This window comes from Cryptomeria japonica, chromosome 6 (genome assembly GCF_030272615.1).
Source record: "Cryptomeria japonica chromosome 6, Sugi_1.0, whole genome shotgun sequence".
In the NCBI taxonomy this organism is placed as follows: Eukaryota; Viridiplantae; Streptophyta; class Pinopsida; order Cupressales; family Cupressaceae; genus Cryptomeria; species Cryptomeria japonica.
In genome coordinates this window covers 321747915-321892093 of record NC_081410.1, presented here as the reverse complement: position 1 = coordinate 321892093, position 144179 = coordinate 321747915, and positions in this window count along the sequence as shown.

Genomic DNA, 144179 nt, shown 5'->3' with positions numbered 1-144179 from the left:
TTTTTCAAGTTTTTCGCATGTTTGGGGTCAGGTTTCATGTTTTATTGTGCAAGACAGGATTCTGTCTCGTACGAGTAACTGGTAAATTATCTTTTTGTCATTTGAGGTTATTACAATTGTCGTTTGGGCTACACACTTGTATCGTATGAAAGGTCTGTGAAAAGACCATTTTGTCGTGCGAAGTCCAATAAATTGTCATTTGGGGTTGTTTTGTCATACGAAAGCTATTCCTAACTCATACGAGATTTTGTCCCTCCGTGTCTTGTCATTCAGGAGACAGTGAGCATTTTTGAAGGTCTAAATGTCAAAATTTGATTTTGCATTTGACTCAGTTGGATTTGCTTGATGTTTTACTTCTCATGTAGTCTCATTTGGAATGTTTTCTGATGATTCGTTGTTTGGTTTTTGCAAGTTCAATTACCTCATGTGCTCTTTAGATGCATTTATCCTCCCACTATGGCATTAGTTCGACATTTATTTGAGGTTGAGTAGGCTCATATTGATGTATGTGGTTTGACTCATCTTCTTAGTTTGCCTGATATCCGTGTGAATCACAGAATGCTCATGACATTGGTAGAGAGATTCCATTCAAAGCATAAAACCTTTCATCTACTAGTGGGGGAGTTGACTATCACTCCCGAGGATGTATATAGGATCCTCCATATCCCTTTTGTTGGGGATAAGGTGGATTACGATTTAGGACACCTTCCAGGATTATAGGCAGTGAGGCATGTCTTCAGAGATCCTAACATTTTGACTCATTCCATTAGTTGGGACATATTGATGAGCAGATACAATGAGGAGTTTCCTTTGGTGTGTTCTCTAGCAGGCTTCATTGGTTGTTTTCTGATGCCAGATAGAGGGTAGTAGGGTTTCCAGTGTGGTTGAGGCAGGATGTTGATGAGATTGATGGAGACCCCTCAGAGGCTTGGCTGGGGTTATTGCTTGCTGGCTCACATGTATCATGAGATGCATGAGATCATGTATAGAGATGGTCGGAGCATGGCCGCAGGTGTATATATTTTACAGGTTTGGGCTTGGGAACATCTTCCTGTTTGTCGAGCGGTGGTAGATGATAGTAGAGAGCTCAGGTAACTGATTATATACAGGTATGCCGGTTATATTACGCAGCCCCATCTGGGCAAGACAAATTTTTGGCAGCGATAGTTGGATGATTTGATAGCCATAGTGTGGAGACCTTGTAGAGGATTGGAGCCTTGGGATGACTGGCGGCTAGTCCGCAGGGACCTTTTTGTCACGTGTCTACTTATTGGGAGATTGTAGACTATTGTTGAGTGGTTCGTTGTATCATGGGTGATGAGGCAATATGGTCGGCCTCAGGGGATCTCGTAGGAGCATACAACATATGCGCGATGAGGAGAGACAGGAATGGTCTCCATGATTATCTTATGCCTTGGCCATGCAGGAGCTGACTAGTCTACAACGCCTCAGATGGGATTATATGGACGTTGTTGCAGATGCAGGGGTACTACCCCAATATAAAGAGTGGTTCTAGTAGAATCCTTTTCCTAGGTTTACTGATCTGGGTGAGAAAGCATCACACATTGAGGATATTAAGGATGATGCTCCCACACAGGTATAGGGATAGGGTCCGAGATAGGGTCAAAGATAGGGATAGACATAGGACGGTCGATGAGAGCACATCTTGCAGAGTTGCAGTCACAGTTGACAGTGGCTCAGACTCAGCTGGCGGAGCGAGACCAACAACTTGCAGAGGTGAGGGCTGAGCGTGATCAACAGCTGACTGAGCTGAGAGCAGAGTGTGATCATCAGCTTGCGATGATGAGAGCGGAGCGAGACACCCTCCAGCAAGAGGTTTTGCATCAGAACAACATGGCAGCCTAGTATGTCGCAGCATATAGCATGGCAGTTCGAGTAGCGCAACAGGTGATTCCTTATTCTCAGTATATGGCACATTCTAAGGGAGCTCAAACACCTCGATAGGATCTCGATCATCAGGCTCCTCCTCCTCCACTAGGTGATGAGGGAGAGGCTCAGAGCTAGATATTCTTCTTGTAGCTCGGATATATTTTTTTGTAGACACACCCATTTTTTTGTAGCCTATACGATTCTTGCTCCGATGGGAGTTTGTATATGTCATTCAACATCATTTTGTACCTTTAGACTTGATATATATATATATATATATATATATATATATATATATATATATATATATATATATATATATATATATATATATATATATATATATATATATACGAGATCTGATTTGACTTCATCATACTTGTGTTGATTCATTTATGAGATGTCTTTTATATGCTTTGTTCTATATGTATGCATTTCTTTTCAATATGAATGTATGTAATGCAAATGATTATGGATGTCTATTTTTGTTTCTTTTCATATGCAAATGAATGAATGAGCAATGAGTAATATGAGTAATGCAATGTTTTCATTTTTCTATGCAATAAGATGAATGCAGATGAGTGAATAATGAAATGTATGAATCTATATTAAATGTTATGTATGCAATTAAAACATCTCAAAAATACAAGTACTCAATCGAAGAAATGATGATAAATAGACCACTTAGCGTAAGAAATGATGATGCTTTCAACTCTCATTTAGAAGATAAAGAGATTATTATCATTACCGAAATCACTCTAAATTCACAAAAATGTAGAATGATATGTAAAATGATATGTGAAATGATATGCAAAATGCATCCTAAACCTAGTCACTGGATTTAAAATACTTAAGATTCATCACTGAGCATAACAAACACAACAGGCAGGTTAGAGTTCCTTTCCTTTTCAATGTGCAATATTAATTATCTTGTCTGCAATGACCCTTTTTTCATTCATATCCTTGGACAGATTTTGTAGGGACCCAAATTGCATCATAAAGAAATGATATGGACCTCCCTATAGCATACAAATAAGCAAAGTCAATGTATGTGAGGTGATTTCACCTTGTTGTGAAGGCTCTTATCATAGACACCCAACTAATTTATATGTTTCCAGATCATTGGGATCATTCTTACAAGTAGAAAACAAAGAAAATATTATGCCCCCAATCCTTGCTCCTCTTAGTCACAATAGACTTCCTCGAGTTACTCAAAGGGATAATAATTGAAAACCAATATAAAAGACAACACACAAAGAAAATTTTCATTCATAGCTCAAACTATTTAGTGATTGTTTTCCGTTATGTTTTTTTGCTTGTTTACTCAGTGATAAAAAAAACTCTTTGGTAGTTAGGAGACAGGTGACTGACTCGAAGTGGACGACAAGGTTTCACTAACAGAAAGATGACTTGGTTGACACTGCTTAGGATATGTAATGTGCCTTGTCAATTAAATTAAGACTAGGACATTGATCAGTTTCAAGTCATGAGGGTTTCAATGAACCAAGATGTCATGGAAGTGACTAAAAAATATGTACAAGCAAAAGAAAAGATGCATGAAAGTGGGAAATGCCAACGTTGCATTGATAGATGGAGCACTTGAGTACAAGAGGTGCCTGTTTGCTAGGTTTTCACATGCTTGGCAAAGATTCAATTTTTTTTTTTACCAAGGTGCCTGTTTACTAGGTTTTCACTAGGGCATTTTCTTTATTTTTTCTTTTTTTTTCTTTTATGATTTTTCTCTTTTTTGTATTTTATGATTTTTTTGATTTTTTTTTTAGGACTTTTTCAGTTGTACAAGTTGGTGGCACAAGGAATGCTAAGCGAAGAATTTCTTCAAGTGGATGGTGTTAATTGGTTCACAGAGCTGTTCTCCTTCCGAGTTTGAGAGTTGATAGGCACTAGAGCCAAATATTGCAGTAACAATGTAGGGACCCAGGCAGTTGGGTTTGAACTTCCCTTTATTGTCGCGAAACTGTTGATTTTTTGGATTTTCTCTTAGAACCAGGTCACCAACCTAAAATTTTCTTTGTAGAACTTTCTTATTATATCCTCTAGACATTCTCTTTTGATACACTCTGAGATGATCAAACGCCACTTGCCGACGCTCATCCAACAATTCGAGCTCTTGCAATCTAGATATTCTATGATCTTCATCAGTAACAAGACCTTGCAAAGAAACTCTTAGAGATGGTATTTCTACTTCAATAGGTAGTACTGCTTCAGACCCATACACCAAAGAGAAAGGTGTAGCCCCAGTAGGTGTTCTAATACTTGTTTTGTAAGCCCATAGTGCAGGATTGAGCTGCAGATGCCAATCCTTCCTGGATTTGTTCACTGTTCTATGCAAGATAGTCAGTAGGTTTTTGTTAGACATCTCATCTTGTCCATTACCTTGAGGGTAATATACTGATGACCAGTGTTGCTTTATTTTGAATTTCTCACAAAGCTTGTCTAGATATTTATTCTTAAACTATCCTCCATTATCAGTCATGATGGACGAAGGTATCCCATACTTGCAAATGATATAGTTTAGGATGAACAAGGCGACTTGTTTACCAGTTGCTTTAATGAGCGGAGCTACTTCTACCCACTTGGTGAAATACTTAGTGGTAGTTATGATGATTTTATGTCCATTGGATAAAGTAGAATATATCTGACCAATGAGATCAAAGGCCCATTCCTGAAAAGGCCAGTGTGTAATAAATGGTATGAGGTTCCTTACCAGGGCATGTATGAGATTTCCATGAAGCTGACATTTCTCACAAGTCTTAGCAAATTGGATGGCATCATTTTCCATGTTTGGCTAGTAGTAGCCAGCCCGTAGTAGTTTTTGAGCTAAAGTAAGGGCATTCGAATGAGATCCACAAATACCTTCATGGACTTCCGATAATGCATGTTTAGATTATTTAGTTTCTAGACATCTAAGCAATGTACCGTCCAAACCTCGTCTAAATAAATTGTTAGCTATGATAACATACTGCGAAGCGTTTAGAGTTAAGTTTCTTTTCTCATTTCGGGTAAGATTTCCAGGGATAATTTGGTCACATAGATAAGAATAGATGTGGCTGTATTGGGATGAGTCATGTCCAATAATAGCACAGACTATTTGGGTCTCAAGAGAATCATAACCAGGGTAATATAACTCTTCCACTAGGAAATCAAAGCGAAAATTGGACTCCTGTAACTCAGGTGTAGATGCCAAGGTAGCCATAGCATCTACTGCTCTGTTTGCAGACCTAGGAATCTGTTGGAATGATATAAAAGTAAAATACTTTTTAAGATCATCAACCATCCTCTTGTAAGGCATCAGTTTCTCATCTCGAGTCTAATATGTATTGTTGATTTGATTAACTACCAACTGAGAATATCCATAGATATACAATTCTGCAACCTTCCATTTAATAGCTAGTTTTATCCCATTCACCAAAGCTTCATATTCTGCAATGTTGTTTGTGCAAGGGAATAAAATCTTATAAGACTTTGGGATTGAATACTTCTGAGGAGTAATGAATAATATGCCAGCACCTAAAATTTTTTGAGTAAAGGACCCATCAAAGAACATTTTCCAAGGTTGTTGAGTAAGGTGCATTATAGATTCATCTGGAAACTCTATGTAGTGGTTGAGTGTCCTCAAGTGGAGGTTTAGCAAGTTGATCAGTAATTACCTATCCTTTTATGGCTTTGCATTCCACATATTCAATATCAAACTCTGTAAGGATCATGACCCATTTCGCTAATCTTCCTGTAAGTGTTGCCTTATTGAGAAGATACTTGAGTGGATCAATTTTGACCACTAGCTTGACTAAATGTGCTAGCATGTAGTGTCTTAGTTTTTGTGATGCAAATACTAACGCCAAGCATGCTTTTTCTATTATAGTGTAGTTCATTTCATAAGACACCAATGTCCTGCTAATGTAATAAATAGCTCGTTCCTTTTTATTGTCATCCTATTGTGCCAGAAGTGCCCCTAGTGATGAATCAGTTGCTGATATATATAAGATTAGTGGTTTACCTTGAATCGGTGGCATCAATATCGGTGGATTTGATAGGTACTCTTTTATTTGTTGAAGAAGTTGTTCACACTTCTGGTCCTAGTTGTATATTTCTCCTTTTCTCAATACCTTTGTTAAAGGTTGAGCTTTGTCTGCTAGCTGAGAAATGAATCGTGTGATGGATTGGAGACGTCCTTGTAGACTTCTCATTTGATTGATGTTCTTCGGAGGTGGCATTTCCATTATATCTTGGACCTTCTCAAGATCAACCTCAATTCCCGTCTTTGAAATGATATAGCCAAGTAGTTTACCAGATGTCACTCCGAATGCACACTTCTTTGGATTTAACCGGAGTTGAACTTTTCCATTCTGTCAAGTATAGGACCTAACTCTTGAATATGTGTTGATCTTTTCACAGTCTTCCCTAAGGTGTCATCAACATAATCTTCCATATTCTTATGCATCATGTCATAAAAAATAGTTGTAACTGCTCTTTGATAGGTTGCTCCTATGTTCTTTAGCCCGAATGGAATGACGTTTCAGCAAAAAGTTCCCCATGCACAGGTGAAAGCTATCTTTTCTTGATCTCTAGGAGCTATTTTGATTTGATTATATTCGGAGAATCCATCCATTAGTGAGTACATCTTATATCCAGCAGTCATGTTGACTATCATATCAATATTTGGTAATGGAAAGTCATCCTTCAGACATGCTTTGTTAAGATCTCTAAAGTCAATGCAAACTCTGATAGGCTTGTCTGCCTTTGACACAGGTACTATGTTTGAAATCCATTCGGCATAATCTATAGCTCTAATGAATCCAGTTTTGAGCAATTTTTCTAGTTCAGCCTTGACCAATAGTGCTACATGCGGGTGCATCTTATAGAGTTTTTGCTTAACTGGTTTTACTCTTGGTGTAATTGAAAGATAGTGCATAATGAGATCAATATCCAAGCCTGGCATATCAAAGTACGTCCATGCAAAGTTTATTTCCTTTTCTAAGAATAGCTGAGTGAACTCCTTCAATACTTCTACTGATAGTGATTGAGCTACATGAATGATGTGTAGTGTCTCTTGACTCCCAATGTTCATTGGCTGAGTTGGCTCGATCAATATGGAGGACCTTTCCTAGAAATGACTTGGCAGTATATCAAGTATCTCACCTTCAGACGCCTTAGAGAGGTTTTCACCTTTAGGTACGTTCTTTATTTTCTCTTTTTTAGATTTTGACACCGCCACAATGTGGTTTTCGCCATCAGATCTTTTATTTTTTATTTTTCTTGTTTTTGCGACTAAGATACTTGATATCCGCTTCAATCATGTTTTCACTCTGTTCACTAGTGGAAGAGTCTATAGGTTTGACTACATTGAGATAATAGGCTAATGTATAGTTATTGGCAAAAGTAGGTATATTCATGGGCTGGTTTTGTAAAGTACAGTCAATCAATTTGGGATGTACTAAGGAGAAATATTGGATAGGTTCAAGAGTGTTCACAGTATTGTTATCACATTGGCGGATCAAAAAGTTGAGTTCTAGAAGAATACCTTGCGTAAGTGTCTCAAGAACAAGAAGAGTCAGATCATGATTATTAAAGTTCACATTAATATTTAGTTGATCTAATCCAATAGACATAGTTGTAACATTGTTCACTATGCCAGACTAGATGTCATATCATGGTTTAACAGTGATAAGATCAGTAGACAAATCTTCATTGTGTATCAGCTGATTCAAAATTTGAGGCTGAGTAGATATTGTCCTGAATAGGATTATCATCAGAGTCATTAGGTGAAGTTTTCGAGTCTTCTTCAAGTGATTTAATAAGTGTATGTATGGTATCAACACCAACATCTTTAATACTGCAAGTTCCTTCATGTTGTGGGTCATTTGTCACTTGTATCTGACACACTTGTTGACATGATCTTGATGTTTCTGTGATTTGCTATCATCTACTCCATTCACCTTCTTTTGGACTGATAACTAGTACTTGTACTGTAGCTTCCAAATCTTCTTATGTAGTGCTATACCTGATTTGTTCTATTTTAGGATAGGGGTACATAGATAAGAAGCTTTCTGGTATTCTTCCTTCTTTCAGTCCTTGCTCATAATTTGCTTGTCTCTTTTATCTAATTTCCTATATTTCTTTCTCTAGTTTTATGTGCATCAGCTCTTGAGTATCATCTATGACATCACTAGACTCTTCTAGAGTTTCTATAGTGGATGTGTCTGAGAAGTGGTCAAGACCCCATTCATACTTGTTTGAATCAGTCTCTGAATCGTCTACGTGCTGCCTGCCAGTATATGTGACTGGAACTTTTAGTGGTGCAAACAATTCTCTGATTCTTACTACTTCATCTCTTATATCCTCAGGGACCTCAACTTCCTATATTATTGTAGTTGATACCATCGAATCTTAAGCACTAACTATTTCTTCTTTCTTGACTGCTGATTCCTCTTTCTCTTTTCTACACTCTACTTTTTTTTGTTGAGTGTCTACTTCCTGTAATGTTAAAGGTGATATTCTTTTCTACCACTTAGACTTAGAAACATGTTTTTGATCTCATGTCTTTTTTGGATCATAACCCAGTCCAGCCTTATCATTTGTGGATTTGGTTTGTTGCTGAATTGGTTCAGTAATACCTTCCTTTTGTTTACCCAAAGGACCTGTACTTGAGTACCCCATGCGTTGAATCATTTTGTAGCTATGACCATATTGGTTTGAGGAAATCTCACAATGTTGTACCTCCTCATTTTGACTATCTTCCTTAAAGAGCCAGTTAAGAACAACATCCTCTTCTATTTCATCTGCCAAGGAGGTAGAAGATTGTACAAAGAGACCATCATATATGGTATTTGGAGTTGAATTTTGTGTTCTCATAGCCTCTGATGGCTTGCCCAACTATTTTGGTGATGGAGGGAGAGAAACTAATGAAAGTACTGGTTCTATCTTGTAGCCATCCATGCTAGTATTTGTAATCTTCAATCTCTTTTCTAAGTCTTTCATTAGAGCTTTTGGATCTGCATTTAGAGAGGCTGCCCTATTATGAGGCACAAAAGTATCTACACCTTTTGTCAATGCATTAGAGACGACATTTATATCAGCAGGAATACTGACTTCAGTTATAAGGAAACTTTAAGCATTGATGGTATGTTGACGGTACTGCTTCATGAATCCATGACCTGCCCAGTAATATATTGTATAACAAAGGAACATCAAGTACTTGGAAGAGGACATGTCTTTCTATAGGTCCCACTCTGATAGGTAATGACACCATACCTTTAGAATTCCTTTCTTCCTCATCATAGGCTTTTATTGTTATTTTCTTGCCAGGATCAATGACATTTTCAGAGAATCCTAGTTGTGTAAGAAGACTGTAAGTACAGATATTCAACCTTGCGCCTCCATCTATCAAAACACATTTGACTCTGTGTTTGTGGTTCATGGCTTCAATATGCAATGGTTGGTTATGTGGATGATTTAGTGAGTTGTCATCTTCTTCAGAGAAGGTTAGATAGTGAGGTGAAGTCAGATGACCCACCATAGACTGAAACCGATCAATGTCTAGATCTTTTGGAATGTTGGTGGTGAGCAATGCTTTGTTTAGGATCTCTTTGTGAGCATATGAGAGATTTAGAAATTCAAAGATTGAGATTTGAGCATTTGTCCTTTTCAACTGTTCAATGACACTATATATAGAAGATGATGATGAAGTTAACCTTTTAAATTTGTCTAAGGTTGATTCTTTTTGTTTGTTTAGCAAGGTTGGTGGGTTTGATGTTGCTTGAGCCAGGTTGAAAGAACTAGCTCCTTGGAGGGTGAATTTCTTTTGAGAACGGGTGAGAGCTCTTGCATAGCATGATTCATTTGGTTTATCTTGGACTATAATCACATTGCAATATTCCATGTGGGAAGGCTCAATCATGTTGATAACATTGTCTTGACTGGTATAAGTATAATTTACCTTGGCACCTCCTTTGGTCTTTGAAGAATCACCTTGTTCATAAACAAGCAAAGGGTCTTTAAATGCTTTATGATCTGCATTAGTTGGATGATTCCCAACAACAACTTTACCAGCGTCTATGAGATCTTGAATCTCATGTTTTAGCTTCATGCAATTGTTTATGTTATGACCTTTATTCCGATGGAAGTCACAGTATTCATTTCTCTGCACCATCTTGGTTTGACTTTTGGATCATATGATCTGGAGTTATCTGGTAGTGTTATCAAGTTGTTTTCCAACAAAGTTTTGAAAGTGGATTCATACAATTCTTTGAGGAGTAAAATCACACTTAGGTTTGGAAAGCCAAGGCTTTTCTTTGAACCATTCCTTTGTTTTCTTTGGCGGATTTTCTGCTACAGCCTCAACGGTTTTAAGTGCTTGTGTACCACTAGCCAAGTTGAATATTGTGGATTTTGAGTTGGTTTTGACAGTGTCTACTACTCCATCATTAACAACATTCTTGTTGTTGTCTTTGCCAAACTTCCAATACTTGTTCTTCTCTTTAGAGCTAGATCCTGGTTGTGTTTCTTTCCAAGGTGTGATATCCCCCTTATTTATGAGCACATCTTCCATTCGAATGGCATTATCTATGATTTTGTTAAATGATGGGTGTACTTGTATTTGTACACTATACTTCAGTTCAGGGACCAAGTTATTGACAAATATATCCATTTTCTCAAAGTCTGGGATAGGTCGAGAATACCTACAAAACATCTTTCTCCAGCATTGGAGGAAAGTAAGAAGAGGCTCCCCTATGTTTTGTTTAGTATTGCAAAGCTCGATCATAGTCGCAGGATGTCAAATGTTGTATGAGTACTATTGTAAAAATAGTTGGATTAGTTCTTCAAACATTTTTATTCCCTTGGGTAGACTTAAGAACCATTCCATTGCTTGACCCCCTAAACTCCTCAGGAAAAGGCGCATGAGGAACATTTGATTATGCATGAACTCCATACAGGTAGCATAAAACTCTTTGGCATGATCTTGGGGATTTTAGGTACCATCATACTTATCAAATTTTGGGATCTCCACTCGTGAGGGAAATGGAGGCATGTATAGATTCTTGTCAAATGGAAAGGGACATATTGTTTCTAGAGAATATTGTTTTGGGGACTTGTCTTTATTTTTCAGTTCTGTGACCTCCATTCATAAGGCTTGTAATTGTTAATGTACCATGAGTATAGGTGAATCTTTCTTTTTAGTAACAAGTGCCTAAACATCATATCTAGTAGGAAGTTTAGCACCTTGTTTTGCTAGTTCTAAGAAATAGTCTTCCTTCTCTCGGGTCATGATAGCTTTCATCATTTTTCTAAAGTCTTTGTCCTTTTGATAGTCAAGGATTTCTTTTTCTGGAGGTTCAGTGTCTTCATCAACCTCACTTGATTATGAGGAATCATTATCATTTTCAGGAATGTTATTATCATCCTTGTTTTCGTCATTGTGTTCTATCTCATATATAGTGGGAGATTTAGGCTCATCAAAAATTGGTCTGCCTAATGATGATGGTATGTCAGTAAGTGGACCCCTTTCATAAAATGGATTGTCAGTGTATAAAAAGGGTATTCCTTTGCCTTTGGCTTCTTCCTTATGAGAACGTCTAGTTTGTGTAGGCATTTTTATGGATTAGTGTGACCTAAAGTTATTTGTGATGCAGAGGTCAAGATCAATTTCAGAGCTAGTTGTTCGGTTAATGTATTGTTTGGGAGAAATAACTGAGATTTAGTCTGATTTCAAGAATGATCTATCTTGTATAAGACATTTATCTAAGTTGATTCTAAGAGTAGTGTAAGATTCAGTCTGCTTTTAAGAACGATCTATCCTATATAAGACGTTATCTAAGTGACTAAAATTTGATAGGTAGTTGATTGAACTAGCTAAAAGATGATCGACCAAATCATGCAACGCAAATGGCAGAGGTACATTGTCTTGATCTATTTATGCTCAGGAAAATGATAACCAGTATTATGTTCGCTGTAAGCTATTTTTAGGCAAATTTGACTATTCTGTTCTGACAAAACCAGAGACTCGTACGACAAAATTTTCTAAACCGGATGACAATTTAGCAGATATAGGATGACAACAGTTATCTTTCGTATGAGTTGCTGCCTCATACCATACGGTAGATGGGTATGTTCAGGATGACAAAAGACTTAGAGAAATTTTGTTTCATATGACACAAGATACAGAACCAGACGACAGATTAAAATAACTCGTATGACACAGGATAAGGTCTAGGACAACAAATGAGAAGACTTGTACAACACAGGATCAGGTGCTGCACAATAAATTATCAGACTCGTACAATTGTTCACAGGATAGAGCCTAGAAATTCTGAGTTTTTTTTTTCAATTGTTGAGTATGATAACTAAGTATGACCAATTCTGAGATGGACTGGTTTTTTACCAAGATACAGAATTTTGACTTAAGATGGACAAGTTCTGACATGGATAGAGTTTTGACTTAGGACGAACTAGTTTCTGACATGGACAGAGTTTTAACTTAGGACAGACTAGTTTTTGACATAGACATCGTTTCGACTTAGGACAGACTAGTTTCTGACATAGACAGAGTTTCAAATCACTGAGTTGCTTCTTGTCTTCTCCAATTTTGGTATTTTAATTTTTGTTTCAGGGATGAAAACATAGAAAATAAGTAGTATGTATAGTGACTCCAATCACAACATGCAAACCCTAAGGAATTTGGTGAGGAAAGAAAACCTTTGCTTATAGACTCAGGTACACACCCAATAGCTAATCAGAATACGGTCGTTGAGTCTCACGCAATGGATTCTCAACACCGTATTATCTGACTCCAAACGCTAATGGGGGCACGAAATGACAAGTATCTTGGGAGAGTTACTATCTCTCTTGCACAAAGATTATCCCCCTTTCGGAGATGACCAAGTAGCTTCTAATTTTAATTGGAACTAGTCAGGGATCCATTCGGTGTGTCGAGATATAAACTCAATTAAGAGGTCTCCTAGCCTTGAAAACCAAGGTTTAATATACCCGAAGGTACAGAGGAGAGCTATTCCTGAGCACTACCGTTGACTTGATTTTCCTCAAATCACGTTTATTTTATAGTGGGTTGGAGTACTTGGCGTTTAGCCATTCACACTTAGGTCATTCCCCTCACATCGGTTGTAACGGCTTTAAGAGTTTTTCAACCCCTCGGGAGGGCAGGCCTGCTAAAGATGTACAAATCTCAAACAAAGAAAAAGCCTCAAGGGTCTAGATTTCTAATTGTCTAGAAAAAGACAAGAACATACTCTCCTACCTTTCAGAATCTTCTAAAAACACAGAAGATAGATTTGTTCTTTAACCAGATAGCAAGTTAGGTTCCTAAACAATGAATTTAAAGAATACATGATGTTTAGTCGATTCTTCTTAGGCAACCTGCAAAGACAACAAATTAGTAGTCATATTGTCTTTGTGCAACAAGCATATTCTTTGACAAGCATTCTGCAAAAACTGATTAGGCTGTGAAAAATTCTGAGATAGACAGATAAACAGTCAGGGTCAGTCGTCAGAATAATCAATAAAAAATCATTAAAATTTGCCTCTTTTTTTAATTTTTTACTAGAAAATATAGAGTCGTACGACAGTATGAAAACTCGTACGATACAGGATCCCAAATCATATGAGACAGGATTCCAGTTCGTACGACACTTGCAGTTTGTCGTTTTAGCCTGTGGAAATTGTCGTATGAGATGTACGGATGAAAAATCAAAAAAATCTAAAATCTGGAAAATAACAAAAAAATAAAGCAGTCAGTCTTGGAGGCCGAAAAAGTATCCTTGGGCCCCATGATGGGTACCAAATATGGTGTGTGTGAAAAAGTGGTCTATAGCTACAAGCACAACACTTCAATTAAGTCATTATATGCATGGTTAGTAATCAATAATCAATAAGTAATAAACCATAACAAAACAACTAATTGCCCTCTAAAAGATGCAAGTATAAGATTGCTCTTAGATTTTTATAAGAAATACTAGTGAATAGACTACACCAAGACAAAGGATTTAATCTATATGATATTAACTATATGGATGCAAAATGGATGAATAATTCAAGCAAATAATCAATTCAAGCAATAATGGATGTAAGTAATGATGGATGTAAAATGGATGCAAATAATCTAAAAAAGCACAATAATCTTCAATGACTCCAGAGCGAAATTAGCATGATAATAATCTCCAAGCATGTTCTAAAAAATCTCTGGGGTAAATTGAAATGAGAGCTAAAGATTGAATTTATAGAGAATTACCAAGAGAAAAGCTCAATTTAGGATTAATTGAAAATAATTGAGAAATCAGGTTTAGTTAACTTTGAGATAGATTCCAATTATAGTTTAATTGAAATGCATTCAAATTAGAAGTCCAAGTTGCATTGGAAATAATAATAAATTAATTCCATGCATTTGTGATAAAAATAGATAATTCTTTTATTTATTCAAGAAAAGAGTCTTTTCAATGCAACTGAACTTCTTTTTCTGAAAAGCTTTGAGCTCCAATTTTAGAGAATAATTCAATAATTCAATTAATTGCTTTTCTAATTTCAAGTTCTAAATTTAGAAAAAGAAATAATATCTCAAGTTTGATTTCTCTCTCAATTCAATTCTTTTATTTTAATTTCAATTCAACTCTTGTTTTGTAATTAATTCCTCTATTGTAATAAATTAATTCCTTTTGCATGATTAAATGACAATTTTATCAATTAATTAAATATACAAGGATATTTAATAAATTAAAATAGGATAATTGATCAAAATGATATTCTTGGAAATGATTCAATTAATTAAATGAATATTTAATTAATATTGAGTAATTGATTTGTTAGAGTAATTGGGTTTCAGATGGATGTGAAGAGTGCCTTCTTGCACGGGGGATCTATAGGAGGAAATCTACATGGAACAACCTTAGGGATTTGTGCAAGATAGTTCTTTGGTTTGTAGACTTTGGTGTTCATTGTATAGTCTCAAACAGGCCCCTCGGGCTTGGTATGAGAAGATGGACTCTTTCTTGCTCTCCATTGGGTTCTCCCACAGTCATTCTGATCACACCATCTACATTCAGCTTCTTGAGGGTGACATCTTGATTCTTGTTCTATATGTTGATGATCTTCTCATCACGGGTAGGTCATCCTCTATGATTCAGCATATTCAACGTGCTTTGATGGATTAGTTTGAGATGACAGATCACGGTCTATTACACTATTTCCTTGGTCTTTAGGTGATTCAGTCTTCTGATGGGATCTCTCTCTATCAGCAGAAGTATGCTCTTGACATGGTTCAGTGCTTTGGCATGCTTGATTGCAAGCCTGCTCCCACTCCATTTCAGTTAGGGGTTGTTTTGAATATAGCTTGTCCCACTCCTTCAGTCGATTCTACACTTTACAGGTAGTTGGTTGGCAGTTTGTTGTACCTGACTCACACCCATCCTGATATTTCCTTTGCGGTTGGTCTTGTCTCTTGATTCTCCCATGATCCTCATGAGAGTCATTGGCAAGCTGCCAAACATATTTTGAGGTACATTCAGGGCACTAGTTCTCATGGCATTCATTACACGTCAGGGGAACCTCACATTGTTGGCTACACTGACTCAGATTGGGCTGGTGGTGTCATTGATCAGAAGTCTACTTCTAGCTTTCTTTTCTGTCTTGGCTCTGGTCCTATCACATGGTCTTGCAAGAAGTAGACTGCTCATGCATTATCATCTACAAAGGCTGAGTACCAAGCTACTGTGCTCACTAGTCAAGAGATCTTATGGCTTTGACAGTTGATGGGTGAGTTTGGTTTTCCTTCTGATGGTCCCACTGTTCTTTGGTGTGACAATCAGAGTGCTATTCATAATTCCCACAACCCGATAGAGCATCAGTGGATGAAGCATATTGAGCTTCACATGCATTTCATCCGTTAGTTGATTCGGGATGGTGTTCTCATTCTGGAGTACATTCCCACTTCTGAGAAGGTTGCAGACATCTTCACAAAACCTTTTGCATCACTGCGCTATCTTCAGTTGCGCTCTATTCTTGGGGTGAAGGAAGTTGTTCTTGGGGGGTCTTTATGAGGCCTTCCTTCCTTCTTCTTCTTTCAGCATGTTCTTTTATCTCTTTTTGGAGAGGAGTTTTTTCCCACTGGGTTTTCTCCTTTGTCTTTGTTTCATAGAGATTTCATTGTATTTGGGTACCTGATTAGGCCTTGTTGCCAAGACCCATCTTTCATGCTTTCAATAGTTGCTCTAGGTTTTAGCTTCTCCCTAAGTCTAACTTAAGGGGGGGTGTTAGAGTAATTGGGTCTTTACTTGATTAATTAAACATTATTTGTTTAATTCTTTAAGTTCCCAATTATCTTTTTACACTTAAGCTAACATTAGGTGCATATAATTAATTATTTTAATTAATTATTATGTGCAAGCCTAGGGTTTTCCCTTTTTAGGGTTTCTTGACCTATTAGAGGTTATTTTTTCTTTTCATTGTATTATCTTTTCACAATACTTTTTTGGTGAATTGGAGCTCTCATCTTCTGAGAATACTTTTCTGTGTTTTTGTGTGTTCTTCAGATTTTGCTTCATTGCTTCTCCTCGTAACAGGTTATTAGGCTTGCAGAAGATCTTCAGGCTACTGTGGGGTTGTAGTTCTCAACTCCTATATGATTTTCCATGTGATATTTGATGATTAAAGAATTAATAATGTGCTCAAGATTGATTTAATTACCTTTGGTTAGGACCTTGATGATGTTGTTGAGATTAGGGGCCCATGGTTTAGATGGCCATTTTTAGGGTATTAAAAGTACATCATTACTTCTCAAGTTGCAATATTTTAAAGAATTCAATTGAGTCCCCAATCAGAAGCATAAGGTTAAAATTCCTAGGAAGAAGGAAGAATTCAAAGAGGGTGAAACTTCAAAAGGGGCTGAAAGCTCTGAAAGAAAACCTAGGACATCAAACCTAGCTAAAAGGCCAATGCAGAAATCACTCCTAGATGCATTACTTGAGTCAGCGGACATAGGGGCTAAGAATTTGTTCAAAGATAAGTCAGAGGGTTGTTGGGATGCTACAATTCCAATAGCTAGGAGGGACTTGTTTTGGTACTTCTACAAAAACAAATATGAAAAGTGCAGACACCTGAAAATGTCTAATTAATTATACAGTAATTATTCATCTTATTAATTAAGTAATTCTTTAATTAAGTTAATTAATCTTATTCTTCTAAATTAATTTAATTATCATCTTTATCATCTTACTAATTATTCAAGTTTTAATTTTATCTTCATTAATTAATCATTCAACCTTTTCTAAATATTAATTAAATATTTATTATTTAATTATAGTGTCCTAAAATGCACCTAGTGTATTTATGACACTTATGCATGATGCCTAGTACATTTATGACGATTCCATGATCAAAATCATATTATTTTGGCATCATGGGATGGAAACACAAAGTGCCTTGAAATGCCTTGAAGCCCCTTTGGGCCTACTTTTTGATGGACGTAAGCGCGACGCGAGGATGTCTACACGTCGCGCTAACTTCTTGAAAAGATGGCCGAATCTCAAATATGGCAGAGAGTCAGATGCTGGTCGACCTGTCTTTTGGCTCACATTTCTCCGTAATGACTCTTCATGCCCCTTTTGGGTTTAAGAACCCTTTCTAGCTCATTTTGAAGGGTTCCCAATATTGGGTTCTTGGCTCTTGGCTCTTATTGTGCTCTTGATATCTCACTACTCTCGTTATGCTCTTGGACATACACTCTACCAATATCAAGCTACAATCATCTCATGGTGGCTTATTACCAACAAAGCGATCAGGTGGGCTTTTTCATGCCCATGAACCCAAATATGAGGGGTTTGGCTTCATGCTCTCTCTCTCTCTCTCTTACCAATCTCTTTGCATGCAGTGAGTCCTTTGCATTGTTAAATATTTATTTCCAATATTCCATTATTCCAATATTCCAATATTTTCCAATATTTATTGCATGCAATAGGAGTTAGCTTTTTTTAAATGAAGTTTAGTTTTCATTTGCATTTATTTTCCAATTTACCAAGTTCCAATTTATTTTTCCAATCTATCTATCTGGCTTTTTGTGACAGTGAAAACACCTAAATGAGGGTCTAACTGAGGCAGGCCCCTATACAACCCCAACAATTTTCCCCGTCTTGGTGTGTGCAGGTGATGTACAGATTCTATGCGCAAAGAACTACACATAGACCTATTTCTAGGACTATCTCTATCTGTGGGTCATATGGACTACAACACACCATGCTGGTGTCCGCGCCTCACGCTGGCGTCCTAAACTCGAGAGCTCCCTGGTTGGAAGGTATAACCCGCTTTTGATGTTGCATTGTTCTGTGAATTTAGTTTTTTATATATTTATCATTTCTGTGTTGGAATTCTACATTTTAGTTGGTGTAGTTACTTGTTATCCCTTGGCTCATCTTAGCACCTGTTCGAAGAGGTAGTGACAGATAGATTTTCCTTCTAAGGTTTATCATCTTGGAGGGGGTAAATCGCCTCCCCTACATTTTAGTGAACCCGACGTGAATGCCTAATGTTAGATCTTTTCCTTTTGGAGTTCGATGCCTTTGATAAGGCATTCTTGAAGGATGATTTCGATATGTTGGATGAAGTCTTGGATGGCTTCCTTGAAGCACCTTCTCCTAAAAGAAATGTAAAGGGTGAGTCATCCTCCATATATCCTCATGCAAACATGAAGGGTTTGTGAATGTCATTGTTGTCTCCACGGCCCCACAAAGGCCTAAGAGACCTTACATCCATGTGAGAAGGACAAGTCCTTCTCCTAAGAGAGTTAAGACCATTAATTAAAAACCTTTCAAAGGAGAAGCTTTTGATTTATACACTAGGTTTATGCAATCCAAGAAACAATCCTATAATACTATTGCTCACACATATAACACCCAAAATAAAAAACAAGTTCTTGAACCACCTTGAACTTCTCTACCTCCTTCTCAACCTCTCCTTCCTAAGAACCTTTGTCGATGGACAAGTGACCAAGTGATTATGATCTTATTGAGCAACTTAAGGTTACTCTGGCTAAGATCTCACTTTGGGATTTTCTTCAAACCATGCCGATGTATCAAGGTATGCTACAAGAAGCTTTGCAAAATATTTTTCTACCTTCCTCTATGAGACCGGCTAATGTGAATGTGCTGATGGATCATATTCATGCGGATTCGCCAAATATTACCTTTTATCCACATGAACTCCCACCTCCCAAAGTGAGGAATTTAGTAGAACCGTTAATGATAATTGTTAATGTGAATGACATTGGTATTAGATGAATGCTTGTTGATACAGGTTAAACACTGAATGTTTGTGGTTTAGACTTATTACCAAAGATCAAAGTGGACCCAAATTATTTAGCACCCTCCTCTTTGTTCATCTAAGGTTTCAAAAATAGTAGTAAGACCATTGTAGGGACTGCCATACTATCCTTGAAGGTTGGACTGGTCACTATTCCAACTCTTGTGCACTTTATGCTAGGCCCTTTATCATACAATCTTCTTTTAGGAAAACCATGGCTACACGCTTTGGGAGTTGTTTCATCTACACTTCATGGATTTGTGAAGTTCATGGCTAATAATCAAGTTGTCACAGTTAAGGCTAATCTAGAGGCTATGCAGTTATGTCAAATAGCCGCAATTGGTCAGGCTTTTATTACACCTTCATTCCAAAATTATGTACCCACTTTATCTTCTTTGATCATAACTTTTGCTTCTATCTCATCCCCTAAAAAGGAAGAGCGTAAGAAGGAAGAAGTTTCTAAGGAAGTTGTTAAAAAGGAGAGATCACTTGAGAAGCAGGATTCTTCGAAAGAAAAATCCCCAAAGGAAGATACTCCTAAGGTGAAGACGTTGGAGCCTACACCTTTAAAACCTTCCCCAGCTAAATTACCTTCAAAAGTGAATGCATGTTTGGGCGATGATTGGGGTTCTTTGGATTATACCGACTCCCATGTTGGTGAGTACAAAGTAGACCCCATCCATCTAAGCTTTCCTAAGATTTCATTCACCTCGGCTATGAAAGGTGATTATACATCTATAAAGCTAGGTGACGCTTATCATGTCGATCACCTTTTCTATACGAAACCACCATCATTCAAAGAATTATAGAACATCTATGGTCCTGGATACAAGCTTGTGTCTTAGCTTAGGTATGATGGAAAGGGTTGTGGACCTAATGAACAAGGTATTTAGATTCCTTTGGAGCCTGAACCTCATCACCACAACACTAGACTAGGATATCATCATGCAGGTCGAAAGGCGAAACCATTGTTAACTGTTAACATGATTTTAGACGATCCCCTTCCTTTAAAGCTTGTTCATCTGGAACTCATTGATGCTGGTGTATCACCTAATGAGATTCCCTTAGATATTTTCCCTTCGGAAGAATCTTTGAAGGAATTTCTGGGTGAATATGATGGGCTACCTTCTTACCATCATAAACATCGATTCCCATATTGATTGAATGATCAAGCATACTTTGGGAAATTTGTTTCATAGGGGGCACCTCTATCTCACAAGGGAGAACAATGTCTATTCCTCATCCAGAAGACCGTAGTGCGCTCCTTAGTGGAGAAACTACTGACGTTATCATGAGCGATAAGGCTCCCAACAAAGTCATAAAAGTGGGAAAATGCTTATCCTCTAAAGAATTCAAATAATATTCCAATTTGCTACGTCAGTTCTTTGACATCTTTGCTTGGTCTTACGAGGAGATTCTTGGCATTGATGAGTCCATTGTGGTACACAATATTGTGCTTAGTGCTGATGCTAAGCCGAAGAAGCAAAATATTCAAAAGATGAATCCTAAGGTGGCTTTATTAGTCAAGGTCAAGATAGAGAAGCTCCTAAAATTTGGATTTATCTGCCCCATTGACTATTCACCTTGGATCTAGAACATTGTCCCAGTAAGAAAACTTGATGGTCACATCTGTATTTGCATTTATTTTTGGGATGTGAACAAAGCCTCCCTCAAGGATGACTTTCCTCTCCTGAATATCGATATGATCATGGATTCAACCCCAGGGTATGCTTTACTCTCATTTATGGATGGCTTCTTCGGTTATAACTAGATCCATATTAACCCAAAAGATCAATATTAAACCTCTTTCACAACCCCTTGGGGAACCTTTTTCTATGTCATCATGCCATTTGGTTTGAAGAATGTATGAGCAACCTATCAACAAGCCATGACCTTGATATTCCATGATTTCATCCATAAGGTCTTAGAATACTATGTCGATGATATCTTGGTAAAATCCTTAGCGCAAGAAATGAATATTGAAAATCTTCATCTAGTCTTTGAAAGACTCTAGTTGTATAAAATGAGGCTAAATCCTCTTAAGTGTGTCTTCAGTGTTGATGTCGGGAAGCTCCTAGGATTCATTGTCTCCCATCGAGGAATCGAAATAGACACAAATAAGATCAATGCAATTATGAACATGCCTCCACCTAATAATATCTATCATCTTCATAGCTTACAGGGGGAAATACAAGACATTCGTTAGTTCATGGCACAGTTGGCTAATTGTACCCTCCCTTTTACATGTTTGCTGAATAAAGATACCCATTTCAAGTGGAATGAATAATGTCAAAAAGCATTTGATTCCATCAAGGATTACTTAGCTAATCCTCTTATCCTCATGCCGACTATGTATGATAGGCCTTTCTTCCTATATATTTCAGCCTCATCTCATGCTTTAGCAACATTATTGGCCCAACGCGACAATGAAGGGTGGGAAAGAGTAGTCTTTTACATTAACCACACTTTAATAGGATATGAAACCCGATATTCTGCTATGTAAAAATAGTTCTTAGCTCTTGTCTTAGTGACTCAGAAACTGAGACACTACATCCTCCATGTAGAAACATGGGTCATTTCTAAGAATGATATCCTCAAGCACCTCTTTGCAAAATCCGATCTCTCAGGAAGGCTAGCCAAGTGGGTGATTCTGCTCTCTGAATTTGAACTGCACTTCATAACTCAGAAATCAATCAAAGGGTGGGTCATTGCTAATTAGATAGTTGACTCCCCCTCGAACAAGTCTTTTCCCACCTTGGACCTCTTTCTTGATGAGGATGTTCTGATCATTGACCAGGACTCTATATGGGACATGTATTTTGATGGTTCAAGGTGTCAAACTGGCTCAGGCCCAGGTGTGGTTTTTGTCTCACCTAAAGGAAATCTAGTTCCTCTTTCTTTCCATCGATAATTCCATTGTACCAATAACATCGCCGAGTATGAGGCCCTGATAGAAATACTCCCTACCATGATTTCCATGGGAGTAAAGAACATCCACAACCATGGAGATTTTGAACTTATTGTAAACCAAGTGACGGTTGCGTATCGTGTTAAGGAGTTGTAGTTGTATCAATATAAGGATTTGGTATGAACATACTAAATCAATTCTCTACTTACATGATCGATATCATCTCACGGAGGGAAAATCATCATGTGAATGCAATGGCAAGCATTGCTTCCCTTGTAGGCCTTGACTTCGGTTAGGACAAATACCAATTTATGGTACAAGTCCTCTACTCTCTAGTAGTATTTGATCAATCTTAATTTGATAATCTTATGTGTGCCCATGTTGATTCAGGAGAATGGTTTGCACACATTTTTAATTATTTAAAAACTAGAAGTTTTCCTGATGATGCCAACAAAAGTTCACATATGTGGATTCGAAAGCTAGCCAACTGTTACATTCTCCTATCTAACATGCTTTATAGGAGATCATATAATGGTCTTCTTTTGTGGTGTTTAACAAAAGCTGAGATCCCCCTTTCCCTTCAGCAAGCCCATTCAAGTTCTGGAGGTGGGAATTTTGGAGGAAAGTATTTGGTACACAAATTGATCCACATGGGGTATTATTGGTAAATGATGGAACAAGATTCTTTTTCTTTTGTCAAAATGTGTCCTCAATGTCAACAACATGGCAACCTAATTTGAGCCCCTATGTAGGAGCTCTGTAGTCAAGTCTCTCCATGGACTTTCCAGACTTCGGGATTAGACATCATTGGAAAGATATCTCCCCCTTTGTCTAAAGGTCACATCTTCATTATCGCCGCTAGAAATTACTTCACGAAGTGGGTTGAGGCAGTCCTGCTAAGATCAACTACCACTGATATGATTTGTGGCTTCATCATGGATAACATCATTTCTCACTTTTTCTTGCCTACTACCCTTGTTTCTGATAATGGTATGCCTTTTAAGAACAAGGAGGTTAAGTAATTTCTTAAAAAATTTCACATTCAGCACCGCTTTTCTACACCTTACTACCCGCAATCTAATGGTCAAGCGGAAGCATCTAACAAAACCATTGAACAAATCTTATGCAAGACCATCACTAAACATGGTAAAGATTGGCATTTTCAGTTAATCTACACATTATGGGCCTATCGCATGAGTGTTCGTATGACTATAGGAATGATGTCCTACAACCTCATGTATGGTGCCAATGCTATTATGCCTCTTGAATTGGAGATTCTCTCTTTGTAGGTCTCCTTAAAAGGGGTTATTGATGATGATTCTTATCGCACCATTTAAATCATCTTGAATTGTTGGATGAGCATTTCTTAATGTCCCTTCAACATATTCAATATTATCAAAAGTCTCTATCCAAACAATATAACCAAAGTGTGCTACCTCAGACTTTTAAGAAAGGTGACCTATTTCTTTATGAGAAATAGAGAAATGTTAATGCGCCACTTGACCAAAAAGGGAAATTTATCCCGAATTGGTTAGGTCCATACATTGTCACCTATGTTTATGGTTTTGGTGCATATGGCCTATCCTCCATGGATGACAGTCCTCTTAAAGAGATGATCAATGCTGCACACCTACGTAGATAATATGCGTAGTATGTGTCTCGTGGATGATACCTTGATGCCTATAGGGGACTGATGGATCGCATCCTAACACATATCCTTCATCGATAAGACATTCCTTTTTATGTTATGAAGTACTGTGCATTGTTACATCCACGTTTGTGTGTGTACATGTACATGTGTCATATATATAGATCATCATAAGATTTAAATCATGCATATGGGCATATGTAAATTAAATCATGATAAGAATCTAAATCTACATCATCCATCACATAAGTATGTAAAATAATAACATCTATCCATCAATGGAAACATATGATAGAGCCACAATGTTGTATCTCATATATATATGTGTGTGTGTCGATGTGTGATATCAATATACATGTATTGCATCACTAAAAAGAACACATGATGCTGTCATATGTGTCTGATATACATGAATACATCTGTATATATATACCAAAAATGTTGTACATGGAATACATAAAAAATGTATCATGGCTGCTCTGGTGGGCAAGTCCCTGAGGCCGCTGGTGTAGGAGGATCCTAGTCTTGGCAAGGAGGCTATCTGCCTGAGGTCGACTGTGATCCCACAACTATAGTGCTCCATGATCATAGGCCCCTCAGATCTCCTTATAACTCAGCCATAGTCTCCCACTGTGTCATCATCTCCTCTCATGTTGCCATCTCTCGCTGGCTCGATGACTCGATGTCTGCCATCAATTGGCACACTCAGGGGTGGTCTAGGTGACCTATGATGCCCTATTATGCAATGTCCACCTATCATCAAGGGTCATCAACTTGGCTCTACAAAGCATCACATGCCCTCTTGATACTTTGAGCTCATGTCTTGGCTTGGTCTCTCTCTTCGAGAACAGTGCAGACCTCCTACAGGGCCTGATCCAGCTGCCCTGTCACAGTGTCTAGCTGTGCTGCTCCTTGCACTAGCTCCAGTTGACCCTCCTCATGTTGTCCATAGTCTAACTACATTCTCAAACAACTACACATGTCTCCCTGTGTTGCGTGGAGGGGCCGATAGGCATCCAACATAAGACCCTGGGTCTGCACATCAAGGACGACCTCTGCAAGCTCCTAGTGGATGAATCTCAGCCACTCGACTAAATTCTCTGCAGGAACAAAATATGTCACATTAGTATCCATCATGTCCAAAAATATTTACATCTATTCATATACAAAGAAAAGACTAAAGTACATCAACTGAAACTATAAGTGCATACCAAGATCGCCCCTCTACCAGTCTGGATTATGAGAAGGCACCCTACTGGTCTGCAACCGCCGCTGTTGCTAGTCATGCTCATTGCGTGACTAGTGGTGCAACTGGTGATGGTGGAAGAGCTCTAGAAGCAGGTAAACTTTGGCCTAGACTGGGACTTCTCATCCATCGTCTCTGTTGTGGCCTCTTTCCCTCATCGCTCATGGAGGCCTAATCATCATTTTCTCCCCTAAGAGCTCCAATGTCTCCTCCCTCTGCATCTGGCAGGAAGATCAGTGTCGGGCATACTCTGTCCCACTAGCTTGTGAACCCTAGTATGACTCCGACATCATCTATGTCAAGCTATGGAGCGATGTCATCATTGTCACTCCCCTGCAAACTATCCTGTACATCTCTAAGGGTGGGATGGGGTAGGTCTTGCAATCATAATGCACTCCTGGCTGATCGTGCATAGGTCAGAGCACTAGGTGGAATATTTTTTACTTTCCCAAACTACCACATGCATCGCTACCCGTAGTACAACATCACCACATGGACCTGGTCGTAGAGTAGGAAGCGGTCTCTCTGCATTCGTGAAAGCTAAGTGCGGTCTATGATCCAGACCCCCATGTCATGATATGACTACCGGATCGTATCTTTGATCCCAAGATGGTTGATGGTCACCCTCCAAATAGGTAGATGGTATGATGAAAGAATAACTATCCAGTAGATTACTGAGAGGGGGAGGGTGAATCAATAAATTGAAAAACTGATACAAACTTCCCAAACTCATATTCAATTACACAAAGTAAACTTTCACTGTCAAGATCAATACTCATAAGAATACTCAACATCAACCGATTAACTGTTATACTAACTTAACAGTAAACAACTTCAATCTTGTAAACATCAAAATGCTTAATCATATATCAACATATTTCCTCTGAATACTTCCAGTTATCATGCCTTATTAGAATAGTTAAGTAGTCAATCAAATCAACAAATAAGATCATAACCACAAAAACATTCACCACATGACACACATATTTATACGTGGAAAACCCAAATAGGTAAAAACAATGGTGATATGAGACTCACAAGATAGCTATCTAAACTTTTCTGAAGTTCACCCTATTAGGAGCCAAGCCTGTTAAAGCTTTTTACAATAAGTTCTATTAAGAACTGATCCTATTAGGAATCACCTGGTTAAGGGATTTACAAAATGCCTTGATGAAAAGCAAATACCCTGTTAGGAGTAACCTCGGTAGAGGATTTGAGAATCCAAGCTAATGGACCACCTTGTTAGAGGACCTAAGAAGTAACCAAGCTTGTTAGAGCTTACCCACTTAGGGGATTTCAGTTCTACTGTAATTATTAGAAAACAATAGGTTTTCTTGATATGTTTGCATAGCACTACATTTGCTTGATCAAATCTTTTTAAGCTTCAATTTGCCTTTACACAAATTGTAGATCCATTCTCTGGTTAGGAAACCACACACTCAACTGATTTCTGCCAACTTTGCCAACAACTTTACAAACAACTTCATTGACCTTAAATACAAATCAATTAGGTCGGTAACACAACAAAAATCTAATTCTCTCATAGAGATTACAAACAAATTGGTTCAAGTGTGACCGTTGGATTTACATAGCAATCTATACACATTCTTCAAGAAAATTCCATCCGCTCTGTGATCACCGCTTCATCAAACTTTGTAACTCATCACACGCTATGCATTAGATGCAATCCACTTTTCTCATTCCCTAGACAATCAAACAAACGCGCTAAAACAATTTAAACTTATCCTCATACAATGATCACACGTGTTGCCATCATTACCGCTCATCATCAGATAATAAACCGATAAACTTGATTAGTTAGGGTTTAACAAAAACAACTGATAGGGTTTACTAGTTACATTGCATAGAAAGGGTTTAACCTTATACACCGGTTTACCAATTCAACTCACAAACTTACATACCGGTTTACAACATCTTCCTCAAAGCTCTTCCTACCGATTACAAGACAATATCAATAACAACAAAAATATCATCAATATCATAAATACCATTACCGGTTCAATTGACATCAATGACAACATAACATATCATTAATGCAATCTTCATGCAAATGCCAACAATCTCCCTCTTTGACATTGATGGCAAGACAAATATCAACGCCTCTGATTGCTATTGTGATTGGTGAATAGGAATCTTGGTTTATATTACCAAGTATTTACCATGCTCTATCTGTCTTCAGCCTGTCGTTGGTTTCCCTTTGCCAATCACATAATTCTTCTCCTAATCACATAATTCTTCTCCCCCTTTGACAACAATGCCAAATTGAAAGTAAAACATCTAATTGCAAATTTTCACTGTGCATCAACAACATACTACAACCTGATGCTCCCCCTATGGAATACATCCACTTTTTCATCAATCCATGTAAAATTTTGCAAGTGATTTAGGGACTGATGCAATCAGTATCATGCTCAACTAACTTCATGAAGAGGGACAACCCCTAGTTATCTTCTAAGACACTCAAATTTAGTCTTAGGTAGAGGTTTGGTAAAGATATCTACAAGTTTCTCCTTGGTAGAAACATGCTGTAAGATAACATATTTACTTTGAACTTTTTCACTCAAAAAGTGATACTTCAATTCAATGTGCTTGGTACGAGCGTGCAAAATAGGATTCTTAAAAATATTTATGGCACTTGTATTATCACATTAAATCTTTATAGGTTCTGAGATTTTCATCTTAAACCTTCCAAAATGTGCCTCATCCAAATAGCCTATGTGCAATTCATATATGTTGCAACATACTCAGCTTCAGTAGTAGATTGTGAAGTACAAATCTACTTCTTACTACTCCATGAAACAAGTCTTCCTCCTAGAAAGAATGCTCCACTGGTAGTATTGTTCCAATCATCAATATTTCCTGCCCAATCAGCATTTGTGTACACCTTCAAATCAAAGTTTCATCTATATGGATACCATAATCCATAGTCAATTGTACCTTTTAGATATCTAAAAATTCTCTTGGTTGCTATCAAATGTGCTTCCTTTGGATTCTTCTAAAATCTAGCAACTATACCAACTGCATGGGCAATATCCAGTCTGCTATGAACAACATAGTATAATTTGCCAATCATTGACCTATATTCCTTTTCATCAACAGACTTAGATTCATCTTCCTTGTACAACTTACAACTTGTAACCATTGGTGTTCCAACTCGTTTACAGTCACTCATGCCAAAAGTCTTCAAAACCTCTTTTACATACTTAGATTGTGTAATGAAAATACCATTCTTCATTTGTTGTATCTGGAAGCCTATACATTTTTTTATTTCCCCTAATAAATACATTTCAAACTCATTTTTCATTTCATCTTCAAAACTATTGCTCATGACATCATTACCTCCAAAAATAATATCATCAACAAATACTTCAGTGACCAGTATTTCATCTCCTTTAGACTTGAGATAAATATTACTATCATCACTAGTTCTTGCAAAGCCTATCTTCATCAGATGTGTATGAAGCCATTCATACCATGCTCTAGGTGCCTGCTTTAATCCATACAAAGCTTTATACAATCTGCATACAATGTCTTTCTCATTTGTCAAAGCATAACCATTTGGCTGCTCTATGTATACCTCTTCTTCCAATATCCCATTCAAAAATGTAGACTTAACATCCATCTGATATACCTTGAACTTCTTATGGGCTGCAAATGCAAGTAAAGTTCTGACACCTTCCAGTATTGCTATTGGTGCAAATGTTTTTCCATAATCCTCTCCTTCTTCTTGAGCATAACCCTTGCAAACTAATCTTGCCTTGTTGTGAACTACAACACCATCTTCATTTAACTTTTTTTTGAATACCCATTTAGTACCTATAACATTCTTGTTTACCAGTTGGGGTACCAGGGTCTAAGTGTTGTTCTTCTCAATTTGATCCAATTCCTCCTCCATATCTTTAACCCAATGATCATCACCAAATGCCTCCTTAGAACTTCTTGGTTCAATGGTGGAGATCATGCAAGGGTTCTCTCTTATTCTCCTTCTAGTTAGTACTCCAACATCCTTATCCCCAATAATCTACTCAGGACTGTGGTTTAGTCTTACATACCTAGGAATAACATGATCATTCTTTTCAAGTTCAGCTTCTTCATTATCATCTTGTTCTGAATTTATTTGTTTCAGTTGAACAAGTACATCAGAATTTGCTTTACCGGTTTCTGATTTAACAATTTCAGGTTCCAAAAGAAAAATGCAAGGATCTTCATCCTTTTTCTTTGAATTGGTTCCTTCTAAGACTTCAGGACATTCATCTACTTGAACATCAATACTCTCAACAATTCTCTGTGTCTGGTTGTTGAAGCATTTGTAGGCCTTACTCTTGGTGGAATAGCCAAGAAATATGCCTTCATCACTCTTAGCTTCAAACTTACTAATGTTATCACCTCTTTTAATAAAACATTTGCTACCAAATATCTTAAAATAGCTAACATAAGGTGATCTCCCAAACCAATATTCATAAGGGGTCTTGTCCTTACCTCTTTTCACCAGAACTCGGTTCATTGTGTAGACAACTGTACTTACAACTTTTTTCCAAAAATGTTTTTCTACACCTCCTTGTATCAACATTGTCCTAGTAGCTTCAACCACTGACCGATTGTTCCTCTTTGCTATACCATTCTGTTGTGGTGTCTTTGGTGCAGAAAGTTGTTGCTTGATACCGTTCTCATCACTGTACTAAGTGAATTCCTCAGAAGTAAGTTCACCACCTTGATCTATTCTTAGACATTTTATCTTTTTTCCACCCTTTTTCTCAGCTAAGGCCCTGAATGCCTTGAACTTACCAAAATCTTCATTCTTATCCTTCAAGAATGTGACCCACATCATCCTTGAACAATCATATAACAAGTGCTCTATTGAGAAGGACTTGCTCTTGAAAGTTGAAGAAGTCATCTTTCCTCACTGACATTCTTTACAAAGAGCATTAACTGGTTTGTCTAACTGAGGCAAACCTCTTACTATCTTGGACTTTCTCACTTTAATAATGTTATCAAAGTTTATATGACAAAATATCCTATGCTAAAGCTAGCTATCATCTATCTTTGTAATCAAATAGTTGCTAACTTTAGGATTAAGATGAAATAGATTACCTCTAGTTTGTTTCCCAGTTGCAATCAATTCACCTTTGTTGTCAAAGATTTTGCACATACCATTTCTAAACTCTAGTGGGTATCCTCTATCATTAAGTTGTGCCACACTCATAAGATTGTGCTTTAGATCTTCAACCCAATAGATATCGTCAACACTGCTCTTCCCATTAAGAGAAATAACTCCCTTACCTTTAACCATATAGGGTAAGTCATTGCCAAATTTGACAACACCACCATCAAATTCCTTCAAGGAAAGAAATTTGCTCTGATCACCGATCATATGATATGAACAACCACTATCAATTATTCAATAATCAGAGTTATCCATCCTAGACACTAGTGCCTTCTGATCTAATATCTCTTCCTTAATAGCTACAAATACAATATCTTCACTAGCATCATCATTAGATTCTTCATCAGCAATACAACTGTCAACCGCTATAGGACAATCTCTCTTGCCTTTACCATTATACTTATTGAATTTGTCTCTCTTGTATTCATTTTTACTATTAGGACAATTAGCTGCTATATGACCAATCTTTTTGCATGCAAAACATTTTAAAGGTAGTTTACCTCTGTATTTCCTAGTGCCTCTAGGCAGTCATTTTTCCAACAATGCTTCAAGTTCCACTAGGTTGTCTTCATCATCAGCATCTCTGCTGGATCTAGATTCATAACCATAACAAGTATCTCTACTTTTTCTCATGGATGGGTTAGAGACAGATCATGTACTGGAAATCCAACTGATCATGTACTCGGATCATGTGTAGAGGCATCAGTACTAGAAATCCAAATGGATGTATGCAAGTGATGTGCTCGAAGGCCCAGACCTATAGGAGAGTGCATGCTATGAGGTTTTGGTACTTGTGGTGCATGTACTGGGATAACTCATAATATAAATGAGCCAACATGCTATGATCCCATGTGTACAACGTTTGCCTCTCCTCTATCTCCCGGATCAAAGGAACAAAACATGCAACTAGCTCTAAACCATGACTGTCTGTCAACACCCATTGTGCAATGATCATGATCATGATGCATTGTACCAAGGGAATCAACACTCGTCCCTGGCCCAACACTCATAGGTACACATGTCCCGTGGCATCTACCCTCCGCCCTAGAGCCCACTCCTACTATCTACCCAGCTCTGCTATAGAAAATATCACTGGTGACACTTTCTCCCCCTAGATAGGAAGCTGTAGGATACAGTAGACGTCGATCAGTGTCACCGTAATCTCTCTTGTGGGTAGTTGAAAATACATGGTGTCTGCATCCCACCTCTCCATCAATGCTCGTAGCATGGGGGCATGGAACTGGAACTCCAACAACATATATATCCACTGTTAATTGACTCTACGGAGGAGTCATCTAGCGACAACTGATAGATCATCTACTTGCCTTCGTAGCATCTATAATTGGTGCCTCAATGTATGCTCCAGTATCTTGGGCAATGTTTGCACGTAAATAATTTGGCCTTAGTTCTGATTCCATTTTCCAACTAGACAACAATGCGCCTAGAAGACAACTTCACATCTTCTGGACACTAGTGCTCCTTTAAGATGACAGTGCATCATCTAGACAAACGTGCCTGTCTAAGACATAGGCATGCCAGATCGGATGACAATGCATCCTAGGGATGCTTATGTAGTTGTCTAACCAAAATACTCTAAAAAATCACTAAAATTACACAACAAGGCATGTTTTGAGTCATACCTAGTCAGTCTCACTACCCTGCTTGACCGTGGTTTGCAACTCCTCAATCCTGATATCCCTAAACTCTCATCTATGTGGAATTTTCACTCAGACTCTATGCAAATCTCAGCTTGACACCCATAGTAAATAGTAACTATGACCCTTCTTGGGGCCCACTTTCTATTATATAGCCTAATTTTTGCCCGAAATGGCTTTTGCCCATTTTTGGACAAATTTTGGCTCATTTTCCTTCCTATTTACCCCACCTTATTGAGGGAAAAAAATGAGGGGGCATATACTCACCTCATTTGATTTTTCTCTTTTATCCATAATAACACTCCTTAAGCATTCTTCTCATCGAAGTAGTTTCCTCTGTTTTTCGTGCTGACAACTTTTCCAATCTTGCAGTATGGAATTAGTTATACCACACATTGGATTTCCTTATGGATACCCGGGGGCATTGCTCATGATTGTTGAAGGAAACTTTGTGGCTTCTACAGTATCCTTTTTGGCTAAGTATTTATTGCATCTACTACATTTATTCCACTGCATGAGCTCAATGAACATATCCTTCCAAACTACCTTAATGTGACTGATCCCTACAAATGATCAATCCAATAAAGTGGGGGCAAAAAGTAGTTTCCTAAAATACACCTACTGTATTTATGACACTTATGATAGTTATGATACTTAATGCTAAGTACAAATGCCAAGCTAACAAGATGAGAGGGGGGGTGAATCATACAAACTTAATCTTCCATAAAAATAATAGATTCAACCTTGGTAACATATACTTAGTAATATAACCAAAACTGCTAAACATGCAAACTCATAAGCATGTAAACATCATAACACTCATAACACCGGATTTAACATGGAAACCCAAATAGGGAAAAACCATTGTGGGATTTCAGACCCACTAAGAAATATACTCTTCTAGAGTATGCTCGGTTAAAAGCAAATCCTGTTAAAGATTACAAACACATTGCTAGATGTGACCCGGTTAAGGGATTTCCCTCAGATCTGTTAGGATCTTCACCTTGTTAGAAGTGACCTTGTTAAAGGATTTCAAACACTCAATCATAATGTCACCTTGCTAGAGGGTTTTACAAATAAGACTGTTAAGTCCACTCGGTTAAGAGATTTTTTGTCACTTTACAAAATAACAGTAATAAAAATCTATCTGCAACTCACATCTAAAAATGCTAAAGCAGATTCATATTTGCTCAATACAATCTATTCATAGGACGTATCTTGTCCATCTATTGGGCTCTATACTTTGTTATTCAAAATAGATCTTCAAGCTTCTGTGCTCGGTAATCACTATGTAGCATCCCTGTGCTTACACTTGCACGCTTACATTGTTTATCAATAGTTCCTTATTTATAAACAATTTGCTAACCGCTTAATCTCCTTGATCACATATCCCATGATCAATCATAGCCATCAGATCTTCAAACTTGACCAGGTTCAATGTATCCTTTGATCTGAAAATGTTTTACCCCACCTTGGAACTTGCATACATTTCTTGGAACTTGTGCTAGGGTATTGCGGTTCAATTTGAGTTGTAGATCTTCCTGCTGATTTTCCTTTGCCATAGATTCTTAACAACCTTTATACATTGTAACAATCATTTAATCATAACCAACTCATCAGCTTCCTTCATTAAATAATGTTTTTATTCATTCAATGCATTCTGTTATTACTTGGTTACAACTCAGTAAATACTAAACTTCACTCGATAGACATTTTGCCTTCATTAACCGATAGCGATAACCTTAGGGTTTACCGACTAGGTTCCTTTGGGTTTACCGACTAGGTTCCTTGCTTGGTAACATAGTATAGTATTAACCTTATAGTCAACAACATATGTAGGATATCAAAATAAGCTAAACATCATGATCTCATCATTGTCTAACTCAGTAATAGTTGCCCATTGAATAACTTATTCCTCCCCTTATTCATCACATTCTTTCTGTGTCTTTTACCAACATCTTTATACTCACCAAATCATACTTCTTAAGATATGGCAACATCATACTAAATTAGAAAATCAATTTCTTGACATCAATGATAAAATAATAATATTAAGACAGTAAACATCCTTAATCAGTTATATCCATAATCATCAACAACTTCTCAATATCCTTATTGAAATGCCAACAATCTCTTATTGTAATTGGAATGCCAACAATCTCCCTTTATCTGTTATAATGCCAACAATATCCCCCTTTGGCATTGATGGCAAAACCAATTGATATGGCCTAATTGATTCAGATTGCTGTGAGATTCTGAAATGCTCTCCCCCTGTCATCAGTCTTCTCCCCCATACATTAGTCTTCTCCCCTTTTCTTCAGTCTTCACCCCCTTTGACAACAATGCCAAAAAGTAAAGAACTAAAACAAAATTTCTTCCTGTATGAAGTGATTTCCTATTGTTATGTGTCAACTTAGTCTCGATCAGAGCATTTTGACTTTAATTCCTGTTCCCTGTTATTTTTTCCTGCACACCTTTAGAAAACATCCTAAAGTGTGTAAATTAGCATCAACTCCTAAAAGATATTTTGTAAAGTCATCGAATTGATGCTTTCACCGAACTCGGCCAGTGAATGGAAGATAGGGGTAGGACCCCTAACTGACTTCTAAGATACTCAAAAGTGTCCCTTGGTAGTGGCTTGGTGAAGATATCTGCTATTTGTTCCTTTGTGCTAACATTCTCCAACACCACTTTCTTCTCTTGAACTTCTTCTCTAAGATAATGATATTTGATAGAGATGTGCTTTGTCTTAGAGTGCATAACATGATTCTTTCAAATGTTAATGGCACTAGTATTGTCACAGAATATAGTTACTATCTCGGTAACTTTCTTATTTATACCATCCAACAGTTGTTTGATCCATGCTATATTGGTACAATTCAATGTTGCAGCAACGTATTCAGCTTTTGCTGCTGACTGTGAAACACATCCTTGTTTCTTGCTAAACCAAATCACAAGTCTTTCTCCTAAAAAGAAAGCTCCTCCACCTATTCTTTTTATGTCATCAATGTTGCCTACCCAATCAGCATCAGTATAAACTTTTAAATAAAAAACATTTCCTTTCTGATATACTAAGCCATAATCTTCAGTGCCTTTCAGGTATCTTGAAATTCTCTTGATTTCTTTCATGTGTGTTTCCTTGGGATTTGCAGAAAATTTTGCAACTATACCTACTGCATGTGCTATATCTGGCCTATTGTGAACAACATGTTGTAGCTTTCCAATCATGGATCGGTAAAGTGTCTCATCAACATATGTGGATTCATCATTCTTTGATAGTTTACAGTTGGCAGTCATAGGAGTACTTACTGGTTCTGAATCCTCCATTCCAAATTTCTTCAAGATTTCCTTTATGTACTTGGATTGAGTAGTGAAAATTTCATTTTTCATTTGTAGTATTTGTAAACCTATAAAATACTTTATCTCACCACTTAATGACATCTCAAATTATTTGCTCATTTCATTTCCAAAGTTCTTGCATAGAGAGTCATTTGCACAAAAGATAATATCATCAACAAATATGGCAGAGATCAGTATTCCATTTTCATCATTCTTCATGTACATGTTATTGTTTTCACTTGTTCTTATAAAACCAATCTTGATTAAATAAGAGTGCAATCTTTCATACCATGCTCTAGGTGCTTGTTTCAGACCATATAAAGCTTTGTTTAATTTACATACCTGATCTTTATTCTTGTCTTCAACAAATCCTTCAAGTTGTTCAATAAAAACTTCTTCTTCTAATATACCATTTAGAAATGCAGATTTGACATCCATTTGATATACCTTGAAATTCTTGTAAGCGGCATATGCCAACAATGTTCTTACTCCTTCAAGTCTTGCCACAGGTGCAAAATTCTCACCATAATCAATTCCTTCTTCTTGGGCATAACCTTTGCAAACTAGTCTTGCTTTATTTCGAATGACCTCACCTTTTTCATTCAGCTTGTTTCTGAAAATCCACTTTGTACTGATTACATTTTTGTCCTTCAGTCTTGGGACCAGTGTCCATGTGTCATTATTCTTGATTTGATCAATCTCTTTTGTCATAGCATTTATCCAATCTTCACTGTTAAATGCCTCTTTCACTATTCTTGGTTCAAATTCAGATATCAGACATGTGTCCTGTCTCAATTTGTTCCTTGTCATCAGTGGATCATTCTTATCTCCTATAATATAACTTGATGCATGATTTCTTCTGACATACTTGGCTAATACAGGCTTGGTAGAATCTGTATGATCTTCTTCATCACTCAGTAACTGGATATTCTCTTCATTTTCTTCAATAGTTCTCTCGGTAAGACTTGTTAGTTGAACATAGACAAATCCTTCATAAACTTTTGGTTCCTTGGAGTTTCCTTCATCATTTCTTTTTGCAAATTCATCAATTTTCACATTTGCACTTTCTACTATTTTGTTAGATGATTTGATCAGACATTTAAATGCTTTACTTCTAGAAGAATAACCAAGAAATGTTCCTTCTTCACTTTTCTGATCAAACTTGCCATTTCTATCATCTTTGTGAACATAGCATCTACTTCCAAAGATTTTAAAATAACTTACATTAGGTTTCTTGTCATACCATATTTCATATCATGTCTTCAAAGTTCCCTTCTTCAGTTGTACTCGGTTCAGTGTGTAAACTGTTGTGCTTATTGCTTCTCTCCAAAATGTTTGTGGCAATTTCTTTTCAATCATCAGGGTTCTGGCACAATCCACAATAGATTTGTTTCTTCTCTCAGCTATCCCATTTTTCTATGGAGTTCTCAGTGCAGAGACTTGTCTTTTAATACCATGATCATTGTAGAATAAGTTGAACTCATCAGATGTGAACTCTCCTCCTCTATCTAATCTAAGACATTTTAGTTGTCTTCCTATTTCATTTTCAACTCTTGCCTTGTACCATTTAAACATTTGAAAAGCTTCTGATTTTTCTTTTGAAAACATTACTGACATCATCCTTGAGTAATCATCCACAAATAATATGAAATATTTATCACCATAATAACTTTGAACTTTCATAGGACCACAAAGATCAGTGTGCACACGATCTAAAATTCCCTTAGAAGTGTAGGACTTACTTGTAAAGCTTGATCTTGTCATTTTACCCATCTGGCATCCTCGACACATAGCATTCTTAGGTTTTTCAAGACTCGGTAGACCTCTTACTCGGTGCTTCTTGCTTATTTTGATTAGATTATCAAAATTTACATGACAAAACCTTTTGTGCCATAACCAGGTATCATCTATCTTTGCATACAGACACTTGTTCTGAGTTGAGTCAAGGTGAAATGTGTTACTTTTTGTTTGTGTCTCGGTAGCAGCTAACTTTCCATGCTTGTCATGAACTTTGACAATTCCTTTCTAAAATTCTATTCGGTAACCCAATAAACATCATTGCATTTTGCCTTGTCAAGAAGTGTTATAGATCCTTTACCTTTTACTGGACATGGTGCATCATCACCAAATCTTACATAGCCTCCATCATAATCTTCTAATATAACAAACTTGTGTTTATCACTTGACATGTGATGTGAGCATCCACTATCTATGATCCAAGAATCATTAGTATTTATGTGAGATATTAGGGATTTTTCTTCATACCTTTCTTCATCTGATCCATCTTTGATTGCCACATAAACTTCTTCCTTTGTATCAGTTTCATCTAATTTATCATCATTGGATTCCTCATCGACTATTAAGCATGACTTTCTATCTTTTCTTCTGAAGTCTCGGTGTCCTCTGTAATGATTATCTTTCTATCTTTCATCTTGGTAATCTCTCTTTTCAGTATAATCTTTGCCAGGACAGTTAGAAGCCATATGTCCTATCTTACCACAATTGAAACATTTTAAAGGTAGTTTTCCTTTATACTTACCTTTGCCTCTCGGTAAGCTTCTGGCTAATAGTGCTTCAAACTCTTCTTGCTTTCTGATTTCCTCATACAGTTTGTGTACTTTTTCCATGTTCTTGCAAAATCTCTCACTTGCTCCACTGTGATCCCCTTCAGTGTACTTACTCATTCTATCATTGTAATTATTAGATTCATCAAGATGAAAAGAACTAAATACAGATTCAACTTTATTTACTTAAGATCCACTATTATCAAAGTTACTTAACTCAAATGCATGTAGCTTACCAATGGTAGCATCTAAAGAAACTGGCATATTAGGTACAGACCTTAATTCATTGGTTGCAGAGACTCAGATTGCATAAGCTGGTAGAAGGGTTCTTAACAACTTACTTGTTATATACTTTTCTTCAATAGTTCCACCTACTCCTTTGATTTGATTGACAATCTCCTTTAGTCTTGTACTATACTGGGTTATGTTATCACCTTCATTCATCCTCATAGATTCAATTTGTCCTCTTAGACTGTCCACTTTTTCTCTTTGAACATGTTCATCTCCACCATACATAGATATGAGCCTGTCCTACATTGCCTTTGCATCATTGCAGCCTTCTAGATCATTAAACTCTGAGTCGGTCAATGCAGATGTTATTGCATTCATTGCTTGGATATATTCTTGCTTTGCCTTTATCTCTTCCATTGTCAATGGATAGGTGCTTGGTGTAATGAAATCATTCTCCAGATAATATACAACATATTCTCCAACTCCTGATAGGTGCAACTTCATCCTTTTCTGCCATGTAGAGAAACTTGACTTGTTCAGCTTCGGTGGATCCCTCTTGTACATCTTTGGATCTTTGCCTCAAGTACCTTTAAACTTTTTCTTCTGGAGTCCAAAGCTCTCATACCAATTGATAGTTCTGATACTTAATGTTAAGTACAGATGCCAAGCTAACAAGATGAGAGGGGGGGGGGGTGAATCATACAAACTTAATCTTCCATAAAAACAACATATTCAACCTCGGTAACATATACTTTAGTAATATAACCAAAACTGCTAAACATGCAAACTCATAAGCATATAAACATCATAACACTCATAACACCAGATTTAATGTGGAAACCCAAATAGGGAAAAACCACTATGGAATTTTGGACCCACTAAGAAATATACTCTTCTAGAGTATGCTCGGTTAAAAGAAAATCCTGTTAAAGATTACAAACACATTGCTAGATGTGACCCGGTTAAGGGATTTCCTTCAAATCTGTTAGGATCTTCACCTTGTTAGAAGTGACCTTGTTAAAGGATTTCAAACACTCAATCATAATGTCACCTTGCTAGAGGGTTTTACAAATAAGACTGTTAAGTCCACTCGGTTAAGAGATTTTCAGTCACTTTACAAAATAATAGTAATAAAAATCTATCTGCAACTTCACATCTAAAAATGTTAAAGCAGATTCTTATTTGCTCAATACAATCTAGTCATAGGACTTATCTTGTCCATCTACGGGGCTCTATACTCTGTTATTCAAAATAGGTCTTCAAGCTTCTGTGCTTGGTAATCACTATGTAGCATCCCTATCCTTACACTTGCCCGCTTACATTGTTTATCAACAGTTCCTTATTTATAAACAATTTGCCGACCACTTAATCTCCTTGACCACATATCCCATGATCAATCATAGCCATCAAATCTTCAAACTTGACCAGGTTCAATGTATCCTTTGATCTGAAAATGTTTTACCCCACCTTGGAACTTGTGCTAGGGTATTGCAGTTCAATCTAAGTTGTAGATCTTCCTGTCGATTTTCCTTTGCCATAGATCCTTAACAACCTTTATACATTGTAACAATCATTTAATCATAACTAGCTCATTAGCTTCCTTCATTAAATAATGCTTTTATTCATTCAATGCATTCTATTATTACTCGATTACAACTTGATAAATACTAAACTTCACTCGGTAGACATTCTGCCTTCATTAACCAATAGCGACAACCTTAGGGTTTATCGACTAGGTTCCTTAGGGTTTACCGACTAGGTTCTTTTCTTGGTAACATAGTATAGTATTAACCTTACAATCAACAACATATGTAGGATATGAAAATAATCTAAACATCATGATATCATCATTGTCTGACTTGGTAATAGTTGCCCATTGAATAACTTATTCCTCCCCTTATTCATCACATTCTTTTTGTGTCTTTTACCAACATCTTTATACTCACCAAATCATACTTCTTAAAATATGGCAACATCATACTAAATTGGAAAATCAATTTCTTGACATCAATGACAAAATAATAATATTAAGATAGTAAACATCCTTAATCAGTTATATCCATAATCATCAACAACCTTCTCAATATCCTTATTGAAATGCCAACAATCTCTTATTGTAATTGGAATGCCAAAAATCTCCCTTTGTCTGTTATAATGCCAACAACTTATGCATGATGCCTAGTGCATTTATGATGATTACATTATTAAAATCATATTATTTTGGCATCATGGGATGGAAAGACAAAGTGCCTTGAAATGCCTTGAAAGCCCCTTTGGGCCTACTTTTTGATGGACGTAAGTGCGATGCGAGGATTGTCATGCACCGCACTAACATCTTGAAAAGATAGCCGAATATCTAATCTGGCAGAGAGCCAGACATTGGTCGACGTGTGTCTTTTGGCTCGCATTTCATAGTAATGACTCTCTGCACCCCTTTTGAGTTTAAGAACCCTTCCTAGGTCATTTTGAAGGGTTCCCAATCTTGGGTTCTTGGCTCTTGGCTCTCATTGTGCTCTTGATATCTCACTTCTATCTTTATGCTCTTAGACATGCAATCTACCAATATCAAGCTACAATCATCTCGTGGTGGCTTCCTACCAACAAAGCGATCAAGTGGGCTTTGTCATGCTCACGAGTCCAAATGTGAGGGGTTTGGCTTCATGCTCTCTCTCTCTCTCTCTCTCTCTCTTACCAATCTCTTTTACATGCAATGAGTCCTTTGCATCGTTAAATATTTATTTTTAATATTCCATTATTCCAATATTCCAATATTTTCCAATATTTATTGCATGCAATAGGAGTTAGCTTCTTTTAAATGAAGTTCAGTTTCCATTTGCATTTATTTTCCAATTTATTTTTCCAATCTATCTCAGTGTGTGCAAGTAACATATAGATTCTATGTGCAAAGAACTACACGCAGACCTATTTTTGGGACTATCTTTGTTTGCGGGCCGTATGGACTATAGCGCACTACGCTGGTGTTTGTGCCTTGCGCTAGCATCCTAAACCCAAGAGCTCCCTGGTTGGAAGGTATAACCTGCTTTTGATGTTGCACTATTATGTAATTTAATTTTTATATTTTTATCATTTCTATGTTGTAATTCTGCATTTGAGTTGGTGTAGTTACTTTTTATCCCCTGACTCATCTTAGCGCCTATTCGAAGAGGTAGCGACAGATAGATTTTCCAAGGTTCGTCATCTTGAAGGGGGCGAATCTGCTCCCCTACATTAATTAATTACAAATTAAACCTTTAATTGAATAATCTTTATTATTTAATTAAATTCAGTTTCTAAAATAATTAAAGAATCTCCTTAAATTATTTAATTAACTAATTTATTCTTCAATTTCAAAATCCAAATCCCCAAATTCTAATTTCATCTACTTTCAATATTCTTCTAATTCAAAATCAAATTCAAATTTCACCAAATTCTAATTTCAGTTAATTTCAAATGCATGTGCATTTCAATTTCATCAAATTGAAAATCAAAATTAAAATCAAAATTTAATTTCTAAATCAAGTTCAACTCACATTCGAATCAAATTGAATTTCTAAATTAAATATAAATAAAAAAGCAAATCAAAATTGAATTCCTAAATCATGTTCAATTTACATGCATTTGAAATTGAATGTCGATTAAAGAATCTAATTGCACATGCTAAATTTATAACTAATTGATATATTTAATTAATTGATTAATTAAATCAATTAACTCTTCAATCTCTATTTCTATCTTCCAATTAGATTTTTTCTAAAAATCATTCAATCTATTCAATTTATAATTCAATCAATTCAGTTTCACCTCTCAATCAGTAGTTCAACTATCAATCAACATGTGAGCTCACTTGAGTACCACCTCTTATTCAATCTCCTCCAAAAATCTATAAATTAAGCATCAATTCTCCATTTTCAACAATCACAAACTTTAAATCTTTGTGCCATCTTTATGCAGGTTAGTAGTGCAATATCTGAGAGCCAACATCAATACTCAAGGAAGAGAAGGACAACAAAAGCAACATGTGATCATGGAATAGGGAGCTTTGATTGATTTGTTTTACATCCTTATTGTTTAGAATACAAATTGCCCTTTCCAGATTTGAAAACCTTGTTCAATCTTACATAATAAAATACAACATGATCAACATAGAATGGTTAATGATGGATTTGGCTAGGCAATAACTTTATGTTTTGCAATGTATATCATCTTTTTGTGTTTTCTATTTTGCATGTCATATTCATCCTTAGGTTAACTCACTTTCATTTAGACAATAACTCGCATTCATTTCGACAGTAATTCACATTGGTATTTATAGTCATTCTCATTAGTTTAGATAGTATATCACATTCATTCACATATTGTGTCACAATTGTCTGTTTAGATAGAAGGTTTACTGTTTCTAGTTTTTTTGTTCTGTTAAGGATTTTTTAGTGTTACTAATAATTCTATCTGCAGCTTGTGGCAAGGAAAACAAAGAAAGATTGATCAAATCCTAGATTTTTATGAAACTACTAACTTGCATTATTGCAAGATTTTCTTTAGAGTTTAATTCACTTTTGGATTTGGTGCTTAAAATTGACGTGCATGTATTCACTTTTAGATTTGGTGCTTAAAATTGACATGTGATGCAATTAAAATGGACATGCATGAATTCATCTTTGGAATTTGTTCTTTAAAATTAACATGAACATGCAAATCTCACACCTTAATTTTGGGTTTAAAATAGACATGAATCTAGCTTACAATTAGATTATCTCACACATTGCAATATCTTAAGGTAAATAACCTTTTTTGTCTAGAGTGGTCCTACTATTAACACACACTATCCTCTCCCTTAGATTTCGTGAGTCTGGGTGCAAGAGAAAAGTGTTAACGACACTCAAATTTTATTTTTAAGTAGTAGAGGGATATCTTTGACTAGGGATTTCATCTCCACAAAAGGATATTTTAAAATTGGGATACATTGGGGATATTGTCTCTTCCAACTTACTCTCAAGCAGCATGCTTTTGAGCTGCTATACAAAAAACCTAGTCAAATGAATGAGGTGTTGAGTGAATTTGACATATATGGGGCCTTCCCTACACCAATAAGCTCACCAAAAGACTTAACTGGCTTGCCTCAAAATCTGTTGTTGGAATGGAGCTGTCAGAAAATTATTAAGAGCCAATTAGTAGCCCAAATCCCACATTTGATGGTTTAGGGTGTGCACATCATACCCCACAGATACCCCTCATGTACCTTGCTTAATAAGACAAAAAACCCTCAGTGATAAGATCTTTTTATCTTCGAGGTAAGAGAAACTGGCATTCCCGAGAAGTGTGTGCCATGGAGTGGAGCCAACGCTGCCAGATTTTCTACCTGTCTATTTTATTTCAATATTTTGGTGTGGGGTCCCCATTGGATGGTTTAAAATTTCTAGTCTAGGTTTTGTTTTCTATGATTTACTATTTTTCACTCATGTATTGAACTAGTATAGAGTCAAGTTTTTAATCTTGGGCTAATTTAGGCCCTTCACCTTGTGTTACTCTAATTCACAAATTCTGTCAAAACAAAATTCAATTAGCCATACTCATTTATAGATAGTGTTCACAAGATCAACAAAACTGGTTAGTCCAAACAAAGTTACCTCAACAAACAGTCCACTCAATACAACAAATATTGCAAACAAAGGTTCACAATTTTCAAAACAAAACAAACATCTTATCTTCTATGGTCATAGGTTTTCCTAGAGTCCTTCGTCCATGCATAGTCCTCATTTATGTCATCATAATCCTTGCATAAGTCCTTGCATGATCGTTATAATCCTTGCATCAATACTCATATAGTACTCATTTACATTCTCATTTATGTTGTTATAATCCTTGCGTAAGTCCTTACATAGTATCCATAGTCAAGTCTAATCTGATCAAAGTTTCACCTAGTTTCACATCCACTTTAGTCCTTACACAGTCTCCATTTACATCCCTCATAGTCCTCCACTAGCTACAATTTATAGGTGTTAGAGCATGAGTCAGGATGGGTCTACCAGGTAATGGTCTGTACCCGATTGAGCAACCCAATTTGGTCTCAAATGATGGTCAATGTGAAATCATTGATGTCTTGAATAACCTTGCTTGGATATCAAAAACAAGTGCTCCTCAATATATAGGAGTTGAATTTGAACTAAACACCGAATATAGGAGAGCCCAAATAATTGAAATAGTTGTACATAACTAGAATGTGTTCAACAAACACTTGAAAGACTTACACCACAACAATATCCATGTCCTAATCTTCAATAGGGTGTCCATAGTTTGCATACATCATAAACCATACATTTTCAAGTATAACATTTACATCCTAGGTACATCATAGTCTTTCATAGCTCTTAGTGTTATCACAAATACTAGTCACAAGGTCACAGAAGGAGAAGAATAAGATGGATCCAAAAAGTGACCCACTATTTAATCCCACATGGAACATGAACATGACAAATACTCAGAATCGACATTTGAATGTTAAGATGTCGTGAGATGAATGTGTTGCACATGGATGTCTGCGCAACATGCTAGTGTCTAGAAAATTCATGCTCAAAAACAAAAAGTGACAAGTGAAACATGTGGCTAACAGGAAGCAGAAGCAGAAGGATAGTTGTTGAAAGGTGTCTTGAGCATCTTGAGAGGGAAAAGGCTGATGCAAGGGCTAAAGTGAGCCTACACAAGTGTTAGGGGAATGGACACCAAAGTGGTTACAAAAGATGTAGGTCAGATTATAAAGGGGTATCCAATTTTTGACACTACAATTACAAGGAGTTCCTTTTAATCCTCCCCCGGTAGCAGGAAGTTACAATGTGGTTGATCAATTTAAAAATACCCCAACACAGATATCACTCTTTGAGTTGCTTCAAATATCGCCAAGTCATAGAGCTATTTTAAAAAAGACTCTTCAATACTCAGTTGTTGCCCAGAATATAGATGAAAACACTTTCCAAACTATGGTAAAAAATCTGGGTGTTTCTCCTCACATTTCTTTTATAGAACAAGATAGTCCTACAGACAGGCCTTTACATAATGATCCACTACTCTTAAAAGGTTTCATCCATAAGAAAAAGGTTAGGAGAGTATTGATAGATGGTGGGGATGGGTTAAACATATGTACACTCAACTTGATCAAAGATTTGGGAGATTCATATCTACATATTGATTGGAAAAAAGGATAAACATTAAGGTATATGATGATGAGGAACACCCATAAAAAGGTGTGGTTATATTACCAGTACAAGTAGGCCCTATTACAAATCATATCACATTTCAAGTCCTAGATAGAGAGATAGGATACAACATGTTTCTTTGTCATCCATGGAGTCATACAATGTAGGTCATGCCACCAAAATTCCATCAATGTGTCGAATTCCCATATAATGGCATCGAGATCACTAGACATGGGGACCCAGACCCATTCTAACATTGTAACTATTTAAGGGAAAGTATTGATAATCAAGAGCCTATTAACCAGGTAGATCTTCTTACATAATAGTTGGAGTCATTAACAATCAAGAATACATAGGCATGAACACCTCGCACACCTACCACATCTTCTTTACAAATCAAAGAAGAAGGATGTGGAGAGTATTCCATTTTAAAAAATCTAGTTGTTAGGTAGTTGTCTCTCTCCCCAAGATCTTTTGGGAGGCCTCTATCTTCTCCAACTAGACAAGAAAAAGGAAAGGAAATATTTAAGTATTCAAACTCTTTCTCTTTCATTTGATGGGGTGATTTATAGGAGGAATCTCTAGATGAATTTGTAAACCAATGGCTATACAAAGAAAAGGATGACATGACTGTGGTTAGGCATCGCTTAGATAAATATGGAAATAGTTTCAGAATGTTGCAAAAGCATGGTTATGATGGTACCATAGGCTTGGGGCCACAAAAAAAAGGTAGGATATAATCTATTTTACCTCAAGCAAATCCAAGGAATCAAGGTCTGGAGTATAAAGCTACAACACAAATATCAAAACCTAGACAACATACACTAGATATATTGAATAGGCCTACTCTAGCAACACAAAATTTTGAATCAGCATCTTGAAGTAATTTGTCAATGAGGGTGTTTGCACCATCATCTTAGACAAGTGAATTAACTAGAACATACCCTGCTAATCAACCAAGTGGTAAAGATCTCCAGCTGTTTCATCAAGAAGATAGTGTAGTGCACACTAATGATTCAAATATGGATCTTGCATCATCATCACAAGCTAATGTAGTAGTAGAAATAGGTTTAGCACCAACAAGGGTCAAAGAAATAGAATGCCTTATTCCAGAAATAAGGGGTTTCTCTATCACAAAATGAGGATCTACAATCCATGGGAATGTACCATTATTTATCAATACAACTTAAACCTCACTCTCACTCATTGAGGAAATTAATGAAGAGGGATCAAACCTGGAGACATGCATTGAAAGTATAACTAATTCTCATGACTATTAATTTCTATCTCTTCATAATAGCAACATAGGAGACAAATAGATTTAATGAAAACCAACATCATATGCAGACAAGGAAGTAGATCCAAATTCCTGAAAACTATTATGACACCAGAGTTTGCATGATATTAGCAACACCTCCTTTTGATGAAGATAGAGACCTTTGTCTTCTGTACCCACACCTAATAGACTAGGGGCAAGAAGAGAAACCCCATCTTGATTGGTTTGAAATGATGAGGCTATAGATAAGTTCTTAGGTACTAGAGATGGATTTCCTTATGATGATCATAAAGCTAGTTTTTCTATAGATTTGGACAAGACAACATACTTTAAGGCAAGCTCCTCTTCTAAATCAAAAGACTTGGATGAAATGGAAAATACAACCAGAAGCAAACAGTAGATCTTCCTATCGATCAAGAACAATCGAAATTTCTTGTAGAGAAAATAGAGGAAATCAACATTGGAGATGCCAAAAATATACATAAAATACACCTGGCCAAGTCTTTAAACCCTATTGAAAAAGAAAGGTTTATCAAATTCTTCAAGCAAAGACCGATGAACTTTGCATGGTCATACACCGACATGGCAGGATTGGATACAAAGCTGGTCCTACATCATTTACCATTGCTACCAAGAGTAAAACCTTACAAACAAAATATCAAGAAAACACATCCTCAAATAGCTCTATTAGTCAAAGTTGACTGACAAAAATTATTAGACGTGGGTTTCATAAGACCCATAGAGTATGTAGAATGGATTTCAAACTTAGTACCAATGACTAAACCCACTGGGGGCATAAGAATCTATATAGACTTCAGAGATTTGAACAAAGCTTGTCCCAAGGATGATTTCCCACTTCCCAATATAAATATAATTTTAGATCTAACAATGGGAAATGAAATGCTATCACTCATAGATGGCTTCTTTGGCTTAACCAAATTAGGATTTCACTAGATGATCAATCTAAAACAATATTTACTTGTCCTTGGGGGACATACTGTTGGAACGTAATGCCATTTGGTCTAAAGAATGCAGGTGCTACTTATCAAAGATCTATGACAATGTTGTTCCATGATATGATATATGATATCATGGAGGATTATGTTGATGATATCTGAGAAAAATAAAAAACTAGAGAAGGTCACCTTGATGTTCTTGCTAAAATCTTGGATAGACTAGAATAGTACAAAGTAAGGCTCAATCCAAAGAAGTGTGTTTGGTGTAACAACTAGCAAGCTCTTAGGCTTTATTGTATCTAATAGAGGCATTTAGATAGATCCTGCAAAAGTGAAAGCTATCCTAGAGATGCCAACACCATCCACACTCAAATAATTAAGAAGTTTGCAAGGGAGGTTATAGTCCATAAGGCACTTCATTGTACAATTGGTAGACAAGTTCCAACCATTTCAACACCTTCTTAAGAAAGGTGTAACCTTCAAATGGACATACCAGTGTCAGGAAGCGTTTCAAGCATTAAAAGAGTATCTCTTGTCAACACTAGTCTTGGTCCCACCAATACATATAAAACCTCTGCTACTGTACATATCAATGACAAATTCCTCTTTGGGATCCCTCTTGGCACATCATGATGAAAAAGGGAAGGAGAGATCTATCTACTATATTAGTAAAACACTCATAGGGTATGAAATCAACCACACTCCCATAGAATGATCATGTTTGGCACTGATCTTTGCATCTCAAAAGCTTAGACACTATATGTTGAGTCATAAAGTTCAACTCATTGCATGCTTTGATCTTCTTAAGTACCTCTTGAGGAGAGCAACACTAACTGGAAGATTGGTCGAACGGGTCATGATCTTGAGTTACTTTGACATAGAATATGTGGATAGAAAAGCTACCAAATGTCAGATTATAGCATATCACTTGGCAAAGGCACCTATATAGGACAACCATCCATTGTTAAACTTTCCTAATGAGTTTGTGTTTACACTCTCGACACCCACAAGTTGGAAATTATACTTTGATGGGTCATATACCAATCATGGAGCATGAACATGAATTCTCTTTGTCTCTCCTAAAGGTGACTCATTTCCAAAATCATTCAGAATCAGATTCCCCTACACCAATAATATAGCTGAATATGAAGTCCTAGTCATAGGACTTCACACTGCCATATAGTGGAAGATAATGAAATTATGATTCTATAGAGATTCCTAGCTCATTGTCAATCAGGTGAATGATGACTATAACACTAAAGATGACAAGATAACACCTTACAAGCAGATGGTGGAGGAATTCAAACAACATTTCACTAATGTGACATTTGAGCAAATTCCCAAAGTACAAAATAGAACAGTTGACACAATGGATATTGTAGGATCTCTTTTGGATATCCCTAATAATGAAACTCGATTTGAGTTCATAGTAGAATAGTTGATGGTGCCAAAATATGAAATCCCATCTTCTTAGTTGTTAGCAACAGTCAAGAAGTAAAACTGAGAGGGGGGGTGAATTAGTCTTCACCAGAGCAACAAAATTAAACACAACAATAGATATAATAAACTGCAGTTATAAGATAGATAAGAAAATTAACAACACAACACACTGTTGGAATAATTGGCATAACTGATGTAGATCAAGAATGGTGAGTGAACCGATAAAGGACTATTTGTGATGATATTATGATGAAGAGATTGAGATTGTATGATCAGATGAATTTGATGAGTTATTTGTGTTGTCATTGATGGCAACTAATGTTTTCTATGTTGTATTTTGTCATCTAAGTCTTTTTGGTCTACCAGAAATGACTTATCGGTATTATAGATAGTTAACTGGAAATTAGGACCTTAACTGGTAAATGAGGAATGTTTTGATTTGATCTAGTGATTGGTGATGATTGAAGTGTTGTGGTTTGGAATGTGAGATTGTATCATTGTAATACGTATCTGACCATAACCGCATCATGTTTTGGTTATCAAAAATCATGTTTATTATTTCTATTGTATTTTTGCTTGGGTTTAAGAAGGGTTTAAGGACTGGTAAATAATTCTCTTAACCCGTAGTGATTTTTGGTTTGGTAGTGATCTACATCAAGTTCAAATGTTGGCGATGACATGGCACAAATTGCATTAAGTGTTTGAAAGATGTTTTGGCACGTTTGGAAAGCAAATTTCTTGGGAATATGCAAAGTGCTTAGGCGAGTGTTCTAAGGGTTTGAATTTGTATTAGATCGAGATGCGATGATCATTGAACAATTGTAATTGATTTTAATGATCCATGATAATCAATGATGATCTGTAATGAAATGTAAAAGATCTGTGATGATCTATGTTGTAAGTTTTAGGGTTTTGTAACTGACTAAGTTGTAAAGTTTATTTATGTTAGTAAATTTGATGTTTGGAGTGTTGGTGGTTTTGATAAAAGTGTGAAGTCAGACCAAAGTATGAGATCTGTCATAGTGTAGTAGATTTGGAGCTTAATTAGACCTGATCAAGCAAGCAGTTAAGTGCTATACGCAGATCATTCACTGTTGTTGCTTACCAATTGTAGCAGTGAAAATCCCTTAACTAGGTAGGTCCTAATAGGCCTTACATTGTAGATCCCTTAACCGGGTAGCTCTATATCAGCATGTTAAATCATCTTATGAGGTTGATTCTAACAGGTCCAAGCTCCTAATAGGGCTCATAATCTAAATCCCTTAACCGAGGGACTCCTAACAGGGCATCATTTTAAGCTTCTAACCGGATAGGCTCCTAACAGGGCGCATTCCGAAAGAGTGCACCATTTTTGTCAGTATCAATTCGCACTATGGTTTTTCCCTATTTGGGTTTCCACATGAAAAACATGGTGTTCATATGATGAATGTTTTTTATGTGTTGTTATGTTTTACTTTCAGTTTATGCATATTGATGAACACTTAATGAGTTGTTCTCATAAACCGGTTTAAGAGTTGGTTATCAGTGATTACCGGTAATGGTAAAGAGTTTACTACTGGTTTATGTTTGATTTGGAGAAGTTTTATAAGTTCAAGTTTTAAGATTGAAATTATTGTTAATATTGATTCACCCCCCTCTCAATATTAACTGGGCCCTCTAAGATTATCAATTGGTATCAAAGCATTGGTCCTCTATTTGCAGAAAGCTTAACATCTTGAGGGAAATATCCTGAAGAAAGATGATGAAGAAGGAGGGTCCCAAGTTTACCAAGGACAACTACTAGATATGGAAAGACCAGATGAAGATATACATTAAAGGATTGGGTGCTCAGTATTGGAATCATGTGATGTGTTGGTATTTTGGTATGGTTTTGTCATTGATGTCAACACCTACTTTGGAGATCCAACAACATTCACCAGCAAGCAAGTAAACTGTGCAATAGTTACTGGTATACGGTTCACCGACATAATATATTGTTCACCGGTACCTGGATTGATATGGAAGACACTTAGTAATGTCGAAGACATTGCGTGCACACTTTGTTTTGAAGAATTAATCATTGGTATATTCATATTTACGTATTTGCTTTTACCAGCAAATAGGTCCAGGTTATCTAGGGTTACACCGACAGGTTTATCTTTTCCAGATTAGCATGGCATGCTATGGAGATGATTTATTATTGTTGTAAATGCATTAAGCCAACATGTTTAATCAGTTATTGCATCGGATATTATATTGTATGGAAAATGTTTTTATTGTAATATCTTGTAGAGTCGACCTACTAAAATTGGTCTTAGGGTATGGTATAAATGTAAGATCTTATTTGTAAGATCAAGTGTGGAATGCGAAAAGATTTAAGTGAAGGTATGTGCAAGATCAAGAAGGGATATACATGAAGACATCATTTGAAGGTTAAGTTAGGTTTTTGTAGAAGCATATCAGCATTACAGTGGTACTGAATCCAGCATATGAAGATGCTATTTTGTGCAGTACATTCTTATTGGATTTAACCATCCAACTGTAGTCAGTGTGACTCCCATTTTGTGATTGAGCAGTGAGCTCTAGGCTGTTGGTCTTTCTGCATGTGCAGACCCCATTTATGTACACTTACTATCTACAGTAGTATCATCTGATTGTGGGTAAGGTTTCCCACCATGGTTTTTCCCCTTACAGGGTTTCCACATACAAATATTGGTGTTATGTGTTGTGGATGACTTTATGTTTATGTTTCATGCATTAATCCTTACCGGTATAGCAATTTACTGTTAACACTGTCTACCGGCATACTTAACTGGTTTACTGGTATTAAGCATTAAGTTGGTTAATTAGTTTTTGGTTTGAATTTATTAGACAACTGATTCACCCCCCCCTCTTAGTTGTCTCCAGGACCTAATAATTGGTATCAGAGACTAGTCCTCTTTTGTAGAAGTTTAACAACTTGAGGAGATCTAATGTCTACTAATTATTTCAGGAAGGACAATCCTAAACTTGATGGAACCAACTATGGAATATGGAAGATCAGATTAGAGACACATCTGAATTGCATTGGTAAAGACATCTGGGAAGTTACTAAGAATGGTTATACTACTGCTGTAGCTGGTCAGATTGCTCCAACTACCTTAGCTAAAGATGAAGAAAATGATTGTAAAGCAAGAGAAGCACTTTTGAGCGCATTATCAGATCAACAAATCATGGGATTATCAGATAGGTCTACTGCTAAAGCTATTTGGGATCACTTGGAAACACTGAATGAAGGAGATTCCATAGTCAAAATTGCAAAACTTGAAAGCTTCCGAGTCAGGTATGAACATCTGAAAATGGAAGAAGATGAAAGGATTTCTACTTTTATGGAAAGAGTAAATGAAATTGTTTTGGGTATTAAATGTTGTGGAGGAACTCTGAGTGAGGATGAAATTGTTTCAAAAATCTTAAGAGGTTTGCCACTGGCATATAAAATGAAGGTTACTGCTATAAATGAGTTGAGAACAATGCCTAATACATCAATAACTAGGGATACATTGATTGGAAAACTTTCAGCTTTTGAAATTGAGGAATTTGGTCTTGTTGCTACTATAAAAACTGATTTGGCCTTTAAAGAATCAACATCATCTGCTCCATCATTTGACAAATCAGAATGGAGAGCCTTTTATGCAAGAGAACTTGAAGAATCTAGAAAGGAGAATGAATAGCTTGAAGAACTTGAAGCACTATTTGCAAGGAAAATGCCAAAAGGTCCAATTGGAAGTAAGTATGAAGGTAAAGCACCCTTTAGATGTTTTAACTACAATAAGATTGGTCATATGGCTTCAAGATGCCCTAATAGACATGCTAGACTAAGAGAAGAAGCTAGAAGAACATACAAGCCTAATCCTAAATATCAAAGATATAGATTTAAAAAGAACAAAGATAAATCTTGTTACATTGCTAATGAAGGTGTGACTGATGATTCTGATGAGGATCCAGCAGACAATGGATGGGTTTTTGTTGCTATAACAGAAGATCAACTGGCACCTACTGCTCAACCAGTATAACAAGCCCTAGCAGCTTAAGTTGAAGCAAAGGATGAATGGATCATTGACTCAGGATGCTCACATCATATGATTGGAGACAAAGGTAAATTCTTGAACTTTCAAGAATACAATGGAGGTTTAGTAAGATTTGGAGATGACAAAGCCTGTTCAATCAAAGGTAAGGGTTCAATATCTCTTGATGGTAAGCATAACACTGACAATGTCTACTATGTAGAAGGATTAAAGCATAATCTTTTAAGTGTTGGTCAATTAGTTGAGAAGGGATTTCAGTTACAATTTAAAAATGGAAAATGTAAAATCATGAATAGAACTGGTTTGGAAATTGCAACTGGTAATCAGACTAGAGGCAATATCTTTCATTTGAATAATAGTGAAAAGGCATGCTTAATTGCACATATAGATGAAAGTTGGTTATGGCATAAGAGATTATGTCATGTAAACTTTGATTGCATGGTAAAAATTAGTACTTTTAAGGTAGTTAGAGATCTACCTAAAATTGTGAAACCTCAGAATACAATTTGTAAGGAATGTCAATTTGGAAAACAAGTTAGAGCTAGTTTCAAAAGTATTATAGAAAAATCCAATAATACTCTCGATTTAATTCACACTGATTTATGTGGTCCAGCTATAACTAGAAGCTTACAAGGTGATAGATATTTCATGCTAATTATTAATGATTATTCTAGAATGTGTTGGGTTACTTTTTTCAGAGAGAAATCATAAGCACATGGAAAGTTCAAACTATTCAAAGCAATGGTTGAAAATGAAACCGGTAAGAAAATCAAATGTTTAAGATCAGATCAAGGAGGAGAATTCACATCTAAGGACTTTAATACATTCTGTGAAGTGAATGGAATCATAAGACATTTATCAGCACCTCGGACACCACAACAGAATGGAGTTGTTGAAAGGAAAACAAAACTATCTTGGATGCAGCTAGAAGTATGTTATCAGAAGCAAATGTACCACGTGTATTGGAGAGAGGCAGTTAGCACTGTTGTCTATACATTCAACAAAGTTCACATCAAAGGTGAAACCGGTAAGACCCTTCATGAACTATGGTTTGGTAACACTCCTACTCTTAAGTATTTCAAAATTTTTGGAAGTAAATGTTATATTAGAAGAGATGAGTATATTGGCAAATTTGATCCTAGAAGTGACGAAGGAATATTTCTTGGTTATTCATCTAAGAGAAAGGCATATAGATGTTTTAATAAAAGATTGCAGAAAATTGTCGAGAGTACAAATGTAAAGATTGATAAACAATTCAGAGGAACTTCAAGATATATAGACTCTGAACTGGCAACAAAAATTGTGACAAATGAGCCTATACTGAATCCACTGGTACAGAATGAAGATCTAGTTACCTCGGTATCATCAGAAGATTCCACAATAATTGAAGAACAACAACAAACTAAGACACCCTAGTATGTAAGATTGAATCATTCTGAAGATCAGATAATTGGAAATAAATATAAAGGAGTTATGACAAGAGGAAGATTGGAAAATGAAGAGGTATGTCTTATTTCTCAAATTGAACCATCGTCTATCAATGAGGCATGTGAAGATAAATTTTGGATTAAAGCTATGGAAGAAGAATTAGGACAAATTGAGAAAAATAATACTTGGACATTAGTCCCCCGGCCTAAAGATAAAAATGTAATTGGAACTAAATGGGTATTTAGAAGCAAAATTAATGAAGATGGTAAGGTTGTCAGAAATAAAGAAAGACTAGTATGTAAGGGATATTCTCAGAAAGAAGGAGTTGATTACAATGAAACCTTTGCACCGGTAGCTAGAATTAAGGCAGTTAGATTATTCTTGGCTTTTGCAGCTCACAAGGACTACAAAGTTTACCAAATGGATATTAAATGTGCATTTTTGAATGGAGATCTTGAAGAAGAAGTATATATTGAACAACCTGATGGATTTTCTTTAACAAATGACAATGATATGGTTTGCAGGTTAAGAAAAGCTCTGTATGGATTGAAACAAGCCCCAAGAGCTTGGTATGGAAGGTTGGATAAGTATCTTTTGAAGATTGGTTTTACTAAAGGAAATACAGATAGCAATTTATACTAAAAAATAACTTATGATGACATCTTGATTATTGAAGTATTTGTTGATGATATAATCTTTGGAGGAGAAGATGAATTATGTAAGGAATTTTCTCTTGAAATGCAGCAAGAATTTGAAATGTCTATGATTGGAGAAATAAAATTCTTTTTAGGATTGCAAATTTCTCAGATTGATAAAGGTATATTTTTGAGTCAATCCAAGTACTTGAAAGAATTACTAAAGAAATTTGGGATGGAGAACTCTAAACCGGTAAGCACACCTATGACTACAAATGACAAATTATCTCAAAGGGATGAATCTACACCTGTTAATCCAACTAGATACAAATCTATGATAGGAGGTCTACTGTATTTGACACAAACCAGGCCTGATATTATGAATGCAGTATGTATTGTTTCTAGATTTCAAAGTAATCCTAGGGAAAATCATGAATCAACAGTAAAAATGATTTTCCGGTACTTACAAGGCATAGCAAATCTTGGATTATGGTATCCTAAAGATGAAAATTTTGATCTATGTGCATACACATATGCAAATTGGTTAGGAGATGTAGATGATAGAAAAAGCACCATTGGAGGAGCATTCTTTCTTGGAAAGAGATAAGTTTCTTGGTTAAGTAAGAAACAGAGTTGTACATCTTTATCAACAACAGAATCAGAATATGTTGCAGCAACAACTAACTGTACATGGGTATTATGGCTTAAGCAAATGTTGAAAGACATAAAGGTAAAATGCAAGGAACCCATTACTATATACTGTGATAACACTGCAGCAATTGATATATCTAAGAATCCAGTATTACATTCTAAAACAAAACACGTTTCTATCAAACTGAATTTTCTAAGGGAAAAAGTTGAAGAAAAGGAGATAAAATTGGTTTATGTGAATACTAAAGAATAGCTTACAGATATTTTCACAAAGCCTTTGCCTAAGGAGACTTTTGAGTATCTTAGAGATCAGCTTGGAGTCATACCACCACCAGTAGAGACTTAGATAGTTGATGATTGTCATCAACCGCCAAAATTAAAAAGACAAATCTTTTTTTCTGGTATTTGATGAGGAAGCTACTTCTCAGGGGGAGTAGTTGGTATTTTTTATGAACTTGACTTTGGCCTTTGATGTCAAAGGGGGAGAGATATCTATGGAAAAACACATTATCTTTTTCGGGAGATATTTTGAAAAACACATTTAAAGGAGAGATTGGTATTGAAAATAAATCTTTGGATAAACACATGTTACTCCTAGGGGGAGAAATGGAGATTGTTGGTTTTTGTATTTGGCATTTCTATTTTGGCACTTTGATGGTTTTTCCATCTTGTGTTGCCATCAATGCCAAAGGGGGATATTGTTGGTATTTTGGTATGGTTTTGTCATTGATGTCAACACCTACTTTGGAGATCCAGCAACATTCACCGGCAAGCAAGTAAACTGTGCAACAGTTACTAGTATATGGTTCACCGACATAATATATTATTCACCAGTACCTGGATTGATATGGAAGACACTTAGTAATGTCAAAGACATCATGTGGACACTTTTTTTTGAAGAATTAATCATTGGTATATTCATATTTGCATATTTGCTTTTACTGGCAAATAGGTCCAGGTTATCTAGGGTTACACCGGCAAGTTTATCTTTTCCAGATCAGCATGGCACGCTATGGAGATGATTTATTATTGTTGTAAATGCATTAAGCTGACATGTTTAATCGGTTATTGCATCAGATATTATATTGTATAGAAAACATTTTTATTGTAATATCTTATAGAGCCGACCTACTAAAATTGGTCTTAGGGTATGGTATAAATGTAAGATCTTATTTGTAAGATCAAGTGTGGAATGCGAAAAGATTTAAGTGAAGGTATATGTGAGATCAAGCAGGGATATACACGAAGACATCATTTGAAGGTGAAGTTAGGTTTTTGTAGAAGCATATTAGCATTACATCAGTATTGAATCCAACATATGAAGATGCTATTTTGTGTGGTACATTCTTATTGGATTTAACCATCCAACTGTAGTCAGTGTGACTCCCATTTTGTGATTGAGCAGTGAGCTCTAGGCTGTTGGCCTTTTTGCATGTGCAAACCCCATTTATGTACACTTACTATCTGCAGTAGTATCATCTGATTGTGGGTAAGGTTTCCCACTGTGGTTTTTCCCCTTATAGGGTTTCCACGTACAAATATTGGTGTTATGTGTTGTGGATGACTTTATGTTTATGTTTCATGCATTAATCCTTACCGGTATAGCAATTTACTATTAACACTGTCTACCGGCATACTTAACTGGTTTACCGGTATTAAGCATTAAGTTGGTTAATTAGTTTTTGGTTTGAATTTATTAGACAACTGATTCACCCCACCCCCTCTCAATTTTCTCTGGGACCTAATATGATGAACAAGTATGTTTCTCCTACTACCAGCCCCTTGACACCAGATGAGCTTAAAGAACAAGAAAACATTCAAGCCTTCAAGCCTTGGAAGCAATTGTAAGTACTTTATCTGATTCTGAGTATATAGATGTGTTGGTAATTGACACTCATTGGATTCATATATTGTCATTGATGGCAACAAGATTCTCTAGAAGGCATACATTGGTAGATATCGACATTGGAGTAATCAAGGTCATCACCGGCACCAACACTGACACCGACACTGACACCAGCATCCAGTACTTCAGTGAAGCTGACATCAGTTTGGGATCCAAAAGGTTTTATTTATAAAATCATTTTGTAATTATTGTATAGGGCCAACATTCAATATATTTTGTAATGCATTGTAAGCCGACATAAGGCATATTATTTGTAAAGGGTATACAATTCAATTTATTAGGTCATTTTGAAATATGACAAGGAAGTAGAACAATGTGATGTGAAGGATATGTATGTAGATCATTTGTATATGAAAGTTATATCATGCAATGATCAGTAGATGGTTTGTAAATCATTCTTGGAGGAAAGGAGATATCACTAAAATGGTTTGAGGTTTATGAAGCGGTAGAGAACAAAGCTATAACCATAACTCTTTTTTGCATTGCAGATGCATTTTGTGAGTTCACCATTACTATTTTATCTAAGCAGAAGCTTGTAGTTAGTGAGACTCTTTTGTGTTGAGTAGTGTTAGGAATCATAAAATTTTGATGAATTTGGGAGGCCCATTTCTAATTTTTGGATCAGCTATTAAAGGACCACCTAATGAGTCAGCTCGATAGGCATTCATTTCAAAGAAGGAAAAAATAAAACCCAGTTTGCATCCTCCCCTCGCACGGAAATTCCAAGTAAATGCAATTGGTTGGTGTTTATCCAGTGCCCTTGCATGGTTCTTGAAGAGGCTCTAAAACCTTTAGGCAAAAGCAAATGGTAGGAGTCGCATGACAGAAGAAAGGACTCAAAGGGTTCTCAAGCAAAGGCCCAAGCGTAGACCATTTATCCCACATTGGTCGCGCAGAGGAAATTTATCACATTTAAAAGCAAGGCCACATATATCCTTAGTGTCAAAGCTTATTGGCTTTTGGCAAGTGGCTGATTAAGGGAGTGGTGGGCCCCTGCATGTGTGCGTGTCTTAAAGCGGCCAAATTTTGTAGTAAAAGGGAAAATTAACAAGCGAGCAGGTTGCAGACGATCGGACGACCATCGCTATACCTCTATGCAAAAGTTCTCGACTATTAATCACCACAACTTGACGACTGATGAGGTGCCAGTCCAATGGCTGGTGAGGTGGTGGGCCCAAGTCCCAGTGGCAGACACATGGTGACACCGTGGCATAAGAGAGAGCCACTCAGAGAGGCTAAAGATGAAGCAGTTCACTGAGATCCAACGACAGATCTGAGGAAGATCAATAGTGGAGTGAAATTTTGGGGCTATCCATGACTATCACTATACCATGGTTGTGAAATGCTCGGAATGATTACCCTCGTGATAGATAGCGCCAAGGTGGACTTTGAGAAAATCATAAGGTGCCACATGGTGACACATGGTAGAACAGGTGGCATGCCACTCAAGATGAATGTCAAATAGACCTCAACCACGATGGATCTCTAAAGAGTTTCACCGAAGGCTCAGTTCCATCGACATAAGGTGCATTGATGAAATCCGGACTAGTCCCGCTGATAAAATAAGGGTGTTGATGAGACTGTAGGTTTGATGAGATTTGTAAATGGCTCACCGAGGGAGGAGTTTGGCTGAAAGGTTGATGCCAAACAAACCAAAGTGAAATGGTGGATCTAGTGGTGTTGAGGTGGCAGATGAGGCTGTGCTCAGGTGGATCAGGTAGCAAACCAGAGGCTGACTTGTGGCAAGCCTGGCAGATAGGTGGTGCCAAGGAAAATATCATAAGTGAATCAAGGGATGCCACATGGTGACACATGATAGAGAGGAGAAAATCAACCAAGGTAAAGGTCTAGAAGATCAAGGAAGATCGGATGGTGATGCGAAAGATCTAACGATAGTCACTATACTGCGATAGAAAAAGGATCGCCAATTATCCTTGTGACTTGGTGACAAGGCATGTGCAGAAAGGGTGAGTGGCTTAGGTGTTAAGGATCGAGAAAGTTGAACATAGATCAACAACCATCGCTATATCATAGGATGAAGATGGTCATTGGTTATCATTGCGATTGGCCAGGTGGTAGTCAAGGTTTTGTCCCATTTGATCTATGAACGAATCAGGAAGTGACACGTGGTGCAGATGGACAAAGTAATAGAGGGAGCTTCTCAAAAGAGATAAAGGCCGAATAGATTGAGGATGATCCAAAGGTCGGACGAGTTGATCTGATGGTGGTCACCATGTCACGATGGAAAGATGCTTGATGGCTAAGCAGTGCGACTTGGTGACCAAGTGGTGGGACCTAATAAGAGAGTGGCCTAGAGGAGAAATAAAGAATGTACAGGTTGGAAAAGATTGGATGGTTGTCGCTATACTGCGATGGGACACCGCTCATTAGTTAACCATCTTGACATGACAACAAGGTGGGCCCAGGTCAGAGGGCAGGTCCAGGCTTGCTCAAGTGGCAGGACAAGTGGTCCACAGAGGGACTCTGGAGCCAATCAAGAGGTGACACATGGTAGAGCGCAACAGAGGGAAAAATCAAAGTCAAAATAAGTGTATAGTTTTAGACTATAGTGAAAATGAAAAGATTTAAATGATGGTAGTGCCTGACTGGTCTGTAAGGGAAATTAATGACTAAGCTCATTTGAGAGATTGATGACTGAGGGATTATTATTTTTCCCTAATATAGACATAATATATATCATTGGAAAGATCTCGATCCGAGGAATACATTTCAGAAATCAAGACTAACCCATGAAAAATATTTTTGGGGCAGTTACCTCGAGATATCAGAATTTATTTTTTAGTCAAAAAGATTGGATTTTCTGTAGGCCAAGTGTGAGAAACAGTTAATGCAGAAGATTGGGAAGTTTCCATTGTTAGAGATGAAATCTAATTTTCTTCTCTTCCTATTTATTTTGAGTTTCTTCTCATTTTGGGGGGTTCCAGATTTTTGTGAGCAAGGCTCCTTAATCTTGTTTTCCAATTCTGAGTTTTTCCAAGTTTGTAATACAATGTCCTTTTTCAAGTAATGGAATATATTTTCTTGCTATAAGTGTTTCCTGTTGCAGATTTGTATGTATATAAGGCATGTATAAATTCACACAATGTTATCTCTGAATGTATATTTCTTTGTTACAAATTAAATCCTCAAGGAGGCTGGAGTTTGTCATCTCAAGGAGATTGTTGTGATTTTTTGTAGGCATTCTTCAAGGAAGAATTTAAACTCTGTAATCAATCATAGATAACAAAATATATATTTTTAGATTTGATGATTTTGTGAGTGAGCCGAGTAATGCATTTTTGTAAGGCATTAATGTAGGGATATTTAATGATGGTGGATTTGCAATGGAGGTTTTCATTTACAGTTTTATGTATGATTCCATGCCCTTGGATAAGGCACTGGTCTTACAGATTCTGGGGGTTCTCAGAGATTTTTTAAAATCAATATCCATTTACTTTTATGTTTGTAGGTTTAGTTTATTCCACCTATCTCATTCTCCAATATAGTTGAGATGTCAATGTAGATCTAGCCCATTTGTAGTAATCTCCTTGTTGTTGAGCCTTTTGAGATTCATCTTCTTTTGTTGATGCCATACATCTATAACTGGTTGTATTTTATGTATCTAAAGGGTGTCCCCCCCTAGGTTTACAAGAACCTGAAGTGCAGAAGGATTATTAGGATCCTATGTTATATTGTCCAAGCCCTAAAGCTTTTTATTGATTGAGATTGGCTATTTCATAAATAGATTGTAGGTGAACCTGGGTTTCCCTTTTTTGAGAACAACAAAAATGGCAACTCTGTTGGGGAGAATGATGTAAAAAATTCCGTCAAATCAAATCCATGAGTCTAGCCAAAGTCATTTGGGGAAGAGTTAGAAGTTTACAAGTCTGAAAGTTGTTTTCAGATTTGAGAGTGTATCCTGGATGTTTGTCTTGCTGTGAAATAAAATTAATATTATGTTGTTAGGTCTTGGAGACAACTGAGGGGGGGGGGCAGGTGAATAAGTTGTCTAATAAATTCAACCAAAACTTAATGCTTAATACCAGTAAATCAAACTTTATGTTGGTAGACAATCTTAATAGTTAATTGCACTACCGATAAGGATTAATGCATGAAACAAAAAGATAATAACATCCACAACACATAACACAAATATTTGTACGTGGAAACCATGTAAGGGGAAAACCCATGGTGGGAAGCCTTACCCACAATCAAATGATACTACTACAGATATTATGTGTGTACAATATGGATTCTGCACATGCAGAAAGGCCAGCTGCCTAGAGCTCACTGCTCAATCACAAAATGAGAGTCACACTAACTACAATTGGATGGTTAAATCCAAAGACAATGTACTGCACAAAATAACATTTTCATATGCTAGATTCAGTACCGGTTTAGTTTTGATCACCTTCACAAAATCCTTCCTTCAACCTTCAAATGATGTATGCATGTATAGCTCTACTTATTTTCGCATATACCTTATTGCAATCCTTTTTGCATTTTCACACTTGTCTCATAAATGAGATCTTACATTTATACCATAACCTAAGACTAATTTGAATAGGTCGGCTCACTAAAAGATATTAAAATAAAATCAATTACAAATAAATAAATATTCGATGCATGATGTCAGCTCAATGCATTTACAATAATAATAAATCATCTCCATAACTTGTCATGTTGATTTGGAATAGATATACCTGTCGGTGCATATCCTGGACCTATTTGTCGGTAACAACAAATATGCAAACCTGAATAAATAAATAACCAAATCACCAAAACCAAGTGTTCGAATAATGTCTTAGACATAACCAAGTAGTCTCCAAGTTATTCCAAGTGCCGGTGAATAATATAATCTATCGGTGAACCAAATACCAGTGACTGTGCATAAGTCTATAACTTGCCGGTGAAGATAACCAAAATCTCCAAGTGCTGATAAATGTTGACTAGCGATGATAGGTGTTGGCATCAATGAAAAAACCATATCAACATATCCAAAATGCCAACAATCTCCCCTTTGGAATTGATGGAAACAAAAGATGGAAAAACCATCAAAGTGCCAAAACAGAAATGCCAAAAACCAAAAACCAACAATCTCCCAAAGAGATCATTAACCAGAAATCAAAATACATAATATCTCTCCCCTAGGAATAATCTCTCCCCAAAAGAAAAAGATAATGTGTTTTTCCATATCAATCTCTCCCTCTTTGGCATCAAATTCCAAAGCATTACAAAACCAAATACAAAATACCAACTTATTATACCAACTACTCCCCCTGAGAAGTAGCTCTCCTCATCAAAGCCAGAATAAAAAGATTTCTTTGTTAATTATGCCGATTGGTGACAAAAATCAACTATCTAAGTCTCTACAGGTGTGGGTAGGACTCCAAGTTGCTCTCTGAAATACTCAAATGTTTCCTTAGGCAAAGGCTTTGTAAAAATATCTGCAATCTTCTCTTTAGTATTCACATAAACCAATTTTACTTCTTTTGCTTCAACATTCTCCTTTAGAAAATTGAATTTGATAGAAACATGTTTAGTCTTAGAGTGAAATACCGAGTTCTTTGATATATCAATTGTTGTCATATTATCACAGTAGATAGTTATAGGTTCCTTGCATTTTACCTTTATGTCCTTCAACATTTTCTTGATCCATAATACCTGTGTACAATTTGTTGTTACTACAACATATTCTAATTCTGCTGTTGATAGACTTGTACAACTTTGTTTCTTGCTCAACCATGAAATTAGTCTACTACCAAGAAAAAATGCTCTGCCAGTGGTGCTCTTTCTGTCATCCACATCTCTTGCCTAATTAGCATATGTGTATGCACATAAATCAAAATTTTCATCTCTAGGATACCTTAAACCAAGATTTGTAGTGCCTTGTAGGTACCGAAAAAATCCTTTGCACTACTGATTCATGATTTTCTTTAGGATTACTCTGAAATCTTGAAACAATACATACTGCATTCATAATATCAGGTCTTGTTTGTGTCAAATACAATAAACCTCCTATCATAGATTTTTATCTAGTTAGATTAACTAGTGTTGATTCATCCTTCAAAGATAATTTATTAGTTGTAGTCATAGGTGTTCTTACCAGTTTATAGTTTTCCAATAATTTATTAGTTGTAGTCATAGGTGTTCTTACCGGTTTATAGTTTTCCATGCCAAATTTCTTTAGTAATTTATTCAAGTACTTAGATTGACATAGGAATATACTTTTATCAGTCTATGAAATCTGCAATCCTAAAAAGAATTTTATCTCTCCAATCATAGACATTTCAAATTCTTGCTGCATTTTGTTAGAAAAGTCTTTACACAAACCATCTTCTCCTCCAAAGATTATATCATCAACAAAAAATTCAATAACCAAGATGTCATCATTAGTCACTTTGTAGTATAGATTGTTGTCAGCATTACCTTTAGTGTAACCAAGCTTCAAAAGATATTTGTCCAATCTAGCATACCGAGCTCTAGGAGCTTGTTTCCATCCATATAAATCTTTCCTTAACCTGCAAACCATGTCTTTGTTATCTATCAAAGAAAATCCATCAGGTTGTTCAATATAAACTTCTTCTTCAAGATCTCTGTTTAAAAATGCACATTTAGCATCCATTAGATATACTTTATAGTTCTTGTGTGCTGCAAAAGCCAATAAAAGTCTGACTGCCTCAATTCTAGCTACCGGTGCAAAGGTTTCATTGTAATCAATTCCTTCTTTCTGTGAATATCCCTTACACACTAATATTACTTTGTTTCTGCTTACCATGCCATCTTCATTAATTTTATTTCTGAAAAGCCATTTAGTTCCAATTACATTTTTGTCTTTAGGCCGGGGAACTAATGACCAAGTGTTATTCCTTTCAATTTGTTCCAATCCATCTTCCATAGCTTTAATCCAATATTTATCTTCACATGCCTCATTAATTTATGTAGGTTCAATTTGAGAAATTAGACATACCTCTTCATTTGCCAATCTTCCTTTAGTCATAACTCCTTGAAATTTATTTCCAATTATCTGATCTTCGAAATGATTCAATCTTACATACCGGGGTGTTTTTACTTGTTGTTGTTCTTTAGTAACTGTTGAATCTCTAGATGATGTCAGTGTCACTGGATCACCATTATGTACTAGTGTATTCATGGTAGGTTCATTTGTGATTAACTCTATTACCGGTTCAGAGTCTGTGTATCTTGAATTTCCTCTAAACTGTTCATCAATCTTCACATTTGCACTCTCAACAATTTTCCGCAATCTCTTGTTAAAACATCTATATGCCTTTCTCTTAGATGAATAACCAAGAAATATTCTTTTATCACATCTAGGATAAAATTTTCCAATATACTCATCTCTTCTAATATAGCATTTACTTCCAAATATTCTGAAATATTTAAGAGTAGGAGTATTACCAAACCATAGTTCATGCAGGGTCTTACCAGTTTCACCTCTGATGTGAACTCTGTTGAATGTATAAACTGTTGTATTGACCACTTCTCTCTAGTATATATGAGGTATATTTGCTTCAAATATCATACTTCTAGCTGCATCCAAGATAGTTCTATTTTTCCTTTCCACAACTCCATTCTGCTGGGGTGTCCAGGGTGCTGATAACTGTCTTCTGATCCCATTCACTTCATAGAATATATTAAATTCCTTAGATGTGAATTCACCTCCTTGATCTAATCTCAAACATTTGATTTTCTTGCTGGTTTCATTTTCTTCCATCACCTTGAATAGTTTGAATTTTCCAAATGCTTAAGATTTTTCTCTGAGAAAAGTAACCCAACACATTCTAGAATAGTCATCAATGATTAGCATAAAATACCTATCTTCTTGTATACTTCTAGTTCTTGCTGGACCACATAAATCAGTATGAATTAAATTGAGAACATTGTTAGACTTTTCTGGAATACTCTTGAAAGTTTCTCTAACTTGCTTTTCAAATTGACATTCCTTACATACCGGATTGTGAGGTTTAACAATCTTAGGTAGATCTCTTACTACTTTAGTAGTATTGATTTTCACAATGCAATCAAAATTTACATGACAAAGTCTCTTATGACATAACCAACTTTCATCAATATGTGCAATCAAACATGCTTTCTCATTGTTATTCAAATGAAAGATATTACCTCTAGTCTGATTACCAGTTGCAATTTCCAAACTAGTTCTGTTTACGATTTTACATTTACCATTCTTGAATTGTAACTGAAATCCTTTCTCAACTAATTGACCAACACTCAAAAGATTATTCTTCAAACCTTCAACATAGTAAACATTATTAGTATTGTGCTTACCATCAAAAGATATAGTGCCTTTTCCTTTAATCAAGTAAGCTTTATCATCTCCAAATCTTACTAAACCTACATTGTAATCCTGAAAGGTTAAGAATTTACTCTTATCACCAGGCATATGATGTGAACATCCTAAATCCATAATCCATTCATCCTTATCTTCAACTTTAGCTGCTAGGGCCTGCTCTACTGGTTGAACAGTAGGTGTTGGTTGATCTTCTGTTATAGCAACAAAAGCCCATCCATTATCTGTCAGATCCTCATCAGAATCATCAGTAACTCCATCAACATAATAACAAGATTTGTCTCTATTCTTCTTAAACTTGTATTTCTAATAGTCAGGGTTAGGCTTATATGTTCTTTTAGCTTCTTCTCTTAATCTTGCATGTCTATCAGGACATCTAGAAGCCATATGACTAATCTGTTGGCAATTTAGACTTCTAATAGACAATGAAGGATTGTTGACATTTCAATAAGGATATTTAGAAGGTTGTTGATGACTATAGATATAACTGATTAAGGATGTCTACTGTCTTAATATTATTATTTTGTCATTGATGTCAAGAAATTTATTTTCTAATTCAGTATGATATTGCCATATCTTGAGAAGTATGATTTGAAGAGTATAGAGATGTTGGTAAAAGACACAGAAAGAATATGATGAATAAGGGGATGAATAAAGTATTCAATGGGCAACTATTACCAAGTCAGACAATGATGAGATCATGATGTTTAGATTGTTTTAACATCATACATATGTTGTAAATTGTAAGGTTAATACTATATTATGTTACCAAGCAAAGAACCTAGTCAGTAAACTCTAAGGTTATCGCTATCGGTTAATGAAGGTGGAATGTCTACCAAGTGAAGTTTAGTATTTATCGAGTTATAACCGAGTTGTAACTGAGCTATAATAGAATGCATTAAATATTTACATGCATTATTTAATGAAGAAAGATGATGAGATGGAGTTGCTTAAATGATTGGTAAACCGTGCATGAAGTTCGTTAATGAATCTATGGCAAAGGAAAGTCGGCATGAAGATCTACAATGCAGATTGAATCGCAATACCCTAGCACAAGTTCCAAGAAATGTATGCAAGATCCAAGGAAGGGTAAAATATTTTTAGATTGAAAGATGCATTGAACCTGGTCAAGTTTGAGGATCTAATGGCTATGATTGATCATGGGAAATGTGATCAAGAAGGTTAAGCAGTTAGCTAATTGTTTCTAAATAGGGAACTATTGATAAACAATGTATGCGGGAAAGTGTATGCACAGGGATGCTACATAGTGATTACCGAGCATTGAAGCTTGAAGACCTGTTTTGAATAATAGAGTATAGAGCCTAGTAGAGGGACAAGATAAGTCCTATGACTAGATTGTATAAAGCAAATAAGAATCTGCTTTAGCATTTTTAGATGTGAAGTTGCAGATATGTTTTATTACTGTTATTTTGTGAAGTAATAGAAAATCTCTTAACTGAGTGGACTTAACAGTCTTATTTGTAAAACCCTCTAGCAAGGTGACATTCTGATTGAGTGTTTGAAATCCTTTAACAAGGTCACTTCTAACAAAGGTGAAGATCCTAATAGATCTGAGGGAAAACCCTTAACCGGGTCACATCTAGCAATGTGTTTGTAATCTTTAACAGGATTTGCTTTTAACCGAGCATACTCTAGAAGAGTATATTTCTTAGTGGGTCCAGAACCCCACAGTGGTTTTTCCCTATTTGGGTTTCCACTTTAAATCTGGTGTTATGATGTTTATGCTGTTTATATGCTTTTGAGTTTGCGTGTTTAACAGTTTTGGTTATATTACTAAAGTATATGTTACCAAGGTTGAATCTGATGTTTTTATGGAAGATTAAGTTTGTATGATTCACCCCCCCCGCTCTCAACTTGTTGGCTACTAGATTTGTACTTAAATTTAGTATATGAGCTATCAATTGGTATCAGAGCCTTGGACTCTAGAAGAAAAGTTTATAGGCACTTGAGTTAAAGATCCAAAGATGTATAAGAGGGATGGAGGGATGCACTGAAGCTGAACAAGTCAAGTTTCTCTACATGGCAGAAAAGAATGAAACTGCATCTATCAGGAGTTGGAGAATATGCTGTATACTATCTAGAGAATGATTTTGTTACACCAAGCACCTATCCATTGACATTGGAAGAGATAAAGGTAAAGCAAGAACATATCCAAGCAATGATTGAAATAACATCTGCATTGACCGACTCAGAGTTTAATGACCTAGAAGGCTACAATGATGCAAATGCAATGTGGGATAAGCGCATATCTATGTATGGAGGAGATGAACATGTTCAAAGAGAAAAAGTAGATAGTCTAAGAGGACAACTTGAATTGATGAGGATGAATGAAGGTGAGAACATAACTCAGTATAGTACAAGACTAAAAGAGATTGTCAATCAAATCAAAGGAGCAGGTGGAACTATTGAAGAAAAGGATATAACAAGTAAGTTATTAAGAACCCTTCTACCAGCTTATGCAATCCGAGTCTCTACAATCAATGAATTAAGGTCTGTACCTAATATGCTAGTTTCTTTAGATGCTACCATTGGTAAGCTACATGCATTTGAGTTAAGTAACTTTGATAATAGTGGATCTTAAGTAAATAAAGTTGAATCTGCATTTAGTTCTTTTCATCTTGATGAATCTAATAATTACAATGAAAGAAAGTATAAGTACTCTGAAGGAGATCACAATGGAGCAAGTGAAAGATTTCGTAAGAACATGGAAGAAGTACACAAACTGTATGAGGAAATCAAAAAGCAGGAAGAGTTTGACGCACTATTAGCCAGAAGGTTACCGAGAGGCAAAGATAAGTGTAAAGGAAAACTACCTTTGAAATGTTTCAATTGTGATAAAATAGGGCATATAGCTTCTAACTGTCCTGACAAAGATTCTACTAAAAAGAGAGATTACTGAGATGATAGACAAAAAGATAATCATTACAGAGGACATCGAGACTTCAGAAGAAGAGATAGAAAGACATGCTTAATAGCCAATGAGGAATCCAATGATGATAAATCAGATGACACTGATACAGAGGAAGTAGTTTATGTGGCTATCAAAGATGGATCAGATGAAGAAAATTATGAAGAAAAATCCCTAATATCTCACATAAACACTAATGATTCTTGGATCATAGATAGTGGATGCTCACATCATATGACAAGAGATAAACACAAGTTTGTTATGTTAGAAGATTATGATGGAGGCTATGTTAGATTTGGTAATGATGCGCCATGTCCAGTAAGAGGTAAAGGATCCATAACACTTCTTGACAATGCTAAATGTAATGATGTTTATTGGGTTGAAGGTTTGAAATACAATTTGTTGAGTGTAGCACAGCTAAACAACATAGGTTACCTAATAGAATTTCAAAAAGGAATTGTCAAAGTTCATGACAAGAATGGAAAGTTAGTTGCTACCGGGACACAAACAAAAGGTAATACATTTCATCTTGACTCAACTTAGAATAAATGTCTTTATGCAAAGATAGATGATACCTAGTTATGGCATAAAAGGTTTTGTCATGTAAATTTTGATAATCTGATCAAAATAAGTAAGAAGCACCGAGTAAGAGGTCTACCGAGTCTTGAAAAACTTGAGAATGTTATATGCCGAGGATGCCAAACGGGTAAGATGAGAAGATCAAGCTTTACAAGTAAGTCTTACACTTCTAAGGGAATTTTAGATCTTGTGCACACTGATCTTTGTGGTCCTATGAAAGTTCAAAGTTATTATTGTGATAAATATCTCATATTATTTGTGGATGACTATTCAAGGATGATGTCAGTAATGTTTTTAAAAGAAAAATCAGAAGCTTTTCAAATGTTTAAATGGTACAAGGCAAGAGTTGAAAATGAAATAGGAAGACAACTGAAATATCTTAGATCAGATAGAGGAGGAGAGTTCACATCTGATGAATTCAACTTATTCTGCAATGATTATGGTATTAAAAGACAAGTCTTTGCACTGAGAACTCCACAGTAGAATGGAATAGCTAAGAGAAGAAACATATCTATTGTGGATTGTGCTAGAACACTGATGATTGAAAAGAAAGTGCCACAAACATTCTGGAGAGAAGCAATAAGCACAACAGTTTACAACCTGAACCAAGTACAATTGAAGAAAGGTACTTTGAAGACACCATATGAAATCTGGTATGATAAGAAACCCAATGTAAGTTATTTTAAAATCTTTGGAAGTAGATGCTATGTTCACAAAGATGATAGAAATGGCAAGTTTGATCAGAAAAGTGAGGAAGGAACATTTCTAGGTTATTCTTCTAGAAGCAAAACATTTAAATGTCTGATCAAATCATCTAACAAAATAGTAGAAAGTGCAAATGTGAAAATTGATGAATTTGCAGAAAGAAATGATGAAGGAAATTCCAAGGAACCAGAAGACTATGATGAATTTGTCTATATTCAACCGACAAGTCTTACCAAGAAAACTATTGAAGAAAATGAAGAGAATATCCAGTTATCGAGTGATGAAGAAGATCATATAGAGCCTACCGAGCCTGTATTAGCCAAGTATGTCAGAAGACATCATGCACCAAGTCAGATTATAGGAGATAAGGATGATCCAGTGATGACAAGGAACAAACTGAGACATAACACATGTCTGATATATGAATTTGAACCGAGAATAGTGAAAGAGGCATTTAACAGTGAAGATTGGATAAATGCTATGACAGAAGAGATTGATCAAATCAAAAATAATGACACATGGACACTAATCCCAATACCGAAAGACAAAAATGTAATCGGTACAAAGTGGATTTTCAGAAACAAGCTAAATGAAAAAGGAGAGGTCATTCGAAACAAAGCAAGACTATTTTGCAAAGGTTATGCTCAAGAAGAAGGAATTGATTATGGTGAAACTTTTGCACCTGATGCTAGACTTGAAGGAGTAAGAACATTGTTGGCATATGCTGCTTTCAAAAACTTCAAGGTATATCAAATGGATGTCAAATCTGCATTTCTAAATGGAATATTAGAAGAAGAAGTTTTTATTGAACAACCTAAAGGATTTGTTGAAGACAAGAATAAAGATCAAGTATGTAAATTGAACAAAGCTTTATATGGTTTGAAACAAGCACCTAGAGCATGGTATGAAATATTGCACTCTTATTTGATTAAGATTGGTTTTATAAGGATAAGTGAGAACAACAATATGTACATGAAGAATGATGAAAATGGAATACTGATCTCTGCCATATTTGTTGATGATATTATATTTTGTGGAAATGACTCTTTATGCAAAAACTTTTGAAATGAAATGAGCAAAGAATTTGAGATGTCATTAATTGGTGAGAAAAAGTATTTTATAGGTTTACAGATACTGCAAATGAAAAATGAGATTTTCATTACTCAATCCAAGTACATAAAGGAAATCTTGAAGAAATTTGGAATGGAGGATTCAAAACTAGTAAGTACTCCTATGACTACCAACTGTAAATTATCAAAGAATGCCGAATTCGCGTCTGTTGATGAGACACTTTATCGATCCATGATTGGAAAACTACAATATGTTGTTCACAACAGACCAGACATAGCACATGTAGTAGGTATAGTTGCAAGATTCTCTGTAGATCCTATGGAAACACACATGACAGCAATCAAAAGAATTTTTAGATACTTGAAAGGCACTGAAGATTATGGCTTAGTATATCAGAAAGGAAATGATTTTGATTTAAAAGTTTATACTGATGCTGATTGGGCAGGCAACATTGATGACAGAAAAAGCACAAATGGAGGACCTTTCTTTTTAGGAGAAAGACTAGTGAGCTAGCTTAGCAAGAAACAAGGATGTGTTTCACAATCAACAACAGAAGCTAAATACGTTGCTGCAACATTGAATTGTACTAACATTGCATGGATCAAACAACTATTGGAAGGTATAAATGAGAAAGTTACCGAGCTAGTAACTATATTCTGTGACAATACTAGTGCCATTAACATTTCAAAAAATCTTGTTATGCACTCTAAGACAAAGCACATCTCTATCAAATATCATTATCTTAGAGAAGAAGCTCAAGAGAAGAAAGTCGTGTTGGAATATGTTAGCACAAAGGAACAAATAACAGATATCTTCACCAAACCACTACCAAGGGAAATTTTTGAATATCTCAGAAGTAAGTAAGGGGTCCTACCCCTATCTTCTACTCACTGATCGAGTTCGGTGAAAACATCAATCCGATGACTCTATCAAATATTTTTAGGAGTTGATGCCGATTTACGCACTTTAGGATGTTTTCTAAAGGTGTACAGGAAATATTACAGGAAATAATGCAGGAAACAATACAGGGAACAGGAATTGAAGACAAAATTCTCTGACCGAGACTGAATTGACACATTACAGTAGGAATTCACTTCATACAAGAAGAAACTATGTTTTAGTTCTTTACTTTTTGGCATTGTTGTCAAAGGGGGAGAAAACTGAGAAAGGGGAGAAGACTAAGATTGGACAGAAAACTGAAGGCAAGAGAGCATTTCAACATTTCAGAATCACAACAATTTGAATCTTTTAAGGTCAAATCGATTGGTTTTGCCATCAATGCCAAAGGGGGAGATTGTTGGCAATTTAGCATTATAACAGACAATGAAGGATTGTTGACATTTCAATAAGGATATTGAGAAGGTTGTTGATGACTATAGATATAACTGATTAAGGATGTCTACTATCTTAATATTATTATTTTGTCATTGATGTCAATAAATTGATTTTCTAATTTAGTATGATTTTGCCATATCTTGAGAAGTATGATTTGAAGAGTATAAAGATGTCGGTTAAAGACACAGAAAGAATATGATGAATAAGAGGATGAATAAGGTATTCAATGGGCAACTATTACCAAGTCAGACAATGATGAGATCATGATGTTTAGATTGTTTTAACATCATACATATGTTGTAAATTGTAAGGTTAATACTATACTATGTTACCAAGCAAAGAACCTAGTCGGTAAACCCTAAAGAACCTAGTCGGTAAACCCTAAGGTTATCGCTATCAGTTAATGAAGGCAGAATGTCTACCGAATGAAGTTTAGTATTTACCGAGTTATAACCGAGTTGTAACCGAGTTGTAACAAAACGCATTAAATATTTACATGCGTTATTTAATGAAGAAAGCTGATGAGTTGGAGTTGGTTAAATGATTGGTAAGTCATGCATGAAGTTTGTTAATGAATCTATGGCAAAGGAACGTCGGCATGAAGATCTACAACGCAGATTGAACCATAATACCCTAGCACAAGTTCTAAGAAATGTATGCAAGTTCCAAGGCAGGGTAAAACATTTTCAGATTGAAAGATGCATTGAAACTGGTCAAGTTTGAGGATCTGATGGCTATGATTGATCATGGGAAATGTGATCAAGAAGGTTAAGTAGTTAGCTAATTGTTTATAAATAGGGAACTGTTGATAAACAATGTATGTAGGCAAGTGTATGCACGAGGATGCTACATAGTGATTACTGAGCACTGAAGCTTGAAGACCTATTTTGAATAATAGAGTATAGAGCCTAGCAGAGGGACAAGATAAGTCCTATGACTAGATTGTATAAAGCAAATAAGAATCTGCTTTAGCATTTTTAGATGTGAAGTTGCAGATATGTTTTATTACTGTTATTTTGTGAAGTAACAAAAAATCTCTTAATCGAGTGGACTTAACAGTCTTATTTGTAAAACCCTCTAGCAAGGTGACATTCTGATTGAGTATTTGAAATCCTTTAACAAGGTCACTTTTAACAAGGTGAAGATCATAACAAATCTGAGGGAAATCCCTTAACCGAGTCACATCTAGCAATGTGTTTGTAATCTTTAATAGGATTTGCTTTTAACCGAGCATACTCTAGAAGAGTATATTTCTTAGTGGGTCTGAAATCCCACAGTGGTTTTTCCCTATTTGGGTTTGCACATTAAATATGGTGTTATGAGGTTTATGATGTTTATATGCTTTTGAGTTTGCATGTTTAACAGTTTTGGTTATATTACTAAAGTATATGTTACCGAGGTTGAATCTGATGTTTTTATGGAAGATTAAGTTTGTATGAATCACCCCCCCCTTTTAAATTGTTGGCTATTGGATCTATACTTACATTTAGTATATGAACTATCATAATCTTATTATAGTTAAAACATTAAAAGGGTGCTTTACCTTCATACTTACTTCCAATTGGACCTTTAGGCATTTTCCTTGCAAATAGTCCTTCAAGTTCTTCAAGTTCTTCATTTTCTCTCATGCTTTCTTCAAGTTCTCTTGCATAGAAGACTTTCCAATCAGATTTATCAGATGATGATGATGCTACAGTTGATGATGATGCCTTGAAAGCTAGATCTGTCTTGATAGTAGTAACAGGACCAAATTCCTCAAGCTCAAAAGCTGAAAGTTTTCCAACCAAAGTGTCTCTAGATACTGATGTATTAGGCATTGTTCTCAATTCATTTATAGTAGTAACTTTCATTTTATATGCCAGTGGAAAAGCTCTTAAAACTTTAGAACAAACTCATCTTCACTTAAGGTTCCTCCACAACATTGTATACCCAAAACAATTTCATTTACTCTTTCCATAAAAGCAAAAATTCTTTCTTCTTCTTCCATTTTCAGACTTTCATACTTGACCCAGAAGCATTCAAGTTTTGCAATTTTGACTATGGAATCTCCTTCATTCAATGTTTCCAGTTTGTTCCAAATAGATTTAGCAGTAGATCTGTCTGACAATCCCATAACTTGTTGATCTGACAATGCGCTCAAAAGTGCTTCTCTTGCTTTGCAATCATTTTCCTCATCTTTAGCCAAGTTAGTTGGAATAGTTTGACCTTGAGTAGGAGTAGTATAGCCATTCTTTGTAACATTCCATATTTCCTTTCCAATGCAATTCAAATGTGTCTCCATCCCGATCTTCCATATGCCATCGTTAGTTCCATCAAGTTTCAGACTATCCTTCCTTAAATAGTTAGAAGATATTGGATCTCCTCAAGCCGTTAAACTTCTACAAAAAGAGGACTAGGCTCTGATACCAATTGTTAGGTCCCGAAGACAACTCAGAGGGGGGGTGAATCTATTGTCTAATAAATTCAACCAAAATTAACTTAACCAAAACTTAATGCTTAATACCAGTTAATCAAACTTTATGCTAGTAGACAGTCTTAACAGTTAATTGTAGTATCGGTAAGGATTAATGCATGAAATAGAAAGACAATAACATCCACAACACATAACACAAATATTTGTATGTGGAAACCTTGTAAAGGGAAAAACCATGGTGGGAAGCCTTACCCACAATCAAATGATACTACTGCAGATAATATGTGTGTACAATATGGATTCTGCACATGCAGAAAGGCTAGCTGCCTAGAGCTCACTGCTCAATCACAAAATGAGAGTCACACTGACTACAATTGGATGGTTAAATCCAATGATAATGTACTGCACTAAATAGCATCTTCATATGCTGGATTCAGTACCAATTTAGTTCTGATTTCCTTCACAAAATCCTTCCTTCAACCTTCAAATGATGTCTGCATGTATAGCTCTGCTTATTTTCGCATATACCTTATTGCAATCCTTTTCACATTTTCACACTTGTCTCATAAATGAGATCTTACATCTATACCATAACCTAAGACCAATTTGAATAGGTTAGCTCACTAAAAGATATTATAATAAAATCAATTACAAATAAATCAATATTCGATGTCGTTTCAATGCATTTACAATAATAATAAATCATCTCCATAACGTGTCATGCTGATCTGGAATAGATATACCCGTTGATGCATATCCTGGACCTATTTGCCGGTAACAACAAATATGCAACCTGAATAAACAAATAACCAAATCACCAAAACCAAGTGATCAAATAATGTCTTAGACATAAACAAGTAGTCTCCAAGTTATTCCAAGTGTCAGTGAACAATATAATTTGTCGATGAACCAAATACCGGTGACTGTGCATAAGTCTTTAACTTGTCGGTAAACATAACAAAAATCTCCAAGTGCTGATAAGTGTTGACTAGCGATGATAGGTGTTGACATCAATGAAAAAACCATATCAACATATCCAAAATGCCAACATATGTGACTCTGATGTGTGGTATGACCTAGAAGTCTGAAAGCATTATAGAGTGAAGATCAGTGGTTAAATTTTATTCCTCTTCAGGGAGGTGGCAACTCTGTAAGAGAGAACCTGAGATTTGGAGGGAGTTCTTCAAATTTTCAGTCAGAAGTAAAGTGAACAGTAGTAGAAAATTTAATCGAGGTATTCCTCATTGTTGAGATAGTTATTTGTTCCTTATAAGGTGAAACAGTCACCATAGAAAGGAAAAGAAATGTGCAATTCACATACTTCTTGTTTTGAAAAGTTTCAGTCAAAAGTATGGTGAGAAGTATGTCTAGTTATGAAGTTAATGACAACATATGTTTTGAAAAGAGGGTAAAATAGTCAGATGCATTGTCATAGTAATGGTTCAATTGATGTTTTGAATTTGATGGATCTAGATGTGGTTCCTAGATCTGAAATTTCTTTGTCAATTTTCAAAGACATTGATAGGGAGATTGAAATACGTCTTCAAAAGATCCAAGATAGGTGCATTTTGTTTTTAAGAAGGAAAGTAGGGAAGAAAAAGGTTGAATCATCATATGTTTTTTATGAAAGATTTATTGTTGCATTAGATGAGCTTCTAGTTGATGTTAGATCCCATGAGTCAGTTTGGATTGAACTATTTTTAGAGCTTGATGAGCTTGACTCAGTTAGTTGGTCTTCAACCTTGAGGGAAGAAAGTTTTGCATATATTAAAGAATGGATAGATGAGATTGAAATGACAAAATCTGAAAATGCACACAGTTTTGAGTACAGTGATGGAGATGAATCCGTGAGTGGATATACCTCTTAAGATGCTAAAGGTGACTCTTATTCTTAGCATGACAGTGTAGATGTGTATTCAGAGCAAGAAGAAAACTGTGAGAGCACATGTTATTGTTCAAATATTCATGAGCCTATTGAGGTTTCAGATCTGAATGATATAGATGATAGTGTTGTCAATATCAATCCACAAAGTGTTTGCAACCAAGGTTATGAAACTATGTTGCAACATATAGCAACACTTTATGATCAACATGATAAAGGTCAGGATGCAGATGCAAGTTGTTGTAATGACAAAATAAATGTGCACAAAGACATGAGCACAACAGATTTAATGCATGCATAAGATTGGGACAATGTTTATAACATAGAAGATGAACCCAAGGAAAATGAAAATGAAGGAGAAGGTTCACTAAGTAGTGAACAAATCTCAAAACTCTTAGCTAGTGATCTTAAGAGGTATACATTCAGGAATGTGTTAGGGCCTCAAGAAGATCCGAAGCAAATATGAACTAACAATTATATGCAGATTTAAATACAAAAGATAAAGAAATAAAAAAGGACACAGATAACACAAAGATTTAAGCTGGTTCACCCAAAATGGGTTACGTCCACCATACACAATCATCCAATCTTTCTTATTATCCAGCAAAAATAGTACATCAACCTTACAATGCCTTAAGCATCCCAACCGCTTATAACATGTGTTTTTAGGGCAAAAACAAAGTCGGTCTTTTTAAGGTTTTATTACAATGTCGGTTTTCATAAATTAAAAAAAACCCCAAATTTTTTTTTTCTCGAGGGCTCCCACCCCCAAACCCCCGCTTTTCTTGGGGGCTGCCACCCTCAAACCCCTACCCGGGGCTCAGCCTGGCCCTGGTTCTTGGTGAGGATACGTGCTGATTAGTCGCTACATTTCAACAATCTCCCACTTGGAGACTGATCAAGCTCCACACCGAACAATCTCCCACTTGGAGAGTGATACTACATGACACCACTATACATGCAACATCTGCTGGATAAAACACTAGGACTCGACTGGTATAAATTCCACAATTATCAATCAAGAAGACCAATAGAAACTGATGAAGAAATCAGCTTCTCCTGTGGAACTGCCTTCATGAACATATCAACAGGATTCTCACTTGTGTGAATCTTCTCAAGCCGTAACTGACCCTCCTCCAAAACAGTCTGGATGAAGTGGTACCTGAGATGAATGTGCTTTGTCCTTGAATGAAAAGTAGAGTTCTTCGCAAGATGAATGGCACTCTAGCTATCAGTATAAAATGGGCGATCCTCTTATGTCTAACCCAATTCCTCCAGAAAACATTGTAACCAAATCATCTCCTTGCTGGCTTCTATAGCAGCAACATACTCAACTTCAGTGGTTGAAAGTGCAACAACCTTTTGCAGCCTAAAAACCCAACTGACTGTAGTTCCCCCTATAGTAAAAATATACTCTGTAGTACTCCTCCATGAATCAATATCACCCGCCAGATTAGAGTCAACAAATCCACTCAGAGCAGCATTAGATCCTTTAAAACATAATGCCTTTGTAGTAGTTCCTTTCAAATATCAAAGAATCCATTTCACAGCATTCCAATGTTCCATACCCAGATTACTCATAAACCTGCTCACAACTCCCACTGCATGTGCAATATCTGGCCTTGTGCATACTATTGCATACATTAGACTACCAACAACTGATGAATATGGGATGTTAGACATTTTATTAACCTCTTCCTGTGCCTTTGAGCATATCTCCTTAGTCAATTTGAAATGACTAGCCAAAGGTGTACTAACTGCTTTTGCATCCTGCATGTTAAATCTTTTCAACACCTTCTTTATATATTCACTTTGGGATAAATTCAAGGTTCTATTTTTCCTATCCCGTGTAATCCTCATACCAAGAATTTTCTTAGCTGCACCCAAATCCTTCATAGCAAATGACCTAGCTAATTTTTGTTTAAGATCATTTATGTGTTCCATGTTAGAACCAGCAACAAGCATGTCATCAACATAAAGCAATAGGATAATATAACTGCCATTACCCAATCTCTTAAAATATGCACAATGATCAAAATGACATCTATGATAACCATGTTCAGCCATGAAACTATCAAATTTTAAATACCATTGTCAGGGTGCTTGCTTTAGGCTATACAAACTTTTCTTCAACCTGCACACCAAGTTCTTCTTACCTTTGACCTCATATCCCTGTGGTTGCAACATGTAAATTTCCTCTTCCAAATCTCCATGGAGAAAAGTTGTTTTGACATCTAATTATTCAAGATGTAAATCATCTGCAACCACAAGACTAAGTACAGTTCTAATTGAAGTCATTTTTACAACTGGAGAAAATATTTCATCATAATCTATACCCTTTTTCTGTGCAAAACCTTTTACCACAAGTCTGGCCTTATATCTTTTCTGACCTCCTTCCTCCTCCTTCAGCCGATAAACCCATTTGTTAGGCAAGGCTCTTTTTTCTGCAGGTAAAGGGACTAAGTCCCAAGTCTTATTTTTCATCAAGGAGTCCATCTCCTCTTTCATGCCTAGCTCCCATTGTTGTTTGGCATCCACCTGCATTGCTTCTTCATATTCTTCTGGTTCACCAGAATTCGTTAATAAAATAGAATACAAAGAAGGAGAAAATCTTTCAAGGGGTCTACTTGTCCTCGTAGAACATCTAACACTTGCAGGAGTTTGTGGGACAATCTGTTGTTGCTAAGCATCAGGTACCTATGGCATTTCATTTTCAGGAATCTCATCCAACACCACATATTCTTGTTTGTCCTATTCATGCTTCTTTTCCTGCATCTGTTTTTTATACATAACCTTCTCATTGAATATAACATCTCTACTTCTAGTCATTTTCTTATTTTTAAAATCCCATAATCGATAGCCATATTCATCTATCCCATATCCAATGAAGGTACATTTCTGAGATTTAGCATCAAGCTTGGTTCTGTTTTCTTTATCAACATGGACAAAAGCTTCGCAACCAAAATTTTTTATAAAAGAATAATTTAACTTTTTACCAGTCCATGCCTCCTCTGGAATACCACCATCCAAAGGGGTTGAAGGTCCTCTATTTATCAAATAGACAGCAATATGTATAGCATGTGCCCAAAAATGTAAGGGCAATCCAGCATGCAATCTCATGCTCCTCGTGCATTCCATGATAGTCATATTCATTATCTCTGACACACCATTTTCCTATGGAGTTCCTGGAACTATCTTCTTCTTTTGAATCCCATTTAAGGAGCAGTAATCTTCAAATGCTTTGCTGCAATACTCACCTCCATTATCCGATCTGAGACTCTTCAATTTTTTTCCTGTCTCATTCTCAACCAAAGCTTTCCATTTCTTAAAAGTTTCAAAAACATCTGATTTTTTTTTAGGAAATATACCCATGTTTTTCTGGTTGAGTCATCAATAAAAATAACATAATAACAAGAGCCATCAAGAGATGATACCTAAGCCGGTCCCCATATATCTGAATTTACAAGCTCTAACTTCTCACTCTTCTTCTCTTTCCCAACCTTAAGAAATCTGACTCTTTTCTGTTTACCATAAACACAATTTTCATAGAACTCTAAATCAATCTTCTTTATTCTTAGCAATAGATTTTTGGAGTGAAGGGTTTTCATCCCTTTCTCACTCATGAGCCCAAGCCTATGGTGCCACATTATCGAATATGTTCTTGCAACATTTATTATTGTTGTCCCTGCAGTAACTTTATCTGTAGTAGCTAGGGTAGAGTAAGTGTTGCCTATACATAGATATAATGTTCCTACCTTCTCACCTTTAGCTATTACTAATGATCCTTTAGCGACCTTCCACATACTATCTGAGAGGGTAACTATGCAACCTTCACTACCTAGTTGCCCTACAGAAATTAAATTTCTTCTTAAATTAAGAACATGTCTTACCTCCTACAGAAACCAGTCATTTCCATTCTACAACTTGATCTTTATTTTTCTTTTTCCAACAATTTGATAGGGCTCATCATCACCTTGAACATAATATAGAAAATATTTTCTATGGGGTGTAGCATGAAATGAAACCCTAAAATCTATTATCCAGGAATCATTAACATTATCCAAACATAAGATTAAAGCATCTTGTAAAGTATTATTTGCAATATTAGCTTCCTTACTGTCATTTTCATTTTTGTCTCCTTTGTTTTTTTGAGACCAACAGTCTTTCTTTAGATGACCAGGCTTTCCGCAGTACCAGCAATCTTTCTTTCCTCTAGATTGAGAGCGTCCTTTCTTTGACTTCCCTCGTGACTTCTCATTCCAAGGGCCTTTTCCTCTTTCCTTTGATCTTCCTTTGTTCTCCACATTCAAAACACTAACCGATGATGTTGGAGTCTCACCTGTGCTTTTCCTTCGCATTTCCTTGCTTAGGATAACACCAACAATATCATCAAATACCAAAGTATTTTTATCAGAGACAGAGTTACTTACAGCCATAACCAAGCTATTCCAGCTTTCTGGCAAAGAACATAAAATAAAGAGAGCCCTAACCTCTTCTGCAAAGGTAATTTTTACCAAAGACAATTGATTGGTAATTGTATTAAATTCATTTAAGTGCTCTGCTACAGATCCTCCCTCACTCATTTTCAAATTAAACAAATGCTTCATAAGAAATATCTTATTCGAAGCCAAGGGTTTCTCATACAACTTAGCCAATGTTGCCATCAAATCTACAACCGTTTTTGCTTCTATTATAATGAATGCTACAGATGGCGCAAGGCACAATCAAATGGATCCCAATGCCTTTCTATCTAAAATGTCCCACTCTTCATCTGACATTGTGTTTGGTTTCTTTGCCTTTCCTTCCAATGGCCGCCACAGATCCTTTTGATACAGGTAATCCTCCATCTACATTTTCCATAACTGATAATTCTGGCCGTTAAACTTTTCGACCTTGAATTTGGAATCCTCCATTGCTCCCACTCAAATCTGAAAGTCCTACCAATTCACAGAATACTTCACTCTGATACCAATTGTCAGGGGCCTCAAAAAGATCCGAAGCAAATATGAACTAACAATTATATGTAGATTTAAATACAAAAGATAAAGAAATAAAACATGACACATATAACATAGAGATTTAACATGGTTCACCCAGAATGGGTTACGTCCACCATACACAGTTGTCCAATCTTTCTTATTATCCAGCAAAAATAGTACATCAACCTTACAATGCCTTAAGCATCCCAGCCGCTTATAACATGCATTTTTAGGGCAAAAACAAAGTTAGCCTTTTTAGGGTTTTATTACAATGTCGGTTTTCATCAAAAAAAATACCCAATTTTTTTTTTTCTCGGGGGCTCCCGCCCCCAAACCCCCGCTTTTCTGGGGGGCTACCGCCCCTGGACCCTAGTGAGGATACGAGCTGAGTGTACAATACTTTGCTAATCAGTCACCACATTTCAACAGAATGTCCCCAATCTCTCATACCCAATTAGTATATGTTTTAATACTGATGATGTTCTTGAGGGTGTGAGGTATGATACATATGATAATTCTTTTCCTACATTTGAGTTGAATAGTAGACAAGATGAAAATGCATATAAGGTTGATAGATGTGATAATGTGGATTCATATGCTGATATGAACTCATAATCTGATGTGCATTGTGTGGATCTTGCCTTTAAAAGGAAAGAAAAATCTGAAGTGGTTTTCCTAGATTTGCAATTGGTAAATGAACCATTGACAGATGATCATGCATTTTCATGTTTGTAAAAGGCTGATATAAGATGTAATCAGCATGCTAAATTGCAATCATTTTATGAGGAAATGTTCCTCTCTAGTTTGCAAGCCTGTATTATGGATGAGTGTTTTCCATTTATGCAAACTAGCAATCAGCATGTGCCTGATGTTCGCAGTGATCAGATGGAGTTGGGTTACTTTTCTTTTCAACTAGGAAACAATTGTAAACAATATGATAGTTATATGTCATTTGATGATTAGTATTCAGAGGTGGGTTTTGTTTTTCAAAGGTTGAGTGATTACCAATGTGTTGATTATCTGTTATGTGATGAGCTGATGAGAAGTCGCAAAGTTTGTGATCAGGCAAATGTAAATGAAACTTACAGCTTACCCTTGATTCATGGAAATGAGAATCATGTGTTTGATAGAGGTAAGCATTGATTCCAATTTTGATGGCCTGGGTCCATATGTAAATAAATTCTATTGTACTATCTTTTTGCCTTTAGTTGTGTGGTTTTCAATAAGGAACCCCTATTTTTTATTTGAAGAGAAGTGTCCTATTTTTTGGGTGGTCTGCTCTGCCATAGATTCTAAATTCTTGTGCTGATTTTGCAATCAACCATCCCCAATCAGAGCCACTGTTGGGACTCATAAAATTTTGATGAATTTGGGAGGCCCATTTCTAATTTTTGCATCAGCTATCAAAGGACCACCTAATGGGTAAGCTCGATACACATTCATTTCAAAGAAGGAAAAAATAAAACCCAGTTTGCATCCTCCCCTCGCGTGAAAATTACAAGTAAATGCAATTGGTTGGTGTTTAGCCAGTGCCCCTGTGTGTCTCTTGAAGAGGCTCAGAAACCTTCAGGCAAAAGAAAATGGTAGGAGTCATGTGACAGAAGAAAGGACTTGGAGGGTTTTCAAGCAAAAGCCCAGGCATAGACCATTTATCCCACATTGGCTACACGGATGAAATTTATCACATTTAAAACCAAGGCTGCATATATCCTTAGTGTCAAAGCTTATGGGCTTTTGGTAGGTGGCCGATTAAGGGAGTGGTGGGTCCCCTGCATGCGCATGATTCTCAAAGCGGCCAAATTTTGTAGTAAAAGGGTAAATTAACAAGCGAGCAGGTTGCAGATGATCGGATTGCCATCATTATAATGCTATGCAAAAGTGCTCGACTGTTAATCACCGTGACTTGGCGACTGATGAGGTGCCAGTTTAGTGGCTGGTGAGGTGGCGAGCCTAGGTCCTAGTGGCAGACACATGGTGACACCATGGCATAAGAGAGAGTCGCTCAGAGAGGCTAAAGATCGAGCAGATCACTGAGATCCAACGATAGATCTGAGGAAGATCAACAGTGGAGTGAAATTCTGGGGCCATCCATGACTGTCGTTGTACCACGGTTGTGAAGTGCCCGAAATGAATACCCTCATGACAGGTAATGCCGAGGTGGACTCTGAGCAAATCATAATGTGCCATGTGGTGACACACGACAGAATAGGTGGTATGTCACTCAAGATTAATGTCAAACAAAACTCAACCGTGATGGATCTCTAAAGAGTTTCACCGAAGGCTCAGTTCCATCGACTTAAGGTGCATCAATAAAATCTGGATTGGTCTTGCTGATAAAATAAGGGTGTCAATGAGACTGTAGGTTTGATGCGACTTGTAAACAGCTCACCGAGGGAGGAGTTTGGTTGAAAGGCTGATGCCAAACAAGCCAAAGTGAAACGGTGGGTTTGGTGGCACTGAGGTGGCAGATGAGGCCGTGCTTAGGTGGATTAGGTAGAAAACCAGAGGTTGACATGTGGCAGGCCTGGCAGACAGGTGGTGCCAAGGGGGCTCTCATAAGAGAATCAAGGGATACCACATGGTGACACATGGTAGAGAGGAGTAGATCAGCTAAGGTAAAGGTCGAGCAGATCAAGGAAGATTAGACGGTGATGTGAAAGATCTAATGGCATTCACTATACCACAATAGAAAAAGGCTCACCAGTTGTCCCTATGACTTGGCGACAAGGCATGTGTGGAAATAGTGAGTGGCTTAGGCATTAAGGATTGAACAGGTTGAATGAAGATCAACGACCATTGCTTTATCATAGGATGAAGATGCTCATTGGTTATCACCACAACTTGGTGAATGGCCAGGTGGCAGTCGAGGTGTTATCTAGTTGGATCTATGAGTGAATCAAGAAGTGACACATGGCACAAATGGACAAAGTGATAGAGGGAGCCACTTAGAAGAGATAAAGGCTGAACAAGTTGAGGACGATCCAACGGTTAGGTGAGTTGATCGGGAGAGCGGCCTAGAGGAGAAATAAAGAACATGCAGGTTGGAAAAGATCGGATGGCTATCACTATACCATGATGGGAAACCGCTCGTCGGTTAACCATCTGAACATGGTGACAAGGTGGGCCCAGGTCAGAGCGTAGGTTTGGCCTTGCTCAAGTGGCAGGACAAGTGGCTCACATAGGGACTTCAGAGCCAATCCAGAGGTGACACGTGGCAAATCGCAGGGGAGGGAAAAATCAGAGTCAAAATAAGTGTATAGTTTCAGACTATAGTGAAAATGAAAAGATTTAAATGACTGTTGTGCTTGATTGGTCTGTAAGAGAAATTAATGACTAAGCTTATCCGAGAGATTGATGACTGAGGGATTATTCTTTTGTCCTAATTTAGACATATTATATATCATTGGAAAGCTCTCAATCCAAGGAATCCATTTTTGTAGTCAAGTGTAACCCACAAAAAATATTTTTGTGGTAGTTACATTGGGATCTAATAATTTATTTTTTCAGTCAGAAAGATTGGATTTTCTACAAGCTAAGTGTGCAAAATAGTTAATGTAGAAGATTGGGTAGTTTCCATTGTCAAAGATGAGATATGATTTTCTTCTCTTCCTATTTATTCTGAGTTTCTTCTCATTTTGGGGGGTTCCAGATTTTTGTGAGCAAGGCTCCTTAATCTTGTTTTCCAATTCTAATTTTTTCCAAGTTTGTAATACAATGTCATTTTTCAAGTAATGAAATATATTTTCTTGTTGTAAGTGTTTCTTATTGCAGATTTATATGTATGCAAGGCATGCATAAATTCACACAAAGTTGTCTCTGAATATATATTTCTTTGTTACAAATTAAATCCTCAAGGAGCCTGGAGTTTGTCATCTCAAGGATTTTGTTGTGATTGTTTGTAGGCATTCTTCAAGGAAGAATCTAAACTCTCTAATCAATCATAGATAACAGAATATATATTTTCAAGATTTGATGATTTTGTGAGTGAGCCGAGTAATGCATTTTTGTAAGGCATTAATGCAGGGATATTTAATGATGAAGGTGGATTTGCAATGGAGGTTTTCATTTACAGTTTGATGTATGACTTCATGCCCTTGGATAAGCCATTGGTCTTGCAGATTCTGGGGGTTCTCAGAGATTTTTTAAAATCAATATCCATTTACTTTTATGTTTGTAGCTTTAGTTTGTTCCACCTATCTCATGCTCCAATATAGTTGAGATGTCAATGTAGATCTAGCCCATCTGTAGTAACCTCCTTATTGTTGAGCCTTTTGAGATTCATCTACTTTTGTTGATGCCATATGTCTATAACTGGTTGTATTTTATGCATCTAAAGGGTGTCCCCCCTAGGTTTACAAGAACCTGAAGTGTAGGAGGATCATTAGGATCGTATGTTATGTTGTCCAAGCCCTTAATATTTTCATTGATTGAGATTGGCTATTTCATAAATAGATTGCAGGTGAACTTGGGTTTCTCTTTTTTGAGAACAACAAGTAGTGTGCTCTAGGTAGTGTGCCTTCCTGCATGTGTAGTCCCCCATACTATGTAACATCCTTCATATGGCCAGTGAATTGATATTGTGGGTCACAAATCCCACTATTGTTTTTCCTCTTTGAGATTTTCCACATAGAAAATTTGTTGTGTTATGGTGTTCATTCATGTGGCTGGTTTATTTACTTCATGTTATATGTTTCTTCATTTACCGGTTATATGTGTATGTTGTAATAAGGTAAAATCTTATATTACCAGCAAAACACTAATTCGTCCCCCCTCTCAGTGTTCTTGGATTCCTTGTATTTTGACAATTGGTATCAGAGTCTGGTGCCTTGGAGAAAGTTTAACAGCTTGAGGAAGATCTTAAAATAGGAATCATTGAATATGGCTATGGAGAAGCAACTTGAGATGGCACTTGAGGATTATGATGCTGAAAGGATGAAGAACTTAAATCTGCAAGATGAATTGAGTTCTACTAATGAATTCATTCTTGTTTTGCAAGAAAGGTTATCATGAGCTCAAGCTAGGAGGAAGGAACTTTCGCAAAACGAGGATGATGAAGAGAAAAATTCACTTAAGGAAAAATGTCAAAAAGTGAGTCAAGCAAACATGCTCATGAAGAATGAAATACAAGACTTGACTATGAGGATGTCAAAAGATATCGAGGACAGAAAGAAGAAGGAAGAAAATCTTGTTGTATCTCTGAAGAACAAATTTGAAGAATGTGGTAGATTGGCTCATGAGAATGATATGTTGAGAACTAATTTGGTACAATCCTGGAATAATGAACAAGAGCTGGAGAGACAAATATAACTCTGAGAAATGATCTGACTACTACAAGTGAGTATAAAGAAAAATTCAGGATTAGTGTTGCACAGTTGGATGATTTATTGAAAAGACAAAGGCAAAGTGAAGATTCTAAAGGACTTGGATTTGAACAAGGTTGAAGCTCTAGCACTGCAAATAAAGATTAGACAACTGGTATGCAGAACTCATCAGACCAAAGGAAACCAATAAGGAAATCTAATGCTTATAAATTCAAAGGTAGATGCTTTGTTTGTAATAAATTTTGGCATATGGCTAAACAATGTAGAAATAGAACAAATCAAAACTACAATTCAGTTCTCGGTCAATGCACAAATTGCAAGAAATATGGTCATAAGTCAGAAGGCTGTAGAATGAATGTTAAGTGTCATGCATGTGGAAAGTTTGGACATTTAGCTAACCAATGCAGATCAAGGAATGACATCGGATATGACAAAGAAATTCAAAAGAACAATGTTACATGTTATGCATGCAACAAAATAGGTCATATTTCTAAGTACTATAGAAGCAAGACTAAATCGGTTAGCAATGACAAAGCAAATGAGAAAGGAAAGAAGAAGGTAGATGAATTACAACAAGATCATACCAAGAGATGGGTTAGAAAGTCTGAAGAACCAAGTGGAGATGAAACTAAACCGGTAACTACACTAGTAACTCCACTGGTAGAACAAAGCATTCCTGCATCGACAGGAAATCCAACCGATAATTGAGGCATACGCCTTAGGGGTTGGAAAATTCAATGCAAATCTTGCATATTCCCTGGAAGAGATGTGGAAAGAGATTTGGAGAGTGGTATTAATCATTGATGGAGGTTTATCTAGCATAAAACTATGAAACCGACATCCGGTAGGGCGCACCGCTAAGCATTTATGACAGTGAAGAATTAGGGTTTACTCACTGATAAAAATGGAAAATCAACTCATTTTCACTGAACTAGCACTCGAGCAAACCAGAGTGAAGCAAAGGTGAATCACAGGTGATCAAAAGTGAGAAAGGGAATTTTAAAGATTTCCAGTAGTTATCTTAGAAGTGATCAAGATCCTTCAAACTAACGATCGTTATCCAGGTATTTCTTTAAAATGACATCCTGATCATCATCTGCTCCTACTTTCATTACAAATCCCACTATTGTTGAGGTTAAGGATAGTCTTAGACCTATTTTCAAGGAAGTTCCTCAAATTGCAATGAAGGAAGACTCTACTGGAACATTCTCAAGGGTTCCCGATAGCGTAGTTTATGTGGAAGATGTTAGGGCTTATATTCATTGTATTTTGGAGGATTTAGGCACTGAAGAAATCAAGGGAATGTATCAATCTATGATACTAGTAATCTCTAGAACAATCAAGCCAGAATATCAAATCATTGAAGACCTAGGGTTAACCAAAATCCTGTATACCAAAATTCAAGGATGAAATGATTAGATATGTTCAGAGCAGGGTCCATAATAAATTCACTTGGCTAGACCGGCCTCACATGATCACCAAAGAAGCAATTCAGGTGGTCACCGTCTTACCCAAAGTCGGGCAAGAACCAGAGAAGAAGATCTCCAACACCGAGGTTGAAAATTTCACTAGCGTAACCCATGATGGAAGGTCAATGAGGATCAACAACATTAAAAATACAGATGTAAAATTTGCCAGCATGATCATCGGCTACAAGGTAACACAATCAAGTTGATTAAACTCTGTTGCTAGTTCCTGTATCCATGCTGCATATCAAATGATAAAGAATGATGGAAAGTATGATTTGTGTGAATGGTTAAGAAGTGAATTAATGATAAATCTTGGAAAAATCAAAGGTGTTAAGAAAGGAACATTCTGGTTTGGCAATCTTATTGTCTGCTTGATGTTGTATTTCATGAATGAGCTACCTGGTTTGGGAAAGAAATAATGGGCTCATGACATACCAATAGGCATGCAGATTAAAGATGCAATCACCGGTATTGGTAGCAATAGGGATGAGAAGTTATGGGGCTTCTTAAAATATTTTTAAGAGAACATGAGGCTGAGGGAGACAATCTCCAAACACATTGTGGAGAATTACTCCACTGAAATCTACTTCATGGTAAAAACATATGAGACTCTCATGGAAGTGGTGGAACTGAGTGTTGGCATATGCACACTCCAATGAGACATTGTATGTGATTGAAGGTTTTATCATTGATGGCAACCTTGCAATCCTATGGCACCAGCAAAGGCATTATACCGGCATCAGCAGACCACACTCTACACTGGCACTTAGGACACTGACACTGGCACCAGCACAAAAGAAAGGAAGTATACCAGCACAGAGGCTGACAAGATTTTGTTATATTATATTTTGTTTATTATTGTAAAACTTTGTAAGCCGACTTGGCAAATTGTAAAATGACTCTTATATATAAAAGAGATCATTGTAGACATTTGAGATAGGAGATGAAGTAATAAGGAAAAATATTAGGCAGACCTATTATGTGAAATATAGGTTAAGGGGTATATGTAAAGAACAGAGCAGGAACCAGTACTGAATCTGGCATTGAAGATACTATTCTAAAGCAGTACAAGATATTAGATTTGTATAATCCTCATTGTAAGTCAATGAGACTTCCCATTGAGCAGTGAGCTCTTGGCAGTTGGCCTTCCTGCATGTGCAGGCCCCTATTGTAAGTAATATTCTCTTATTGGCCAGTGAGTGAATATTGTGGGTCACAAATCCCACCAAGGTTTTTCCCACACTGGGTTTCCTTGTTAAAATCTTGTGTTATGGTGTGCTTTTCATGTGGATGTTCTTGATTTTGTTTATTGCATTATTTCTTGCATATCGATACACTATTATATTATGTTCTGCATGTTTTAAGTTAAGAAATTCTATATACCGGTCAGATACTGATTCACCCCCCTCCCCCTCTCAGTATCTGTGGGATTCCTAACAATTGGTATTAGAGCCTGGTCCTCTATTTTTAGAAAACTAACAGCTTGAGGAAGATCTTGACACCGATAAAGATGGAAAATCTGATGAAGCAATTAGAAGGAGCTCTTACAGACTATGATGCAGAAAAATTGAAAAATATCAAACTAGAAGATGATTTAAGGGTAGCTCAGGATATCATTCAGGCACTTCAAGGAAATTTTACTGTTGCAAGAAATAAGAGAAGAGAACTTTGTGAAAAATTGCAAAATGAGAATGATGAAAAGGAATCACTTAATGATATGATAAGCAAGTTGAAATAAGAGATCATGACAACAAAGAATGAGATGCGGGATATGACTATGAGATTTTGCAAAGAGATTGAGGATAGGAAGAAGAATGAAGAAGAATTGACCAGAAGACTAAGTGATGTAGCAAATGAGAACACAAGACTTAGCTATGGAAATGACATGTTGAAGACAGATCTGATGCATACTAAGAATGATTCAAATGAACTGATGAGACAAAAAGAAGTCTTAGAAAGAGAACTAGAAACTACAAATCAGCATAAAGAAAAATTCAAGAAAAGCTCAGAGGAACTTGGCACCTTGCTGAAGAATCAAAAACCTAAAGGTGACACTTCTGGAATTGGCTTTGAAGTTGGTGAAAGCTTTGGTACTGCAAATACTTAGTATAATAGCAAACCAATAAGATAACCTAATGCTTATAAATTCAATGGAAAATGCTTTTACTATAATAAGTATGGTCATAGAGCAAATAAATGTAGATCTAGAAATTATCAAAATATCAACACACCCACCGGTCAATGTTCTAAATGCAACAAAGTAGGTCACAATTCTAAAAACTATAGAATGAATGTGAGATGTTATATATGTGGAAGATTTGGACATTTATCTAATCAATGCAGAACACAAACCAGCATAGGTTATGGGAAAGCTATTCAGAAAAATAATGTAACTTGTTATGCATGTAACAAGATTGGGCATATTGCTAAATTCTATAGAAGTAAAGGAACACCGGTAGACAACAAAAGTTCTATCTTGAAAGGTAAAGAAAAAGTTCAAGAGGTTAAGAAAGAATTCTCTAAACAATGGATTAGAAAAGTTGATCTAAATATTGGGAATACTTCTCCACCGGTAGAACAAACCAATGCTTCACCGGTAGAACAGAGTGATGCTTCACCGAAAGGATAGAGTAGTGCTCCACCGATAGGAAGTTCTTCATCTAATTGAAGAAAATGGGTTTGGCAATCTAATGACACATATGCTATTATTCCCTTGGTTAGAAATAAGAAGCTCGAAATTACTTATTACCGGCAAACAATGTTAAGTGAATACTTAACCGGAATGCAATTAATGTGGTAGATGGTGAAAAGACACTATAGAATCAAGATTTTGGCTCCATTTCATTTCACCAAGATTTCAAACTTACAAAGAGCACGAAGATTTTGAGCCAAGGCATTTTGAGCAAGAAGCAAGAACATTCCAAGAAATCATCCATCCTAAGGCAGTAAAAGGTATTTAATCATGGCATCCACCTTTGCAATTGAATATATAGAAAACCCTACTATTGTTGAAGTGATAAAAAGACCCCAGGCCCATATTTCAGTTAGTTCCCAAGGTAGCAAAGAAATATGATACCTTAGGTGCTTTTTCTCAAATTCCTAAGGGAGTTGTTTATGCCGAAGACCCCAGAATGTACATCCACTGCAACATTGAGGAACTAGGAGATGAAGAAATTAAGACTATGTTTAAAATTGTGATATGTGATAAAACTGGCAATGTAAAAGATGAGCACAAGATCATTGAGACCCTAGGATTTACAGAGATCCTTATCATTCCTGAATCTCCCAAGGATGTGATTAGGATAGTCTTAAGCAGGGTACATGGTGAGTTTTTCTAGTTAGATGCAGTCCACACAATCACCAAGGAAGCTGTGAAAGTTGTCACAGGGTTACTGACCACCGGTAAAAGGCCAGATAAAACCAAGAAGGTATCCAATGACCTAGTTACAAGCCTAACTGGTGCAACATTCGACAAAAGGTCCCTAAGAGTTAATGATGTAACAGACATTAATGTGAGATTTACAAGTATTATATTAGGATATAAAGCTACTCATGCAAATAGACTCAATTTAGTTTCAAGTTTATGCATTAAGAGTGCTTATGATATGGTCACAGATAATGCAAAGATTGATATATGTGAGTGGTTAAAAGTTGAATTAATTGACAACCTTGGAAAGATTAAAAAGGACAAGAAAGGAACTTTCAGGTTTGGAAATCTATTAGTATGTTTGATGCTACATATAACAAAATAGGTTCCTGGTATAGGCTACAAAGAACTTGGATATGATATACCGGTAGGCAAATAGTTAATAGAACTATTCAATAACATGGGTGAAAACAAGGAAAACAATATTCATGACTTCTTTCAAGCATTAAAGGCCAAAATGAAGAAAAGAATAAGGTTATCACAAAATATTGTCGACAAATACAAAGATGAAATATGCTTTGTCATCAAGAAAGATGAAATCTGGATGGAAGCAATCATCCCTATGATAGTTTGGGTAACCGAGATGGGCTATGAAATAGATGATCACATAGTTGAAACATATGCTAAAGCACTTTTGGAAGCCTCCAGAGAACCTAAGGAAGAAGTATTTGGTAGTGCAAAAACCATTGAAAGCCAAATACAATCAAAGAAAAGAGTGAAAAAGGTTGAGGCAGTTGTAAGGAAAGGTTCCAGACAAGCAAAAGCCATCAAAAAAGATGTATTGAAGAAAACTAGTATAACAGAGGATGAGTTAGCAGCTCCACAACCTGAAACTCACCTATCACCGGTAGGTACTTCTTCGAAGGGTGACATGCCTACAACTTTCAAAAGAGTTGTAAGGAAAAGAGATCCCTCACCGGCAAACACACCCTCACACAGGAGGACAAGACAAAAACAACAAGCAATGAGATCTGCAGTAAGAAAGGTCACACCAAAGAAGAATCTAACACCCAAGAAGAAGAAGAGGACAAACAAAGACTTGGCCCCTCTTGATATACTACTGAATGAAATCATAGGGGAAGGTAAATTGAAGAACATAAAGAAAATATATGACACCTTAACAGCTGATGAAAAAGTGCAAGTTGAAAATAGTGCTATATTGCACATGGATATGTACAAGAAGTTTTTGATGGAAGTAGTCAATGAAATTCCAAATGAGCTATTTAAAAGACTAGACGCAAGAAGACAAGTAGTAATAGAACTAGATAAGAAAATAAAGATTGAAAAGCTACTTGTTGTTTATCCAGTAAACTCACCCAAAGAAATTGATGAACTAATTGCTCAAGCCAACCGGTCAGTATTTTCTACTGCACACCAGCATATTGCTTTAATGGTTGGAAGAATTAATGAGGTGACTGAGGAGACAAAAAATGGATGGGACATATTCCTAGTTGAGAAAGAAAAACTAGAAGAGTACAGGAATCCCAAACCCATAAAAGTTTATCAGAAAGATAGAGACAAGGGTAAAGGTAAAGTTGGTGGACCACCTAGTATCAAGGTTAGAGACAACTTACCCCCACCTCCTTTAATTACTCCACCGGTAAAAATAACAACTATAGAAGATCAACCGACAGCTGAGAGTATGGATGTAGAGGATGATAATCCTAATCTTGAAGTTTTATATACTGTGGATGTTGATACTCAAAAGATCAACATAGTGTTAGACAAAGATACAACTAATAACACACAGGAGAAACTGGTAGAAGACAAAAAGAAAAAGGTAGAGACTCAGACTCAGACTAAGGCAATGCAACAAATAGAGGAACAAATAGAGAAAAAGGCTCCGAAATAGGAACAACAACAATAGGAACAAGTGCATAAGGAAACAGTACCACCAGCAACTAGTGAAGTAGAAAAACCATTGCTTACAGAAATGCAGACACAAACAGACCTACCAGAGGTCAATACAAGCTTGGTTACTTCCACCGGTACTCAGATTGTTGATTCATCATCAGGCTTCAAATCAACTAATGTGACTGAGGTACTATTAGATTCAATCAAGAAAATAACCGACTGCAGCTCACAAGCTTACAAGGCAATTGATGATACCATACCAATTTTGAAGGTAATTGCTCCCAACTGTAATATAGACAATAAAGATTCTTTAGGACAACTTGATACACTATGTAAATATATCTTAGAAAACATTGAGAAAATAAAAGAAGAGTCATTGAAGGATAAAGTAGAAGTTGAAAAATAGAAATTCTTTGATGAGCAAATAAAGAAGTGTAACAGAGATTTTGACACACTTCTACTGGAATTATGTAATTTATTGAAAGAGTACAAAAATCTATACAAAGATACCTGTAAAACCAACTTTTTGACTATAGATATAGATAAGAAAATGAGCAAGGTACAGGATGAGATCAATAAACTTGCAGATAGTTTTGTCAACTCACTTGATACACTATCAATTTTTGAGGAGAAGATAACAAATTTTGAAGAAGAATTACTTAAATTGGAAAGAGAGAAAGAAAGAATAGTAAATAAGGCAAAACATTTGAGATCAAAACTAAGTCCAAGATTGGACTATCTAGCATCACTACGGAAGGAAGTATCTGAGGCATTTGCAGCATCTCATCAGTACAGTGAAGAGGACAAAGACAAAAATAAATGATAGCAAAAAGTTTATGGATAGTATAAAATTGATTTTGGGAGATCTTTTTCAAATTGTAACTACCTAGTTACAAGGTTGAAACTACAAACTCTACTGACATCTTGACAACCTTTGTCATTGATACCAAAGGGGGAGTAGTAGGATGAGAAAATTCAAATCACATGAATCATATGCTCAGGGGGAGCTCACACATTTTTGGTAACATTTTTTGGACTTCACATTTTTTGGATCATTTTTGAAATTTCTCATGAGTGTTGCCATCAATGCTAAAGGGGAGATTGTTGGAATATGCACACTCCAATGAGACATTGTATGTGATTGAAGGTTTTGTCATTGATGGCAACCTTGCAATCCTATGGCATCGGCAAAGGCATTATACCGGCATCAGCAGATCACACTCTACACTGGCACTCAGGACACCGACACCGACACCAGCACAAAAGAAAGGAAGTATACTAGCATAGAGGCCGACAGGATTTTGTTATATTATATTTTTTTTATTATTGTAAAACTTTGTAAGCCGACTTGGCAAATTGTAAAATGACTCTTATATATAAAAGAGATCATTGTAGACATTTGAGATAGGAGATGAAGTAATAAGGGAAAATATTAGGCAGACCTATTATGCAAAATATAGGTTAAGGGGTATATGTAAAGAATAGAGTAGGAACCAGTACTAAATCTGGCATTGAAGATGCTATTGTAAAGCAGTACAAGATATTGGATTTGTATAATCCTCATTGTAAGTCAGTGAGACTTCCCATTGAGCAGTGAGCTCTTGGCAATTGGCCTTCCTACATGTGCAGGCCCCTATTGTAAGTAATATTCTCTTAGTGGCTAGTGAGTGAATATTGTGGGTCACAAATCCCACTGAGGTTTTTCCCACACCAAGTTTCCTCATTAAAATGTTGTGTTATAGTGTGCTTTTCATGTGGGTGTTCTTGATTTTGTTTATTGCATTATTTATTGCATACCGGTACACTGTTATATTATGCTCTGCATGTTTTAAGTTAAGAAATTCTATATAATGGTCAGATATTGATTCACTCCCCCCCCCTCTCAGTATATGTGGGATTCCTAACACCAAGAACAATATGGGTCACTAAATTGGGGTATGATGGTAAAATGTTGATTGATGCTCCTTTAGATGATAAGGTTGAACACTTTGGTACTACTAAGGAGAAGGATCTTGAAGTTAAAATTGGTTTCAACAAGAAAATGAGGGAAAAGAAAATAGGCAAAATGTCTGCATTCATTCAAAATGTTATTCACAGAATAGATACAAAACTAGATCTGGATCTAAACCGGTAGATCAACCGGCAATGGCAACTACAACAACTATAGTGAAAAGTGCTCCTGAGGTAAAGAGGCCAACAACTTTCATATCTCCTATCACTTCTAACTCTGATGCAGAGGATAATCAACCTCTTTCATTCAAAAGGGTACAAAGGAAGAAAGATGACAAGCCTCTGGTAGAAGAGAAGAAGGTGGAACCAAGGAGGAATCTAGTAAGAAAGGTAACAACAAAATCCACACCTCTGACAAGGAAACCTACTTAGAAGAGGAAGCCTACTCCATCCACTCAAGCAATCCCCAACAAGAAGAAGAGTAAGAGTGATGAAGAAACTAAATCCGGTAATATGACTTGGGTAGAATTAATAGATGAGGTAACTAAAGATGGAATTTGAAAGAACGTGTCAAATTTATATGAGCATTTAGATGACAATGAATAAAATGAAATAGAAGAAGCAATTTTGTTACATTTAGACATATATAAGAAGGCTTTGGTAGAGACTTTGAAGGAAATTACTTTATCATTGTATAATAAGTTAGATGCAAGGAGATTCGATGCAATCAAGAGGGACAGAAAGATTAAAGAAATTGAACTTTTGGGCATTTGTGGTACTATAAATAATGAGGAAATGAAAAGATGTATAGAAGTTGCAAATATAACAATCTTTAGCAGCAAACCCCGACAAATAAGCTTAATTATGGGTAGAGTCAATGAAATAGTAAATGAGACCAGAGATGGTTGGGCTAAGTTCTTCCAAAAGAATCTTGATTTCCTTACTTCTCAAGAATAATTTTCTAAGGCAACAACTCCCACCATTTCGGACAGATCTAAAGGGAAAGGAATTTTGGGAAGTTTGAATCAAAATTTGAATGAACCAGTAGATAGTAAGAGTGTACAAAATAAAAAGACAGAGACAACATTTGTATAGTTGGAGCAAGGTAAAATAGATAATGTATAGGATACAGATAATATTGTGGATAATGATGCACCAACAATGACAGATACTGCACCAAGTGGTGAAGCCAGCGGTGAAAAAGAGGATGAGAAAAGAGATACACTGCGAGAGGATAAGGAAAAGAAAGAAAAGGAAAAGGAGATTGATAAAACACCCAGTACTAAACTGACATTTGATTCCTCATCAAAACTTTTGGCAATTGACACTTCTCAAGTTGAGAAGAAATCAATCATAGAGATGAGTCCCACATAGCTAATGATGATGGCTACTCAATAGCTAATGAAGGAGGGATTTGCAGACAAAGGAATAATAGACCAGTCAATAACAATTTTGCATAGATTGATTCCTGAATGTATGATTGAAACTAAAGCAAGCCCTTTTGGAAAGCTTAAGGCATTGATAGAGCACATCTCTAAAAACTTTCAATCATTGTAGTAGATTTATGATCAACAAGCACTTGAAATATTTACTTTGGCTAAGAAAACCACTTTTGACCAGATTATTGAGATAGAAAAGAGGAAGATTCAAGAGAAACTTATACTTATTGAAATTTTTTTGAAACAATGTACTAACATCTACAAGGTCTATTGTAATATAGAAATTCTTACAACAAATGTAGATAAGAGGATAAAGGAGTTACAAGAAAAGATTGCTAATATTTGTAATACTTTTGATGGACTAACTTCACTTACAACATCTATTGATGGAAAAATTTTAAATTTGGAGAATCAAATTTTTGCTTTTGAAAAGGAAAGAGACAAGATTATTCAGAGAGAAAGAAGTCTCAGAGGTTTGGTGAGTCCAAGATTGGATTCACTTGGTGTACATAAGAGGGAATGCATGGATATGATTGGGAAGCCCACACCAACAGAAGTCACTGAGAAAGAAACACTTGCACATTTACTAAGTGGACTTGTATCTGATAACATAATGATGAACAGTGAGTACCAAACTAGTACCGAGAGGGGGGGATGAATCAGTACAGGTATAAAAACTTTTCCTGAACCGGTTTGACTACAAATAGTGAACATGACTAGAAATCACTAACACCGGTCATAAACCAAATTACTACCAGTTAAGCACAATGAGAGTGTGAAAGATATAAACTGGAAACACTTATCCTACCACACAACCTACACCTTCATTTCCATATTATACTTGCGCATAGGCAGTAATCTATCACCAAAAATATAATAACTTTCTAGATCAACATGATTCACCGCTTGACAGAAAACAACAAAGCATCACATATGACACACATATTTTTCACATGGAAACCCAACTGGGAAAAAACCACAGTGGGGATGAGTACCCACAAGCTATTTTTGAACTCTTTGGAAGTCTGCTTTGTTAGGAGCCTAGTCTGGTTAAAGACTATTACAACAGGTTCTGTTAGGAACCGATCCTGCTAGGGATCACCCGGTTAAGGGATGGCTACAATACCCAGTTAAGGGTTAAACCCTATTAAGGGTTACCTTGTTATAGGATTTTATGAACTCAATGGCTTTGAGTCACCTTGTTAAAGGATTTACAACAAGCTAGTTAAAGCTACCCTATTAAGGGATTTTCCAATTATTGAAGTGATTAGAAATCAATAGGTATTACAATGATCTAGTAATAGCACTCAATGCCAATGCAAACCCGCTTTAGTTCCTTTCTTATACATACACACTTTGCAGGTATCAACCCTCTTATCTGGTCTGGCAAAAATCACGTATCTTTGCACTTAGATACACACACAACATTTGCCAACAACTTCAACATGAAATACAACATCGACCTTATAGGAAACAGATAGGTCGGTAACATAAACCTTAAACTCTAAAAATTTAGGTTGAGCATTTTAGTCGGTTCAATCCTGACCATTGAACACCTTGCATTTGAATATAATGGTCTTGAACAGATCTTAAGACATTCTCCATCGTTCGTTCTTCACCACTTCTTGGAGGTGATAACCCATCATGCGTTCTCCACCATTTGCAGAGACTTTGCACATTCCCAAGGTGGATAGGATCAATCTCCTTCATGCAAGATCCTTCACATGCACGAGACTGACGTGGAAACAAGATTTGATCTCCATTACAATGCTAACTCAACACACAATGCCATCAGTTGAATCACATAGGCTCGAAACACTTCAATCAGAAACCCTGAAGCTGAGACTACTAACCGGTAGTCATACCATACTAAACCTTGATAGAAAACATTCCCTATACCAGTTCACTTGGACAAACGTACCGCTTCACCTTTAGCACATATACCAGTTCTTATCATTATACCAGTTCACTTTGCTAGTTGCTTAACATCAATACACTTGCTCGCTCTTCATCATATTATCTTTTCATTCTTCAGCATATTACTAGTTCTCTTTCAACATATTACCGGTTCTCTCTTGAGAATATTACCGTTTCATTCTTTCAGCATATTGACATGAATGACAATACAATATAATCATGTCAACATATTCTACACATATGCCAACAATCTCCCCCTTTGGCATTGATGGCAATATACAAAGATATCTCTCTTTCTGCATCACATCTTCTCCTTAATACTGTAGATATCTTTTCCACTTCACATCTTCTCCCCCTTTGACAATAATGCCAAAGTGGAGGCACAAGCTTCCCTATTCCACTATGTTTCTCCCCCTGAGGAGTAGCATCCTTCAACACATCAATCCCAAAAAGATATAGCAAAGTAAGATCTGACTGATGTGGAGCACAAACCTTTAGATTACCTCTTGAAGGGGCAGCACCCCTAATTCACCTCTTAGATAGGTAAAAGTAGCCTTCGGTAGAGGCTTGGTGAATATGTCTGCTAACTGCTCCTTACTGGAAACATGTTCCAATACCACCTCTTTGTTCTGAACCTTTTCCCTCAAGAAATGATACTTGAGTTCAAAGTGCTTGGTTCTAGCATGTAAAACTGGATTCTTGGAAATGTTAATTGCACTTGTATTATCACAAAATATACTTTCTGGTTTAGATACAGGAACTTTGAAGCCATTCAATACATGCTTCATCTAAATAGTCTAGGTGCAATTCATAAAAGCTGCAACATACTATGCTTCTACTATAGACTGAGAGATACAACTTTGCTTTTTACTCATCCATGAGACTAGTCTACCACTGAGAAAGAATGCACCACCGGTTGTGCTCTTCCAGTCATCCACATTACTAGCCCAATCAGCATCTGTGAACACTTTCAGATTGAAATCATCATTGTATGGATACCATAATCCATAGTCAATAGTTCCCTTCAAATATCTAAGAATCTGCTTGACTGCTACCAAGTGGGATTCTCTTGGGCTTTGCTGAAACCGAGTGGTAATACCCACTGCATGCGCAATGTCCGGTCATCTATGCACTACATAATGCAACTTAGAAATCATTGATAGGTATTCCTTCTCATTTACTAATGTTGAGTCATCCTCTTTTGATAGTTTACAACTAGTCACCATTGGTGTACCAACCAGTTTGTTGTCTTCCATGCAAAAGGTCTTCAACACCTCTTCAACATACTTGGACTAAGTAATAAATATTCCATCTTTCATTTGTTGAATCTGTAGTCCAATGAAGAACTTAATCTCCCCTATGAGTGACATCTCAAACTCCTTTTTCATCTCATCTACAAAGTCAAGACTCATCTTGTCATCTCCACTAAAGATTATGTCATCGATAAATACTTCACAGATCAGAATCTGATCTCCTTCTGATTTCAAGTAGATATTGCTATCTTCACTTGTTCTTTCAAATCCAATCTTCACAAGATGGGAGTGCAAGTGTTCATACCATGCTCTAGATGCCTGTTTTAGACCATACGAGGCTTTATGTAGCCTACACACCATGTCACTGTCTTTTGATAGGGAAAACCCATCTGGTTGCTCTATATACACCTCCTCTTCAAGTATTCCATTTAGAAATGCAGATTTTACATCCATTTGGTATACCTTGAATCCTTTAAAAGCTGCATATGCAAGAAGCATACAAACTCCTTCCAATCTTGCTACTGGAGCAAACGGTTCTCCATAGTCTTCTCCTTCTTCTTGGGCATATCCTTTACATACTAGTATGGCTTTGTTCCTTACCACTGTGCCATCCTCATTCAGTTTATTTTTGAAGACCCATTTGGTTCCAATGACATTTTTATGCTTCGGTCTGGGTGCCAAAGACCATGTACCATTCTTCTCTATCTGGTCAAGTTCTTCTTCCATTGCCTTGATCTAGTCTTCATCTTTATGTGCCTCTTGGAATGATTTAGGCTCAAATTCAGAGATCATACATGAGTTTTCTTTGACCTTTCTTCTTGTAAGAATTCCTACATCTTTGTCTCCTATGATCTGCTTTGGATCGTGATTGAGTTTTACATACCTAGGTATATTCTTAATAGATTCCTCTTTCTTTTCTTCTTCATCCTCATCTTCATCAACGTCAACATCCACCAATGTAGGAGCACAATTACTGGTACTGGGCTGATTTGCAACCGGTTCCTAGAAGGTTACTACCAGTTCATCTCCTAAATGCTCTTTGCCAGTTTCCTTAGGTTTCTCAGAGTTTTCATCAACCCTAACATTGATTCTTTCAACAATTCTCTGAGTCCTATTGTTGAAACATTTGAGAGCTTTTCTCTTTGTGGAATACCCTAAGAACATTCCCTCATCACATTTAGCATCAAACTTGCTCTGATGTTCACTCCTCTTGATATAAAATTTACTTCCAAACACTCTAAAGTATCTTACCACTAGTGTCTTACTGGTCCAGTACTCATAAGGAGTCTTATCCTTTCCTTTCTTGATGAGTACCTAGTTCATTGTGTAGACTGCAGTGCTCACCGCTTCTCTTTGAAAGGTGTGAGCAAATTTTCCTTGGATTAACATGGTGCTAGCCGCTTCAACCACAGTCTGATTGTTCCTCTCTACTAAGCTATTCTGCTATGGAGTCCGGGGGGTAGACAATTGCCTCTTGATGCCATTCTCTTCACAATATTTGTTGAATTCACTGGAAGTGAATTCTCCTCCTTGACCAATTCGTAGACATTTGATTCTTCTACCAATTTCCTTTTCTACCAGTGCTCTAAAAGCTTTGAACTTTCCAAAGGCTTCAGGCTTATCCTTCAAGAATGTGACCCACATCATTCTTGAGCAATCATTTGTAAGAATCATAAAATACCTATCTCCCTGCACACTCCTAGTTTTCATAGGACCACACAAATCAGTATGCACAAGATCAAGTAAATTGTCTGCAGTGAAAGATTTACCTTTGAAGGTTGAGGAAGACATTTTCCCCAGTTGACACTCTCTGCACAAAGGATTTTCTAGTTTTCTCAGCACCAACAATCCTCTAACTACCTTGATCTTATTGGCCTTCACAATATTGTCAAAGTTTACATGGCAAAGTCTCCTATGCCATATCCAGCTATCTTCAAACTTAGCCATAAGACATGTACTGACATTAGCATTTAGCTGAAATAGTTTACCTTTGGTCTGCATACCGGTAGCCATCAGTTCACCACTCTTTCCTTTGATTTTGCATACTCCATTTTTGAATTCCAGAGCGAGTCCATTATTATTTAGTTGAGCAACACTCAAAAGGTTGTGCCTTAGACCTTCTACCCAATACACATTGTCAACACTGCTCTTTCCATTCAGAGAGATGGACCCTTTGCCTTTGACCATACATTGTGCATCATTACCAAAATGAACCACACCACCATCATACTCTTCCAAAGAAAGAAACTTACTCCGGTCACCAGTCATATGGTGAGAACAGTCACTGTCAATAATCCACTCATTGGAATTATCAAAGTGGGAGACAAGAGCCATCTTGTCTGACACATCTTCCTTGATTGCTGCAAACACAATATGCTCATTTTCTTCTTTCATCAATTGCTACAAAACAGTTTCTCCTGTTTCCTCCTTTGATTTCTTAAACTTTTCCAGTTTGTCCTTGCTATCACCATTAGGATAGTTTACAACAATGCATCCTATCCAGTTACAAGAGAAGCATTTCAAAGAAATCTCACCTCTATATTTACCGATTCCCTTAGGAAGTCTCTTGGAAAGAAGAGCTTCAAATTCCATCAAGATCTCCTCATCATCCATTTCTCTACTCTGTCTTGGTCCGCCACTGGTACTAGCTTCTTTTCCTTTTCTAGATGGTGCAACAGATGCTCTAAAGGCTGATTCAGTCTTCTGAACACTGCCATCAAAGCTATTTAGCTTATAGGATGTCAAATTTGCAATGATGGAGTCTAGGGACAACTTATTCTTGTCTATTGACCTCAACTCCTGAATAGTAGCAACCCTTATTGCATAGACCGGTAATAAGGATCTCAAAACTTTGCTAACAATAGTGGAATCTTCCATTTTACCACCTGCACTGTTGATATCTCCAACAACAGTTTTGATTCTTATTCCATATTGTTGAATGGTCTCTCCTTCAACCATCTGCATGTCTTCAAACTTTCCTCTAAGGCTTTCTTCCTTAGCTTGTTTCACATGCTCATCACTGCCATAGATATTCTCAAGAGTATCCCATACTTCTTTGGGATTTTCTTTATCCTGGACATCAATAAACTCAATGTCAGATAAACTACTGATTAGGGCTTCCATGACTTTCCCATTCTCCTGAATCTCTTTCTTTTGGTCATCGGTGAGAGTTCCGGTAGGGATAACATAAACATTCTCAATATAGCTCCAATGTTGAGCACCCATGCTTTTGATGTATATCTTAATTCTGTCCTTCCATATTTTAAAGTTGTCTCTGTTGAACTTTGGACCTTCCCTCTTCATCATTACAATAGGATCTTTCCCTCAAATGGTTAAGCTTACAACATAGAGGACCTGGAGGATGCTTTGCTACCAATTGATAACACAATGATGAACAATGAGTACCAAACTAGTACTGAGAGGGGGGGGTGAATCAGTACAAGTATAAAAACTTTTCCTGAACCAGTTTGACTACAAATAGTGAACTTGACTGGCAATCACTAACACCGGTCATAAACTAAATTACTACCGGTTAAGCATAATGAGACTATGAAAGATATAAACCAAAAAGACTTATCTTACCACACAACCTACACCCTTATTTCCACATTATCCTTCTACATAGACAGACAATCTATCATCAAAAATATAATAACTTGCTAGATCAACATGATTCACCACTTGATAGAAAACAACAAAGCATCACATGAAAAAGACATCACATATGACACACATATTTTTCACGTGGAAACCCAATTGGGAAAAAACCATGGTGGGGATGAATACCCACAAGTTGTTTTTGAACTCTTTGGAAGACCGCGCTGTTAGGAGCCTAGTCCGGTTAAAGACTGTTACAACAGGTTCTATTAGGAATTGATCTTGCTAGGGATCACCCAGTTAAGGGATGGATAGAATACCCGGTTAAGGGTTAAAACCTATTAAGGGTTACCTTGTTAGAGGATTTTATGAACTCAATGGCTTTGAGTCACCCTGTTAAAGGATTTACAGCAAGCTGGTTAAAGCTACCCTGTTAAGGGATTTTCCAACTATTGAAGTGATTAGAGATCAATAGGTATTACAATGATCTATTAATAGCACTCAATGCCAATGTAGACCCACTTTAGTTCCTTTCTTATGCATACACACTCTACAGGTATCAACCCTCTTATCTGGTCTGGCAAGAATCACGTATCTTTGCACTTAGATACACACACAACATTTTCCAACAACTTCAACATGAAACACAACATTGACCTTAAAGGAAACAGATAGGTCGGTAACATAAACCCTAAACCCTAAACATTTAGGTTGATCAATTCAGTCGGTTCAATCCTGACCATTGAACACTTTGCATTTGAATACAATGGTCTTGAATAGATCTTAAGACATTCTCCATCATTCGTTCTTCACCGCTTCTTGGAGGTGATAACCCATCATGCATTCTCCACCATTTGTAGAGACTTCACACATTACTAAGGTGGATAGGATTAATCTCCTTCATGCAAGATCCTTCACATGCATGAGACTGATGTGGCAACACGATCTGATCTCCATTACAATGCTAACTCAACACACAATGCCATCGGTTGAATCACACAGGCTTGAAACACTTCAACCGGAAACCTTGAAGCTGAGACTACCAACCGGTAGTCATACCATATTAAACCTTGATAGAAAACATTCCATATACAGGTTCACTTGGACAAACATACTACTTCTCCTTTAGCACATATACCAGTTCACTTTGCCAGTTGCTTAACTTCAATACACCTAGTCACTCTTCATCATATTACCAGTTCACTCTTTAGCATATTACCGGTTCTCTCTGAAGAATACTAAGAGGGGGGGTGAATTAGTATACCAAAAAATACTAAACTCAAACACTTTAATAGTTTGGTAGTAAACCGGTAAAACAGTTTTGCAAACCCACCAGTTAATACACATGCAAACCAAACAGCAAATAAGGCATTCACCCATAGAAGCACAATCACCATAACACAAGAGATTTTGATGTGGAAACCCAAATGGGAAAAAACATGGTGAGATGAAACTCACAAGTAACTATTTACAAAATAGTAACCAGACCGGTTAAGGTCATACAATGTTCTTCACCAAAATAGATCATGTTAGGAATCTCAATCTCTGTTAGGAGATAAGTCCGATTAAAGACTACCTTGTAAGAGGATTTTAGATCCATAGATGTGAACCACCTTGTTAGAGGAATTACAAAGGCTTTGCCAGGCCTACCTGGTTAAGGGTTTCAAACTTGTCGAAATGTAAGTAATCAACAAGTAAATGATCTAAAAGTTAGCACAGTATGCTTGGTTAGATCCTTGATAGCTCATTGTTAATGCATTCCAGCATTACTTCAATCTTCAGTAAATCCACAGTCTGTTACAGCACACAAACTTAATCTTCTTTCCTAAGCTCGTACATACATAAACTCATAAATCACCACAAACCCTAACAACTATTCAACATTCCTTCAAAAACCTAGACATAATGTCCTTAAAAGGAATCTGATTTCATGTCAGTCCAATAGGATTACATTGGAAGTTCCTAGGTTCATTGCATCTAGACACATTTGGTAACATGACACAAAATCACCATCAAAGTGTTGGTGGATGGTAACTGATCACAAAAATATTGGTTGGTAACTCATCATGGAGTATTACCGATTCATACAACTTTACCGATTACCGGTTGATAACTCATCACAGAGTAATACCAGTTCATACAGCTTCATCGATTATCGGTTAATAACTCTTCATAGAGTAATACCAGTTCATACAACTTTACCATTTACCAGTTGATAAAAATGAAGACTGGGAAAATGATAATTGTCGCTTAAGTTTCTTCGCTCCGCTTGAGATCCTCGAACCGCTTGAGGTTCCCATTTGGCATTGATGGCAACACTTAGGAAAATTTTGACATCTAAGTGTGTTACAACAAAAATATGCCATAATCAAAATTACTCCCCCTAAGCATATACACTATCCCTTTTGCAGAGAATACATTGTATAATACTCCCTTACAGAGATAATCATGAAAGTATACATAGCATGCATCAAAATTTTAAATATCATAATACTTCTCCCCCTTTGCCAGCAATGACAAAATATAGCTGAATAACCCTTGTTTCTATTAGCTGAATAATTGTTTATGACAATAAGGATTGAAACTTGTCAAAAACACATTTAAAGTCCTACATAAATTACTTCATGGATAAGGACCATGACTCAAGAAATGAGGTAGCAACTTCATTCTTTGTTTGCATCTGATAGACCTATTCTTCCATTGCATCCAAGGTACTCATCTCTTGAGTGACCATAAAGGCATCTAGATTGAGATACCATTTTTGGAGTATTTGCAGTCTTGGTAGTAGGGCCAGTTGAAGTTCCTGCAAATTTTGTGTCCAGTTGCTTATCATTGCCTCTATTCTTGCAGACTAGAGTTGAAACTAGTGAACGGTTTGCCCATAAGTGGTAAAGGAATCATATGGTGTCTTGAAGGTGCTTAAGAATGTCTACAAATCAATTTGCAATTTGTCTTTCTGAGTAAGCACATCATCACAGAATAGATGGGGTTGGCATATCTTACTAAGTAGTAATTTCCCCTCATCCATTGCATCCCTAATGTCTTTCTGTGCTTTCTGAAGTTCTGACCGAAGCTCATTCAACTTCTTCACCAAGGTAGTGTTTAGAGCCTTTTGATGCTTCTTTTGTGCACTAGCTTTAGCAACTTCTTCCAAGATTTCTACGTGGTCCTCCACCACTATGCATAAGAGTTTCAATTGGGCCAGAGAGGAGTCAGTACTAGGGAGGTTGGTACCAGGTATCAAACCAGTAAGAGTTTCCACCATGGCTTGGATCACGTCTTGCTCCTTCTTCCTCCTTATCACCTCTAGGCATTCTTGAGCAAGTTTAATGCTTTGCAGCAGCTCCGATTCATTTATAGATTGGAGGTCAATGGGATTGGTAATGTCAGCCAATTTGGCTTGACTACCGGTTGCCTTTGGGGTCTCCACATGAGTGCTTTGTGCTGCTTCCTCCTCTTTCGCTCTTTGCTTGTCCTCTTCTGCCTTCTTTGTCTCCTCTTCCTCTGTCTTTCTTTTCTCTTCTTCCTGTTTCTTTTATTCTTCCTTCCATTTCTCTTCTTCTTTCTTTTTTGCTTCCTTCTTCTTCTCTTCCTCTTGTCTCTTTTCTTCTTCCTTCCATTTCTCTTCTTCTTTCTTTTCCGCTTCCTTCTTCTTCTTCTCTTCCTCTTGTCTCTTATTCTCCTCTTCTTTTCTCTTGTCCTCTTCCTGTTTCCTCTTTTCTTCTTCCTTTCTCTTTTCATCTTCGACCTATCTTACTGTTTCTAATGGTGTATCAGGGGTAACATCTTCACCGTTCAGGGCATCAACATCAATGGGGTCCATTTGCTCGGTGACCTATTCTCCCTCATTGTTGTACACCTCATCCAGTTTAGCAATTTCCGGTTGACTTTTGACACTTGGTGCAGTCTCAAAGCTGATTTGGCATGAGTGTGGGTATTAGTTACCACTTTAGAAGCTTTCCCTTCTAACAACAGGAGTCTCCTTCTTCTCATGAAGAAGAGTCCTTATATTTTTCCATAACTTCATAGAGTTCGAAATTGGATACATCAGGAAAATACCAAGAAAATATTTCCTCTCTTATTTCCTATTCTTTCTCTATGGCAATGCGCCATTTGTTGTCCAAAGAATTATATAAAGAATTAGGTGTCATAGATTTTATTTCTGATGGCAACCGGTCATTAATAAATAAATATTTAATGATTTCTTATTCCACTTCCTCTTTTTTACTATCATTAAATTCATCAAAATAATCTACTAATTCACTTAGCACTTTCCTCTTAATATTCTTAATGGTTCTTTGACAATGTGTCAGAGGTTTGTAAGAGGAGATATCAATATTTACCAGTGCCGATGATGCCAGTTCACTGCTGGTTGCCTATGACTTCTTCCTTGTTTGCCTAGTCTTCTTAGGTGGTTCTTTAGATACAGTGTCTTCAGAGTCCGGTGTGTTGCCCTTTGTCTTTCACTTTCTCTCAAAGACTTTGGTGGGTGTAGCTTCCAGTTTCTTCTTTGCTGGCAACTGCTTGGTCACTTTGGGACTTGTTGCAATAACCAGTGCCGATACAAATGGCACCGTCTTCCCTTTCTTTATTAAGGGCTCCTCAACCGGTGTAATTCTCTCTAGATAGGTGTCATTTCTCTTCTTCTTGGGATCAAGTGGTGAGCAAGTAGGGTAGAAGCATACTCATCCAACATGTCATACATTACCTCATAGCCCATAGGCTCCACTTCTTCCTTTCTTGGCTCAACAGCCTCCATTATGCACTCATCTACTTTGATGATAAAGCAGATGTTCTCTTCATATTTCTTAACAATATCACCAGATATTCTTACCCTTTGACTCATCTTGCATCTTAACTCATCAAAGTATTTGTTCAGGACTTCAGGGTAACCAGTTCCAACCACTTGAAGACTTTCCCTGATTTGCTTTGTAACTGGTTGGTCAGCAGACCACTGAATATCACCCACTCCTAGAAAGTAGCCTTGAAAGTAGAAGAACAATCCAACCAATAGCTGTCCAAATTTGAATCTCAAGGCATTATCCTATTTTATTGACTTTAGGTTCACCAGGAGTTGCCTTTGCATACAGGTGCATAAATCAAATGATGCATCTTCCATAATCATCTTGTAACCAGCATTTACTGTTGCACTAGAGACAAAGCTAATCCTGCTAGCATAAAATGTTCGGTAACCTATCACCATACAGGCATACTTGACCAGATCATCCTTGATGGTATTGATGGTCATTCCCCGTTGGTCGCTCATAGAACCGGTGAGCTTGGTCATTGTAGTCTTGTCGATCTTCCTTAGGGTTGGCACTTCCCCACTGTTATAGAAACCAGTGACGACATGAATCGCTTTCGGTGTGATGTCTTGTGTCCATTCTAAATACATTTTGTCACCATGCACCCTACTTAAAATGATGTGAATGTGATCATCTAAAAATTCTTCAAGGAAATAGACTGCATTATGAAGGTTCTTCTTTTCCAATATGTTAAATTCTGGTTTGATCTTCTTGTCCTTTCCACAGAATAAGCTTAACTGATAATGGATCATCAGAGATCCTAGGTCTTCAATTTTACAATCAATATAGTCTAAAATACCTTCCTCTACTATAACACCAGCAGGAATTTGGGATAGGGCATTATATTTTCCCTTCCGTTGTATGAAATTGGTTGAATCAACGGGTGCACTAGAGCTAGAATGCGATGCTGAAGCCATGATAAATAGAGAAACTCAAAAAAATACCTTTGCAAATCAAGATTTAGGGCTTGGAAATTTTGCTTCGTTACTCTCTACTTCAGTTGCTGGTTTACCACTTTGAGTTTTGCACTTGACCGATTGATGATATCTTCATATTCTTTTTCAAGGTTTTGAAATCTATCCGAATTGCAAGACAAATCGCCTTTTGTTGCTCTGTGCTTGAAAACTTCTTCACTCGAAAACTGATAAGTGAAAATGACTTGAAAATCATTTTTTAAGTGAATTCTTCACCTACCATAATAAATGTTCCACTATTAGGGCGTAAACCCTAAATTGCGTTTTACCATTTTAGCTCTTTTGCCAATTGACAAGTATCTCATACTGGTTAAGGTCTTTTACCGGTGTAAATCGGGGGTTCAAAATATTTCACCGATTGTTCCCCCTAACCTTTTTTGTTGCTTAGTTTGTTGGTTTAATGACTTCCATACTAGGTGTAGAAACCAGCTCATCTTGAGATGCTTCCTCTGGCTTCTTCTTCCAGGTTTTCTTCATATCCATTTGAATAGTTTCAACATCAATCTTCCCATTCGATGTGACCAGTATATCATCCAATATATTATTTCTCATTCTGCAGAATCTTGTTGTATGACCTAGTTTGTTGCAATGATAGCAATTCATTATAGGTGCTCTCCAAGGTCCATTATTCATGTTTCCATTCTTCCTTCTGCATGTTGCAGTAGTGTGACCACTACCATGACAGATCAAACAGGTTTCTCTCCCTCTGATTGCCACTTGATAGCCACTTCTTCCTGACTGATGATTATAGGTATTAAACCGGTTTGGGTTCCGGTTCCTAGAGGGTTCATGCTCTATGCCCAAACTTGTTGCATGCATAACAATTACCATTGAATCTATTGGGTCTTAGCTTATTGTTTAGAAAATAAGGGAAATTATTGTAAGCCTTACTTCTACATACATTAGCAGTGTGTCCTTCCTTGAGACAATTAAATAAAATAGGTTTGAACTTTTGCTTACCTTTATCCTTTGGTGTTGGTTGCTTCTTTGATGCTCCATCTTTTGTTCCAGAGGTCTCACCTTCCTCATAATCAGAGAAACCAAGTCCATTAGTATTCTTTACCGGTTTAGCTGATTCAAGCTTTTGCTTTAGCTTAACAGTGCTCTTATTGAATTTGGCAAGTATTTCCTTTGAATCAGTGAGTTCTTTGGAAATAGTAGCATTGGATTTCTTTAAGGTTGCATTCTCAGAAATAGCCATGTGTAGATCACCTTGTATTTCTTCCTTTTCTACTTTACTTTCATGAAGATGAGCGGTAAGTGCACCGATCTCTTGCTTTAGCTTGGAGATCCCATAATCTTTGTCTTTCACCAGATCTTCATCTTTCCTCCAGTTCTCAAGTTCTTGACACATCCTAATAGTCAGTCCTTCAAGTTCCCTTATTAGGTTGGCATTAGACTCATTTAGTTTTTCAACTTCTCCAACTAGGACTTCCATGTCTGCTTCATTAGAAGTACTATTTTCAGTTAGCTCCATCAGCTTTTCAGCATGCTCTCTTCTTTTTGCCTGAGAGACCTTATATTTGACTTTAAGTTCATCATAGGCTTGCTTAATCTGAGTGAGCCGATCAGTAAGTTCCCTCACAGTGTATTCCCCCATATCTCTCTCCAAGTGATTATACTTATAGAAAGGTTGGCTCTGATAGCAATTGATGAATACTAAGAGGAGGGGGTGAACTAGTATACCAAAAAATATTAAACCCAAACACTTTAATAGTTTGGCAATAAACCGGTAAAACAGTTTTGCAAACAAACTGGTTAATACACATGCAAACCAAACAGCAAATAAGGAATTCACCCATAGAAGTACAATCACCATAACACAAGATTTTAACATGGAAACCCAAATGGGAAAAACCACGGTGAGATGAAACTCACAAGTAACTATCTGCAGAATAGTAACCAGACTGATTAAGGTCAGACCGATTAAGGTCATACAATGTTCTTCACCAGAAAAGATCCTATTAAGAATCTCAATCTTTGTTAGGAGATAAGTCTGATTAAAGACTACCTTGTAAGAGGATTTCAGATCCACAGATGTGAACCACCTTGTTAGAGGATTTACAAAGGCTTTGCCAAGCCTACCCGATTAAGGGTTTCAAACTTGTTGAAGATGTAAGTAATCAACAAGTAAATGATCTAAAAGTTAGCACAATATGCTTGGTTAGATCCTTGATAGCTCATTGTTAATGCATTCCAGCATTACTTCAGTAAATCCACAGTCTATTACAGCACATAGACTTAATCTTCTTTCCTAAGATCGCACATACATAAACTCATCAACCACCACAAACCCTAATAGCTATTCAACATTCCTTCAAAACCCTAGACATGATGTCCTTAAAAGGAATCTGATTTCATGTTGGTCCAATAGGATTACATTGCAAGTTCCTAGGTTCATTGCATCTAGACACATTTGGTAACATGACACAAAATCACCGTCAAAGTGTCGGTGGATGGTAACTCATCACAAAAATATCAGTTGGTAACTCATCATGGAGTATTACAGGTTCATACAACTTTACCGATTACCGATTGATAACTCATCACAGAGTAATACCAGTTCATATAACTTTACCGATTACCGGTTGATAAAAATGAAGACTGGGAAAATGATAACTGTCGCTTAAGTTTCTTCACTCCGCTTGAGATCCTCGAACCACTTGAGGTCTCCATACCACTTGAGATCATTAAACACTTTCTGCAAAACACCGATAGCCTAGAGACTATAACACAATACCGGTTTGGAACAAAGACCAGTTGAGCATAACTTATACATACAAAAAGTGATCTCAAAGCAAGTATGTGTCCATCAATGACAATCACAACATAAACATAAAAAATGCCAACACTCTCTTGAGCATATTACCAGTTCATTCTTTCAGCATATTGACATTAATGACAACACAATATCATCATGTCAACATATTCTGCACATATGCCAATAGTATCCATATCTAAAACATTCAAAACTGGCTGGGATACCTATATAGAGTTACTAGAGAAAGCTTATCCGGAAATATTGAAATTAGTCAAGCTCCAGTAAGTAATCTGTAATCATTCATTCTTTTGCACAGATTCCTAATAATTCTTTCATCGGTCTTTGGCATTGATGCCAAAGGGGGAGTATATGTATGTGAAAAATATGCATATAATTGTAGGGGGAGGATATCAGACAGAGAGTATATTGCAAACATAGTCAATCAGCTTAGGGGGAGCATGTTTTACTTTTAGTTGAATCGACAGGGAATCCATTTTTTATATGAGTGTTGCCATCAATGCCAAAGGGGGAGATTGTTGGCAATTGACACTCATTGGATTCATATGTTATCATTGATGGCAACAAGATTCTCTAGAAGGCATATATTGACATTCGAGGCATACACCAATAGATACCAACATTGGAGTAATTAGGGTCATCACCAACATCGACACCAACACCGACATCTAGCACTTAAGTGAAGCCGACATCAGTTTGGGATCTGAAAGGTTTTATTTGTAAAATCATTTTGTAATTGTATAGGGCCGACATTGAATATCTTTTTTAATGTATTGTAAGCTGACATAAGGCATATTATTTTTAAAGGGTATAAAAGTTAGTTTATTAGGTCATTTTGAAATATGACAAGGAAGTAGAACAATGTGATGCGAAGGATATGTATATAGATCATTTGTATGTGAAAGTTATATCATGCAATGATCAGTAGATGGTTTGTAAAATATTCTTGGAGGAAAGGAGATACCAGTAAAAGGGTTTAAGGTTTATGAACTGGTGCAAAATAGAGCTATAATCAAAACTCTTTTTGGCATTGTAGATGCATTTTGTGAGTTCACTATTACTGTTTTATCTCAATAGAAGCTTGTAGTCAGTGAGACTCTTTTGTGTTGAGTAGTGTACTCTAGGCAGTGTGCCTTCCTGCATGTGCAAGCCCCCATACTATGTAACATCTTTCATATGGTCAGTGAATTGATATTGTGGGTCACAAATCCCACTATGGTTTTTCCTCTTTGAGGTTTTCTGCATATAAAATTTAGTATATTATGGTGTTCATTCATGTGGCTGGTTTATTTACTTCATGTTATATGTTTCTTCATTTACCAATTTATATGTGTATGTTGTAATAAGGTAAAATCTTATATTACCGACAGAACATCGATTCACCCCCCCTCTTAGTGTTCTTGGATTCCTTGTATTCCAACAAGATGTTCATGGATTAGAAACTACATTTGAGGTATGGGAGAAATTAGAATTGATTTATGGAGGAGATGAACATGTTCAAAGAGAAAAAGAAGAGAGTTTAAGAGGCAAATTTGATGACATGAAAATGGTTGTTGATGAGAACATTGCACAATATGGTCAAAGGATTAAAGAAGTTGTAGGTGGTATTAAGAGTGCTAGAGGTAAGATTGATGATGATATTATTTTTAGTAAAATTCTTAGAACTCTCATACCATAGTCTGCTATTAGAGTTTCTACAATTCACGAACTGAGATGTATCTCTAAAGATAAAGTTACTATTGATTCTCTTATTGGAAAGTTGATTGCGTTTGAGTTAAACAACTTTGATAATAGTGTTTCAAAACCATATGAATCTACTTTTAAAGCATCTGTTACTGGTACATATATTAGGAAAAAAAAGCATATTTGTCATAATCATAATGACAAATATCCTTGAGGCATTATCAACTAAAAGGTTCAACTAAGATCCTGGTAGCAGAGGTGAGGATGATAATGAAGATCATCTGATGGAACTTGAGGCATTATCAACTAAAAGGTTTCCTAGAGGCACCAATAAGTATAAAGGTAAATTACCCTTGAAGTGTTTCTCTTGCAATAAAATTGGACACATAACTGATAACTATCCTAACATTGATAAGAAAGAGAGATTCAAAAATTTCAAAGGAAAAGGACAAAAACATTGTTATGTTACAGATGATAAAGGAGTAATTAATGAAGAATCAAAAGAAGATGACAATGAGGAGATAGTGTTTATTGCTATGAAGGAAGATCCAACTAATGAAAATGCATTGGTATTTCAGGTGGATAGCAGTGATGAATGGATAATAGATAGTGGTTGCTCACACCACATGACCGGTGATAGAACCAAGTTCTTATCCCTTGAAGAATTTGATGGAGGTATAGTAAGATTTGGTGTCAACTCACCCTGCATGGTTAAAGGTAAAGGAACTATTTCATTAAATGGAAAAAGAAATGCAAATGATGTCTTTTGGGTTGATGGATTAAAGCATAACCTTTTGAGTGTTGATCAATTAAATGATAAGGGTTATCTTTTAGAATTTAAAAGTGGAGTGTGGAGGATTCTTGTAAATAATGGAGAATTGATTGCTACTGGAAAGAAGACAAGAGGTAATCTTTTTCATTTGAATACTAATGTGAATAGTTGCTTGGTGGAAAAGATTGAAGACAACTAGTTATGACACAAGAGATTTTGTCATGTTAATTTTGACAATATGATAAAGGTTAGTAAATCAAGTGTTGTGAGAGGTTTCTGTTAGCATTTGGGATTATAACAGACAATGGGAGATTGTTGGCATTTCAATAAAGATATTGAGAAGGTTGTTGATGATTATGGATATAACTGATTAAGGATGTTTACTATCTTGATATTATTATTTTGTCATTGATGTCAAGAAATTAATTTTCTAATTTAGTATGATGTTGCCATATCTTGAGAAGCATGATTTAAAGAGTATAAAGATGTCGGTAAAAGACACATAAAGAATATGATGAATAAGGGGATGAATAAGGTATTCAATGGGCAACTATTACCGAGTCAGACAATGATGAGATCGTGACATTTATATTGTTTTAAACATCATACATATGTTGTAAATTGTAAGGTTAATACTATACTATGTTACCGAGCAAAGAACCTAGTTGGTAAAACCTAAGGAACCTACTCAGTAAACCCTAAGGTTATCGCTATCGGTTAATGAAGGTAGAATGTCTACCGAGTGAAGTTTAGTATTTACCAAGTTGTTGCCAAGTTGTAACTGAGCTGTAACAGAATACATTAAATGGTTACATGCATTATTTAATGAAGGAAGCTGATGAGCTAGAATTGATTAGATGATTGGTATGTAGTGCATGAAGTTTGTTAATGAATCTATGGCAAAGGAAAATTGGCATGAAGATCTACAACTCAGATTGAACTGCAATACCCTAGCACAAGTACCAAGAAATGTATGCAAGTTCCTAGGTGGGGTAAAACATTTTCAGATCAAAGGATACATTGAACCTGGTCAAAGTTTGAAGATTTGATGGCTATGATTGATCATGGGAATGTGATCAAGGAGATTAAGCGGTTGGCTAATTGTTTATAAATAGGGAACTATTGATAAACAATGCATGCAGGCAAATGTATGCACAGGGATGCTACATAGTGATGACCGAGCACAAAAGCTTGAAGACCTGTTTGAATAACAGAGTATAGAAGCCCAACAGATGGACAAGATTAGTTCTATGTCTAGATTGTATTGAGCAAATAAGGATCTTCTTTAGCATTTTAGATGTGAAGTTGCAGATAGATTTTTATTATTGTTATTTTGTGAAAGTGATAGAAAATCTCTTAACTGAGTGGACTTAACAGTCTTATTTGTAAAACCCTCTAGCAAGGTGACATTCTGATTGAGTGTTTGAAATCCTTTAACAAGGTCACTTCTAACAAGGTGAAGATCCTAACAGATATGAGGGAAATCCCTTAATCGGGTCACATATAGCAATGTGTTTGTAATCTTTAACATGATTTTCTTTTAACTGAGCATACTCTAGAAGAGTATATTTCTTAGTGGGTCCAAAATCCCATAGTGGTTTTTCCCTATTTGGGTTTCCACATTAAATCTGGTGTTATGAGGTTTATAATGTTTATATGCTTTTGAGTTTGCATGTTTAGCAGTTTTGGTTATATTACTGAAGTATATGTTACCGAGGTTGAATCTGATGTTTTTATGGAAGATTAAGTTTGTATGATTCACCCCCCCCCCCCTCATCTTGTTGGCTATTGGATCTGTACTTACATTAAGTATCAAAACTATCAGTTTCCCCTAACTTGTTAAACCAGATAATGTGTTATGTAAAGACTGTTAGATGGGTAAAATGGCTTTTGTATCTTTCAAGAGTAAGTCTTTCTCTTCAGAAAATATCCTTGATTTGGTTCATACTGATATTTGTGGTCCTATGAGGACTAAAAGTTAGTTTGGTGATAAATATTTATGATTTTCATTGATGATTTTTCAAAGATGATGTGGGTAACTTTTTTGAGAGAAAAGTCAGAGGCATTCAGTAAATTCAAAATATTCAAAGCTTTAGTTAATAAAGAATCCAGGAATAATTTGAAATGTTTAAGATCTGATCAGGGTGGAGAATTTACTTCTGATGAATTTGTGAAGTTCCGTGATGAACAAGGAATCAAGCGGTAAGTGTCAGCTCCTAGAACTCCACAACAAAATGGGATAGCAGAGAGGATGAATAGAACAATTGTTGAAGCTTCTAGAACCATGTTGATTCAAGGTGAAGTACCAAAAATATTTTGCAGAGAAGCAATTAGCACTATTGTTTACACTTTGAACCAGGTACTTCTCAAGAGAGGTTACAACGAAACACCTTATGAATTATGGCATGTCAAGACTCCTACTATAAGTTACTTTAAATTTTTTGGGAGTAGACGTTTCATTAAATGTGATGAATACACTAGAAAGTTTGAAGCAAAGTGTGATGAAGGTATTTTTCTTGGTTACTCTACAAAGAGTAAGGCTTTCAAATGTTATAACAAAAGAACAAAAAAAATCATTAAGAGTGCTAATGTGAAGGTAGATGAAATCTCAGAGAAGTCTGACGAGACCAACAAATTTGAACCTGAGAAAGATGAAGATAAACTTGTGTTTATTGAACCGGAGGTACAAAAGAATGATGAGTAGAACAATGCAAAAATAGGTTCTCAACCGGTATATGAAGATAATGATGAATAAGATGAAGAACATGACACAGAAGGCACAAAACTAGAACTGATAATACCAAGATATGTCAGATTGAATCATTCAAAAGAACACATTATAAGAGATAAAAAATGGTAGTGTACAAACAAGAAGGAAAATCAGAGAAAACTCTTGTCTGATATCAACTATAGAGCCTAAAACGGTAAGAGAGGCATTGAAGGATGATGATTGGATTAATGCCATGAATGAGGAATTGGATTAGATTGAGAAGAACAAGACATGGACACTTGGTCCTAGACCAGAAGACAAGAATGTGATCGACACTAAATGGGTCTTTAGAAACAAGTTGAATGAAGAAGGCAAGGTTGTGAGGAATAAAGAAAGGTTGGTATGCAAAGACTATGCACAAGAAGAAGGAGAAGACTATGGAGAAACCTTTGCACCAATGATGAGATTGGAAGGAGTTAGAATGTTACTTTCTTATGATGCATTTAAAGGATTTAAGGTCTACCAAATGGATGTTAAATCTACTTTTCTTAATGGCATCCTTGAGGAAGAAGTGTACATAGAACAACTAGATGGATTTGCTTTAATTGAGAAGAAAGATATGGTTTACAAGTTTCATAAGGCACTGTATGGATTGAAGCAAGCACTGAGAGCATGGTTTGAAAGATTGCATGCACATCTAATCAACATAGGATTTCAGCATACCAGTGAGGATAGTAACATTTATCTTAAGACTGATGGAGACAAAGTATTAATAGATGAATTATTTGTAGATGATATAATTTTTGGAGGTGATGATTATTTATGTATGGTGTTTGCTGAGGAGATGAAGAAATAATTTGAAATGTCTCTTATTAGTGAAATTAGGTTTTTCATTGGGTTGCAGGTCCAACAATTGGTTGGTTGAATATTTATTTGTTAGAGTAAGTATGTAAAGGAAGTGTTGAAAACATTTGGCATGGAGGATTGTAAACCAGTTGGCACTCCAATGGTGACAAGTTGTAAACTATCTAAGCAAGATGATTCACCATTTTTTGATGAAAAGGAATACAGGTCCATGATTGGTTAATTGCATTATGTTGTTCATAGTAGGACTGATATTGTACATGTTGTTGGTTTGGTTATTAGATTTTAGAAGGATCCTGAGGAGACTCACTTGGTAGTGGTGAAAACGATATTCTGGTACTTGAAAGGCACAATAGACTATGGTTTATGGTATCCTTATAAAAATGATTTTTCTTTGGAAGTGTTTATTGATGCAGATTGGGAAGGTAATGTTGATGACTGGAAAAGAACTACCAGTGGAGTTGTTCTTCTTGAAGGTAGATTGGTTGCTTGGAAAAGTAAGAAGAAAACATGTGTATCATAGTAAACAATAGAGGTAGAGTATGTTGCAACATTAATGAATTGCATGCATGCAATCTGGATGAGACATGTAGGTTTTAAACTTGATATGTCTGAACCGGTAACTATTTATTGTGATAATACAAGTATTATTAATATTTCAAAAAATCCTGTGTAACATGCAAGGACAAAGCACATAGAATTGAAATATCATTTTCTGAGGGAGATAGTCTAGGAGAAGCAAGTCAGAATGGAGTATGTGACAAGTAAAGAGAAGCTTCGAGACATTTTCACAAAATCATTGCTGAGGACTACCTTTGAGTACCTCAGAGGTAAATTAGGGGTCAAAACCCTACATAAGAAGAACTAAGATGCAGGAGATGCATCAATCCAATGGGCTTACAAAATATTTTTCATTGAGGATTGATGAAATGGTGGCTACCCCGCAAGAGGAGAAACTTAGATAAGATTTGATGACCGGTGATGCATATTCACCTTTGGCATTGTTGTTAAAGGGGGAGGAGAAATATATTAGCCTAAGGAGGAGAAGATGTGTAACAGAAAGGGGGAGAAGAAATGAATATTTAGTTCCAGGTAGAGATGAATTGAGTGAACCGATAGAAGAGTGAATTACAGCAGAGAAGTTTCAAAATTGAGCAACATGATTTTAGTTGAATATGTTGGAGTTTATGTTGGTGTTGCCATCAATGCCAAAGGGGGAGAATGTTGACATAATTGGCATAACTGATGCAGATAAAGAATGGTGACTAAACTAGTAAAGGACTATTTGTGATGACATTGTGATGAAGAGATTGAGATTGTATGATCAGATGACTTTGATCAGTTATTCGTATTTTCATTGATGGAAAATGATTTTTTCTATGTTGTATTTTATCATCTAAGTCTTTTTGGTCTACCAAAAATGCCTTACCGGTATTATAGATAGTAAACTAGAAATTAGGACCTTAACCAGTAAATGAGGAATGTTTTGATTTGATCTGGCAATTGGTGATGATTGAAGTGTTGTGGTTTGGAATGTGAGCTTGTATCATTGTAATATGTATCTGACCATAATCACATCATGTTTTGGTTATCAAAAATCATGTTTATGATTTCTATTGTATTTTTGCTAGGGTTTAAAAAGGGTTTAAGGACCGGTAAAAAATTCTCTTAATCAATAATGATTTTTGGTTTGGTGGTGATCTACATCAAGTTCAAATGTTGGTGATGATGTGGCACAAACCACGTGAAGTGTTTGAAATATTTTTTGGTGCATTTGGAAAGTGAATTTCTTGGAAATATGAAAAGTGCTTAGCAGAGTGTTCTAAGGGTTTGACTTTGTATCGGATTGAGATGTGATAATCATTCAATGATTGTAATTGATTTTTAATTGACTATAATGATCCATGATGATCAATGATAATCTGTAATGAGATGTAAAAGATCTGTGATGATCTATATTATAAGTCTTAGGGTTTTGTAACCAACTAAATTGTAAAGGTTATTTATGTCAGTAAAGTTGATGTTTGGAGTGTCAGTGGTTTTGAGAAAAGTGTGAAGCTGAACTAGAGTATGAGATCTACCAGAGTGTAGCAGATTTGGAGCTTAATTAGATCTGATCAAGCAAGCAGTTAAGTGTTGTACCTAGATCAATCACTGTTGTTCTCTAATAATTGCAACAGTCAAAATCCCTTTACCGGGTAGGTCCTAACATGCCTTACATTGGAAACCCCTTAACCAAGTAGCTCTATATCAGAGTGTTAAATCCTCTTGCGAGGTTGATCCTAATCGGTCAAAGCTCCTAACAGGGCTCATCATCTAAATCCCTTAACCGGGTGACTCCTAACAGGGTTTGCTCCTAACAGGGCTTCATTGTAAGCTTCTAACTAGGCTAGGCTCCTAACAGGGCACATTCCGAAATAGTGCACAATTTTTGAGGGTACCAATTCCCACCATGGTTTTTCCCTATTTGGGTTTCCACACGAAAAACATGGTGTTCATATGATGAAAGTTTTTATGTGCTGTTATGTTTTACTTTTAGTTTATGCATATTGATGAACACTTAATGCGTTGTTCTAATAAACTAGTTTAACAATTGGTTATTAGTGATTATTGGTAATGGTAAAGAGTTTACTACCAGTTTATGTTTGATTTGAAGAAGTTTTATAAGTTCAAGTTTTAAGATTGAAATTTTATTTAATACCGATTAAACCCCCCTCTTAGTATTAATCAGATCCTCTAAGATTATGACACACAACACCAAGATTTTTTATGTGGAAAACCCGGTTAAGGGAAAAACCACGGTGGGAACCTACTTATACTAAGATGATACTCTATAGTAGTATGTGAAAATATTATAATGGGGAATGCACGGGCATTCAGGAACACTGCCTAGAGATCACTGCTCAAAACATATTTTCCTAGAAGGCTACAACCCTCAGGGAAGTATCACTGACTTACACTATGATTCAAACTACAATCCAGAATGAATGAATTAAAATAATAGCATCTCCAAATGTCTAATTATAGTTCCAGTTAAGCACAATTGTCTTCTCTGGAACACCAATCTCACCTCAAACTCAACACCAAAAGATAAATCACTTGTTTGCACATGCACCATTCTCTGATAATGCAAACATAAAATTGACACCCAAATTACATGAATAACTCACCTTTATATACAAATCATTAACCTTGATAACAAGGTTAGCTAAACCCTAACCCTCAACTCACAATTAAAAAATTACATGACATGATACAAAGATCAACCAGCGAACCAGTATAATGATTTACATAGCATATCATGGCCCTAATTCAAATTTCCAAACAATCAAATCCACCAAAAATCACACCAAGATCAATTGCAACATGCTACACCACCATAAATATCACATAACACAAAAAATCAATATCGGTTGATGAAAACCACCAGAAACTCACACAACAATCAATGAAAATCATCAAAAGAAATAGGACATGACTAGGAAACACCAACAAGCATGTTAGAATCATCTAAAATAGCCGCACCAATACCATTTTTCAAATCTTTATCGGTCAATGTGTGAAAGCTCAAGAACACAACAAATCAGCAACTGTCACAAAGAAAGAAAACTAGCGGAGTACCAAATCATGAACCATCTGAAATGAAGATACACAAGACCATCCAAAACAATATACCAGAGTCTCAACACAAGATCTAATCACACCGAAATATACCAGAGGATATGTCAACCTCTGCAAAATAGTGATTAACAAAACCAAACTACAAAACCGGATCAAGAAATATTCCCAATCACACTGGAATAAATCACAGGAATATGTTGACATCAATGACAACAACATATCCTAGCAACAAAAATGCATGATAATATCCAACAATCTCTTCCTCTGGCATTGATGGCAACATATGAATGTGAAAAACAGTCAATGCAAAGAAATAAGATATCACTAGCAAACTCCCCCTAAGATTGAGATAGATAAATCAGTTTTTAAGATGATCTCTCTCCCCTTTTGACAACAATGCCAAAGATCTCATAAACAAAAATCCAAACTCTCTCTCCCAAAATAGAAACACAAATCTCTCACTTCTTGAAACCATAACCAGATCAACAAACTACTCCAACAAAGGAGCAACACCAACTAACCAATCCAGATAAAAGATAAGGCTCTAAAATCCACTAGAATGATATAACTCAATGCATCTATCTCTCATTAGGAGGGGTGGATACCCCTAACTTGTCTCTCAAATAGACAAATGCATCTGCAGGCAAAGGCTTAGTAAAAATATTAGCTATTTGTTCCTTTGTAGATACATACTCTAGCTTCACCTTTTCTTCACTGACTTGTTCTCTCAAGTAATGATATTTATATGCTTATTCTTCAAATGTTGCACCAGATTCATTGACATTTTGATAGCACTAGAATTATCACAGTAAAGGACATCTGATATCTTTCAACATCTGCTTTATCTAAACCACCTGAATGCAATTACTAGAAGCAACAATGTACTCAACTTTAGCTAATAGATAAGGACACTGAATCTTGTTTCTTACTTTCCCATGAAACCAACTTCTTTCCCAAAAATAATGCTTCATTGGTAGTTCTCTTCTAGTCATCTACATCACCAACCCAGTTTGCATCAGTGTAGGCACATAACATGAAATCATCATTCCTTGGATACCACAAACCATAATCCATAGTTCCCTTTAGGTATTTGAATATCCTCTTAATAGGAGTGACATGAATCTCCTTTGGATCAACTTGATATCTACCAGCCATGCACACAACATCCATAATGTCTGGTCTAGTCCAAGTAAGATACAACAGTCCACCAACCATAGATCTATACAAACTCTTATTAGCTTTTGGAGATTCATCATTTTTAGAAAATTTATAACTAGTCACCATAGGAGTTTTGACCAATTTGGAATCATCTAATCTAAAATTCTTTAGCAATTCCTTCACATAGTTAGTTTGAGATATAAATATGCCTTCTCCTATTTGTGCAATCTGCAAACCTAAGAAATTTTTTGTCTCTCCAATCATGGACATCTCAAATTCTTTCTACATATCACCGACCAAATTCATACTCAAGTTATCATCACCACCAAAGATAATATCATCAACAAATATTTCAACAGTGAGGATGTTATCATTTTCAATCTAGAAATACAGGTTATTGTCAGCAACACCTTTAGTAAATCCTAATTTTAACAAGTATTTGTCTAATCTAGCATACCAAGCTCTAGGGGCTTGTTTCAATCCATAAAGATCTTTCTTCAATTTACATACCATGTCTCCATCATTTGAAAATAAAAAATCCATCAGGATGTTCAATGTAAACTTCTTCCTTAAGACCACCATTCAAAAAGGCAGATTTGACATCCATCTAATATACCTTTAAATCTTTATAAGTAGCATAAGCAAGCAATATTCTAACAGCTTCAAGTTTGGCAACTAGAGGAAAAGTATCCTTATAATCAATTCCTTCTTGCTGTGAATACCCTTTGCAAACTAGTCTTGCTTTATTTCTAACAACTTCACTAGCTTCATTCAGTTTGTTTTTGAATATCCATTTAGTACCAATAACATTTTTATTCTTAGGTCTAGGCACAAGTTTCCAAATATTATTCTTTTCAATCTGATCTAGTTCTTCTTCCATTGCTTTCATCCAACTTTCATCTTTACAAGCTTCAACAACATCTTTAGGTTTAACTTTAGAAATCAAGCATACTTGTTCAACAGTTAACCTTCTTCCAATCATTGCACCCTTATTCTTATCACCAATAATCTGATTTTTAGAATGATTCAATCTTACATACCTCAAAGTCTTCTGATTGTACTGATTCTCAAGCCCCTGCATTCCATCACCACCAGCAACAACATCTAGATTAACAATCTCTACTGGATCATTCTGCTTAGGCTCTTCAATCTGAATAGGGGCTAGAACAACATTTTGACCATCATCATAACCACATGCTTTGATCTCCTTACCAAGGTTCTCATCCACCTTCACATTTTCACTCTCCATAATCATTCTCAATCTCTTATTGTAGCACTGATAGGCTTTACTCATAGTTTAATATCCCAAGAAGATACCTTCATCACTTCTAGCATCAAACTTTCCTATATCATCATCTCTCTTGATATAATATTTGCTACCAAATACTTTGAAATATCTTACAGTAGGAACATGAACAAACCATAGCTCATAAGGGGTCTTACCAGTATCACCTTTGATGTGAACTCTATTGAATGTGTAAAAAATAGTGCTAATAGCTTCTCTCCAGTAAATTTTTAGAACATTTCCTTCAATCGACATAGTCTTTGCAACATCCAAAACAGTTATGTTTTTCCTCTCAACAACTCCATTCTATTGAGGGGCTCTAGGAGTAGACAATTTTCTTCTAATTGCATGCATCTCATAGAATGAATTGAACTCACCAAAATAGAATTATCCACCTCTATCAGATCTCAGATACTTCACCTTCAGTCCAGACTTAGTCTCCACATTAGATTTGAATATCTTGAATTTGTCCAATGCTTTTGATTTCTCCTTCAAAAAGACAACCGACATCATCCTAGAATAATCATCAATTAGTAGCATAAAATATCTATCATCCTAAACACTTATAACATGTGTAGGTCCACATAGGTCAGTATGCACAAGATCTATCAATCCATTAGATGTATACCATTTCCTCTTGAAAGAAATCCTTGTTTGCTTACCCAAATGACATTTTTTACATATCAGATTAGCAAGCTTAACGATCTTAGGAAGATCTCTAACAAAATGTGTAGAACAAATCTTAATCATTGAATCAAAATTTACATGACACATTATCCTATGCCACAACCAACTCTCATATATTTTAACAATTAAACATCTTCTCACTAGAATTCAAATAAAAAATGTTAGCTTCAGTCTTAGTCCAAGATGCAATCTCTATACTGGAGGCATTTAAGATTCTGCATTTACCATCCTTAATTTGTAGATCATAGCCTTTATCAACCATCTATCCAACACTCAAAAGATTATAGTTCAAACCTTTAACATACAAGACATCATCAATGTTATACTTACCATTAAAAGAAATAGAACCTCTCCCATGGATTACATAGGCTTTGTCATCTCCAAATATAACTATTCCACCATCATACCTTTCCATTCTCATAAGTTTGTTTTTATCATCGGTCAAATGATGTGAACAACTGTTGACAATTGACACTCAATTGGTTGGTTTCAATATGTTGTCATTGATGGAAACATGGTAACATGTTCTAGCTTCATATTTTGGTTTAGTAGTGTACCGACAGATACTTCATCAGCATTGGCACTGGCACTGGTAGGTATCTTCACCAATTGGAAGGAATTCTTTGGTTACCAACATTGCAGACTGACATGATTTATATTTAGGTTATCGATATTGGAGGCTGACATCATTTAGGAGATCTGACATTGGCAATTGTTTTTGATATTCATGTATTTATGTTATTGAGCCGACATGTATATTCATATTGTAATTATCTTTGTAAGATGACATAAGGCATGATGGATTCTAAAAGGGGTATATAGGTCAGTTAATTAGATCATTTTGTAAGAAGAAAAAAAAGGATATGGATATGTAAGGTTATGGAATGTAGTGGAGATGCAAAATATATGAGAGAGATCATGTATGTGAGGACATTTATGTAAGTGGGTATTCTGGTAAGGGTTTAGGGTTTCAGACCAGAACAAATAGAGATTAACCAGAACTATATTCAAGCATAGAAGATGCTATCATTTTAGTTCAATCATTTCTTTAGATTGTAGTCTGGATTTGTATGTAGTCAGTGAGACTCCTTTTGTGATTGAGGAGTGTGCTTTAGGCTTTAAGCCTTTCTGCAAGTGCAGGCCCCTATATTTTGTAATATATTTTCATATGGCCAGTGGATTGATATTGTGGGTCACAAATCCCACCATGGTTTTTCCTCTTTGAGGTTTTCCACATATAATTCTCTGTGTTATGGTATTAATTTGTGTGATTGGCTTATTGGTTGCTTTAGTTCTTTCAATCTTATATGTACCGGTATACCGGTTAGTGAATGCATATTTAATAAGGTTAAAATAGATCATTCTGATAGAACATTGGTTCATGCCCCCTCTTAGTGTTCTTGAATTCTAACAATTGGTATCAGAGCCTTGTGCCTTGGAGGAAGCTTAACAGCTCAAGGAAGATCTTGAATCTGGAATCCATGGATATGAGTTTGGAGAAGCAACTTGAGGTAGCACTTGAAGATTATGATGCTGAAAGGTTGAAGAACTTGAAGTTACAAGATGAATTAAATTTTGCTTAGGAATTCATTCTTTTCCTATCATTTGTTCAAGCTAGGAGGAAGGAAATTTTATAGAATAAGGATAATGATGATAAAAATGCCCTTAATGAGAGATGTATGAAGCTGAGTCAGGAGAACATGGTCATGATGAATGAAATGCAAGCTATAACTATGAGGATTTCTGAGGAGATCAAATAATGGAAGAAAGACGAAGAAAATCTTGTTGTATCTTTGAAATTTTTTTTGAGGAATGTGGAAGGTTGGTTCATGAGTGATATGTTGAGAACTAATTTAATGCAATCCTAGAGTAATGAATAAGAGCTTGAGAGACAAATGATAAGTCTGGGAGATGATCTAACTATTGCAAGTGAGTATAAAGAAAAAATCAAGATTAGTTCAACACAACTTGATGAGTTATTGAAAAGTCAAATGTGGAATGGAGATTCCAGTGGACTTAGATTTGAACAAGGTCAGAGTTTCGGTACTACAAATGAAGATCAAAACCCTAAGGCACCGGTAAGGCATTTTAATGCTTATAAATTTAATGGTAGATGCTTTGTTTATAATAAATTTGGTCACATGGCTAGGCAATGTATAAATAGAGCAAATCAGAACCCTGATTCTGTTCCCAGTCAATGTTCTAAATGCAATAAGTATGATCATAAGAAAGAAGATTGCAGAATGAATGTTAAATATTATGCATGTGGAAAATTTGGACATATGTCTAATCAATGCAGGTCAAGAAATTACACCAGTTTTAGCAAAGCGATTCAAAAGAACAATGTTACATGTTATGCATGCAATGAAGTTGGACATAATGCTAAGTTCTGTAGATGTAGAAATCCACTGGTTGGTAATGATGTATCAAATGAGAAAGGGAAAGAGAAGGTTAATGACATTCGACAAGATCATACCAAAAGATGGGTCAGGAAGTCAGAAGAACAATCAATAGATGGAAATGACCAATTACTCAACCGAAAGAGGAGGTTGCTCCTGCACCGATAGGAAGCTCATCCAATAACTGAGGCAAATACCTTAGGGGTAGGAAAAATTCATGAAGACACTGCTTATGCCTTGGGAAGAGGTTCTTGAAGATGTTCTAGACATTGGAGATGCTTATCCGACATGGAGATGTTTGATCAAGATCCAGTATCTTCCACTGGAAGTCATTCATATCAATAACGGATTAGGTGTTTCTTAGAGGTTAAAAGGATGAATTCACTTTATTTCTGATCACTTTGCATTCAAAGTGATTCAAAGGAAGTCTAAGGCAATTCAGTGCGATCGATATCTTCTTGAGTGATTTCACCAATGATCGGAAGAGTTCTTTAGGGGTTTCATTGGTAACTATTCACAAGTATTTATGTTTCATCATGGAAGTAGAATCATCCTTTGTACCTATGTTTATTGTAAATCCCACTATAGTTGAGGTCAAGGACAATCCTAGGCAAATTTTCAAGCGATATCCACATATTGCTACCCTCGATGATTTGGTTGGTGCTTTTGCCCATGTCCGGGAAGGAGTCATGTATGTTGAAGACGTCAGATCTTACATTCACTGTCATATTGAGGATTTGGGAATGAGTGATATTAAGTGAATGCACATGAGAGAATTAATGGGAAATTATGGAAAGATTAAGCCTGAGTATCAACAATGAAGGAGGACAGGAATATAAAGATTTAAGAGTTGTTATCTATTTGTGTTTCTATTACTCCAGAGGAGATGGATAGGACACTTTTGGTTGCAGATAGAAAGATCTTTCACAACAAATACACTATAGTAAGTCTTATGTTAGGTAGGGTTAATGATATAGTCAAGGAGACCCAGAAGGTATGGGTTCAATTATTTTCAGCAAACCATGGTTTTTATACTTCACCGGAACCTAAAATAGATAATACAGATATCCCAGTTGAAGGGAAAGGTAAAGGTATTGTGGGTACTTCACCCTCAATTTTGAAAAATATTAAGATATTGGATATAGAGCCCCCAATAGAAACTAATGTATAGGAAAATGTTGAGATACTGATAGAATCGAAGAGTGTAAAGGTTGCAAGTGTACATGTTACTAATGTTGAGAATAATAGTCCTTCGGATAAGAATGTACAGGATGAAGACATTGTTCGTAAGGAGGAACTGATAGTTACTGATACTGCACCAAGTGGTGAAGCCACTGATGCAAGTGGGGAAGCTATAAAATTTAAACCATCAGAGAAGAAAGAGGAATCCATAAAAGAACCGGTAGTGAGCCCATCATTGTTGTCAATTGACACCTTACAGGTTGAATAGAAAAGCATAACAGAGATGAGTTCTACTGAGCTCATGATGATGGCTGCACAGAAAATGATGAAGGAAGGATCTATGGATAAAGGAGTTATTTATCAATCTATCACTGTTTTGCATACACTTGTCCCAGAGTGCAAATTTGACAAAGAAGTGAGCCCATTCGACAAGCTTAAAGTAATCACATAACACATTTCAAAGGACTTTCAGTCTTTACAACATATATCAAGCTGACAGGAACTAGAGAGGTTTACATAAACAAAGAGAGAAACATTTGATCAGATGATTGAGTTAGAGAAGAAGGAGATTAATGATAAGTTGAAGTTGATTGATAATGCTTTGAGACAATGTACTCATATTTATAGAGTATGTTGTAACATGGGTTTACTTATTGTAGAGACAAACAAAAGGATTAAGGATATTCAGGAGGAGATTGTAGGTATAGTCAATTCTTTTGATGGTTCACATTAATTGACTACATCTATTGATGGTCAGTTTTGGTTTTGGAAGCCCAAATTTTAGCTCTTGAGAGGGAAAAAGATAAAATCATAAGGAGAGACAGAGTTCTTAGAGGATTGGTGAGTCCCCAATTGGATTCACTTAGTGTACATAAGAAGGAGTGTATTGATGTAGTTGGTAAGCCCACACCGACAAAACCAAATGAGAAAGAGTCATATGCCCATATGCTAAATGGACTTGTATCTATTTCTGACACTTTGAAATCGAGTTGGGATACTTATCAAGAGATTTTGGAGAAGGCCTATCTGGAAATTTTGAAATATATTCAACTTTGGTAAGGTATTTTGGGATATTCATTGTATAGTCTTTCATTCATTGTCCTAGTTTTTGGTATTCTTTGGTATTTTTTGGCATTGATGTCAAAGGGGGAGTATAGGTGAAAAATATATTCTTGGCATCAGGAGATATGGAGTATTTTTTTCATGATCACAAATGGATATTCAGCTTAGAGGGAGCAGGCTCAGGATGAAATCGATAGATGGAAACCATGATCATTTTTCACATGAGTGTTGCCATCAATGCCAAAGGGGGAGATTGTTGGAAATTGACACTCAATTGGTTGGTTTCAACATGTTGTCATTGATGGCAACATGGCAACATGTTATGGCTTCATATTTTAGTTTATTAGTGTACTGGAAGACACTTCACCGACACCAGCAAGTATCTTCACTGGTTGGAAGGAATTACTTGGTTACCGGCATTGCAGGCCGACATGGTTTATATTCAGGTTATTGGTATTGGAGGTCGACATCATTTGGGAGAGCTGGCATCAACAATTGTTTTTAATATTCATGTATTTATGTTATTGAGCTGACATGTATATTCATATTGTAATTATCTTTGCAAGCCGACATAAAGCATGATGGATTGTATAAGGGGTATATAGGTCAATTGATTAGATAATTTTGTAAGAAGAAGAAAAAGGATATAGATATGTAAGGTTATGGAATATGGCGGAGATGCAAAATATATGAGAGAGATCATGTATGTGAGGACATTTATGTAAGGGGGTATTCCGCTAACGGTTTAGGGTTTCAGACTGGAACAGATAAAGCTTAACCAGAACTATATTTTGGCATAGAAGATGATATCATTGCAATTCAATCATTTCTCCAAATTGTAGTCTGGATTTGTATGTAGTCAGTAAGACTCCTTTTGTGATTGAGTAGTGTGCTCTACGCTGTAAGCCTTCTTGCAAGTGCATGACCCTATATTTTGTAATATCTTTTCATATGGCTAGTGGATTGATATTGTGGATTACAAATCCCACCGTGGTTTTTCCTCTTTGAGGTTTTCCACGTATAATTCTCTGTATTATGGTATTAATTTATGTGATTGGCTTATTGGCTGCATTACTTCTTTCAATCTTATATGTATTGGTATACCGATTGGTGAATAAATTTTTTAATAAGGTTAAAATAGGTCATTCTGGTAGAACATTGATTCACCCCCTGTCTCAGTGTTCTTGGATTCCAATACAACTTCTATCAATTACCCATTCATCTTTCTCTTCTACCTTAGCTGCCAAAGATTTCTCCTCAACAAAACAACTAGTGGAATCAATAGGTACAAGTCTATATTCTTTAATGGTAATAAACACAACTTTATCTCCCTCTGATTCTTCATCTGTAACACCTTCATCTGTAGCATAATAGCAGTTCTAGTTCTTATACTTCCGGTTATACTTATGAGGCTTATCATACTTCTCGTGCTTCTCATATCTATCATTCCTATAATACTTATCAAACTTATCATGTCTATCAAACTTAACCATTCTCTTTGGGAATCTAGAAGCAAAATGTCCTATCTTATTGCAAGAGAAACATTTTAGAGGTAATTTTCCATCATACTTATCGACTCCTTTAGGCAATCTCTGCGAAATAAATGCTTCAAGCTCATCAAGTTCTCTTTCTGGCTCTTCCATCTCTCTTCTCTCCCTTTCATATTTGGATGTTCTGAACTCATCAAGATCATACTAGTGCTTATCGGATATAGATTTAAATGATCTAAATGTTGTCTCAGACTTTCCATGTGATTCTCCAAACTCACTCAACTCAAATGCAACAAGATTTCTAACCAACACATCTCTTGTCACTATAGTCACACTCTAGATCTCATCAATAGAAACAACCTTGTGTTTATAATTAGGAGGCAAAGATATCAGCACCTTAGCAATAATTTCATCTTCCTCAATTATTACACTGATAATCTAATACCTAGGATAAGGTCATTCACCTTAGCCATAAAAGAGTGTATGTTCTCATAATCTCACATCTTCAATGTCTCATATTTTCCTTTAAAACTCTACAACTTAGCAACTTTCACCTGTTTATCACCTTCATATAGGATTTCAAGCTTCTCCCAGATCTCATGTATAGTCTGAAGTCCCATAACATTTATCATCTCTAAATTAGTCAAGGCAGTGAGCAATGCTTCCTTCACTCAAATATTATGTTCTACTTCCTTAACCTCATCACGAGTAGATGGTCCATTCTGAGGAACAACATAGAAATTATTTGTAATCTTCCAATAATCTTCTCCAAGACATTTTTAGTGCACTTCCATTAGATTCTTCAATAGTATAATTGCTTCCATCAAACCTCAGACTATCCTTCTTGAAGAGAATACCTTGAGCTGCCATCCTAGATCTCCTCAAGAGATTAAGCTTCTATCAAAGGATCTAGCTCTGCTACCAATTGTTAGCAGCAGTCAAGAAGGAAGACTAAGAGGGGGTAGGGGGTGAATCTGTCTTCATTGGAGAAACAAACTTAAACACAACAATAGATGTAAGAAATTGCAGTTATAAGACAGATAAGAAAATTAACAACACAACACACAACACCAAGATTTTTGACGTGGAAAACTAGGTTAAGAGAAAAACCATCATGGGAACCTACCCACAATAAGATGATACTCTGCAGAAGTATTTGAAAATATTACAATGGGGAATGCACAAGAATTCAGGCACACTACTTAGAGCTCATTGCTCAAAAGATATTTTCATAGAAGGCTACAACCTTCAGGGAAGTCTCACTAACTTATAATATGATTTGGACTACAATTCAGAAGGAATGAATTAAAAGAATAGCATCTCCAAATGCTTTATTATAGTTCCAGTTAGGCACAGTTGTCTTCTCTGCAACAACAATCTCACCTCAAACTCAACACCAAAAGATAAATCACTTTTTTGAATATTCACCACTCTATGATAATCTAGACACAACATCAACACCCAAATTACATGAATAACTCACCTATATATACAAATCATCAACCTTGATAACAAGGTCAGCTAAACCATAACCCTCAACTCACAATTACAAAATTACATCACACGATACAAAGATCAACCACCAAACCAATATAATGAATTATATAGTATAGCATGGCCTTAATTCAAATTCCTAAATGATTAACTCCATCATAAATCACGCCAAGATCAACCCCGACATGCTACACCACCATAAATATCGCATAACATGAAAAATCAATATTGGTTGATGAAAACCACCAAAAAATCGTACAACGATCAATGGAGATTGTCAAAAATAATAGGACATGACTAGAAAACACCATCAAGCACATTATAATCATCTGGAATAGCTGCACCAACACCATTTTTCAAATCTTCATCGGTTAATGTCTAAAAGCTCAAGAACACAACCAATCTGCAACTACCACAAAGAAAGATAAATTATAGAGCACAAAAACATGAACTGTCTAATATGGAGATACACAAGACCATACAAAACAATATCCCAAAGTCTCAGCACAAGATCTGACCACACCAAAATATATCGGAGGATATATCAACCTCTACAAAATAGTGATCAACAAAACCAAACTACAAATCCGGATCAGGAAATCTTCCCAATCACATCGGAATAATCACAGGAATATGTTGACATCAATGACAACAACATATCTTAGCAAAAAAAATGCATGACATTATCCAACATGAGTATGTATGTCTGATAGTGGGACTTGAATCCCCACGATACAAAGAAGTATATGCATACCTACACAACCAAAATATGTTTCTTGACATTTCAAGTAATCAAAGAAAGACTCTTATATTTCAAGCATCCAAACATACACTTATTGCTGATAATTTGTACTCATAAATCTTGGATGATACCCTTCTTTGATGTCTAAATTCCAAAGAAGAAGAACTAGCCTTAAAAGCAGTTCATGATGGGATATGTGGTGCTCACTCCTATGGTCCCGCATTAGCAATGAAATTGTTGAGAATAGTATATTACTAACCAACAATAGAGAAGAATTCTTATAAGTATATAAAAAAATTCACAATGTTGGATACATGGAGATTCGATTCATGCACCTGCTCAGGACCTTCAAATGATTACATCACCATGTCCATTCTCATAGTGGGGACTGGATCTTGTGGGGAAGATCAACCCTACCTCCTCTAATGGATACAAGTTCATACTAACAACCACAAAGTATTTTAAAAATGGGTCGAGGCAATCCCTCTAACATACACCACTGGCAAGCAGATAGTGAAGTTCATCCTGAATTATATCATCTATAGATATGGAGTCCCAAAGTGCATCATTACAAATAATGGGTGCGCATTCAAAAATCAAGAGGTGAGTGAACTTTGCAACCAATTCCACATACAACAACATTTTGCAACTCCTTATTATCCTCGAGCCAATGGTTAAGTAGAGACAACTAATAAAAAATCCTAAAAACTCTTGAAGAAAGTTGTCAATAAAGTAGGGCGAGATTGGCATATTCAGCTAAATCCCACACTCTGGGCTTACATAAAAGGTGTATGCAAAGCTACAGGTGCTACACCATACTCTTTAGTCTATGGTTCGAAAGCTATTTTTCCCATAACCTCGTTAGGGCTAAGGATGCCTATTGGCAGCGAGGCCCTATCTAGGATGATTTTGAAGTCAGAATAACTTATGTAGCTAAGTCATATAGGATTCTAAGCATCTCCAAGGATCATAAGAGCTAGAATAAATTCAGTTGCACATACATAGGAAAAAGAAGACCAAAAGTCTGGAGAATCAGTGGGGAAGTTTTCTACATCTCCGTTTATAAATGCTAGTCACTTAGTGTGTTAAGATGGGTCTTCCAAGGGTTGTTGACAACAGAAGGAACTCTTATCTTTGAAATTTGTTGCACCAATGATTCAATGAGTATTAAAAAGTGATAAATGAATGCAATTTCCCTTGTTCAAATAGAAATTGCATTTTCATCTTGCAAACTACATAAGCATAACACTCCGTGTTTGAAATTTCATTGTTTCCACATACATTCTTTTGATCATCATGTCATAACAGGTTTGCATCTTGGGGAGTATAGCTTAAAAAATCCCTCAAAAGCATAAAAATAACTTAAAAAATCCCTAAAAAACAATAAAATCCAAAAAACATGTTAAAAACAACAAAATCCAAAAAACATGGACAAAACCAACAAAATCCAAAAAAACATGGAAAAACAACAAAATCCAAAAAACATGGAAAAAACAACAAAATCCAAAAACATGGAGAAAACAACAAAATCCAAAACATGGAAAAATCAAACAAAAATCAACTAGAAACATTCAAATACGATCTTGAAAAAATCAACCAAAAACATTCAAATATGATCCTGAAAAAAGAACAAAAATATCGAAAAAAGCTCTTGGAAAAGAACTAAAAATTGAAAAACAAACAAAATCAATCAAACAAATTGTAATAAAATATCTTGCAAGAATCAAACACCCTAGCAGATATCTAGTAAACGCTTCGCACAAAGTTAACAAAGGATACAATTATCTAATCAACAATCTGCAATCAAATTGATCAAGTTGTCTAATCAATTGTATCAACCAATCATATCAAGTGATCATTATCTTGTACTAAACAGATAAGGTTACACTAGAAATCAGACAATTCAGTCTTAAATAGGGTACACACAATTGGAGATCAAACATTATCAAAGTTATAACATCAAACAATCAAAGGAAAGGCACAAATCAATATGGCTGCTAAATTTTGTCGTAGTTAGTCTTTATCTTTTATCAATTGGTGATAGGCCATGTTCCTATGATACTCAAGGATGTCCACAAGTGACTAGAGGAGCTAGGATGGGCATAATCCTTTTCTTTGTTTGTTGTTTGTGGTGTGGACCAATAATTTTTTTGGGGCAATGGTGCCATGGGTGTCTGTAATTGGTACATTCATTTGTCAAGTATCCCATGAAGGATAACTATGCTTGTGACTACTGCACATACCTCAACCCCTGACATTATACCAAGAATGGAGGTTTCACTCGTTGTTTGCTACATGTTTGATTCTGCAAAGAGAAATCTTTGCACCTTTCTTCCTTAAACCTTGGTGTATACAACTCTATTGAAACATAATAAGGCTTAGTGATGAATATATATTGCACTATGAATAAAGGCACATATGTTTGTGTATCCATAATCAATCTTTTCATTTTCAGTTTCTCATCTTATCATGCTAATTCTATCTCAAGATCATTCTCTCATCAAAAATATCATTCTATCATTCATCTAACAGTTCTTTCTTTCATTCATCTAACAGTTCTTTAATCAACTCTCTCTAAATCTTTCAATCATAATAACATTTTTTCTAAGGTTAATTGAGTCATGTGGTAGAACAATACTTTGGCATATTATCAACAAAAAGAATTCATGATCACACAGTTACATTCATTATGTATTTAGGTTCATTATTATCATATAGCTTGTTAATTACATTAGGTCATTTAAGAGGTTGCATTATTAATTGAATTATCCTATAGCATTCAAATAGTACATTTATCATAGAATTGCATTGAGGTATATTCATCATCTACATTAATTCATTTAGTTACATTAGTTCATTCTGTTTAACTCACCTAGATTAATTCACATATTGCATTAGTTCATTTAGGTGGATCATCATAGAGTAACATAAGATCATTCATCATTGCATCATCATAAGTAATTAGATCATAAACCATATAGGAAACATCATAAAAAACACATACAATCATGCATCACATAATTAAAACACACACACATATAGAACCATCGCCAAAATTGCATATCATATATACCTAAAAAATGATAATGTCTTAGAATACATGAAATCCACGAAGGCTCATATAACATAATATGTGTGTCTCAACTAACACTGCCTCTAATAGCTGGTGGATCTTACTTGCTCAATCCTACCCCAGGATGTCCTGATGGTGCCTGATGTGGACCCATGATGCCCACACTACTCGTATTATGAGTGGTTAATCTTCTAGATCTCCTCCTAGATATATAAGAACTATAATTCTCACATCACTCTCCCTCAAGAATAACCCTCTCATACTCCCATCAACAGTATATACACTCTTGGGCTAGAAGAATGAGTTGATCCTCACATGATCCAATACTTAGAGAAATATACCTCTCATAAGCATTGTGTTCCAATTGTGCTATCTGGACAACATCATCCTGCTCCCTTTGTAAGTGATCTTGCTCTACAATCCATGCCGCCTGCTCCTCTCAGACTAAGACCCAATCATCTCTCTCTCCTAATGCTCCCTAGTCAATGCATCCTCTAGGCTTCATATCCTGGCTCTAAGGACCTATGGATCATCATCATCATCATCACTATGTCCTCCACCACCCTCTCCACCAACCTGTGCAATAGGTACATCCTTAAAATTTTACATATATGTGTCCTGCGAGCTCTTGTCCCAATCATCACTTGATGATCCTAAAAGAGAACCATTTCCCTCACTACTGCTAGCATTAGTGTCTCCATCGATGTCTACCTGCTCCTCCTCTCCCTCCTCCTTATCTCCTCCATCTCCTCCTACTGTAGTAATGGCTACAATGGTATCCCCACCATCATCCCCTCCTTGTCGTCTCTGGTGTCAAATTTGCTAAGGTGTAATCTGTTGTTCACCAAAAGTGATAACCCAAGTATACCTGCAAATCTATCTATGAGATAGCCAATCTCAATCAATGAAACACCTTAGGGTTTGGACAACATGACAAGGATATGAATCCTTCTACTCTTCAGGCTTTGTAAAACCTAGGTGGGTATACCTTTGATGCATTTAATCAGACCTATTACACACAAGAATGCATCAATCAAAAGCAGATGGATCTCAAAAGGTTCAAAAACTAAGAGGTAATTGCAGATGGGCTAGATCCACACTTGCAACTCAACATTTTTTGAATCATGAGATGAAGGGACACTTCCACATAACATAAAACATAAAAAGATATTCTGATTTTTGTTTTTTAAATGGTGTTCTGACAACCTTTCAATATTACAAGAGACCAGTGCCTTATTCAGGCCACATAGTCATGCATAAAACTGGAAGAGAAATCTCAGATGCAAGTTCATTTCAACATTAAATTTTCATGTATCAATGCCTTACATTAATACAATCCTCTTCTCTGTCACAAAACCATACTTATATATATATATATATATATATATATATATATATATATATATATATATATATATATATATATATATATATATATATATATATATATATATATATATGCATTCAAAATCATTAATGTTGGGTTTTAGGATTTAAATCCTTCCTTGAAGAATACCCAAAGACAACATTACACTCTTAGAGGAATCTAAAAGAGACAACTCAAATTATCCTTGATAATATGAAATTATATAAATCTGAGTACATTTTGGAGACAATTTCGTGGAAACTCACACATGCCTTGCATATGTGTGAACCTGCAAACTGAAACTAAACCTACAGTAAAGACAACACTGAAAACATAGAAGAACACACTATCATTTGCATTGATAAAAGGATGCCATCATTGGAACCTACAATTTCAGATTTCTCCCTTGGAGAAAATCTCTCAAAAACTGGAACCCTTACAATTGAGAAGAATGGGGAATAAGGAGAGGGAAGAGAATCAAATCTGCAACTGAAAATTGCCAAGTGTCTCCCCTCTAACTGAATTTCACTCCCGTGAAAAACTGCTTCCAAAATATCCCACATTTGTCAAAATTAACCGCCTGACCGAATTTCTCATTTCGAGAGCTTTTCGGCGATATATAACACTTTATATTTTGGCCAAAATTTAGACCCTGGGCGAATTAATCCTCAACATGTACCATCATTTAAATTTTTTGAATTTTAATATAGTTTGAACTATATCATTTACTGATTTTAATTATGATTTTTGCCTCCATTTGGTCCTGACACTTTGCCATGTGGCGGGATCTGATTGGCTGATGGGGTCCACTGGGTGCCACCTGGAACGACACCTCATCATCGCCATGTCATCAGCTTTGTCACTACCACTTGGCCGGTACGTGTACACCACCTCAGCGCCATGTCATCACCACCTATGCACCACCTCATCGCCATCGAGACGGGACCTGCCTGCTGGACATCTGACTGTACCTGCCACCTGGACTTCGCCATTTCATACTTTTCTTTTCGCCATTTTGTGGGGTTTAACATTCGTGCATCTTCAATCTGCGAAACCATGCGGGCCGTCAATCTCCATCTAACACGCTCACTGGTTAACCTGCTACATTTTTGCCATTTTCATTTCGCCATTTCATAAGGCTTAACTAGCAAGCAACTTCGGCCTAAGAAATCGCATGCTTCATCAGATCCTACGCAACCTGCTCACTGGTTAAGCTGACCTTTCTCTGCAAAATTCCCCTTATCTGCCTCGGGAAGTGTGCCTATGTGGGGTCCACCTAGTCGCCACTCAATCACCTCCTCCATCGCCTCAGGATCCGTGCTCATGCATGGGCCCACCTTGTGCGCCCATAGGCACCATCCATCAAAAGCCTTTATGGCTTAGACATATTACATTAGTAAGGTTTTGCATTTAAACACAAAAAAGAACCACTTCCCAGCCAATGTGAGATAAAGGCTTTTTCTTGTAGCTGCATCTTGAAGGTTTTCCATGGGTTTTAATGGTGGCCAATGCATTTGTATAAAACTTCCAATGCCTCTCCTCAGTCTTCTACACTGCCACTCCATTCACTTGGCCACGCAAGGGGGTAGAATGGCAATTTACATATGCCAAATGCATTTTCCTTAAAGTTTTTCATGAGCTTTTCAACTACCATGCAGGAGGAGATTTGCTCTAGATCTGGTAATTATGTTTGCTTGGGAGTTTCTGCAGCCTATTCTAAACACCACGCAAGAGGAGATGATAGTGTGAAGTTTGAAGACCACCACACAAGCTGCTGGCATTTACCTTGCTTTAGTTTTAAAACCATTATTTGCCACTTCAATGCAGTAGGGGAGGAAAGACCAATTTTATTTGTTGTTTGCATTGGCTTGAAAAAAAAAAACTTTCAACTTTACCCTTGCCCAAATTATGCACAGCAGGGAGGGATATGGGCATCGTTGCAGAGAGGAGGCCACCAGTAGGGAGAGGAACTTGATATGTTTCAATGCCTTTTTTATTTTAATTTGCTGCATTTTCTTCTTAATCACCATGTCCAGCATGCTCTGCAGACATTCCAACATTAAGGGAGATGGGGGGCACATGAGGGAGGAGAGGATAGCACCTGAAGTTTGGAATTTACTTTGCATCTTCTGCAGTCCTTCATTAACCACGTGAGCAATTTGCCCTTTGTCAATTGTTTGTTTTCAACATGCTGCTCTCTGTTCATAGCAATGTATTGATATGTGGACTGAGGTCTTATGGCTGTCAATGTTTTAAAGCTTCTTTTGATGCATTACTATCATAGGCATCTATGGCTATCTTGGAATCTTCTTGTATAAAATTTTAACTCCACTCCAATCTGCCACACAATACACCTCACAGAGGGGATGACATTTCCATATGTATTTGCATGAAGGTTTCCACAGTGCATTTGTTTGGAACCTCATTTTAATTATCTTCCACCAGCAGAATTACATTTGCTTGGGTTTCATTTGCTGAAGTTTAATGCTGAAGTTTCATGCCTCCCCTTCTCAAGAAAGGAATAACACAACCATTCACTTCACAAACCATTCATCATCACATCTTATAACATGCCTCATAATCAAAACCTGCATTTAGATACTCTGAAAATCTTTTATTAAACAAAGTCGCCAACAAAATCAATCCGCAAGCATGAGCCAGGTCGGGCCCCAAAGTGGGTCCGACTAAATTTTTTTTTGTTTTCAAGCTACTAGCCTCTGGAACGCTTCAGACACCTTAAACACACCTCTGGAAATGATCGGCATCATTTTCAGATCATTAATCTACATTTTACAACCTTCAGGCAATTACGCCACAATTTTCGCATTTAATCGCGAAGACATAATTTTCAAGTCGGTCATAACACGTTTCTGGATCTCGCCATCTGACAGGAGTGTACTCTGATATGGAAGCATGAAATCTACCAAACGGTTTCTCAAAACAAGTCCCGAGTGAAGAGATATTAATTTCCGAAAATGTCCAACTGGCTTTGTCGACACTGCGGACCTGATGAAGTCAATGTCCTGGCAACACATGACGCCTTTCTCAAAAATATCAAACGACCTCCGTAGTCCCTCAAATTTGAAAGACAGGTACCTTTAAGTACATACTAAAACTTTAGATTCTCAGTTTGATCACTAGACTAACAGGATGCAAACGGTGCGCTCACAAAAATGGCTACATTAACTGATATAACACTGAAAGTGCAGATAACTGAAAATGAAGGCTAGATGAACCCTTTTGAAAACCAATCAAACGGACTGATAGAAGCTTGAAATTTGAAACGTAGCTCATCATTTATACCAGCATTAGCCCGAAACAAAAATTATGGCATGACGCTTACTGAGGCAACTTTTACGCTTGTGCAAAACAGGGGTCTGACTAGCTATCAAAACAGGGACTTGCCAAACCTTACAAACTACAAACGGATTTGGCTTTGAAAATTGAGAAAATGGATTCGTTAGGACTTGAAATTTTGTAGACTGACTCACATTGATGCATAGAATTGAATCCACTTTGAATTTCTTCATGACGATCAACAGGGCAAAAGATGTAATCCCTCAAAGTAGGCTACTCAATAAAATCTGCATTTGTGCCTAAAATGCACTTTCAGCTCACCCCTCAAAATGGGTACCTCATAAACTTATCCAAATTGAATTCTGAAAGTTGCACATCATTGAATAGGCCAAATGAAAGGTGTGTAACAAGTTTCCCAAGCCTTACCCCTTGAAAATCAACTAGCTCCACTTTACCCCCTCTCCAACTAGGCCATTCAAACTGACTCATTTGGATACTTTTCTGACATGCAGAGGAATTTTTTTGAAATGGGCCTCTAAACTTGACTCAAATTTAATTAGTCCCAATAGTGGCTCTGACTGGGGATGGTTGATTGCAAGATCAACACAAGAATCCTGATATCAATGGTTAAGCAAACCACCCAAAAATGGATCATTCTTCTCTTCTCAAAACAGGGCTTCCTTATTCTACCCAAACAGCAGGGCACTTTATTGAAAACCACACAACTGAAGCAAAGCAACTATACAAAATATACAACTTATAAATGGCCCATGGCCATCAAAACTGAAATCACTTCCTACCTCTGTCAAAAACATGATTCTCTTTTCCACAAACTGGAGGTAAGTTGAGATCATCATTCCAATCTGCTTGATCAAAAACACTTCCACTTCTAATCAGCTGATCACATAAAACATAATCATCAGAATATTCATAATCATGACATCTCTGAAAATCAAACACATGCTGAGAGGATTGGTCACTAGGTGACCAAAGAGTGCCACATTTTTTACCATTACTTCTCTGCTGAAATGAGAAGTAATCTGACTCCCTCTGAAAGTTGGGAATATTAGACAGATCCTTATTGCTAGTTTGCTGAAATAATAAACACTCTTTCACAATAATATCCTGCAAACTAGAGAGGAAAACTTCCTCATAACATGACTGCACTTCAACTTGCTGATCACAATTTCTATCAGCATTTTGCACACATGAAAATACATGATTTTTACTTGCCAATGGTTCATTTCCTCCTTGCAAATCTGAAAAAAACACCTCAGATCTTTCATGTCTTCTAAAAGGTAGATCCTCATAATGCATATCAAAGCCAGAATTCATATTAACATATGAATCTTCATTATCATACTTATCAACCATATATGCATTATCATTTTGTCTATCAAACATAGGAAAAGAATCAACATCATATGTATCATTGTTTACACCCTCAAAAACATCATTAGAATCAAAACATATACTGAGTGGGTATGAAAGATTGGGCACATTTTTTAATCCACATCTCTGAAAATCAGTAGCTAAGAGTTCTGAAATTTGCTCACTACATAGTGAACCTCCTTCTTCATTTTCATTTTCCTTGGCTTCATCCTCTAAGCTGTAAACATTGTCCCAATCTGATAAAGGTATTGGATCTACAGTGCTCATGTCCCTATGCACATTTATTTCATCATCACAACAACTTGCATCTGCATCATATCCTTTATCACGCTGCTCATAATGTGTTGCTACATGTTGCAACATAGTTTCATAACTGGGGTCACAAACATCTTGTGGATTGAAATCAACAACAAGGTGATCTACATCATTAGCATCTGAAACCTCAATGGGCTCATAATTAGCTGAACAATCACTGTTCTCACAAATTTCTTCTTGCTCTGAATACACATCTGAACTTTCATGCTGAGAATAATCACATTCAGCATCATAGGAGGTACACCCACTCAGGGGCTCATCTCCTTCATTATTTTTAATCTTGTGTATATTTTCAGATTGGTTACTTTCAATCATATCTATCCATTCTTTAATAGATTCAACACATTCTTCTCTGAAGGCAGTAGACCAATTAATTGAGTTAGGCTCATAAAGCTCTAAGAATATCTCAATTAAAACAAACTCAAGGGGTCTATTATCAGTTGAAAGCTCATTCAATGCAGCTAAAAATCTTTCATAGAAGACAAATGATAATTCTCCTTTACTTCTTAGCCCTACTTTCCCTTTTAACAACCAGACAAATCTCTCTTGGATCATTTGAAGACATTTTTCAATTTCTATATTGATCTCTTTCAAATTTAACAAAGGATTCACGGATCTAGGAACGACATCTGGATCCATCAGGTTTTATAACAGTCATTGAACCATTATTTTTTGACCATGCATCTTATTGTGTCATAAATTCATTCCAAAACATATGCAGACACTAATTTTCAGAATCATACACACTTCTCACCATATTCCTGACTAAAAACTTATTTCAATGAAGTATGTAAATTGTAAATTTCTTTTCCTTTTAACGGTGACTTTTCACCTCATAAGGAACATGAATTGTCTCATTAATACTTTGAGGAATACCTGGAGTAAATTTGTTGCTGCTATTGTTGCTCTAATATTCGGTAAGATCTCTCTGAGATCTTCTAACATTATACACTGATCTTCGTACAGAGTCGTCACCTCCTTCACGGAGGAAATTTATCTTCAATAGATTCTTTGGGATCTACAATCATAAAACCCCAAGTAGCTGCTAAATCTTTGATGCAAGTTCACCAAATATTTTA